Consider the following 113,170-nt stretch of genomic DNA (forward strand, 5'->3'; position numbering starts at 1 on the left):
GGAGAACTGAGAGAGGGGCACCGTTAAGAGAGGGGGAAGAGTTAGTAGCTTTACATAAGAAAGGAGGGAGATCTGCAAGGAATAAGTTGAACAGTAACGGGGCTAATATACACCCTTGACGGACACCCCTGTTAACTTGAAATCTATCAGTTAGTGTATTGGAGTTTGGGAGGCGAATCTGACATGTGTTTGAAGAGTGGAGACGCCTAAGCAGAAAGAGTAGTCGAGGATCAATGCCCCATTGAGATAGTTTGTCCCATAAGAGGGATCTGTTAACAGAGTCGAAGGCACCTTGAAGGTCAACAAAAGCAGCAAACAAACTAGATTTGTGATGAATGGAATATTTTTCAACTAAATGGGATAAAAGTAAAGCGTGATCAAGAGTAGAGGCTCCAGAGCGGAAGCCAATTTGCTCTTTCCCCGGAAGATTAATGGAAGAAGCCCAGGCAGAAAGTTTGGCTAGAAGAGATTTTGAATAAAGTTTGCCAATAAAAGATAGAAGGCTAATTGGGCGGTAGTTGCTAGGGAGAGAGGGATCACCTTTTTTGAATATTGGAATCAGAGTGGAGATTAACCAAGAGTTAGGAAGGATGCCAGAGTGGTTAACTATTGTTATAGGTGTTGCCCACATTCAGGCTGCTCTTAGCTATGTAAAGCTTGGCATCCTTTTACCTACTGTTGCTCAGGCATGATATTATGAATTGTTGGTACAGAACCATGATATCTCACATTCATAAACTGGAGGGTTTTTGGAGAATTGAATAGTATCATAAGAATTCTTTAGAAATATAATAGCCTGAATGGGTACAACATATATGTGGGCTTCTCTGTACATTTTTTAAAGCAAGGTTTATATGAATGCTCTCCTGATTAAGTATACAGTGATGCCTTGACTTAAGAACTTAATCCATCCCAGAAGATGTTCACAAATCGAAATGTTCTTAAGTCGAATCAGCATTTTTCACTGAAATGCATTGAAACCTGATTAATCCACTCCAGCTCTTTTTTGTTTGTATGTAGTGTGATGAGATGGGATTTTGAGTTAAAATCTTTTAAGGCATATGGGTTTTGTAATTAAGAAATGAGCCAGAGAGGTTCCATCTTGTTTCTTTGTATAAAGTATCTTTGCTATGCTGACAGGTTGTTTTCTAGGCGAGCAGAGAGAATGTTATTCTGACAGCCTGAGAAACGGACTCGGTGTGATTAGATGGGAATTGTTGTGACTCTTTGATAAACCACAGTAAACCCAAATAACATCTGCTGTGTATGGGAAAGAAGTCATGTGGTGTAACAGGACTGTTTGCCTAGTAACGAACTCTGATTGGATGACATCGTGGGAAGGTGCGATAAGCCCTTGCCAGTTACTCTTGAAAAAGGAACTTTTTGCCTATGGACATTGTCTTTCAAGACCGATCCTTCAGTCATTCGTGGCACATGGGACTAACCTTTACTATACTGGATTATCCTTGGACTTATGGGATTTTTCCCTAAGGACTATGCATGGACTATTTTCTATGGACTGTTCTATGGAATATTCTTTATGGACTTCTTTTCTTGGAATACTCCATATGGACTATGCTCTTGTAATTTTGTAAGGACTATGGTACATTTACTGGATTTGACTTTTCTAAGGATAATGGGACTTTTACTGAATTTTTCTTTTTAGTACAGGATTCTTGTTCTACAGGATCACTGAGGACTATAGCCTTTTTATAACCTACTTGGATTATTTTGTTTTCACTAATGATTTCCTGGACTGGAACTGTTTTTATTCTTTTTAATGGCTTTTTGTGTTTTTGTAAGGTTTTTGAACACTTTTCTATTTTTCATGTTTTCTTTGCCTCACTACATCTTTGTAACTAACCAGCACAATGCTAGTTTATTTGTTTTGGTTTAATTTGGCTTTGATACTTAGTAACATGCTTATTCTTTAATAAAATAAAGATTATAAAACTCATTTGGTTTTCTGAACAGTACACTTGTCATAGGGTCATCTGAGAGTGCTGCCTCGGCCTAGCTTACTTAGAGTCCTGTCAGTGGTGCAAGTTAAGTCTAAGGACTACAAAGCCCACTTGACCTTTTCATAATAATATCTGAGAGTACTAGGGTGTTCTTATGTGGGCAGACCTGTGAGAAGGAGTGTTGTATCTTGGCTAGCTGAGTTTGGACTCACTCAGCCCATTTTAGCATGTGCAAACTCCTGATTGCTCTCTGTCCAGGCTTACACGTGTTTTCGAACCCGTGTTTGCTGACATGGTGGCAGCTGCGCGATGGACCACGTGCTGGGTTTTGTAGTACCTCAGGATGACCAATCTTTGTTCTATCTAGCAGCTTGAGTGACTCTGATCCACAAGCTAAGTTTTGATTGCAGTGGGACACTGATGCTTTAAGGAGCTAAGTGCTTCCCTGAGTGTGAACAGTAGCTTCCTAGGAAACGCTGTTTGCCAGCAATTAGGCTGTGGTGAGAGGTGTTAAATCTTCAGGCTGTGGTAATGTGTGTTAGAATCTGGGGTGCTCTTTTAAGAAAGAGATTCCCAGTGGGACAAGCAAACTGTTAGGAAACAATTGGATTTAATCAGTAGGCATGTGCAGGTTGTTACAACGTTGTAGTGAAGTAATTCCAAGATGCATGTCCTTTATTTTTGGAGTGCTTGCATTCAGTGCTGTTAGGGATGACCCTGCCTCTGTAATAGCACCCAAGTTGAGCAGGTCATTTCACAATCTTAGGATTGCTTAAATGACTCTGGCTACCTTGTTCTGGGACTTGCATTCAGCTTGTTTTGGCCTAAACGTACTCCTATAATCTTAGGATTTGCCGGAGCACCTGGCCCTGTCTCTATCTAGCTTAGCTCTGGGTCTCCCACTACGATCTTAGGATCTGTCAGGAGTACCTAGCTGCATCTGGCTTGGCCTAGAGTCATGCCCTATGATCTTAGGATCTGTCGGGATGACCTGGCCCTAGTGGTATCTATCTGCACCCAGCTCAGTCATTGATCATCTCTGTAACTTTAGGGTTCACAGAGTGGTCACAGTTTTCTTTTCTCTTCCTTTTGGATTTTTCAGTATTTTGGTTTGGCAGCTGTCTGTCCTCTAGCCTATCTTAGGATAGCAGAGTGACAGCAGTTGGTCGAAGGTGCAGAGAAGATTTTTAATTTTATTTTGGTTTTGGCAGCTGTCTGTCCCCTTTGCATATCTTAGGATAGCAGAGTGACAGCAGTTGGTCGAAGGTGCAGAGGAGATTGTTATTTTTTTTCCCTTGGAGTTTTGTTTTATTTTTATTGCTGACCTAGCCTAGGCTAGATTGCCAGCAGAATATGGGGGAGCAAGAACAGTCGGCAACCGTGGACAGAATCTTGAAAGTGGCTTCGGGATTTTTCAAGCAAGCCAAGCAGAAAATTCAGGAAAGAAATTCGCTTATAGAACAACTGTACCAGGAAAACTTACTTTTAAAACGTTTTTTAAGCACAGAACCTGGCTTGATGCAAAGGTTTTTCCAAGCTCAGCAGGGTTCATTTGGGGATTACTGCAACGAGACGCTCCAGACAATTGGGAGCGATCCTGAGATGCAAGATGCTTGCGTGGAAAGAGTTAACGAGGCCCAGTGGAATTCTAATGAGCATTCCAGAGGAGACAGCGATTTATCATCCGTCCAAACAAAGGATTCACAGGCCCTGGAGTCGCGCGCTGAGGAAGGAATGCAGGAGAAAGAAACATCGCTTCACCGAGCTGTTTCTGTGGAGGAACTAGCATCGGACGACGCAAGGGAAAACTGCAGTGCTCCAGAAAACTGCAGTGCATTGGAGTGCAGCTCAGCACCGCCCTCAGCTCTTCTTCAGAGCCCAGGACAGGTGAGAAGCTCTGAAATAATTCGGGATGAGACTATGGGTTTGCCAGAAGAGGGAGAGCAAGGGATTTTCCAAAACATTCAAGCAATTGCTGTGACTGAGAGCCCTCACATCAGCTTAGAAGCAACAGCAGTTCAAGGGGGAGTAAGATACCAGCAGGATGATGTAATAGAGACTCAGCTCAATTCTTTGTCAGGACTTGTGTCAGCAGATCTTGATGCATGTCAGATCTCAAACAACCCCCCTTCTCTTAGCCCAGAGGGAACAGTGAAATCAGACACTGTTAGGTTGGCAGGGACCCCGTGTACTTCATGGCAGTTTGGGAGTAATGAGATTTACCATGGGGGTGGCCTACTCAGTGCACAGGAGCAGTCTGCTGAGAAGGCTGGAGGAGTGAAGGTTTTCTCAGAGTCATTGCCAAGTGCCATAGAAGTTGATAGTGGAGCGGTTTTGCAGCATGGACTTTCACATTGTTTCAATAGTACAAGTGAATGTGGGACTAATTCTGTAAGCTTGCTTAAAGATAAGAAATTGCATTTAAACCTGCCGGATTGTGGGACTGTTTCTAACACAACCAATGAAGGGGGAAGCGCTAACTTTTTGGGATTACAAAGTACTGATGTTTCTCCAGAGACTGAAATCATATCTGGAAACTTTGGCCCAGTACCACAGTTAAACTTCTCAGAAAGATCTTTAGAAAGAAAAGCAGAGGTTTGGGACCATACTTATTTTCAACAGCCTATTTTCCAAGGAAGTGGTGAGAATGCTGATACTGTTTCTGAGGCTATGCAGAGTACTCCCGAGCGGCCTCTTGTGACCAAACCTGATAGCACAGCTAACTCAGCAATACAGGTATTCAGGGGTGTGGCATTTCTGGACCAAGGCGTTCCCAATATTGTACCTGTGGTTGCAGAGGTAGACCAAGAGAATAATGAGCAAGGTGGAGGAAGTGATGTGGAGGTAGATACTGGCGTGGAAGGCATTGATCAATTTAGCCCAGGACAGATATTGGAGTCTGTGTTAGCTAATCACCAAAACGTCTTCTCGAATTCACCGGGAGAAACTAATGTGGTGAAACATTTTATTACAGTCAAGGATGGTTTGACTGCTGTTTCTGTTCCTATGGACCTAGAAGGGACTAAGGGCAATTTAGTGTCTGGAACTGTTGAAAGTCTTGTTTCACAAGGAGTGATTGAACCATGTAGAACAGCTGTATTCAATACTATTTCAGTGTGTCAAGGCAAACAGGATGGTCTCAAAGTGGAATTAGATTTTAGCCAGTTAAATAAGTTCACGGAGACAGAGACTATTCCTACAATCAATGTTGTGACGTTGGTAGAAATTGTTGCAAACGCTGAATACATTTCTGTGGTTGGAATAAAAGGAGGTCTTTATCAGATTTTAATTAAAGAGGAACATCGCCCTTATACATCATTTACTTGCCCTCAGGGAATTTACCAACTCAGAAAATTAGCACCTGGAATGGAAAATACCTATGTTACTTTTCAGAAATTGGTTGATGAATTGTTTGGTGATTTATATTACGTGATTGGCTATGTAGACAACCTTGTAATTTACAGCCCTGATCCAATTCAAGCAGACAAAAATGTTTTGACATTCTTAGAGAAGCAGAGACATCGAAGCCCAAGATTAATGCAGTGGTATTTCAGATTGCAAAAATATGATTTTGATGTTGAACATCTACTTGGAAAGGAGGCCTTGATTGCTCACTGTTTATCTCGAATGTTCAGTGCAGATGCAAGGGGAGAAAATGGCTAGAAGTGTTAAAGCTCTGATGTTTAATTTTCTTGATATTCTGTATGACAATGTTCCTGAGCATACATAGAGTGTTTTATCTATTATTACTTCATATCAGTATATTGGTTTGTCAAGTTATTATGATGTTAACCCTGGTTTCACTATTTTACTGTTGGATGACTAGAGTATTATCTGAGCATATGCAGAGTGATGTATTTGATTAATTATATTAACATGTTTATTCTTCTGTTTTTCAGACTAGTAGAAGTGTCTAACGCAATTTTCTCTCATGTATGGTAAATACTGTAATTATAATAGTTCTCATGTAACAATTGTTTTGCTATTTTAGAATCATATTTGAAATGTATTACTTTATGCTCAAGTTAATATATTTCTCTATTTTGTTAATGCTTAATTATGACATCTCATCTTATTCAGTTATCAAAATTAAAACTTAAATTGTTTGAGAATTTTGTTAATCTTCCGGGGGCTTGTGATGAGATGGGATTTTGAGTTAAAATCTTTTAAGGCATATGGGTTTTGTAATTAAGAAATGAGCCAGAGAGGTTCCATCTTGTTTCTTTGTATACAGTAACTTTGCTATGCTGACAGGTTGTTTTCTAGGCGAGCAGAGAGAATGTTATTCTGACAGCCTGAGAAACGGACTCGGTGTGATTAGATGGGAATTGTTGTGACTCTTTGATAAACCACAGTAAACCCAAATAACATCTGCTGTGTATGGGAAAGAAGTCATGTGGTGTAACAGGACTGTTTGCCTAGTAACGAACTCTGATTGGATGACATCGTGGGAAGGTGCGATAAGCCCTTGCCAGTTACTCTTGAAAAAGGAACTTTTTGCCTATGGACATTGTCTTTCAAGACCGATCCTTCAGTCATTCGTGATACATGGGACTAACCTTTACTATACTGGATTATCCTTGGACTTATGGGATTTTTCCCTAAGGACTATGCATGGACTATTTTCTATGGACTGTTCTATGGAATATTCTTTATGGACTTCTTTTCTTGGAATACTCCATATGGACTATGCTCTTGTAATTTTGTAAGGACTATGGTACATTTACTGGATTTGACTTTTCTAAGGATAATGGGACTTTTACTGAATTTTTCTTTTTAGTACAGGATTCTTGTTCTACAGGATCACTGAGGACTATAGCCTTTTTATAACCTACTTGGATTATTTTGTTTTCACTAATGATTTCCTGGACTGGAACTGTTTTTATTCTTTTTAATGGCTTTTTGTGTTTTTGTAAGGTTTTTGAACACTTTTCTATTTTTCATGTTTTCTTTGCCTCACTACATCTTTGTAACTAACCAGCACAATGCTAGTTTATTTGTTTTGGTTTAATTTGGCTTTGATACTTAGTAACATGCTTATTCTTTAATAAAATAAAGATTATAAAACTCATTTGGTTTTCTGAACAGTACACTTGTCATAGGGTCATCTGAGAGTGCTGCCTCGGCCTAGCTTACTTAGAGTCCTGTCAGTGGTGCAAGTTAAGTCTAAGGACTACAAAGCCCACTTGACCTTTTCATAATAATATCTGAGAGTACTAGGGTGTTCTTATGTGGGCAGACCTGTGAGAAGGAGTGTTGTATCTTGGCTAGCTGAGTTTGGACTCACTCAGCCCATTTTAGCATGTGCAAACTCCTGACTGCTCTCTGTCCCGGCTTACACGTGTTTTCAAACCCGTGTTTGCTGACATGTAGAGGCACCAGTTGTACGTCGAAGCACTAAGTCATCTTAACCTAAGATGACTTAGGTTAAAAAAAAGAATAGGAAAGGAGGGAGGGAGGGAACAGTGGGGAAAAGAGGAAAGAAAGAAGGTCATCACTGAGGCACACAGACTCCTCAGACAAAGGTTTGTGCTGTTAAGCACAAAAAGAGAGAAGACAGAGAGAGAGAAGACAATTGGAGGGGGAAGTTTTGAGTCTAAAACACATTTAAACCCACACATGCTAAGCCCACACATTTTACACCAGCACATTTTAAACCAAACCAAGCAACCAAACTCCATTTTAGAGCACGCCAACCAGCATAGACCCTTGCAAAAAAAATTCTGATTTTAAAACCAAAAGACTAAAATCCATTTTAGAGCATGCCAGCCAGCACAGTCCCTTGCAAAAAGTTTTCTGATTTAAAAACCAAGACTAAAATCCATTTTAGAGCACGCCAGCCAACACAGACCCTTGCAGAAGTCTGCAAGATGCATCAGAGCACAGAAACATAACCCCCTACCTAGCCCAAATCCCAAAATCAAAAATTTAAAAAAGCCAAAAAATACAGTACATACAGTACCAGTACCAGGCAATCTGAAGTCTCTCTCCGTATCCACATTCTCTAATCACGGGGCAAGCGAGGTAGCAGACAAGCAGCCTCTTCGCTGGCCAACGGTTAACTGAAAGTTCAAATTTCCCATTTTCCCTGCCTTCCCTGAGTTTTTTTCTGTTTGTAAGTCAAAGCTCCGGTTTCAAGTCAAAGCAAAATTTTGAAACCAGAGCTGTTCATAAGTCGAAATGTTCATAGGTAGGGGCGTTCATAAGTCGAGGCACCACTGTAATATGGGATGTAATCTAGGAAAGAAACAAATTAAAACTTTTCTAAAAAGATCATAAAAAAGGGTCATAAAATAGTGTGGGAAAGGGGATGACTCTCATGGATGACATCATAGGCAATAGCCCATAGGTTCTGATTACACAATAATATTTCACACATCATATAGAACTGAAACAGATGAAATAGCTAGGCAAGAGTCATAGGTTTGGCTGTCTGAGGGTACTTGCCAGTTTATAGGTGCTTCCAGAGGGATGAATCCTGCCAGTTTATGCATTTTATCAGATTTCTAATACAAGAGATACAGAAAGGGGAAAGGAGTTTGAATGGGAACAAACTGGTTTGTCAAAGTACTGACATTTTGGAACTTCCTGTTGTTTGTTACGTAATCTAACAGTCACTCCTTCACTTATCTAAAGTAGATACCTCAGAGTCAATATTTACTAGATGAAAGTTAGTACTGTACATACTTGAGATTTTAGAAATCTCTATTATGTCTTAACCATATTTTTCAAAGTTCAAAACCATATATTATCAGCTCATTTTCCTCCTTTATGTAACAGAACATCTAGTGTAGGTGCTTCCAAGTTGTTCTGAAGTTCATTAGTGATTTTTCCTTAATTAGTGCTGACAACTTTGCCATTTCCACTACAGTATTTCCAGTAGCTTAAATAATTATTCTTCCACTGTAGGTGTTTTATCCAATTTCCAGTATTGCGCAGTTGTTGTCATGTATCTTGTAACAGGCAGCCCTGACCTCACCTGTCCGTCACAGTTGGACAGTGGATCATCAGCCAATGGGGTGACGGAGGGTGGTGCTGAAGGGGGAGGAGCTGGAAGAAAAAGGGGTGTGAAGGGAGAGAAAGATTTAGATCTGGTGTGTAAGAGAGAAAGAGCTTTTTTAGAGGCCTGTGTGCCTAAGTAGTCAGTGAGGGAAAGTCTGTGATTGATCAAATAAGGAACAGTGATTTACACCTTGACTCTGTGATTTACATGTTTTATTTCGTGTACCAATAAACCTGTTTTGTTTTGAAGGAAACCTTTTTTCCTTCTTAAATAGTCATTATAATTGGTGGCAGTGAGTGTGAAGTGGTGTGGTGGGCACTCTGAGAGGCCTGAGTTGGCAGTGACGTCAGAGTGGCCTGCTACCTTTACATATCTGATAATTACTGCATTGTTCTTTTCAATCTGATTATCCACTAGGCTCAGAAGAAGCATTTCTGGATTTAACTGCAGGTTGATTTTCAGTATTACCTGCATTGTTAGGTGAACTTGCTTCCAAAACCTCTTGGGTGCTTTGCACATCCACCACATAAGGCAAAAGGGCCCTTCTTTCTCTTGACACTTCCAACACTTATTAGTAATCCTTTAATACATTTTAGACAAAATTTTCTGGTGTCAAATACCATCTGTACATCATTTTCTAAAAGTTTTGTATAAGCCTATAACTCACCGTGAACTTCAAACCATACTTCCTATTATTCCATTTGAATAATATATCCAAACTTGTTTGCCTATTTAACCATGCAGTCTTTGATCTGCTCTTCCTCTGTATCAAAAGAGTATTTTATCCATCTTGGAAATCAGATGATCCTCAATTCATTTTCAAACATAGTTTTTTCTTTCTCAAAACCAAATACTTTTTTATCTACTTTAATTCTTTATGATAATTGTGCATATGCAAACCGTTGACAAACGAAGCTGTATTTCAGTAAGTCTTCTTTTGATCTCATTTTATACTACCCTTGCTCTAGTTTCAAAATATCTTTATACGTTAACCATTTACCCTTGAAAATGCCAGAATAAATAAAAAGCAGTGCTGGTGGGCATCCTTGCCTTGTATCTTTTTTCATATCACATGGCTCAGTTAGTTGGTCAGTCACTATAATTCATGCTTTTTGTGTATCATATGTTGAGTGCACCCATTTTATAAAGTAATCTCCAAATCTTATTTCTTCACACATCATATAGAACTTCATCTTATGTCTCTTTGATTCAAAAAGCTTTTTTCAGTGTACTTTGGAACCTAACTTTTGAGCTTTTTGGTTTGTTTCGTTTTTTTGTTTTTCCTTAGGAAAAACAAATTTAGCAGTATCAGGCTGTTGATGTGCAAGCAACACAATACTGTACTGAACTGAGAGAACCAAAATACAGTTCATTTACTTAAACAAACAGAGAGGTAATGTTCCAGGAATGACTTTTCTTCACACAGACTTTGCTCCAGAGCAAATGAAAACACAAATGAGTGTTGTACTCACATTGTTTCAGACCAACATTGTAGAGGACAATGGGTCAACACTCTTATTCTGGGTCCCAGAAGTAGTGTGTCTAGATGGGCCTTGACTCAGCCTACTGCAAAAAGCTAGTTGGTTGCCAGAATCAATCCAGTAAGCTTAGAGGTTCATCAAGGGACTGGGCTACTTCCAGTAGCTGAGTTGCTTTGCCCCTTATCTTTAACAACAGAATAAAATCTGCCAATAGGGACAATAGGTCTGTCCCTGCATCTGCCTTACCATGGATTGTGCTGCTGCCGTAAGTATTACATGAAAGAGAAACAGAAGCAAATGTCTAAAGTTTATTTTCTTCCTGATGTTGTTGGACTAAAACTCCCATCATCCCTGATTGTTAACATGTTGGCTAATCAGCATGGCCAATGGTAAGAGATGATAGAGGCTGTACAGCAACAGTAGAGAGGACGCATCTCTCCAACCCTGCTTACATGAATATATCCAGGTTTTCCTAAAGATCCTGTTCTTTGGTTTTCTGATAACATTAAGTCATTTCTTGAACACCAGAGGCCTTTTCTACAGCAGGAGGAATAGATACTGGCAGTTCCTTGCTTAGGAAACCACTTTGAAAACATTTTAATTTTAATCCATTTTCATCTATATGAGAAGGTGTGATGTTTTTATGTCATTTTTTGTCTCTATTTTGTTATGTTGTGTTGCTACTGTATCTGTGCTGTTTTCTTACTCTGTTTATTGCTTTCATCAATTAAAGCCATGGCTTCAAACATACCATCAAAATCTGGAAACCAAACCCTATGAGAAAAGACTGAAACAATTGGACATGTTTAACCTTGAGAAAAGAAGACAGAGGTGTGATATGACAAAGTTTTCAAAATACTTGAAAGACTGCCATACAGAAGAAGAGGGGCAGGATCTATTCTCTATAAACATGCTGAGCAAGGATAGGCAAACTTGGCATCTGGACAACCAGTTCCGTCCACATCTGTCGGCAATCGCTGATTGGAACTGTCTCACCCTGATCTGGCAACCTGCCGAGGAGGGCAAACCAGGCCAGGCAAGTTGCCCTTGTCAAGACGCCAGATGGGAGCGTCCTTTCAGTCGAAACCAGCCGCTCGGGCTCGCTCTCCTGCGAAGGACGCGCAGCAGCAGCAGCAGCAGCAACTCATCGGCTACAACTCACGCGGGCGCAGGAGAACGTCACGTGAAGGTGAACTTGAGAGCCCGCCCGAGAACGGAGCGCGCCGGAGGGAACGTGGGGACGCCGGCCAGGTCTGGGGCGGGCGGCTCGCGCTGTTCTTGCCGGCCGGGCGGGCGTCCGGGTCGTTTTATGTTCAGCAAGTAGGAGGCAAGGACGCAGCTGATAGAACAGGAAGGGGGGGGGGTTCAAGGGTAGCGATGGCGGCCGTCCCAAGGCGTTTTGCAGTCTGAGGCGAAACAGCAGATAGCACCATACCGACGGCCTAAAACTAGCTCGGTTATTTCTTTAAAAATTAATCGAAAGCTAAGTCGCAACGATTTGCTGCTGCTTTTTAGACGATCTTCCACATCTGCTGTGTCAGGCGATCCCCTTACCCTGTCAGGGTTTGGGCTGCAACTCTGTGTACTAAATCCATTGTGTTTAAATCTGTGTTTAAATCCATTGTGGGACGTTAGAGTTTGGGCGTCAGTGTGGCTGTTTTGACTTTCCGTATGGAAGCTACAGAGCACGGGGCCAGGACCGGGGAAAATCCAGGTTCGAATTCCTCCTCAGTCAAGAATGAGTCCGAATGAGGTCGGACAACCTCACACTTGCGTCTCACCGTTGTTTGGGGGGTTGGAGTGAAGAGCCATGTATACTACCTAAGGGTCTGTGGAGAAAGTAACTGGCAAATGAAATAAATAAATAAATAAATGTGTATTTTCAAAGCTACTTTTCATCTTTCTGATTCGACAGCAGCATGTTTTCACTGTGCTTTTGATAAAAGGTTCATTTCTTGCCATTTGCAGACTCTTATTTTTGCGGTTATTCCCTGGAGAAGGAAAAGAGGAAGACCAAATACAAGGTGGATTGACTCCCTAAAGGAGCCTTTGGGCTTGAGTTTGCAAGAGCTGAGCAGGGTTGTTGAGGACAGGATATTTTGTAGATTGTAATTTTTTATTTTTTTTTTTTTTGGACTTATAGCGCTACAAGGACTCTCCAGGCGGTTTACAGTTTTAATTATACAGGCTACACATTGCCCCCCCCAGCAAGCTGGGTACTCATTTTACCGACCTCGGAAGGATGGAAGGCTGAGTCAACCTTGAGCCGGCTACCTGGGATTTGAACCCCAGGTCATGAGCACAGTTTTAGCTGCAATACAGCGTTTTAACCACTGCGCCACGAGGCTTTTTTTTTTTTTTAAATTAATTTTAATTCATGGGGTCGCCGTAAGTTGGAGGCAATTTGATGGCATATATAGCAACAACTGGGGTTGTGCAGTGGGATGAGGGAGGGAAGGCGACTCTATAAGGCATGCTAACCCTACAGTCCTCAAATTCCCTGAATCTGAGAATGATTTTACAGCAAACCTCTCTGCTCCTCATTGTAGCGGACTTGATATTGCAAGCACTGAAGACTCCTGTCATAAAATTTCACTAATAACATAATAATATGCCAGATACCTAATTCCAGCCAGCAAGTTTCTCATGTTAAATGAACTTGCTAGGGAGTAACTCCCATTAAGTACTGGAGACTGTGTGTCACAGTGGGCGTGGTTGGGAGTGTGCTGCAGTATCTCAAACTGGGCGGGCATTCCTCCAAGCATTTTCTACCTATCTGGCTGAAGTGTGATGATCACAGGTAATCATTTGAAAGCATGTTGGCTCTCCAAAGATGAAAAAAGGTAGAATACTGTAGCACACACCATCAATAGGAAATTTGTAAGTTTTAATTTTGTTATCTTGGCTGGGACAGACATTAAAGCTGATTACCCATTTTAAAAAAATCAGTGCAGAAATATGGAGTGTTGTGGTTGCAGCGGGACCAAGTCCCCTAAAAGAACACAGGAATCCCAGACCAAAAGGTAGAGACTATTTGTAATGGATTCAATAAATCCTCTTTCTAACCTGGGTCTTTGTTTTGCATGGAAACACTTTTTTAAAAAATTTTCTTTTTCTTATTAGCTTTTCAAAAACATTTTAAAAACAGTCCTCTCAGTATAAATTGCAAAGTAAATACAATATCATTCATTGTCCTCATCAAGCAGAAGTAGTGAACTTTTGACTTTTGAGATGTTTCAGACTACAGTTTCTACAGTCACTGTTTATTGGTCAGTTGGGAAAAACTTTTGGGAGTTGAAGGTCAAAGCATCTGGAAGGCTACATGTGCCCCATTCCTGCCGTGTTTGCAAGGCTAATTGCAATCTTTGTTGTTTAGTCATTAATTTGTGTCTGACTCTTTGTGACCCTATCAGGAATTTGGCAACAGTAGAAATACGCAGAGTTATTGAAGACACAAGTTCTTCTTTGTTGCAAGACGGTTGTATTTACAAGTATTTACAGTTATTTACAGGCAGGCATCTCAACAGCATGGCAGGAACTCTTTATACAATCGGACAGCATGCATGGCAGCAAGTGGTGGTGGAGGAAGAGAAAGACACAAAGACACAGTCCACTTATATACATGTACATGGCATATTTTGTCCAATCAGAAGACAGATGACTTCATCCTTTGCACCTGGTCTTCTGGTTTCAAGACATTGCATCATCTCCAGAGTGATCCAGCATTCTCACATCTGTGCACAATGGCAGCTTGTTAATGATACACTTATACATGTTCAGGCCTACAAAATTTATATACAGTGGTGCCTCGCTTAACGAGTGCACCGTATAGCGATGTTTCCGTATAGCGATCCCTTTTTCGGGATCGCTATATGGAAACATACCCGATCTTCGCAATGGGGAAAACCCGCATTGCGAAGATCGGGTATTGCGGCGGCCATTTTGGAGCCGCCGAACAGCTGATCGGCGGTTCCAAAATGGCCGCCGGAAGCCCGAAAATGGCTGCCGGCAGCCGTTTTCGCGCCCTGCCCTCGCTTAGCGAAGGCGCGAAAATGGCTGCCAGCACCTGGAATCCTCGCTGAACGGGTAAGTAACGAAGGTATTGGAACGCATTAAACGAAGTTTAATGCGTTCCAATACCTTTCCCCTACCCGTTTAGCGATGATTCCGTATAGCGAGGGTTAATCCAGAACGGATTAACCTCGCTATACGGGGCACCACTGTATTCTGACAGACCCCATGGACGAGAGCATGCCAGGCCCTCCTGTCTTCCACTGCCTCCCAGAGTTTGGTCAGATTCATGTTGGTTGCTTCAATGACACTGTCCAACCATCTCATCCTCTGTCATCCCCTTCTCCTCTTGCCTCCACACTTCCCCAACATCAGGGTCTTTTCCAGGGAGTCTTCTCTTCTCATGAGATGGCCAAAGTATTGGAGCCTCAGCTTCAGATTCTGTCCTTCCAGTGAGCACTCGGGGTTGACTTCCATCAACTCTTCGGCGGCCAGCCTTCTTTATGGTCCATCTCTCACTTCCATACATCGCCAATCATTTGTTCCATATCCAGTTCTGTTACTTCCTGTCCCACAATTGCAATCTACTTCTGAATAAATATGCATAACAGTATTGGGGAACAGTGTCCACTGTTGCATGTTTCAACTGGAGGGGGAAGTCAAAGGCTAAAATTACTGTAGGTTGAATTACCAACATAATATCTCCCACATAAGGCTTTTTAAAAAGTAATAGTTGTTCTCTCAAGCAGATACCCAGTCTTAGCAATTAAACACCCAGCAGACCCAAATTGCCTGGCCATATAGCATTTAATCTTTGGTCCAAGGGAAGAGAGGCTGCAATCCTATGCATACTTATCTGGCAATGAAAATTCTTTGAACTTTATTCTGTGTAGACAGATATAGGATTGCCCTTTAAAAAAAACTTGAAAAAAAACATGAGAAGTCCAGTTTTGGTCAGTACAATATGCTACTTGTTTCTTAGTCCTTAAATTTTATTGATAAAACTCATTTCCATCCCAAATGTATGTATTTATTTAAAATATTTCTATCGAGCCTTTCTCCTTGAAAAGGACCCATGGCAGTTTACAACACTGAAAGACAATATTTAAAGTTGAAAACAATGAGTGTACAATGGTAGTTAACAACATTAAAATACTATACTTAAGGACAATGACTGAGTATACAAATATTTTTAAAACACCACTCTGAGAAATTGCAACACAAATATGCAAAACATACGTAGTACTGAAGAAATCCAGTCAAAGCAATAACACATAACAATTCATCTAAAAATCACACAACAGGTAGCTAGTTGCTGAGGGAAGGCTTGCCTGAAGAGAAAGGCCTTTGCCCACTTGCGAAGGACAGCAAAGATGGGGCTAATCTGGCCTCCTGCAGGAGGGAGTTCCAAAGTCTGGGAGCAGCAACAGAGAAGGCTTGCTCCTGTGTCCCCCTCAGATGCACCTGTGAAGGTGGCGGGATCAAGATCTCCTGATGATCATAACACCTAAGGCAGCTCATAATGGGAGATATGGTCTTTGTGACTACTTGCACCCAGGCCATTCAGAACTTTATAGGTTCAAATCAGCACTTTCAATTGTGGCCAGAATCTGATTGGCAGCCAGTGGAGATTCTGTAATGGGGGCAGTGAGGGTTATGTGATCCCTGTAGCCCGCCCCAGCCAGAAATCTGGCTGCTGCCTTTTGGCCCACTGAAGTTTCCTGGCACTTTCAATCAGTAGACCCATATAAAGTGCATTACAGTAATCCAGCCGGGAAGTAACTAGGGCATGTGTCAGAGTGGCCAGATCAGATATCTCAAGAAACTGATGTACCTGGCGTACTAGTATTAATTGTGCAAATTTCAAGACCTAAGCATCCAGACTCAGGGATGAATCTGGACTAAAAGAGCACCTGTTTTTTAAGTGGGAGTGTAATCCCATTCAGTACAGGCTGCATCCCTGTTTCTTGATCTGCCTTTTGACTGACCAGGAGCACCTCTGTCTTGCCTGGATTAAGTTTCAATTTATTCACCCGCATTTGGTCCATTGCTGATACCAGAGACTGACTTACAGCCAAAACAGCTTCCTTGGATTTTAAGTAGCAAGGAGAGGTAGAGTTGGGTGTCATCTTTTGGAGTCAAATTCAGGATAATCTCTCCAAGTGGTTTCATGTAGATGTTAACATGGGAGAAAAAACAGACCTGTGAGGGACCCCACAGGTCAATGGCCAGGATGTCGGACATGAATCCCCCAGCACCACCTTCTGAGTTCTCTCCCCCAGGTAGGACTTGAGCCACGGTAAAACAGTGCACTCAAGTTCCATTCCAGAGAAACAGGTCAGGGATACTATGGTTGATAGTATCGAAAACTGCCAAGCGGTCCAGCAAAACCAACAGGGATAGAGATCCCCTATTCAGTTTCCTGCATATGTAAGTCATTTACCAAGGCGACCAAAGCTGTCTCTGTCCCATAACCAGTTCTGAAGCCATCTCATTGAGAAGCCTCTGGAGTTGAGAGGCCACAACCCACTCTAGCACCTTCCCTAAGAATGGGATATTAGATTCTGGTTGGTGGTAATTTAGTATTGTGGGGTCCAAAGAGAAGGAGTCTTCCAAAACCAGAACCTCCATTAAAAGATGAAGGTAGCTATGTAGACATGTACAAGTTGCTGTTGGACGATATCATTGTTAGGGCCAATGTAAAAGATGCAGCCTTTTGAATCCTCTCTAAAGTGGTACGGTTTAGGGATTGGAATTGGAAGGTTTAAAAACTGGGCAAATATTTTGGCCAGGATATCCTCAATTTGACTTTTCCCTGTTTCTTCCATGAGTTTGCCTTTTGGGAGGGGGAGCATCCAGCTAAGAGGTAGTAAAGTTTTCCAGCTCCAGACTTGTGGATCATTACAGGCCGGGAATTTGGGAGTTGAAATCCCACACATCTGGAGTGTCAAAGGTTCGACACCTCTTCCTATGGAATCCTGTAATTCCGAAGGACCTGAAAGCTCGTAAACTTTCTGGAATGTTTGATTCGCCCTGATAAAGAAGTCCCCTCGCAGAAACAACGCGGGCCGCTCTACAATTCTTAGAAACTCTATGGCCCGTTGGTATGCGTGGTGACGTTGCAGGGCGACGCCAGGGAGCGAAAGGGGCGGGCCAGCCAGCGGTTGGCGCTGTCAAGCTCCGCGCTGATTCGTGAGAGGAGGAGGGAAAGGGACGTCGGCAGGTAAGGGCCTGAAGGACGGCGGTTTGGGGTCCCGCCGAGGGCCCCCCTCCGCGGTTGCCTCAGAGTCAGGTCGCGGCGGAGGGGTGGGCGAGGGCCGGGTGGGCGAGGGCCGGGCCGGCGTGGTGGCCTTCATCAGCCGCTTCCGCTGGGGCCGGAGGAGTGTCCTTGGGGCGACGTTGTTTCGGGAGAGCGTGACGGGCTGCGAAAGCGCGCCAGGCAGAGGCGGACACTCCCGGCAGCCACTTCCGCCCGGTTGTCCCTCTCGTCTCCTTAAAGAGAGAGAGAGAGGTTTTTTTTGGGGGGGGGATGATTGCGAATCCGGGCTGGTGGCGTCTGGCGAGGATGCGGCGTTTTGGGGCTCCGCCGTGCTGTCGGCCCCGTACAAGAACCCGTGCCCGGCGGTGGGGGACGCTGCGGTCAGGGTCACCGGCGGGGAGGTGCAAGAGCTGAGGGTGGGGCCAAGGGAGATCATCGTACAGTTTTGCTCCTGCTCTGAGGAGCACTGCCTGTGAAGGCTTGGGGGTGCAAAGACTTGAGGCGTGCAGCATACAAACGAGTCAGGGGGTAGTCATTATAATAAATAACCAAAATAAAAAGCTGTATGAAATCAAGTGCAGTCCAGCTGGGGACAGGCAGAAATATGACAGAGGGATAAATGTGTACAACACTATGTATTCCAGATAGTTTTCTAGGGTGATGAAATATAGAAACTGGCATTGTACTTCGTCATAATTTTTTTTTAAAAAACCATGCCGTTCTAACATTTATATTCTGACTTCAGTCAGTGCTCTTAGTGAAAATATCAGAAATTAAAAGAAATAAAGCTGCAGTGATTACATCCACCCTAAGTGGCAGAGCAAAATGAAAATAAAAGCCAGAGTTTGAAGTACTGTATTTAAAGGCTGTGTTGTAAAAAAAATCTAAGTTGATTTAAACAGTTTTTTGGAGTAACATCTAAAATGTAGAACTTGGTGCCAGGCACACGTACTTTGGGTACTGCTGCCAAATATTCCTTCTTCCTTGTTTTAACTTACTTTACCTTTAATAGTGATATCATGGACCTTACATGAAGGCATATTGTTGTGGGAAGTATTGGTCTTTCAGTTACATAGGATCCTAGCTGTTTAGGGCTTTAAAGATTGGCATTAATACTCTGAATTGGATCTAGAAGCAAATAGATAAATAGTGACTTTTTAGTGCGGGTGCCTAAGTGCCTACCACATATATGCTCCATGCCTAAGAAGGTCTCAGTCTCACCAGTTTTCCCTGGCCGTTCTTAGTGATCAGGTCCACCCAGTAAGTTTTATCAGTGAGTAGATATTTGAACTGGGTTGTCCTGGTTCAGATCTGACACTGGGAATTCCCCTCCTTTCATCTAAAAGTGCCCTATTCCAAAATATTAATTGGCACGCAGGTCACGTGAGGAGATAAAATGGCAAATAATTGTAAGGTTACAGAAGAAAATATTAATGTTATCCTGACAGTATTAAGAGAGGTAGCTATAGTATAATCATAGGATAATTGAGTTGGAAAGAGTCTGTAAGACCATTGAGTCCAACTTTCTGCTTAATACAGGAATCCGAATCAAAGCAGATCTGACAGATGATGGTCTGATTACTTCATGAATGCCTCCAACATTGGAGCACTCACCACCTCCTAAAGTAATTAGCTCCATTGTTGTACTGCTCTAACAGTTACACAGTTTTTTCTGATATTCAGCCTAAATCTGGCTTCCTGCAACTTGAACCAATTATTATATATGCTGCACCAGGAACAGACCCTCCTTCTCTGACTACCTTTCAAGTATTTGAAGACTGCTGCCCTATCTCCTCCAAGTCTTCTTTTCTTAAGACTTTCTAAACATGCCCAGTTCTTTCAGTCTTTCCTCATCGAGCTTGGTTTCTAGTCCCCTGATCATCCCGGTAGCCCCCTCTGAACAGGCTCGTTTGTTAGCATCTTTCTTAAAGTGCAGTGCCCAGAACTGGACAAAGTACTCTAGATGAGGCCTAACCAGTGCTGAATAGACTGGAACTAGCACCTCACAGGTTTGGAAACTCTACTGTTTCCAAATCCTGTTATTGCAGCCTAAAATAGCATTTGCCTTTTTTTTGTAGCCACATTGCACTGTTGGCTCAAATTCAGCTTGTGATCTACAAGAATTCCAAGATCCTTCTCACTCGTAGTATTACTGAGCCAAGTATCCCCCATCTTGTAACTGTGCATTAGGGGCTTCACCACAGGTGTAGAACTTACCTCTATTAAATTTCATTCTGTTGTTTTCAGCCCATGCTCAAACCTATCAAGATCTCTTTGAATTTTGTTTCTGTCTTCCATGGTATTAGCTATTCCACCCAATTTTTTGTCATCCTCAATATTGATAAGTATTCCCTGCACGCTGTCAGTCATGACATGAATGACAAAGTCATTAGTAAAAATGTGGAAGAGCACCAGACCGAGGACTGAGCCCTATGGTCCCTCACTTATCTCTTTCCGATTTCAGAAGGAGCCATTGATAAGCACTATCTGAGTACAATTCTGTAAGTAGCGGCATATCCATCTACCAGTTGTTCTATCCAGTTGTTCCATATCATGGAGCACTTTATTAAAGGATTTCCTGAAGTCAAGATATATTACATTTACAGCAAGATACATTATGTCTTTAGTAGTCTGCTTAAGCAGTAATAAAATATAGACAGAGCTGTACGTAAACCTGTCTCCTAGATATTGTTTTCCATGTGTGTAAAGAAGGCACTGCAACAAAAATATGTGTTTAGTGCTAAAGCAGCTATAATGCTTTTATTTTTGTTTTTGTTAAAATAATTGTACTTACAGAGGAACCAATATACATAGTACTATGTACAGTAATTAAAAGGAGGTCAGTATTCCAAGAAATTTATATTCTGAAACAGGAGGGGGCAACCGGGAAGGATTGAAGGGAATTATGTGGAGTCATACATTTGGTTCATCCGTACATACTGTGTTTCCCCGAAAATAAGACAGGGTCTTATATTCATTTTTGCTCTAAAATGCACTAGGGCTTATTTTCAGGCAAAGTTTTTTTTTCATGTACAACAATTACATTTATTCAAATACAGTCATGTCATCGTCTGGTTGCTGCACAATGGTGGAGGGCAGGGTTTCACTTAACTGGGGCTTATTTTGGGGGGTAGGGCTTATATTACGAGTGCCCTGAAACATCATACTAGGGCTTATTTTGATGTTAGGTCTTATTTTTTGGAAAGCAAGGTACTTGTGTAGTAGTAATAAAGAGGACAGGGACAGCAGATTTATTGTGCCAAAAGCTTAACAGAAAAAGGAAACAAATTCGTACATTTTATCTGGCCTAGTCATGAGATTTCCTGTTTCGTGAAGTTATGATTTGCTGTTGTCCAGTTCGGCCCTTCCTTTAAAAATAAGAAACAGCTGCATTTAAAGTAACTGGCGTTTCCTTGGCCTATCCTGTTGTCATAGTCATTAATTTAATGTACATTTTCTGTTATGTGTGAGAAAATACAGATGATATTAATCATGTTGTCATCCATGCTTGTTAGATGGAAGAGGAGATGGTTGCCATGCATTATGGATTGTAAATAATGCATATGACCTTGAATACAAGGCTTCTTTTAAGACACTAATGTTCATCCTATCTGAACATTTCAGTTAATTCTGTGATGCTACTGGAGAGCCTACAAATCCCTTTCTAACAGTTGTCCTGTGGAACTTCCAGTCATAGGACCTATCAGTAAGGTTTCCATGTGCCTCTTTAGATAATCAGAGACCAAAACATTTTTTTTATTTTTTTTCTCTTGGAAAGAAACCTTTATTTATTTATTTATTTCTAAAGAATGAAAAGACAATCGAACATTTTACAAATATTAAATACAAAACTATTCCCCACTTTTCTCCAAATCACATATATATACCTTTACCCATCACCTTTTTAAAAAAATTGACCAACAATCTAAGTCTCTTTTCAAACCACATGTCTCCATTTTATCAGCATATTTTAATAATGGCTTCCAGTTTTCCGTGAATTTACTATCAGAGACCAAAGCATGTTTCTTATACATTCTGTATTTTTTTTTTTTTTTTTTAAAAAAACAATCTTGGGTTGAGATATTTTTTTCTTCTCTGGAGTATACTTGGTGAGTATAGCAAACCATGCAATTGAGCCTCATCTTCCTGTTATGTGATATGCTGTTGCATTGTGAACAAATTTAGCCTACCCAGGAGCACATGCTGCTTAGTGTACCCAGCAACATCCCATAATAAATATTGCAAATTTGTGGTAGATCTTATGGCTTCCATTTTGCATAGTGATTAGTTTGAATGATCTATAAACTATCATACAAATATGATTTGATTGCTGAAACAGATATATTTGGCAGAAGGAGTATTTCACATCTCTGTATAAGTTTGAGAATTGGTTGAACTGCAAAGCATGCATTTCATAGACAAAGCACTATTATATTGTTTTATACTAGTATCTAAGAGAATTAGTATGGCCAGAAACTTAATAGTTGCACCTTGCAGTGTAACTCAATCAGCATAAATCTCCTTGGTGAATTGTCAGAAATTAAGAAGTCAGAATAGTCATGCTGTTGCATGTCACATCATGCAGTTCAGTTCACAATAGCAAATGCTTATGCTGCCTTCAAAAATTGTAGTAATTTGCCACTGAGATTTATACTGATTGAATTATAGCTGCATCCATGTACAATAAACCTTGTAAGGCACCACTGAGATCATGTCTTCACGAGAACTCAAAGAATGTAAACACACTGAGATTCTGGCTCATCCTAAACTGTGCAACTTAAATTACTTTAACTTCAGAGTTGGGATCTTGTAGTCCTCTGCAAATTTAGCCTGCCCTAGCATGATCTTACTGTTTGGTTGAAGAAAATCTTGCTGATCAAAACCTGGTGCTCATGAAACAGTGTGAGTTAACATTAACTAGATGAACCGAGAAGATAGATGGTTTGAGAGAGGGGTCAGGGAGGCCATACATGTGCATATGGAAAATCCCTCACTCAACAGGGGTGGAGGCCTTAGATACAATCTGTCTCCTATTCATCACGCTGCCCTTTCATCTGTCCCCAGGAAGATCAGGACCACACCCATGACTGTTGACTGGAGAAGGACTGCAGATGTGGGATTTTCACTCCCCCCCCCAGCCTTTGTCCATCTAATGAGCCTATTCAGAAGGGGGGCAGTGAAACCAATGTGGAGGATATATCAGGGGTCTCCTACCAACTCTCCTTACACTGAAGAAGCTATTTAGATGAATAGCTAAACATTTCAACCTAATACGAAAGAAGTCCAGTTGCCATGACTCAACTTCCAGATAACCTCACCTGGATGACTGAGAATTATAGATATAGTACCAGAATCAATTCACTGATGTAGTACGAGGCAACTCCTTAATTTCCAGGTGGCACATGACAATGCAGTGTTGGAAGTAGCACGCTAAATGGGATCTAATCCAGCATGGCTGCTTTTCTGTTGTGTCTGGTTATTTGCTGGTTGGGATATAATGGATATAGTTTCTGTTAAGGCTTATGCCAAAAATGGGTTTACTGTAGAAATAGACTTTCTTATAGAATTCACCACTGTAATTTTTAACTTTCGGTAATGGTATCTGTAAACTGGCCTTTTTTATCAGTAAGTTCAGTTAAATGTTTTCTCTGCATAGCAATTGACTGAAGTAATTCACTACAATCCAGTGAATACTTTAGTTCACATTTACATGGATTTCATGTGCTTAATTGTGTGTTGCATATACAGTGGTGCCCCACATGATGACGATAATCCGTCCCATTGAAGTCGCTGTTTAGCTAAATCATCGTCATGCAAAAACCCTTTCCCCATTGGAATGCATTGAAACCCGGTTTAATGCGTTCCAATGGGGAAAATACCTCGTCGTCCAGCGAAGATCGCCCATAGGGATGCCATTTTGCAAGCGCCGATCAGCTGTAAAAATGGCTGCCCTGCGAAGCATGGGTCCGTAAAACACAGGGCAGCCATTTTGTGAAGCCAACTATCAGTGGAAAAAATTGTCGTCTTGCAAACAAACAGTTCGCCAAGCACGGACCTATTCAACATCCAGCAAAAATCCCCCATTGGAATGACTGTTTTGCGAATCGCTATAGCGATCGCAAAAAGTCATCGTTATGCGGATTCGTCATTTAGCAGGGTCGTCGTCTTATGAGGTACCACTGTATGTAGGTATTATGAATATATGCCAGAATATTTACAAATTACATATATTTCATTGCTGCTTGCTTTTTCCCCAGCATCAATTCCTGTATCTTTGTTTAATGGCTAAAACATGCTTTATTTCTCTCCTAACAGGAACCTGTCGCTGCAGTAGGAAAATGTTTCACTTAAGGACTTGTGCTACTAAATTGAGGCCATTGACAGCCTCACAGACTGTTAAGACAATTTCTCAAAACAAACCAGCAGCACCAAGGACGTTTCAGCAAATTAGGTGTTATAGTGCACCTGTTGCTGCTGAGCCATTTTTGAGTGGGACTAGTTCGAACTATGTGGAGGAAATGTATTATGCTTGGTTGGAAAATCCCAAAAGTGTACATAAGGTAAGGAGCAGCTTCTGAAGAACAAACATTTTCTTCTGCGTGTTGGTGTTCATGGCTTAATGTTGTGCTTCATAAGGTAAGTGTAGTCTGTAAGAGGAAGAACGCCTGTAAAAGATTCTGAAATCCTTAAAATCCCTGCAGCTTGTGGAGAAACTAAAAGCACATCACTGACAAAGAATGGCACTGATGAAAGAGTCGACACTGAAGTAAAATCGACTTTGTCCTGAAGACTTATCTTTTTTAATCCAACATGGATGCGTGGAAGGATGAGCCACCTTCTTTTGCTGTTGACTTGGAAATGGCTGAGCTACTGGTGATGTTCTGTTCTGACATCAGAATAATAGAATTCTCCTGGATAGGAAGCAGACATTAAAATTTGATTTGTTTATACGATTGTGTAAATACAAAGCTCATTCAGGGACCCACTCATGCAAGGAACACTTGTGAAGTGATTCCTAGTCTGCCACCTGTAGTCACCTCATTTCTCTGTTTTGAGAAAACATTAGAGAGGCTCAATTCTAAGTCTCTATGGGATATTGCTAATTCCCCTTTTCTGGTAGTCTGCATAAAAAGTAATTACTCTATGTCCAGTAGAGTTAGATCCATCCTTATACACATAAGGAAGGATCTAACTCTACTGGAGATAGAGTAATTACTTTTTATGCAGACTACCAGAAAAGGGGAGAAATACAGTGGTGCCTCACTTAACGAGGATAATTCGTTCCGTTTAAATCACTGTTAAGCGAAATCCTCGTCAAGCAAAATGAAAAAGCCCATTGAAGTGAAAAAGCCCATTGAAAACCGGTTCAATGTGTTCCAATGGGCGAAATACCTCAGCGTCCCGCGAAGATGCTCCATAGGGAGGCAATTTTCCGGTGCCTGTAATGCGAGGAATGCGTCCTAAAGCACAGCGGGGAGCCATTTTGCACAGTGGGTGGCCATTTTGAAACCCAACAATCAGCTGCTTTTGATCGTCAAGCAAAAAATCAGTTCCCGAAGCAGGGAACCGATCAACGTTAAGCGGAAAAAGCTCATTCAGTCATCGTTTAGCGATCGCAAGAGCTGTGGCAGAAAAACTAATAGTCAAGCAATTTCCTCATCTAATGAGGTAATAGTCAAGCGAGGCACCACTGAACTCAGTTTTTGGCTTCTGAGGTGCATTTATTAAACAAAGCCATGAAAAAAGAACATGTTTGATACAGGGCTTGGCATGTTAAAATAAATCCGATTGTATTGGTGATTGGATGTGCATGCTGGACTTTGAACTGCTATGAGTACACAGATCAGGGTTGTTGCAACATAGGACCTGTGAAATGTTCTCATGGAAAGTAATTCCTCTGTCTAAAGATAAGATAAAAAGAAAGCCAAGTGACTTGTTTGCAGGTCAAAGAATGTTGGTTTACAAACCAGATCTGCTGGCTTACTGTAGAACTAGCTAGGACAGGACAGTGTTGCTCAAGCAACAGCATGGCATTATCTGGCAAAAGAAACATGTGGCACAAGCCCATGTTGAAGTATAGTTCAAGGACAAGTTTTAGAACTGAGTATATGAGAGCAAGCAGTCATATAGTCTAAGCATTTTGAAATCAGCTTTGAACCACTAGAATTTAACATTCAGTAAAATTCTGTAACTTCTTTACTGAATTCTGGCGACAATAATCCACTGGATCTGAATCCTAGGAAACAAGGGAACTTAACATTAACACTACACATTAAGTTTATACATTACCATTAGCACTACACATTAACTTTGCTGACTGATGCTGTGATATTATACTTGTGCAGAAGCTTGTACTGTAAATTGAAAATCATGCATGGGTCTTAATCACAAATCTGCTTATGTTTGTGAAACATGTAGACATTTCTGGCATAACTGCCAGAATCATTTGAACCAATGCATAATGTTTCATGCTGTTAGCTATTAACATAATTTAAATCTTAAGTCATCAACCTGCCAGAGAACCATTAAGAAGTAAAAGAATATTGAATAGTCAGGGCAGTTGTTAGACAAAGAATAGGCTTATGCTGTTATCAACCATGACTGATCAAATGGTACATGTTGGTAAGTGTTTGTAAGCATGGACATTGTCTGTTGGCCACCAATAAAAACTAAAGACACAAGTGTATCCCTTGTGACAAAGCAAGGACAACTTGCTTTTTGCCTCCATTTCTTAGAAAATATCTCTGTCCTACCCAAAACAATGGCTACTTGCTTCTTCCTAAGAAGATAAGAGTGGTCAGGGTGGTGGGCTTGGAGTGTTCCAAAAATAAAAATCAGAAGGAGGAGATAATGTGCAACTTAGAAAATAAGAATTTCCTATTATGCAGATGTGCCTCCCCCACCCCCCAGCATTTCTATTACGCAGGATGTTGTTCTGGTATCTGTATCATGTATTATTACTGCAGAGTAGGATGGCTCTGCTAGGACTGAGCATGAAATTTTTGTTTCTGGTACATGCCACAAGCTACACTAGGTCCTAGCGTACAGGGTGGAGAGATAACAACTTAGTAGCTTCTGGTTTTTAATTTTCATCGGGAGGCTGGGATGAGCTCTCAACCACATTGAAGCAAAAATGCTTTTTCAACTTTTAGTTTTGTACGGGAGGATCTGCATGCAGTCTTCAGCCCACGCTTAGTCCACCTTGCTCTACTGTTCTTTCCTGGCTGACTTTTTCCAGACCCAGATTATCTCAAAATTGGCATTTACTGTTCATGTTGCTGAAACCTTTGGGGAAATCAAAACATTTTATTTTATTTCTATACTACACCATCTAGTGGCATGCCACTACTCTTGGCAGTTTCCAACAAAAGAATAAGCGTACACCTAAAGAAAACAACCATCTCTCCCAACCGACACCACAATAATATTTAAAATGATTCAGAGAAAACACAAGATGGCAACCACAAACATCAGTAAATGTAAAATAAATAAAAAGAACAAAATCGTAAAAAACTGAATAGTTCAGTAGCTTAGATATCTGGCTGTGGAGCCAGAGGTTGGGAGTTCAGTTCCCCAGTGTGCCTCCTTGACAAGGGCTGAACTCGATGATCCATGGAGTCCCTTCCAGCTCTGGAGTTCTAAGATGATGATGATTAAGATAAGTACAAGGGGAAGATGTCCTGAAATACCTCTCTGAAAAGCAGGGTTTGAACGTGCTGTTTAAATGTCAGAAAGGCAGGGGCCTGGTGCACCTCCACAGGTGGAACATTCCATAGAGAGGCAGCCACCAGTGAGAAGGCCCAGTCTCTGGTCAAGGACATTGTAGCCTCTTTCAAGTGGTACGGGTTATAGATCTTAGGGAGAGGTGCTCTGACAGGCACCTAGGTCCCAAACCATTCAGGGCTTTATATGTCAACATTTTATCTTTAATTTGGCAGGGAAACATACAGGCAGCCAGTGCAGGTGAGCCAGGACCAGGGATATATGTTCATATATTGAATTCCTCAAGACCAACTTAGCCGCCACATTTTGCAGTTTCCATACTTCCTGCAAGGGCAATCCCCCATAAAGAGCAATTGCAATATTCAGTCTTAAAGGCTACGAGTGTTAGTAGGGACTTTATGTGTAAATAGGGCCGCAAGTGTGCAATTTGCCTAAGTTAGCAATAGGCATACCTGGCCATGGCCAAAAGCCATCTCTCCATAGAGAGGGCTGGGTCCAGAAGCACACCTAGATTACGAACCTGGTACTTCAATGGCAGTGTAATCCCATCCAGAGCAGGCAAAAAATTCCCCTAACCAATCAGGATCCCCAACTAGCAAGATCTCCATCTTTTCTGGATTCCATTTCAGCCTGTTATCCCTTGTCCAGTCCATAACCAATGCCAGGCAGCTCTCTAGGGTCTGCATAGCTTCTGCTGTTGAGAGAGAGAGCTATGTGTCATCATATTGATGATATCACACTCCAGATCTCCAGATAACCTCTCCCAGCACCCTCATAGAATGATAGAAAAGTGAAGTTGGAAGGGGCCTACAAAGCCATCAAGTCCAAACCCCTGCTCAATGCAGGAATACAATCAAAACATATCTGCCAGGTGATATCTAAGATTTGCTTCAATGCCTCACCAACTCCTGACGTAAATGGTTTCACTGTCGTACTGCTCTAAGAGTTAAGAAGTTTTTCCTGATATTCAACTGAAATCTGGCTTCCTTTAACTTGAACCCATTGTGCGTCCTGCACTCTGGATGATCGAGAGCAGGTCTTGCTCCTCTTCTGTATGACAGCCTTTCAAATATTTGAAAAGTGCTATAATATCACCTCTATGTCTTCTTTTCTCAAGGCTAAACGTGCCCAATTCTTTCAGCCTTTCCTCATAAGGCTTGGCTTCCAGCCCCCTGACCATCCTTGTTGCCCTCTGAACTTGTCCCAGTTTCTTAGCATCCTTCTTGAAGCGTGATATCCAGAACTGGACACACTACTCAAGGTGAGGCCTAACCAATGCTGAGTAGAGGGGGACTAGCACCTCGTGGGATCTCGAAACTATACTTCTGTTAATGATGTGGTGCCGCTGCAGGTTGAACGGCAGAAGCCTCTGTGCTGCAAGGTCAGAAGACCTGCAGTCGTAAGATCGAATCCACACGACGGAGTGAGCCCCCGTCACTTGTCCCAGCTCCCGCCAACCTAGTGTTGCAAAAGCATGCAAAATGCAAAAATACGAGTAGATAAATAGGTACCAACCCAGTGGAAAGTTAACAGCATTCCGTGTCTAGTCGCGCTGGCCACATGACCACAGAAGATTGTCTTCGGACAAAGCACTTGCTCTATGGGTTGGAAGCAGATGAGCACCACTCCCTAGAGTTGGACACGACTGGACAAATTGTCATCGGGAACCTTTACCTTTAAAATAGCATTTGCCATTTTTGTAGCCACAAATGAGCCACAGGCTCATATTCAGCTTGTGATTTACAACAATTCCAAGATCCTTCTTGCTTGTAGTATTGCTGAGCCAGGTATCCCCCATCTTGTAACTATGCAGGTTTCTTTTTCTGAGGTGCACTACTTTGCACTTATTCTTTTTGAATTTCATTCAGTCCAGTCCTCCAACCTATCCAGATTATTTTGAATTTTGTTTCTGTCTTGCAGGGTATTAGCTATTCCACCCAATTTTGTATCATTCGCAAATCTGACAAGCATTCCCTACAATCCCTCATCCAAGTCATTGATAAAAATGTTGAAGAGCACTGGGCCCAAGACTGAGTTTGAGGTACCCTACTTGCTACCTCTGCTCAGTTGGAGAAGGAGCCCTTTGAGTATAATTTTGTAGCGATGTGGCTACAAAAAAAGGCGAATGCTGTTTTAGGCTGCATTAACAGAAGTATAGTTTCCAAATCCCGCAAGGTGCTAGTTGCTCTCTATTCAGCACTTGTTTGGCCTCATCTTGAGTATTGTGTCCAGTTCTGGACATCACACTTCAAGAAGGATGTTAACAAATTGGAACAAGTTCGGAAGAGGGCGACAAGGTTGAACAAGGGGCTGGAAACCAAGTCTTATGAGGAAAGTCTGAAAGAATTGGGCATGTTTAGCCTTGAGAAAAGAAGACTGAGGGGTGATATTATAGCACTTTTCAAATATTTGAAAGGCTGCCATACAGAGGAGGAGCAGGATCTGTTCTCGATCATCCAGAGTGCAGGACATATAACAATGGGCTCAAGTTAAAGGAAGCCAGATTTCGATTGAATATTGGGGAAAATTTCCTTACTCTTAGAGCAGTAAGACAGTGGAACCAATTACCTTGAGAGGTGGTGAGTGCTCCAACACTGTAGGCATTCGAGAAAAACTTAGACAATCACCTGACAGTTTTTGATTTATATTCCTGCATCAAGCAGGGGTTTGGACTTGATGGCCTTGTAGGCCCCTTCCACCTTCACTATTTTATGATTCTAAATGAAATATTAGCAGGAGTTGTATAAATTGTGTTCTGTCATTTTGAGATAGACTGTTAAAGTTATGAATATTGTTGCAAGGGTGCCATCACTCAGTCAAACCTACATGATGAGATAGTTGCACACATAAAATCCAAACTTACAAAACAGTTGTGATAATCACACTGTGGCTACAAATAATACAGCCTTTGAAACTGCATAAATAGGGTTTGACATAGTGTACATGATAACCTATCGTAGACTGAATCAGACCATAATCCATCTGGTCCAGAATTATTAATACTTACTAGCTGCAGCTCTTCAGGGTCTGAAACAGTCTTTAAAGCAGTGGTCCCCAACCTTTTTGAGGGCGCTGACCGGCTGAGCCTCTGAGGAACGCAGGACACACACACCCTGCGATTGTGTGGGCGCTCTTGGACGCATGTGCGAATTGGTGGGGGAGCATGCCCATGCGCGTGCCAGCGCTGCTGTGATCACTCCGCCACCCCTTCGTACATGCGCAGGAGCGCCTGCATGCCCGCCCACCTGCCCAGCCCTTCATGTGGGTGCTCAGGTGCATGCGTGAAGGAGTGGGGGTGTGCTCATGCTGGCACGCGCTCGCGTGCGCAAAGCAGCTGTGGGGAGGGGAGGAGGTCTGTCTTCATGGCCCAGTCCGGCTCATGTTTGTTTGTTTGTTTGATATTTGATCTTTAGTGATAACTAATTTTGTTTTTATAGTTCAAAGTATAATATACACATTTCTTTAGTTCATAAGCTCCTTCTACAAATATTTGAAGAGTTTGAATTTGTTTTCTCAGAAATCTGTTTGACAATTAAATGAGCCATAAATACTTTTTTCTGCAATCCAAAATAATATCACAAAAATTGGGTTAATTTTTACATATAAATTGATCTGATTGATACTACATGACCATTGTTAAGCTTTCCAAAGTCATAAACTGATCTAAAACTGATTTAGTTCCCTGTGGAAATTAATACTGCTTAGTCAGTGGTGGTATAAAAATGTTTGACTCCTTTGACTACAGTGATGAAAGATTTCTTATTGATTATAATAAAAGGACTTGGAGTCTTTAAAAAAGGTTCTGTGGAACACATGATTTGATGTGTATTCTGTGTAGTGTCATTGAGGTTATAGAGGCAACTCCAGTATGACCATAAGTAACTAGAAGAAGGGATGAGCTAATTTATGGTTCATCAGGTGTGGTCAGTTTGTTGTGTCTTCCAGTCATACGTAGCATCGAAATCCATTGATTCAAAAAGAATTACAAGAAAAGGAAAGAAAACATGAGCACCATGGATTATTCCATCTACTGACTAAAGATGTTCTCCATAAACAATTCTCACTAAAGAATAATCTTTATCTGTTTTGCCTTTAGCTTTTACAGGTATTCAAAAAGTTAATGCTTGCACAACAGTGGCTGTGCTGGCAGAGAGATTCTGAGAGTGGTAGTTCCCTTTGCCATGTTTTATATGTTTGTTTATTGCAGGGCAGTTCAACAGCCAACTCAATTAATAAGCTTATCTTGTCTTTTTTGTTTCTAAAAGCCAGGAAAGAGTTTTTTGTTCTAATAATTCCCTCTGGAAGCCCTGCAGTACCAATTGTTTTATAGTTTAATATTACAGTGGTGCTTTCTTTACCTTACAAGCCTCTTTTGGGATTTGTTTATTCCTGACCATATCCTCCCGATAGCAACCCACATTTCAGGCACAGACAACCACAAGACAAACCGGCTCAGCAGAACAATGACACAGATACATGAAAAGGAGTTATCCCACACAGTCTACACCCAGCTAGTCCACAGGTGAGGCAAACCCACCCTAGATGCTTTCACCACCTCAACCAACTTGAAATGTGCTCATCGCTGCTCCCGAGTGGGCACAGGCAAACACTCTCTAGGGTGTGCCTTCGCCATATCTTGGACAAGGGACTTTCTCTATATGTTCCCTCCCTTCCCACTAATTCAGCACACACTTGTCAAGATAACCTTCAACAAATCCAGGGTCCTGCTGATCGCCACATCAATAGTGGTTCATGACCCCTGGCAGCAGAATGAGTCAGACTTCCCCTTCTTCATGACCCCGTCCCCTGTCACCAAGGGTCAATTCTCCACCTCAGTCTCCACCAAATGAAGCTGATCAATGGTTGTTCTGGGTTTTTCGGGCTCTTTGGACATGTTCTGAAGGTTGTTCTTCCTGACGTTTCGCCAGTCTCTGTGGCCGGCATCTTCAGAGGACAGCAACCTATAGCCTGACCAGAGTACAAGTTGCTGTCCTCTGAAGATGCCGACCACAGAGACTGGCGAAACGTCAGGAAGAACAACCTTCAGAACACGGCCAAAGAGCCCCAAAAACCCAGAACAACCATTAGATCCCAGCCGTGAAAGCCTTTGTGAATATATTGAAGCTGATCACTTGGAGAATATTCCACTGATTATGGACATCCTCAAAAAAGCCATGCAACCATCCACCTTTATTATTATAAATGGAAACATTCACACAACCTATGGGAATCCCCAACCTCTCTGTTCACAGGCTTAATGTTTTTGGTACACCTCAAGCAGCAAGGTCCCTCAGTTCCTCCTCTAAAGGTCTACTTAGCAGCTATAGTCACACATCAACCTCAGGGACACCCATCCTCGCATTTCTTTACACATCAGACTGTCAATTTTTTTTTTTTGAAAGGTCTTCACCTACCCAGATATTGCCTTCCGCGCAAACTCTGCTCTCTGCCATTTGTATTAACTGAACTTCTGTCAACGACACACATCTGCTTGCTGACATTTAAGACTGCATTTCTGGTCACTGTTACATCTGCTTGACAAACTGGAGAACTTACTCCATTCCGCTCTGACTCTCTTTATCTTGTTTTCTCCAAAGACAATGTTACTGTTCACGTGGACATAACTTTTCTCCCCAGAGTTGTTTCATGCTTCCACATGTGTCAGCCTCTCATACTGCCAAATTTCTACCCTTCACCACAGAATGCTCCTTGCACTCTTTGGATGTCAGAAAAGCCCTGGCCTTCTACATTGATAGGACAAAAGACTAGTCAAATGAATGAACTATTTGTCAGCTACCTGGATCCCAAAAAGGGAGACACAGTCACTTCACAGTGTTTTTCCAAATGGGTAATCCAGGCTATCTCCCTAGTTTATGCCATAGCAAATAAAGCCTTGCCTAGAGCTCTACGTAGCCATTCCACCAGAAAGGTCTCCTTTTCTGTTGCCTTTATGAGGGGCAAAGGGATCGAAGAAATTTGCTGCGCAGCTATATGGTCTAGAACACTAACATTTGTTATCCACTATAGGCTTGATCACAGTGCGATGCTTTCTTTGGAAAGGCCTTTTTATCTTCTGTTTTGGCTTAACCTCACCTCCAAATTCTCAGCTTGCTAGTCACCCACTTGTATGCATATACTGTATAGACACAATGACAAAGAAGGGTAGGTTACTCACTATTACTATGGTTCTTGAAGTGGTGATCCATGTATTCACACATCCCACCCCCTCCCCTCTTGTTCTCACTGTGTTTGTGTGGTAGAAGCAGAGGGACTTTGTTTCTAAGAAGCTCTGGCTCTTTCAAAATGGTGTTCATGCAGGCGCACAACCCACTTGCGTGAATATATGGATCACCACTCAAAGAACCACAGTTATGTTGAGTAACCTATTAAGTCATCTACTAGCTTGTATTATCTATTGTGTTATATATTGTTTATATGAACTAGATAATCAACATTTAATAACAGAATATGATTTCATATCTTCACATTTGTCATATCTGATCCATGTGCAGCAGTGAAGAACTGCACATCAGTATTTAACAGCAGCAGAGTAGGCTCATGTAGAAAGAGGCTATATCTCAATCTGTTCTTTACTTTTCTAACAAGTGAGCTTCACCTCAAACTTGAAAAATCTGGGTAGGTGAAGACAAAACTATATTTGTCTGTCTTACTCTTCAGTGATTGAAGTAGATGCCTTTCCTTGATGTCTACCTTATCTTGTTTACTTTCTCTGTTTCAGTAGTATTGTCTGCCCATGGCCTTATTTTAATTTTTCAGCTCAGCTTATACCAATAATGCTGTCAGATAAACACAACTAACTTGTATTCCATTTGACATTGTAATACCTGGACATTGTTTCCTATGACATAATATTTGATTTAGACATTATGCTTGTTTCAGAAATTCTCTCCATAGGACTATTTTAAATATTAGCCTGTCATACAGGAGTGCAAGCATAAGTATGGTTTTCATGTTACAGTATTGTATGGATGTTACCTTTTATACTGAAAAAGAAAAATGTATTACGGAGATAATGATATAGAGCCTTGGAGTAAATTGTGGGGTGTCATGTAATGCTTGTCCTTAATCTTTCCCATAAGTTCTTTCCACATTCATGGCCATTAGCAAAGAAATATGCATCAAAACAAGGATAAGGGTTTTATTTTGAGGCCGACAAATCATTTTTGTTCCTTATTCTCCCAATACATGATAAAGAACTAAGATGACCCTCTTGAAATCAAACCATGTGCTTGCTTTTTTTAAAATATTGCCTTTGGACAGGGTCCAAATAATTGGTTCAGATGAATGTTACCTCTTTGACTACCAGGTGAGTACACCATATCAAAAACTGTATGTGGAATTCACCACCATTTCAGAAAGAGATTTGCTGTCTAGGACAGCAATACTGTATATGCAAAGCTCCTCTTCAGGAAACCCAGCTGAACCTCTTTCCGGTTCCCAGAACAAATTATGCAAAGCCCTAATGATGTTATTTGGCTGTTCCCTGCCACATGTTAGCTGCTGAATGTTTTATTTGCACCTTAGTGGGTTTGAATTTTGTACAGTATGCCAATAAAGGTTTCTGTCTGTCTGTCAAATTATGTGGTCATTTGTTGCAATCAAGACATATGTTGATGCGTGTCTTGATCTTATCCTAAAAGTCTCACGTAGTCATATGGCTTACACTTGACAGAAATAGAAGATGCTGAAAATAGCTTTAGTGGCATGTGACTTGGATTGATACTGCTAACAGTATTAAAAACGTGCATTTACAAGAAACACTTGCTGGGGAAGAATGTGCTTTTTTCTAGAGCTGCTCATATGCTGCTGTTCAAATACCTCATGTCTTCAAAATGGGCTGGGTGAAAATTACTGTTCTCCTATGTTTACTATTAAGAGTACTTGAGGCACTCTCTCTCTCTCCATCTGACCTACGTCATGGGTTGTTGTAAGGATAAAGTAGGGAATAGGAAAGGAGTTTACCCTATCTTAAGGACCTTAGGAAAAAAGCACGATGCAGGTGTACTAAATAAATCACAGGGTTTAGGCTGAGAGAGAAAAGAAAAATTAAAGGTAGTTGCATCATTCATGTGCAGTTCCAAGCCATATGCATTCATGTCACAGAAAGCACTTTCTGCATTGCTGCAATGGCTTCTGAAAAAGAGCTTGCATGGAGAAAATAGGATGCGGTTGGTTAAAGACTATATTTTCTTAAGCTGGTTTAGGCAAACTGAAAAGAAACAGTATCAAATTGATTTAAATTTTTGAAAAATGTTTAGGCTCAGGATGCATAGCAATTTCTTACAGTTGCTCACTTGTGTTATCAACAGGTGTTGCAAATCTTATTTATTGTCCTTGAAATAACTTGAAAGGTAGGTACTGTATAGCTGACTATTTTCAAAGTATTTCTTTATTTGCTTAGCATTTGCTATTTTTAAGAGGTGGATATGAAATTTACTAATTTTGCTGAGGCACTTGAGTGGAGAAGTGAATAAGTTCTTTTGGATTTTCAGATCACTGAAATGAGAAGCACTGGGTAATGTCTTAAAGAGCACCTAACCGTGGCCTCTATTTTCCACATTTAAAGGTACTGGTTACCTGTGATAGATAATTCAGCAAGCTGGATTCCCAGTACAATTTGCAGCCCAAACAACATGGATAGGCTGGCCTGACAACTTCTGTGTAATTTAAAAGTGCCCTGTGAATCAATGTTGTACAGCTTTCAAAATGTTGTATAGCTTTTGGTTATATAGCTTTCCTGTGTAGCCATACAACTGCGTCTTGTGACTCATGTTTGACAATTTAACTATAACATTAGCCGCTACTACAGTTAATAGCTAAATTGGCCTCTTAGAAAAGAGAGAAGATTTTCTTAGTAGTCACATAAACTCTATGTGAGGCTCACTCACCATTTCCTTACCTTCAGCAGTCAAGACAAGGTGAAGTACTGAGTTACTGAACGGAAAACATCTCCTTGTTTTCTCCTCCTGCCTTCTGTGTACATCAGGGGTCCCCAACCCCCAGTCCATGTTCTGATGTCGGTCCGTGGGCTTCGCAGGACCAGGCCACAGAGACAGATCTTCTGCACCCACCCCCCGCAGGGAGTGGGGCATGCCATGCATGGTGGGCGTGGCATGCTCACACGCATTTGCGGATGGGTGTGGTGTGGGCATGCCCCACTCAACCGCAAGTCGCCATGCCCATCCACGGAAGCGCACCACGCCCATCCATGAGCATGCACCACTCACTCCCCTGTGCACAGACCCCGCCCCCCAACAGTTCTGAAAAGGTTGGGGACCACTGGTGTACATAATATGATTAGTATTTTGTTTGTGGTTACTTATCTTTTTCAAGGTTAGAATGAGCAAACATTACTTTTACCTTTTTGGTTTTGGTTTTGTGTGTTAGAAGCAAAAAATGGAGTGATCATGCAGGCACCAAAAACCTTGGTGCCAAGGTTTATAAATGAAGTTTCCTTGATCCTTATTTCATCCATTTTCATTGTATGGGAATTTGAAGGTCTGTATGGGAGATCTATAACCATATCTGATATATTTATTTTTACTAAGCTGTTAGGTATTTGAATTTGTATTGAGAGGAGATGTGAGGCTGGGTTTATCACAAAGGGTATATTAAGACATTGGAAGAAGTGGTTGCTTGTAAACTGAATTATTTTTGTTTTCTTTAGTCATGGGACATATTCTTTCGTAATGCCAACGCTGGAGCTGCTCCAGGTACTGCTTACCAAAGTCCCCCTCCTTTAAGTACCAGCCTGTCAACATTGACACAGTCTCTGGTTCAAGCACAGCCAAATGTAGATAAACTGGTGGAAGATCATCTTGCAGTCCAATCTCTTATTAGGGCATACCAGGTGAGGATCCTTTCTATTTTTTTTACTCTTGAACTTTTTTTTACCACAAATAGAGAAATTCTAGTTCCTCCCCCATATTAAACTAATTGTTACAGAACACAAAGTTAGTGTTAGTATCATGATATTTATCAGCCTAATTCTTTGTTTTTACAAGCAAATAAACACTAAATAAGCCTTCCCTTGCTATCTTCAATATGGAATATAATTATTCTGACCTACTCAACAAGGCCATTCAAAGATGATATCTAGATTATCCCTGATAAACTACTTGAACAGCTGAAGCTATAATGTGAAAGTTACATTGCTGGCAAGATATTTGGGTATTGACCGCAGAGTCAGAGAGTTTGATTCCGAACTGTGTCTCCTGGGAGAAAAGCTAGCCTGTGTAGCCATGGGCATGTTACATGGTCCCAGAAGGAAATGGTAAACTGCTTGGAGTATTGTATAACCCTAGAAAAGCCACCGTAAGTAAGAACCAATTTGACAACCCTTTATTACCCTTTATTAGACTGCTGCCATCATTGGCATTTTAACTGCATAATTTGAATGACTGAAAAATGAGTGTAAATGTCAGTTGGGTTTATCAGACTATTCCTAAAATTGTGCAAACTCATCACATACATAAAGTCTTCTGTGTCAAAGTCCTTGGTCAAATTTTTTGAAGATGTTTTAGAGATTGTTGTATGAGTAAATAAACATAGTGAATGTTTTGGAAAAAAGTAATAATGATTATTTATATTCATTATATTCAAAGCTTTGCAGAACATTTTCTTTAACACAATACTCTCTTCATGGAAACAGACTTTAATGTTACATATTTTTGCATGATTATATAATATATTCTTTTTAATAATTCTGGGATGGATCAGAATGTGCTAGTGGGTCAGAATGCACAGAAATAAATACACACCTCTGAACTCTTTGGGGACAACTTCTTCATCATTGCAGTTCCTTCATTTTAACTTCCATATATGTCACTATTTAGGTCCCACAAATAAGGAAGTTGGTAAATCTTCTCAACTGCTCTGAAGAGCCACTGCAGATTAATTATTTACAATATGCACTTAATAAAATATTCAAAATGATTCATGTAGAAGAAAATCTTACTGGAGGAATGAGTGATTGGATCAAAATCTGAGAAAGACTGTGGTTAATACTATTGAGAAACCTGAGTAAACCTTTTCAAGGTACAGCGTCAGACATATAGATGCAGTTCATCAGTCAGAATTTTACAGGAACATGGATCAAGATTTTATATTAAAATACCCATCTATAATGTTTAGTGTGTCTCATTTACCTTAAAGACTTAACGCAGCATAATGGGAAGGAGCAGTAACTGGATGCAGTAAAGTTATAACTAACATATCAGGCAAAAACAAAAGAAAAATACAGAAGACAAAAACATTGTGGCACCTTAAAGATAAAGTGCTGTGTTTTAATGTGAGCTTTCGTGGACAAGTCCACTTCCTCAGACACACGTGCCATAATGTTGTCTTTATCTTTTTTTTTATTTTGTGTTTGCCTGATATGCTAGCACAGACTAAAATGGCTACCTCTTCTAAAACTACATTGTAACAAACAGTTATCCCTAAGTAAAATAATAGTGGTCACCACCTCAACATAGTCTCTCATTTGAAGATTTTTCAAGCCCAGTCTGGAATCTGGATTCCATTTCTTTAAGCTCCTTTGAGTAACAGTGCCTATTTCACAGAAACAATGTAAAACATTTCTTGAATTAGTCAAAGACATTTACAAAGTCAAAGGCACTTACAAAGAATGTTTGTAAAAATCAAGAATATCATTCTTGAACGTAAAATGTAAATAAAAGTCAAAATGTTAATAACTAACTCCTGCATGTTTATATTAAACAAATGTGTACATTGTAGGATGAATAAAGGGAGGCAATGTGGTGTTGGACCAGGACTCTGGAGACCAGGGTTCAAATGGCCATTCAGTCACAGAAGCTCACTGGGGTGTGGCAATGGTAAACTACTCTTAAACAATCTCATAAACTTGAAAATGCTGTTGAATTCATTACAGTAAGTTGAAAGTGACTTGACAGCACTAATAATAGGATGGATAACAATTTAATTTCCAGAAGTTATGGGTTGTGCTAGTCATGCTTCTGCACATAAATTATAATGATTCATCTCCAGGCTGTGTCTCAGTTTGACATGCCACTTTACATGGTCAATGTGGAAGACACTGGGGCACAAGGAAGTCTGCCTTTATGGAAGAACTTACCAAACAGCAAGCAAGATGCTTCAAAAATGAAATCAATCGATTATTTTGTGCTCTAAAATTCAACAGGAACATTTTTGAAGCTGTAATTTTTCAGCAGGACAGATTTCCATGTCTTGCTGCTGGCAGGAATGAGGGGAGGATGTAAACGTTTATTGCAAGTAATATAGTTTGTACAAAGAAATTAACAATTGGCTGAGAACAAAAAAGAGACAACAAGATGGCATTTACCCAGAATTCTGTCTAATAAGCACATTCCCCAGAATCCCATTTTATATGCAGAAGAAGACCTGACTATTTCCAGGTATATCTGTTATTAATGTAATGCACACAGGCTTAAAAAACTAAATATCAAAATTCTAATGGACCTAATTAAATTTTCGTCCCAACTAGACATTGAAATGAACTGGCAAACCTCATGGATTTCAATGGGCCTACTCTAGATTCAGCCCAGTAGAGTCAAGTGGTCTAATATAAGCCAATGAAAGTATATTCATTGTATACTCAAGATTAGACCACTGCAATGCGCTCTACGTGGGGCTACCTTTGAGGCTGCTGCGGAAACTTCAGGTGGTGCAGAATGCGGCGGCCAGATTACTCAGTGGAGTGAAAAAATACCAGCATATTTCACCCACTCTGGCCGCTTTGCACTGGCTGCCCATCCGATTCCGCATCGACTTCATAGTGTTGATGCTCACGTACAAAGCCCTAAACGGTTTAGGGCCTCGATACCTGGCGGAACGCCTTCTCCCACCAAGATCTACCCGTATCACTCGTGCAAGCCAGGAGGTGAGGCTGAGGAGCCTAACGCCGAAGGAGGCCTGGAATGAAAAGACAAGAAATCGGGCCTTCTCGGCGGTGGCTCCTCGCCTCTGGAATAATCTACCTCCTGAGATTCGCGGGGCTCCCTCACTGGGTGTCTTTAAGAAACAATTAAAGACATGGATGTTTCGGCAGGCCTTCCCATCAAATAATTGCTGACGCCTTTCCTCTTCTTTTTTACTCATTTTATTGTTTTTCACTCTGTGTATTGCTTTTATTATTTAAACTTTATATATTTTCATTGTATTTTTATGATTGTTAGCCGCCTAGAGTGGCCCTGACCCGACCAGATAGGCGGATATAAATTAAATAAATAAATAAATAAATAACATTCCTTATTCTGCTTTTTAAATAATAAATTTGTAAAAATTAGCTACATGCTAACAGATGTGTTATACACTACCCTGTTTCCCCGAAAATAAGACCTAACCTGAAAATAAGCGCTAGTATGATTTTTTCAGGATGCTCATAAAATAAGTCCTACCCCCAAAATAAGTCCTAGTTAAGTGAAACCGCGCCCTCCACCATTGTGCAGCAACCAGAAGATGACATGACTGTAAAATAAAACATCCCCTGAAAATAAGGCCTAATACGTTTTTGGAGCAAAAATTTATATAAGACCCTGTCTTATTTTTGGGGAAACATGAAAATTTGCAGATAATTTGTTTCCTTGTTCCCCTTCTAAACAAATATATTTGTAATGAGTCTGCCTTTTTCTTACACTGACACTATTGGCCAGAATCCTGTTACTTAGATACTGTACACCAACATAAGTCAAATGACATAAACTGTAGCAGCAAATTATCACCAGTTAAAGAAGTTAGCCTTTGTATTCTTAATCACACACCAGTTGCATGACTTAGCACACAGTTAGACAAACAAGCTTTGACCAGAACTAGTAGCAAGTCACCATTCTTTTTTAGACCATTTAGCATAACATCAACATTTGTTAGTAGTAAGATTCTGGCTGTAAGTATTTTCAGTCTGTTGACAGAAAGAAAAATTAAGTTTGCATCTGTGATGGGCTCACTGTACAGATTGATTAATGCTGCTGCATTTCAACAGCCAAGTAACCTTGACACCAGGGCCATGCCACAACACTGAAATGTGAAAGATGCTTTTTTAACCAAAGTTGACTAATTTTGTTGTTGTTTCTAGGTCAGGGGTCACCATATTGCCAAGCTTGATCCTCTCGGCATTAGTTGTGTAAATTTTGATGATTCGGCAGTATCTGATTCTCCAAACGTCGGTGAGAATTACTCTGCAAATTAATTCTAATGTAATTTTAACTTTTATACCCCTTTCCTTTCTACCCCCTCCCTTTTCTGGTGTCTACTTTCCTTTCATCCCTGGCCCATTTCATAGATTCGAGGGCACCATGTAGCACAACTCGACCCACTGGGCATCTTGGATGCTGATTTGGACTCTTCCGTTCCAGCCGATATTATCACTTCCACTGACAAACTGGGTGAGGGCTCCAAAAGCAGTTAGTGCCGCGTTGCTTGAGCTCCTCTCTCACTTTCACAGCTTCTAGATAGATTGCTTCACTAAGTCTGAAGGGAAAGGTCTTAAGTTTCCTTCATAATGATCACTCTTTAAAAATTAAATGTCGTTAAAGATGCTTTGTTCCTTGTCACAACTGTAGCCTCTAGTTGATGTATATACCCAGCTTGCTCTTTCCTATCAATTCTTCTTAATTTGAGTTCAGTTATAAACAGCTCTGACTCAGCTAGTAGTGCAAATAAGTTGCCTCTTTGAGGTAAAAAATAATATTTGGGTTGTCATATGAAGTTTGGGCCTTCCTCACTGCCTTTACATTTCCTGACCTCAGTGTTCTAAAGATCAGTAGGGGCTAGGTTTGAGCTGTTTTGCTTTCAGCAGCAAAAAGTCTCTGGGCACATTTCATGTTGGCATTTCTTTTACTTAGTCCAGTTGTCATCCTTAGAACTTTAGGGCAAGCTGCATAGCAGAGAAGAGCTGAACATGTGGTTTCCAGCTCTAATCAGTGATCATGACAAGGAAGCTTTGGAATGCATTCCCACATCTAATCAAATGATTGAAATTAGAGGGAGACCCTTGGCTGGAAGGTGCATGTGTGTTGTTCAGGTGAGGGTCTGTATGCTGAGTGTTATTTGAAATTAGGTTTTCCAGTAGAGCCCAAATTGCTCTTTAATACTCACTGCAATGTTTATTCCCTCTTCCCAAGCATAGTACAGGTTATAATGGCTGAGCTCTATCGATTGCTGGTGCTTTCTACAGGTTAATCAACCTGGTTCCGCAAGCGCTTCTAAGTAGCATGCTTCTAACTTAGAGTATAGTAAAAATAATGATAACTAACCTCTTTCAAAATTGAACTTAATTAGCATATTATGCATGTCATATAAAGAAATGATCTACTGTTGATACATGCAGGATTGATGTACTCATAGAGCACGTACTGATGAAACAGAAGATATCCAAGGAGAAAACAACAAGGCCCTGATTGATTTGCTCTGTTCATGTCTTTGAAGTGTTTCTCTGATTGTCACAGAAAATGGGCATTATAAGTTATTTGGCTGCAACTACACTGGCAAATAGTACAGGATTTGCTGCATAAGTAGAACATATGAATTCAAACTGTTTTTTTAACTGGTCACACATAGCCAATGCTAATCAACCCAACATTTGTTCTTCAATTGCAGAGTTGTTTTCCTTGCTATTGGGAGCTTCTACTTTTTTTAAGGTGGAGCAATTCAAAAGTTGTTTTCCCCATGTGATCAGTTATTCCATTCTCCAAAAGGTTGGAGTGTGTGTATAACTGTGGGTGGTATTCTGGTGACATATTAAGTTGGGCATGTTTTGGACAGCAGGAACACCTGCATCCACAATCTTTTTTTCTAATCATCCCAAAATACATTTTTTAAACTACCAAGTTTAGTGCTAGATCACTTGCCACTGCATTGATACATTAGTTTAGAGTTAGATTACCTATGAATGGACATAAAAAAGAGATAAAAATTACTGTGAAGTGGAGACAACTGTAACAAACTACAGTAGACCTTTTTGTTTCTGCTGTGTACATGTATGTTGCGTTTTTTATTATTACGGAGAACATTGGAAAACTATCCCTTTCCCCTGATGCCATGCAACACTTTAAGCAGCCCATCAGCTTTACAGTGAAGCAAAAACGGAAGGCTGGGGATCAGCAGAGGGAAAGATCAAAGGAAGGGGCCTGTGTCCTTTGCTATAGATTGGACTGCATTGCATTGAGAGGCCAGGGTGGATACTGACACCAAAACAATCCCCAGTCTCTGTCATAGAATCATAGAAAGTGATGTTGGAAGGGGCCTACAAGTCCATCAAGTTCAGCCCCCTGCTCAATACAGGAATACAATCAAAGTATGTCTGCCAGGTGATTATCTAAATTTTGCTTCAATGCCTCCAGTGTTGGAGCACTCACCAACTCCTTATATAATTGGCTCCACTGTTGTACCGCTCTAACAGTTAGGAAGTTTTTTCCAATAATCACCCGAAATCTGGCTTCCTTTAACTTGAACCCATTGTTGTGTGTCCTGCACTCTGGGATGATCAAGAACAGATCTTGCCCCTCCTCTGTATGACAGCCTTTCAAATATTTGCAAAGTGCTATAATATCACCCCTGTGTCTTCTTCTCTCAAGGCTAAACATGCCCAATTCTTTCAGCCTTTCCTCATAAGGCTTGGTTTCCAGCCCCATGATCATCTTTGTCACCCTCCTCTGAACTACTTCCAATTTGTTAGCATCCTTCCTGAAGTATGGTGTCCAGAACTGGACACAGTACTCAAGGTGAGGCTTCACCAGTGCTGAATGGTGGGGTACTAGCACCTTGTGCAATTTGGAAACTATACTTCTCTTAATGCAGCCTAAAATAGCATTAGCCTTTTTTGTAGCCACATCACACTGTTGGCTCATATTCAGCTTGTGATCTACAACAATTCCAATATCCTTCTCACTTGTAGTATTGCTGAGCCAGGTAGCTCCCATCTTGTAACTGTGCAATTGGTTTCTTTTTCCAAGGTGCAGTACTACTGTCTGATCATCTAATCCAAATAGAAATGAACAGAAGAATCAAGGCAAATCAAAACAGAATCACTCCAAATCTGCTTGCCAGTGTAGTCACAGCTGATCTTTTCATATTTGGCACCTGTTTGTGCTGGAATGTTAGTCATGAGGCCAAAGCTCACATAATATCCCCAATGTGACCCACCCTATTCCTTCCACATCATCCACATTTCACACCATATTCAGCTATCATCTGCAGATATCTCTAACAGAGGAGAGCAGCACAGTACAGTAGACTAATACATCAGAGTAGTGCTGAAGGTGAATTGCTATGGAATCAATGTTTTGTCAGAAAAAAGTACTGGTGTTGCTTCTTTGTGGTAGAAAATCTAGTTGTGCAGCTCAGCTTCACAAGAAGAACTGACAATCACTGCCAGATATGTAACATCAATTTCTGGACTTTTTTTCATGAGCCATGAAAGGGATGTGCTTAGAGCCTGAGAAAGTAGATTTCATCCATGAAAGTTTGCTTTTTATTTTATTTTTAGTAGTCCAAAAGTTATCAACTACTCTTGCTTTTGTACAATCTTCAGGACCACACCAGCCCTTTTCTTTTCCATTTTATTTTGTTCCTGTTTGAGAGAAGCTATAATTTCCACTGATAATCTAGTTAATCACCATTGGTTTTCTGTTAGTGTGCATGTTTATGAATCCTGATACAGTGGTGCCTTGCATTACGACGTTAATTCATTCCAGCGAAATCGCTGTAGAACTAAAACGTCGTAATGTGAAAATAAAAAGCCCATTGAAATGCATTGAAACCCCTTCAGCGTGTTCCAGTGGGCTGAAAACTCACCGTCCAGCGAAGATCCTCCATAGGGTGGCCATTTTCTGTGGCTGTCTTGCGAGGAGTGCCATTTTGAAACCACCGATCAGCTGGAGGAAAAATCATCATTTTGCGAAGAATCGGTTCCCGAAGCAGGGAACCGATCATCGCAAAGCGAAATTCCCCAATTCAGACCATCGTTTTGCGATTGCAATTGTGATCACAAAAAGATCGTCGTAATGCAGTTTAGTCGTAATGCGGGGCAATCATAAAGCGAGGCACCACTGTATTTTAATATTTTCATCTATACATCCACTACTTTCCAGAGAAAAAGTGCAATAATGTGTGAGAGGTGGAGAGACTATACTTTGGATAACCTTATTTTTCACTAGTTATCATATTTGGAGCTTCTATGTTTAGTCTGTTATCCAATCTTGGTGAGTTCTCAGGACCGTCATAATTTGAGTGTGTTCAGAAAAGTATGTGCTACTTCACATACTATATCTCCAGCAGCAATAGTCAAAGCAAAGTGCCTTTGAGAAGTGAGGTGCCAGACAACAGTAGAGTGGCTATATTGCCGTAGAACAACTGTTCTTCGAAGGTCAGAGTTCCCTCTTGCACTTTAAACTGGTGGCAGGATTTTACTGAGAGCATATTAGAAAAGACCTTTGTTAGAGAAAACATTTTACTAGTTTTAATGCAACTAAAACCTTAAATCTGTGTTAGGCACAACTGGACGTAATGAGGGTCCAGCCCCCTGGGACCAGACCGTCCACTCACACATCCACCGCCGGTTCTGTTCTCCCTTCCAGTCGCTCCGGAGCTGCCAGTCAGCTATCCAGCTGTGAGCCTGGCAGAGAGACTCGTCTTCCCTCCTTCTGCCAGAAGTGGATAGCCAACTGCGAGCTCTGGAGCAATTGGAAGGGAGAGCGGAGCCGGTGGCAGCAGCAGACACGTGAGTTGACAGAATACCCCCATTACACACATCTCTAATCTATGTACTGTACATGTAAGTGATATACAGTGATGATAGTATAATTAGTCCTTAATGCTGTGACAGTGTATATAGTTGGTACTCCAGCAGTTTGCATGCACTGTTGTCTCATCCACCACATCTGCAAGATTACTGAAATATTTACATAAGCAGTTTAGAAGGATAAAAAATCTATGTATGAGAATTTTCCAAAAATTAATGTCTTCATTATATTCATCTAAGATGCTTTTAGCAGATATAAAGGATTAGGTGTTACGTACAAAAGTCTAAAATATACACATACTTGCAAGAATCCTATTGGTGCAGCTCCATGCATGTAATGCTGATGATGTCCCTGCCGGAGGACATTAAAGTTTTTATTCCCCTTGTCAAGTTCTGGGATTCCTCAGAGATCCTTTCTGACCTGAGGAAGATTTGGGGGCTGTGGGACTGAGATGAGCCTTTGATGCCCAAAAATCATCACTGCTTCCTGCCCTATTGGTACACACTCTGGCTTTTATATATTCTTCCCCAGCTAGGTGTTAGAAGTAAGGGAGAGGGAAGGGAGATGGAAGAAAAGCCACTGCTTTACAGTCCAGAAGCAGGGAGGGCTTGGTCCTGCAAAGAAGCAGAGATCAAAGTTCAGCAAGGAAAGCAGGGAGATACAATAGCAGACCTTCCACTGGCTCACACAATCACCTAACCTGGCAGATGAGAAACATTTCCTCCACTCAGCAACTTTGGCTGGCACAAGGACAAAATGAGAATGTGATTTCTGCTGCTTGAGATAAGGTATAGCAGGGAAATAAGCTTAAATGAACATGGTTTCTTGGGATTTCCTTGAAAAATAATTAGTGCCTTAGTTGCACATTTAACATGAGCCCAGCTGGATTTGAATTGCACAGGAATAAAGATCAAATTTATATGCTTAACTGAGGAGTGATGACTGGAGCCTATATCTGCTGCTGTGTAATACTGAATGAATTAGTCGCTATTGTCCTTTAGCACTGGGGAAATGCTATGCTAATGATTTTTTATGCTGAACGCAGTACTTGCTGCTGAAAGCTCAATATTATTCATTTTCAGTTTGTTTGCTAGTGGTTTCCTTATAGGTTTTCATCCTGTGTAGCATTGCTTTTACTTTTAGTAATGATCTGCATCAAAGTTGCCACAAGTTTCTAAAATGCAGTTTACAGAGAAGATTGCCGACCTGTCATCTGCTGTCTGAAAGGTGAATTCAGACAAGTATAAAGTCATTGCATTCTTAAATATGAAAATATTAACTAGGATGAGTCACCAGCAGGGTGTTGCCCCCCATTGCACTAAAATCTAAAATGGAAATTTTGTGTAGAGTGGTGAAAGGATTATAAAATGTATCCAACCAAAGTAAAGATTTGCGCAATTCCTGGGCTTTGTTTGTTTTTGGTCTTGGGGGGGGGGCGAGATGATCCTGAAATTTCTTAAATCAGCATTGCTTTAGAAGCAGATTATTTCAGTGACTTCCAGATCTTCTTGGAAAGGTGTACAGTATATCACAGAAGTGAGTACACCCCTCACATTTCATAACTATTTTAGTAGACCTTTTCATGTGACAACACTGAAGAAATGACACTTGGCTACAATGTAAAGCAGTGAGTATACAGCTTGTATAACAGTGTAAATGTGCTGTCCCCTCAAAATAACGCAACACACAGCCGTTAATGTCTAAACCGCTGGCAACAAAAGTGAGTACACCCCTAAGTGACAATGTCCAAATTGGTCCCAAGTAGCTGTTTTCCAGCTCCTGGTGTCATGAGACCTGTTAGTGTCACAAGTCTCAGGTGTGAAAGGGGAGCAGGTGTTATCGCTCTCACTCTCTCAGACTGGTCACTGGAAGTTCCACATTGCACCTCATGGTAATGAGCTGAGGATCTGAAAAAATGAATTGTTGCTCTACATAAAGATGCTCTAGGCTATAAGATTTCCAAAACCCTGAAAGTGAGCTGCAGCACGGTGGCCAAGACCATACAGCAGTTTAACAGGATAGGCTCCACTCAGAAGAGGCCTCACCATGGTCGAGCAAAGATGTTGAGTGCCCATGCTCAGCATCATATCCAGAGGCTGGCTTTGGGAAATAGATGTATGAGTGCTGCCAGCATTGCTGCAGAGTTTGAAGGGGGGGGGGGTTCAGCCTGTCAGTGCTCAGACCATACGCTGCATACTGCATCAAATTGTTCTACAGGGCTGTTGTCCCAGAAGGATGCCTCTTCTAAAGATGATGCACAAGAAAGCCTTCACACGGTTTGCTGCGGACAAGCAGACTAAGGACATGGATTTCTGGAACTATGTCCTGTGGTCAGATGAGACCAAGATAAACTTATTTGAATCAGATTGTGTCAAGCGTCTGTGGCGGCAATGAGGTGAGGAGTACAAAGAAAAGTGTGTCATGGCTACAGTCAAGCACGGTGGTGAGAGTCTCATGGTCTGGGGCTGCATGAGTGCTGCTGGCACTGGGGAGCTCCAGTTAATTGAAGGAACCATGAATGCCAACACGTACTTGACATACTGAAGCAGAGCATGATCCTTTGGAGACTGGGCCACAGGGCACACCTCCAAAACAACCACTGCCTTGCTAAAGAAGCTGAGGGTGAAGGTGATGGACTAGCCGAGCATGTCTCCAGACCTAAACCCTATTGAGCGTCTGTGGGGCATCCTGAAAGGGAAGGTGGAGGTGCACAAGGTCTCTAACATCAACCAGTTCCGTGACGTCATCATGGAGGAGTGGAAGAGGACTCCAGTGGCAACCTGTGAAGCTCTGGTGAACTCTGTGCCCAAGAGGGTTAAGACAGTGCCGGAAAATAATGGTGGCCACACAAAATATTGACACTTTGTGCCCAATTTGGACATTGTCACTTAGGGGTATACTCACTTTTGTTGCCAGCAGTTTAGACATTAATGGCTATGTGTTGCATTATTTTGAGGAGACAGCACATTTACATTGTCATACAAGCTATATACTCACTGCTTTACATTGTAGCCAAGTGTCATTTCTTCAGTGTTGTCACATAAAAAAATATACTATACTAAAATTCTTATGAAATGTGAGAGGTGTACTCACTTCTGTGATATACTGTATATGTAGTTATTTGGAAATAGACTGTTGTGGATTTAAAAGGTTTGTTTTTATTTGTAAGGCCACCCTGGATTTAATCATCCCATTAAAACGTCTTGTTCCACCCACATAGAAGTGCACGGCTTTAACATGACCTGACTTGCAGAGTTGCTGTTGAGACCATTGGGATACTTGTCCTGCAAACTATTTTCTCTGATGTTGACCTGTGCCATTCTAGCTACCCATCTGTACCTTTGGCAAGGAGCAAGTTCAGACTATTTGGACAATGGTTTGAGAAATTTTGACTAGTACAAACATCAATAAGCATAATGTTTTTCACAGCGCTATGTTTTTCACAGTTTTGCCTCCAAAGTATTGCTTTTTCTTATCATTTCTTGATTTCTCTGATGAATTTATTGTGGAATGAGAAGCTGTTTACAGTAATGGTCATTGCTGCTGTGGAAAAGCTTAACAGGGAAGCTTCAGGGCAAACCTGGACAATAACTTTTTGAGGCTGTTTCCCGTTAAAGAGTTAGAATCATAGAATCCTAGAAAAGTGAAATTGGGAGGGGTCTACAAGGCCATCAAGTCTAACCCCCTGCTCAATGCAGGAATACAATAGTTATCCACCTTCTCATCTTTCACTTAGTGGATTGGCACTTTGGTCAGCTGAGGCAAATAAGTATCCATCTGACATCTGTCCTGAGGAATATGGATTAGGGTGGCAGGGCTTCAATTCTTATCTGACTATGCATCTTTGTCTGAATCACTTGGGTTCCATTCTGAGCCTCAGACTACACCTTGGGCTACACAAGCAGTAGCCTTTTGAAGGCAACTGTTCTGTTTCTCCAGTGACCCTTGACAGTCTGAAGTGCTGTCTGCACTCCCTTTCATGGAAGAAATATCAAAGCTCTTATAAAACGTCACTAGCACTTTACCATGCTTGATTTTCTTCTCTTGACATTGAGACCCTTCACATAATGCTCTAGAGCAGCAGTGCCCAACCTTTTTGGGACTGCAGAGCAGTTGGGGGGGTGGGCTCTGTGTGCGGGGGGGCAGGGGCATCCCTGTGCTTGCAGGGGGGCATGTCATGCTTGCGGAGGGGTGTCGTGCTCACAGGGGATGTGTCACACTCGCAGGGGGCGTGTCACACTCGCAGGGGGTGTGTCACACTCGCAGGGGGCGTGTCATGTGGAGGGGCATGCCATGCTTGTGGGAGGGTGTCGTGCTCGCAGAGGGGGCGGAGATCTGTCTCCGTGGTCCAGTTCCAGGAAGCCCACGGATCGGCACCGCACTGGGGGTTGGGGACCCCGTGCTCTAGAGCATCCATGCTCAGCTGACACAATTGCTGCAAGGTATCATTTAGTTCCCAAGTCAAGACAACACTGCCCTTTGAACAAAGAAAATACAATTTTGCACAAGGAATGTAGATAGATGCATACAGATAACAGTGTTTACAGAAGTATCCTGAAAGCTTTCTGTCTCAGATCCATGAGATGAGAGAGTTCCTATGTTTTCCTCCTTTCACAGCCCATATTCAAAGCAGATTAAAGTGCTAAACATTGAGACCAAATGAAAAACATTAGCCATATCAGAAGTAATAAAACTAATTTCTGTTTGTCAAATTTATGTTAGTAAATTGTTCCTTCTTAGAAAGTAGCATTAAAAAGGGTGCTACAGCAAAGCAAAGAGGACTAAAGCAACATAATTGTCGGTTATCCCCATGTTGATAAACTAACCTGAACATAACAGCGGGAGCGTCAGGAGCAGCAAGCAGTTACGTTGTAAACTTGAAGGTCGGGTATACAAATTCAAATGTGAATCTCTCTGATCTTCAGTTTCATATGTAATTTACTTTACAGGTTAGTAGTGAGGTTAAAGTATGTGTAGAAACACTATCGCAACCTTTGTGGACGAAGAGTGTGAGGTAAATGTAGTAGTTTTAAGAAAGAAAGAAAGCTAAGGTCTTTGTTTAGACCAAGATGTACGTTTCTGGAACCTAAGACTATGTTTGCGTAGTAATCTCTGCTGTAGATCCTTATTCAGTGGATTTAAATGAATTCATATATTCCTGGGTAAATAATGAGGAGATCTCAAACCATATAGCATAACTGTATCTATATGGTGTAACTTATGCACCCTTCATTCTTTGTATGGCATATATACTTATTTTTAAAAAGTTTGTAAACTATCTTGAGTGCTGTCTTTTAGTGGAAAGGCAGAGTATAAATGTAATAAATAATAAATGGCTGGCTCTGAAAGGTTCACTCAAGGATTTATTCCCCTTGTAGTAATGTAATCATTCTTCATTTTAATCCTTTATTGTCTTTTGTGCTTTTAACTGTTTATGTTTGAGTATTGCTTGAAAAGCTAACTTCCTCTTTACGTGACACTTTCTTAGATCTCTGGGGTTTTAAAAAACTAACTTTGACTGGGTCTCTCTGTCTTCTCCTTTCTGCATCCCACTTTCCCTCCTTCCTCAGATCTTGCTGTATTCAAGGAGCGGCTGAGAGTGCTAACAGTAGGAGGTATGCAAATAATGAGTGTTTAACTCTTCTGGAAGTTAGGACTCCCTGAATAGTTGACTCCGGGCAGGTACAGTTTAGGTAAAGTTGTAGTCTGATGTTACAACAACAGCATTACTTCCCAAAATGGTTTTCCATGTTAAAGGTGAAACAGGTATGTGTGATTGAAGTGCTCCATCAATCTTGCTTCCATATTATGTATTCTTTTTGTTTGGTTCATGGTGGTAGCCGTTTTCCTGTTGTTTGCTTGCCATTTTGTTTTGTGTCGAGTGTTTCAGGAACTTTTGCCGTGCTTTAGCATCCTGGTTTTTACTGTTGTTGGATGTCCATTGGGACAAGTTGCTGTGAGACTGTTGTGCCTAGGCTGAGTTGTATGAATTTACTTGACTTTGTTGTATAGAATGTTCCACACTAATGTTTAGCTTCCAAATAATAACATCCAAACATCCTTAAAGAGTTCTTGATTATCTTTCTGCATTGTAAAGAGATTGAACTCTCTTTGTAGAAAAGGACTGTAAACTTGCAGAAGTGCTAAGCAGTAGATGCCCATATTCTTAACTGTAATTAAGATGCTAGCTGTAAAGATGCTTTTACATCTGATGTTTGAAATGAGCAATATTAGTTTAAATACAGTACTAATATGTACTTCTTAGAACTGAACAGCTTCTCTCTTTCTGTTTATGACAAAACAAAACCTTTGCTTAATGTGGATCTGAGTGTATTTTTCAACTTTCCTGATGTTGTGATTGTGAATATGTCTGCTAAATTGTACCTAGTTTTGACTTTGATTTGGATTTGACTGCATAAGACCTCTGTAGTTGATCAGTCACCGCATTCAAAAAATGGTAGATTTCTAAAAGCTGTGAATGAGGTTTGTTTGTTTTTAATCTCATTAGAAAGAGTAACTCTACAGTTATGGGAATTGCCATCCAGAAATATCTGGAGGGCCATAGTTATCTAGTCCTGATGTAGCCCCTTCAATCAACAGCCTTACACCAGAATCTAAGCATATTTTTAGTTCATCATTTTGGCTTGATTTTTATCTCCCCCTAGATAGAATTAATTTAACTTCACACGGCTATTGTTCGATAGATGTCAGCGTGTTAGATTTATTTATTTATTTATTTATGCATTGATGCAGCATTAATTCACTGATTCGAAATGGAAAGCAATTTTTGTTTATAGTAGAAGAGATTTTTGTGCATAGCTGACTGATGGTTAAGTAGATAAGCGTTAGAAGTTTGTCTTTAACATCATAAAGTTCACGCCAGGTTGTTGTATAGAATCTTTCTGTTCTTCAGAACTGGTAACTGTTCAGCTGAAATACCCATAATTATTCAAGTAGTTGATGCTGAAGTATCTGTGATAGCATGATAATCTTGCAGACTGAAGCCTTTGGATCATAGATATTTAAATGGAGTGCTGAGAAATAATTGCACAACTTGAAGGAAGCAAAGCATTTGAGAGCTATATAGTGAGATGTGTTTTACTTTCAGAGAGACCAACTCGCTTTGAAGTGTTTGGCCCCCTTCATAGTGAGCTATTCAGGAGAGTCCTCTGCAGAACTTTAAACTCTTGCTACTTTTCAACCTTTTGGTTCTGGAAGTTGGTTCTTTAACACTTTATTTCATGCTTCACTTTACTTTTAATTCTGAATATGTGGTGAAATGTGGTAACAATATATGCTTGCAATACCTGTATCCTCTCATATTCTAAAATATATGTATTTGGGTCTTAAATTTTTGTTTTGATTCCTTCCTTGAGTATAATTACCAATTTTTGTATCAAGTACTGTATATGGCTTATATTTATCTGCTCCATACCTTATAATAACCTTTTTTTCTTGAATACATATCCATCATTTTAACTCCTGCTTGTAATTTAATTCATACAAATCGTCTTCATGCTTATTTTGTGCTGCTTTCTTGTCTCTTCCTTTCTCCACCAAAACCTGATTGCTCTACCATGGCTATCTGCATCGAACACCTTCCCCCACTCCTCCTTTGCCTTCTCCTGTCCATGAACATCTGCAGGGTTTTATGGCCTGGATGAATCAGACCTCGACAAAGTCTTCCGCTTGCCTACTACCACTTTTATTGGTGGAAATGAATCTGCTCTCCCACTTCGGGAAATCATCTGCCGTTTAGAGGTAAGAGGTGCAGAAGCAGTGGATAATTAAAGAATGTTATGATATTTCTCTTCCTAGGAGATGAGGAGCATTTGGCTGTACAGATGTTGGTCTGTAGCTTCTAGGCCAGTGATGGCGAACCTATGGCACACGTGCCACAGCTGGCACACGAAGCCCTTTCTGCTGGCACACAAGCCATAAGTCACCGGATTGCTGTCCCCCCCACACACACACACACGCAGCCAAACCTGAGAAGGCAGCTGCAGCCGCAGTGCTGTGCTTCAGTAGGCGAATCTGGAGCACCTGGCACTGGCAACAGATCTGGAGTCTCGAGGCACCTCCATGCTGGGACTCCCCCTTCCACTGCCACTTCTGGTTCGGCAGCCACCACTTCTGGTTCGGCAGCCGCCACGGCATGCCACCCGTTGGGTCCCCCCCCCCCCCGTTTGGGTACGCGAGCCCAAAAAGGTTTGCCACCACTGTTCTAGACCATTGACTGCATTGGCTGGGGTTGGTGGGATTTGTAGTTCAGCAACATCTCTCTAGCCAGTGGTTCCCCACACCCGCTGTTCTTCTTATTCACCAGTCTATGCATAGGAAGTCAGACTGCAGGCATTGGGCCTTCTTTCTTGCATCAACGTAAAAATGTTCACTCAAATTATTTTCAATTAAACACATACTCTTATTCAGACAGCCACTCCTTCATGCCAGGAGTTGGGAAGAAGATTGCCAAGAGCCGATCCCAAGATTATTATGTGCAGAGTTTTCTTGTTCAAGTGTGAGGGTATAAAAATCAAACTGTTATCAAATCAGAAATAAATTTGTTACCCTAAATCACTTTTCCTGCAACAATTTTTAGATGGTATTAGTCCAGAAGCCTTGTTTAAGATAATGGTAATCTTCAGTACTAGAGTAGAAGCTATAATTATTACTGTTTCCTCAAAACTATGAAGTCGCTTAGGCTGAGAGATGGCAGCTGCCCCAAGGTTATCCAATGAGCTTCATTGTTGAATGGAACTGGAACCTAGATCTCAACACTAGTACACAAATATAAGCAAGCACAAATATGAAATTATAAGAGATCAAGACTAGATAGAAGTTTAATATTTGCTACCTTTAAATGATCTCCATATATGAAGAACTGTCTTTCACAAATATAGCAAAATAAATGCTGATGTCTCACTTCCGAAGCAACTGTACAGTATACACACATTTTCCAAAAAGGCATTTCCTTGGTTTAGGTAAAGTTGTCTGGGAAGCAGCCTTCTGAGGGACACACATTGTTTCCAGCCTGTGTCCCACTGTTGGTACTAGTGATGATGCAGTGATCCTGGTTGCCATTTGTAGAAGAGCACACCTGGAAAACTCAGTTCTGAAAACAATGCTCTTGCAGTATTCAGAAGCCATACCGTATTCATTAAAAGTAGCAACTGCCATCAGTTATGAGTTCTTCCTTTTTAAGTGAAGAACCTGAATAAGCTTATTACCATACCATGTGTTTCTGAAAATGCTGAGCATTTCATAGGAATCACAATAACTGATCATATTGTTTCTGAGGACTGATGTTGTTCTTTGAAACCTTAAGACAAAAAAGTCAGAGATAATTCTTCTGGGAATATTGTGGAAGTTCATGTATAGATTTACCTTCTAGAGCCAGGCTGCATGGAAATGCAGAGTATACTTAATTTCAAATGTACAGTATATTTCCAAACCTGGTATGAACCCTCATTAATCCACACTAGACGGGAATGTGATCCTTGGTTCAGTGGTTATAAAGGTAGTAAAAGGTAGTAAAATAGAAGCCAAAGTATGACTGTCAAGGCATGCAGCAACAAATGAGAAACTGTGAGACTTGATCCTCATGAATGCTCAACTCCAAAAACTGCGGAAGTGTGGAAATTATAATAGCTGTCCCTCATGGAAACAACTTTGTTCCCTTTTTTTTATAGTAGTTTTGTTTGCAAGTATGAGTTCCTTCTATTTACCACACAAAACAGTTACTACTACTAACTGTTAAACAAAGAAAAGGGGATGGGTATGATAGAAAAAAAACTCAATGCTATTCCTGCTATAATTTTGTCCATGCAGAATAATCAAATGCTCCGCTGCTTCTGCAGCAGTTCCTTTTACCAGTTTATCTTATCATCTCAAAATGTGTCTCCCTTTATTATAGTTCTAAAGGCCACATCCTCTGTTAATGGCCAGGTTCTCATTTACATATTTCATAACACATTGCCATTTTCAGATGAAGGAAATAGAACCTTGTAACCTCTGCTTGGGTTACGTGTCAGTATCATGACAATGCCTAAAAATAATTTCAAGCCAGACTGTTAAAAGGCTAGTCTTGCTACCACTTCCCAAGTATTCCTTTTTCGGGTATATTTGTATCTCCTACAGTCCCCTTGCTGTGTTAAAATTCTGAATGTGACAGTTTTAAAGCTCAGTTAGTAGTGCCACTTCTGTAGAGGCTTTATTCATTAGATTTCAAACTTGTATCTTGAGAGAACACTTGAAACTTCAACTTGTCTGGCCCAGAACCTCTTTGCAATGTCAGGATTCTGAAGCATGATGTAAGCATACTCATTTTACACAGCACTGGCTGGGCATTTGGAGCTTTAATCATTGCCCCATGTGAATGAATCATACACACCAGCATTGCTCTGCAACTATATTTTATGGAGTTAGATTTGTAATAATTGTCAAACTGTTGGGTCCCTCATCTCCCTCTCCCCCAAAACCCGGAACTTTGTCCACCATGATAAATTTCCATGGCTTGAAAATCAGTGACTTAACTGGACAGCAGAAATATCCAGCTTTTGTTTTTGTTTTTTATTTGTTTCTTTTAATTACTATATTTGAAGATAACTGTATACAGTACAGTCTTCACCTATAATGATGTTTGCTGAGAAGTGAATTTCAGTTCAGAACCACTGTAGTGGTATAATGTGTAGTGTTTGGATTGTCAAGACCTGGACTTAAGTGTTTAATTCATCTTTGAAGCTTTGCTGAATAGTTCTGATTCTGTCTAACAGACAAATTTACCACATAGAGGTGGTTGTGATAGTCAAATTGGAAAGCTCATTGTACCCCAATAAGTACATTAGCGTTAAACTGTGAAATAAAAGGTATTTTAATTTGTGCTTGGAGATGTACTAGGTCTGCTTTAACTGGTATTCTGTCTTTCCATGTTGAACAGATGGCTTACTGTCAGCACATTGGTGTAGAATTCATGTTTATTAATGATCTGGAACAGTGCCAATGGATAAGGCAGAAATTTGAAACTCCTGGTGTCATGCAGTTCTCTAATGAAGAAAAGCGCACCCTGCTGGCTAGATTGGTCAGGTCAACCAGGTACATAAATGTTTTCAACTTGCAGAAGTGCAGTGTGCTATAATAGTAGGTAGAGGGAAGATCAGGTTTCATGAAAACTGTTTCAGAAATCAGATTTCAGAGAAAATAGTTTCACTCATCCAGATGGCTGAAAAGAAGCATATTGTTTTGCACTTCTTGAATCCACTTTTTTAGGTAATTTGCAGAAATTATTGCTTCTTAATTTCACCTCAGAAGTTTATTTTGTAGCAGGGTGTTCCATCTCCCCTTTCTTGTGCAGGAAGCCAGTTGCTATGTTGTCTCATGACCTCACTGCACCCCCAACCCTGTCTATTTCTTCTCCACCCTTAGTGTATCTCTTGTGTGTTGCTCCTCCTCCTCCTCCCCCCTCCCCCAGAAAATCATGGAACACTTGCATTGGACCTTCAGGCAGTGCACTAATTCTTGTAGCACTTAAAAAATTTCCACCTTGACTCTTGCTAATTCACCTCGAACGGTCGAGATCAGGTGGCAAGAGTTTCTTGGCTGGGAAGATTTTCAGTGTTAGTGCTGATTCATAAGCAGTAACAACAAAATCCAGTACAGAGGTTCACAGAGGATGTGATTTTTTCACAGGGTGGCTTGGGAGTGCTTCAAAATGTTAGTGTCAAAGACAGCATATTTTCAGTGCAGCCATCCTCCCATCAAATGCTGAGATCAGTCTATCAATGACAATATTAATTTCCCTCCCCACCCTCCAAAATCAAGCCAAAATAAAATTCAGTAGACAGAATCTTTTTTTAAAAAGTGTTTCATAAGTTCATGGTGACATGGGATGTGGTGGTGCTGCAGGTTAAACCGCAGAAGCCTCTGTGCTGTAAGGTCTGTAGATCTTCAGCTGTAAGAGCGAATCCACGTAATGGAGTGAGCACCCATTGCTTGTCCCAGCTCCCGCCAACCTAGCAGTTTGAAAGCATGCAAATACAAGTAGATAAATAGGGACCACCTCGTTGGGAAGGTAACAGTGTTCCGTGTCTAAGTCTCACTGGCCATGGCTCTATGGCTTGGAAACGGGGATGAGCACCGCCCCCTAGAGTCGAACATGACTGGACAAAAATTCTCAAGGGGAACCTTTACCTTTACCTTGATAAGTTCAGGGGAACGGTATCAGAGAAAGTTGATTTCCAAATGCAATTGTAACTAGAGTGTTCCTTCTTGTTAAGGGCTGGTCAATGATAGCATTAATCCCGCCTCCAAAGAAAAAGCAAGAAACAAGGCAAGTTAGATATTTCCATGTCATGCCTCAACTGGTGACATAATGAACCGTGATGAAATACACAAATATCAAAAGTACAGAAGGATATATTCAACCACACCGAACAGTACCAACACAAATAATGCCAATAAAATTGAAGGCACCATCTGTGCAGGACCCTTTCCTTACAGCAGAACAAGAATTCTTAGTCTGTTTATGCAAAAACAGAAAAAATGTCATGGCAATCCAGAAAAGCTCATAATGAAATAAATGTGATAGTCTCAGAAATGTCATAATTCATTTGTCTTTTGTTTATGTTTTTCCTATGCCTTTCTTCCCTTTTCATATTAACTGAGATGGAAAGGATTGACATAAATATACTCCTTGACACTATATTTCCTCTTTAGAGGCTACAGTGGGAGAGGGCTGCAGAGGGGAGAGGAAGGTTAAGTACCATATCATGTGTTCAACATACAGGAAATGGTACTGAATTCTCACTTGTCCCTGGCATTTGCCCCAAGTGGTGGTGGGGTGGATTTCTGGGCTTTCTGTTAATTGCAGCAGATATTCTAAATAGGCAAGTAGAGTTAATCTCTTTATCATCTTTTATTTTCCTTCCTCCTTTCTTCTATAAGCAGTGTTCTTCCTAGAATCAGTTCAGTTAAAAAAGAGTCCAACATACATTTTTCAGTCCTTTTCAGAATAACTTCCCCCAAAGTACTTTTGTCAAGGCGGTTGGCATAAATAAAGTAAAGAAAGTAATTGTTTTTATTCAGTTCAGTACACTTACACATATGCCTTTTTGCCTTTTTCCATATTTTTTCTTGTTGAATTGGAGTGCTATAGTCTGATGAGACACAAAAGTTAAAAATGCCCAGTGGTCAAGCTTTATTTAGAAAAGAAAGACATTATATATCACATTGCAAATACATGTTGGCTACAGGAGAATACCAAAGAACATCAATGGAAAGTCTATGATTTATAGATTACATCAAAGCTTTTGGCTGTATAAATTACAACATGCTATGGGGCTTTCTAAAAGAAATGCTTGTGTCACAATATTTGTTTGTCCTGATATGTAGCCTATACTGTGGGCAAGAAACTGCCATTGAGACAGAATTGATTTCCGTAGGCAAAGAAGTCAGACAAAGGTCTGTTTTATCTCCCCATTTACTCAATCTGCCCACAAAAGATATGCAGAAAGCTGAATTAGATTCAGATAAAGGAGGCATGAACATTCCTGGAAGAAACCTCAGTACTTTAAGTTATGCATTTGATACAATTTTATTGGCGGAAAGCAGCAATGACTTAAAACAGCTACTAAGGTGAGAGAAGAAAGTACCAAAGCAGGATTGCAAGTAAACAATCATGACTTCAGAGGAAATTGCATAATTTTAAGATTAACGATGAAGAAATTAAAATTGCTAAAGATTTTCTGTGCCTTAGTTCAATCAGAAATCCAAATGGAGCCTACAGTTGAAAGAGCAGAGGAAAATTGAGACTCGGAAGGACAACTGTGAAGAAAGTAGGGGGCAGGAAGATGGAGCTTGATCGCAGTGACGCCAGCAGCTCCCGGCAACAGCTCCCAAGGAAAGTTGGAACTGCGCGGTCTGGGGTCCCTCTAGAAAGGGGGGACCGAAGGGGAGGCCAGGAGAGGTCACCCTGAAGCAGATGGTGAGCCCAGAAGGTAGAAGATTTGGCAGCAGTCGGGTCTTTCTTCCCTCTGAAAATTCACCCAAGCACGGACCGGAGACGGAGGCCATTTTATGGGAGAAAGCTGTGAGAAACTCCACCCCCAAATTCCCGAGGAAGGAGAACAAAAATACGGCCGAAAATATACAATAACAAAGTCTTTGATTTATGAATAACCTCATTAAGATGTAAAAGAAACTAAAGTGAAAATATTCGACCGAAAGAAGAGAGAGGAAGCGGCGAGCCATGCCCGCCAGCCTGCTTCTTCAAAGCGAACTGACTTTTAAACAGCAAGTTTATAATTAGCAGGCTGGCTCAAGGTCAGTGAAATAGGCAGTGAGACGGAAAATTTTGTGTTTCTGGAAAAAAAATCCCAGAGGAAATACTACTCAACAGGCTTCAAGGGACTGAAATCTTGTCAATACTGTGTAGTCTGGATTTTTCTCCCTAGTTTGAGTGGGACTTTGAAAATAAAATCTTGTCTTTGGAAGAGGAGGAATAAGCTTTTGGGAATAAAAAACAGGCTATGAATCATCAATATGGTGACATAGATTGAAGAGCTGGAGAAGCCAGGACTAGAGTCGAATGGGACTTTGATAATAGAAGCGTGTTTGGTTTTAGAAGGAAGAATAAATCTTTGGGAGCAACGGACAGTGAATCATCAGCTCATCAGCGAGAGGAACATAACAGAATAAATAGACTGAGGACCTAAGAAAATCAGGGCTGGAGTTACTGAAGGACTACAATGATATCTTTTGAGAGACTGGCTCCCTGTGTTTGCTGTTTAGTTTGAACGTTCTCTTGGTTGGGCTGTGTGGATTTTGACAATATTGCTATAATATCTGGGCAAGGAGGGGAGGACATACCTAGGGGAGGTTTATGATGATGGGTTTGGTTTGTTGATAAAATAGTGGAATAAAAAAAATTATTTATACAAACCATATGTATTGGAAAGATGGAAATGACCTCCGAAAATTTTAAATATCAACGGTTGGGAATTTTGCCAGATAAAGAATGGCTGGTTACCATGCAAATGACAATAATAACAGGATTTCAGCAGGTAAATGAGCGCTTCAACCAGATGGAAGACCTGATGAAAGGGAAACCATCAGAGGTTAAACAACAGTTAAACTGTATTAACGCCAGAACAATTTTTATTGAGAGCGATGCCAGGTATCATAGATGAGATTAAGAGTTACCGTATTTTTTGCACCATAAGACGCACTTTTTTTCTCTCCAAAGGGGGGGTAGAAAGTCCATGCGTCTTATGGTGCGAAGGTGGTGACTTCGCCCTCACTGGCCCCGTGGGGGGGGAGCATCGCAAGGGTCCGAGGGAGCCTTCCAGCACCCTTGAGATGCTCCCCCACCCCCCCACGGGGCCAGCGCGGGCGAAATAGTGACCTTCCAGGACCTTTTGAGAGGCTTGAAAGCTTCTCAAAAGGTCCTGGAAGGTCGCTATTTTGCCCGCGCTGGCCCCGTGGGGGGGTGAGGGGAGTGTGGCAAGGGTCTGGAAGGCTCCCTTGGACCCTTGCCATGCTTCCTCCACCCCCCCATGGGTCCAGGGGGGGCAAAATCGCCAGCTCCCAGGACCTTTTGAGAGGCTTGAAAGCTTCTCAATAGGTCCTGGAAGGTCACTATTTTGCCCGCGCTGGCCCCGTGGGGGGTGGGTGGGGGAGTGTGGCAAGGGTCTGGAAGGCTCCCTTGGACCCTTGCCATGCTTCCTCCACCCACCCCCCCCCACGGGTCCAGGGGGAGCAAAATCGCCAGCTCCCAGGACCTTTTGAGAGGCTTGAAAGCTTCTCAAAAGGTCCTGGAAGGTCACTATTTTGCCCGCGCTGGCCCCGTGGGGGGTGGGTGGGGGAGTGTGGCAAGGGTCTGGAAGGCTCCCTTGGACCCTTGCCATGCTTCCCCCACCCCCCCACGGGTCCAGGGGGGGCAAAATCGCCAGCTCCCAGGACCTTTTGAGAGGCTTGAAAGCTTCTCAATAGGTCCTGGAAGGTCGCTATTTCGCCCGTGCTGGCCCTGTGGGGGGAGTGTGGCAAGGGTCTGGAAGGCTCCCTTGGACCCTTGCCATGCTTCCCCTCCCCACGGGTCCAGGGGTGCCAAAATCGCCACCTTCTGGGGCTCTTTTGAAGCTTCCTAAGCCTTAAAAGAGCCCCAGAAGGTGGCGATTTTGCCCCCTCTGACCCCCGGGCGGGGGCAGGTTGAGTCTCTAAAGGGTCCTGGAACACACTCTAGGACCCTTTGGAGGCTCACCCTGCCCCCCCCCATGCTAGAGGGGGCGAAATTGCCATTTTCTGGGGCTCTTCTGAAACTTCCCAAGCCTCAAAAGAGCCCCAGAAGGTGGCAATTTTGGCCCCTCTGACCCCGGTGGGGCAGGTTGAGTCTCTAAAGGGTCCTGGAACACACTCTAGGACCCTTTGGAGGCTCACCCTGCCCCCCACCAGGCTAGAGGGGGCGAAATTGCCACCTTCTGGGGCTCTTCTGAAGCTTTCCAAGCCTCAAAAGAGCCCCAGAAGGTGGTGATTTTGCCCCCTATGGCCTTTGGGGGGGCTGGGTGAGCCTCCAAATGGTCCTAGGTTGTGTTCCATAAGACGGACCTCTCCATAAGGCTCACCAATTTTTAGGAGAAGAAAACAGATTTTTTTTCCTGTTTTCTTCTCCTAAAAATTTGGTGTGTCTTATGGAGAGGTGTGTCTTATGGAGCGAAAAATACGGTACCCTGTGAGCTACTCAGCTATAATAGTCAGAAAACATGATGTTAAAAATCAGACTACTGTCCTGGATTCAATTTTATCTCCCCAAAACTGGAAGAAAATAGAGTCACAGAAACAAGAAAAGGGTACTGAGAAAATATGGGAAGTGCTAGAAATTGATATTTTTCAGGCAGGCAGAATGTATGTCCAAGACAGAAGGAAATTGAAAGAGGGGATGTATTTTATAATTGGTCTCGATTTCCTGATAGAGTTGGAATAACTTAGATTTAAATTAAAACATGAATATAAGCTGATATTTAGAGGATAACCACACAGTATATTTATATATAAAAAAGAATATAAAGTTTGTTTTTTTGCATTGAAAAATGAATAGATTAGATGCATGTATACCTAATATGAATAGATTGGATGATTGTATACTCTGTGTTCTCCTATCCTTAAAACCTTTTCCCATTTGTAGCGGGCCACTCTCAAGCCTCTACCAATACAGGCCTCCAAGAGTGCTCACTACTATTCTTCACTTGCTGCCACCAACCTATCCTTAGTACTCACAAAGGACAAGTTTTTCTGTCAAACAAATAAAGTGTTTATTGATTTGTACAAAATAAAAAGGGTGAATCACAGGTAATAAATCAAGTTGTTAATCACGTTTCTCAATTAATAGATCACACAGACTTTTCCCTCACTATCTCTCTCAAATCTATCTCACTCTCTCAATCAACTTCTCTCATCTTTTCAAACTCTCCAAAATTCTCTCTTTCACACATCACACACACCTTATATAATCCAGCTCCTCCCCCTTCTGCACCACCCTCCGTCCTCTCTTTGGTTGATGTTCCCCTGCCCAGCTGTGACGGACAGGTGAGAGCAGAGCTGTATGCCACACCATCCCTTACACTTCCTTTTACCTTTTGTATCCCTTACCCTATCCCTAGTAGTTTAAAAATAAAATATTTAAATAGAAGAAAGTAGGGGGGGCAAATCCTCTCGTGTAAGGATCTGTCAGTAGAAACCCAAGTTCATCAACATGATTGTATTTCTAATTATTATGTATGAATGTGAAAGTTGGACCATGTGGAAAATGGACAGGAAAATAAGTAGCTTTTTAAATTGTTTTTCTTTCTTTCTTTCCTTTTATTAAAAACAAAACCATATTGACTTAGGTATTCAGTTGATTGTCTTACAATAATGTATTTGTTTACACAACTCCTTTAAAGGTTTCTCACTAAAGAGACTCCTATGTCTTCTGTGACATTTGGTTTAAAAGTGACTAATTGCCTTCCAGATTTGAAGAATTCCTGCACAGAAAGTGGTCTTCTGAAAAACGTTTTGGTTTGGAAGGATGTGAAGTTCTGATCCCTGCTTTGAAGACAATAATTGACAAGTCAAGTGAGAAAGGAGTGGACTATGTGATTATGGGGATGCCACACAGGTACTGTTTCCTGGGATACTCTGTTTATCAGAAGAAAAGCTTGTAGTGCAAAAAAATTCTTAGTTTGCAAACTCTTCCTGAATAGAGATGGCCTGAGTTGATGTCTTGGTCCTGCTTTGGCCCAACTTTGGTGATACTTGGCAAGTTATTATTTTCTTATCCTCAGTGCACCACTTCAAATTAAAATGGTAGATTGCTATCTCAACGGGTTGCCATGAAAGCAAATACAGTGTCGCATGAATGATAAATAATAGTGATGGGAGTTCATTTGAACCCAAAGTACAATAATCCACTTTATTTCCAAGGGGACGTGTGGCAGAATGAATAAAATGTTGTCTCCAGATAAGCTTGTGGAGTGTCTTCCTATATGTTGCTTTGGTTTTCTAGAGGACGTCTGAATGTACTTGCCAATGTTATCAGGAAGGAGTTGGAGCAAATTTTCTGCCAATTTGATTCCAAGCTTGAAGCTGCTGATGAGGTGAGTTATCTATTTAATCCACATGTGAAGTGTGATTTTCCTACTTCACAGGATTCCTCCTCATACTGAAATATTATTCCCCTTTGCAAACATTTATGTTTCTTTCCTTTTTAAAGAGTCAGCTTTGACTCAAGAGCTTGCCTCCACTATTTTTGCAAATTGTGCTGTGGGGCCATTTGTGCTACTAATGTTTGGATTTTTAAAAATATGTTAAAGCACTTTCAAACAGTTTTTTAATCTGTGAAGTTGTGATGTGCTGTTGTGCAGGTAGAAGTCAATAAGAATTTTCCGGTGTGCTCACATTTATATGTGGCTGAATTTTAGGAGTGTGTAATACAGTCGGAGATCCAATAATACAGATGTTTCCAGTGAGATGCTCAGTGACCATGCCTGCCCTTGGTACCATGCTGATTTTTTCAAAAACCTTTTTTTCCCTTTTTTTTAATGGAGGAGGTGTGTGCTACAAAACCAAGTATTGTCACTGAGTGTGATCATTCTTAGAAATTAAAAAGTGCATATGCCTGCATTTCATTTTGAAGCTTACCCAGCAACACAGGGGGAAAGGATAATACAGCTGATGCCATAGAGCTAGAAAGGATGCCATGAATATCAGGGGGGCTAGAGGATGTCAGCCTTTTTCTGAATTACTTGCTTCTCGGCTACAATATATCAGGCCAAAAACTAAAGAAAAATAAATAAAGACCAAAAAATTGTGGCACCTTAAAAACTTATAGCAGTTAGTCTTCAAGGTACTACAATGTTGTCTTCTTTCTTTTTCTTTCTTTCTTTCTTTCTTTCTTTCTTTCTTTCTTTCTTTCTTTCTTTCTTTCTTTCTTTCTTTCTTTCTTTCTTTCTCTTTCTTTTTCTTTCTTTCTTTCTTTCTTTCTTTTGTTTTTTGTTTGTTTGTCTTGTTTGTTTTTCACATGATATGCTAGCACAGACTAACATGGCTGCTACCTCTTCAAAAACTGGGCTGTGTTAATTCCTATTTTAAAAAATGGATGCTGGAGCAGAAAACAGGGTTTTAACATTTTGGTTCTTAGGAGCTTATATCCCACCCTTCCCTTGTACCTAGATTCTTGGGTAGATTTTCTTTCTTGGTTTCATCCATTTGCTTTCCGAGGAATGGGTGTTTTGAGGGTGGCAATGCCTTCCAAGGTAGCGATTTGTGAGACCTTCCATACTTCCTCAGAATTCTAATGGCATACAAAAGGTGGAAGGGCTCCTGTCACAAAACCCTCTTCTCCTCATTTACATCATTCCATGTAACAGTTGACTTTTTAAGACCCCTTGCATTTGTTAAAGTAACACAGGTTGTAACAGCAACAAGCTTAGTTAGAGCTAAAATTTTATGCACAGACAGCTTCCTGCAGATACCAAATTTTTCCGTGTGTAAGATTATACTTTTTCCTAAAATAATTACTGCAAAAATTGAGCATTGTCTTATACACGGAAGTATGCTGAAGCAGCAGGCGGAGGCAAAGGAGCAACCATGCTCAGCCGCCCCTCACAGCTGCCCATTGACTGTGGCTGCAGCCACCTTCTCGCCTCCTCCAGCGCCACTCGCGGGGCTCACCTCAAACTCACGCCACCGCCTTGTCCCCTGCCCAAAGGGAGCCCACGAATGGTGCTATTGGGCAGCGGTGGCAGCCAGAGGCAGAGGCGAAGGACCAGCCCCACTTGGCCACCCCTCGTGTTTGCTTATTGACTGCAGCTGTGGCTGTGCAATCGCCTCCTCCAGCGCCACTCATGGGCTCCCTTTGGGCAGGGGACAAGGCAGTGGCATGAGCTTGAGGCGAGTCCCAGCAGTGGCGCTGGAGGAGGTGATCGGGCGGCCGCAGCCACAGTCAATGGGCAGCCGCGAGGGGCGGCTGACCGCAGCTACTCCTTTGCCTCTGCCTCCCCCTCCGGTTGCTGCCAGGGTCAAAATTGGGGGTCATCTTACACATTGGGGGGGGGGGTCTTATACATGGAAAAATACGGTAAGTCCATTTTGCAAAATCCTGTTAGTATTGGCACATATTGAAATCCAGGGTAAGCAGATCTTTAAGGAACAGCACCACCCTTTTTCCACCCTATTTTGTTTTCTGGACATATTTGTGCTCATTCTAAAGGTGCACTCTGCGTATCTTCACATTCTAATTCTAAACAACTTCCTTCTTTAAAAAATGAAATTGTAACTAGAGATGGGCATGAACCACTGATTAGGTGGTTCAGTCCAGCAACAGGTGCTTGGTGGTTTGCGCCCCACCCCCTCCAGCAGAAGCAGCATTCCAGCTTCCCTGCCCCACCTCCTCCGGGTGCTGGGTGGGTGCCCACTGAGATGGGTGGGGTGCTGTACCCTGAACACTTGTGGCAGTGGTAAATGGTCCGGGCTGAACTGCCGAACCAATGGTTCATGCTCATCTCTAATTATAACCTTTCTGAGGGTATCTGAAGAGTCACAGCATCCAAAACCTGTAAATGTTTGTTTGTTTGTTTGTTTGATTTGATTTGATTTGATTTGATTTGATTTATATCCCACCCATCTGGTCTGGTCGACCGCACTGTTAAAGTTGCTCTTTTTCTTTCTTTCTTTCCCCCAGGGTTCAGGGGATGTAAAGTATCATTTGGGAATGTACCACCGGAGGATTAATCGTGTCACTGATCGGACCATCACTCTTTCTTTGGTTGCAAATCCTTCTCACTTGGAGGCTTGTGATCCAGTTGTTCAGGGCAAGACAAAAGCGGAGCAATTTTATTGTGGGGACACTGAAGGGAAGAAAGTAAGTTGATAAATATATAAAGTGTGGTACTTTCCAAGAGGGAAAAGATACCAAAATACTGTGTTCAACACAGACCTTCTCCAGCCAAGAACCTCTCTTAAAGTGACAAGAGAGCCTGCAATTAGCTCTCTTAAAATATCATTGCTGCAGCCTCTGAATCTCTTTCTCTCAGATTAGTGCTTTGGAATTACTGACAAGCAGTTTATTTATTTATATATTTTGGTTCTCAAAGGTGATGTCCATCCTTTTGCATGGAGATGCTGCTTTTGCTGGGCAGGGCATTGTTTATGAGACTTTCCACTTGAGTGACCTGCCTTCCTATACAACCCATGGAACAGTTCATGTGGTGATGAACAACCAGGTAAAATGTGGATCCCTTTGTGGTGATTTTTAATTTCTGCCTCCAGTTTTAAGTTTGCCAAAAGAATGGTGGTCTTCTGAGTTGATTTTTTAAAAAAACAAAAGCATTTTCTGCATTCTTAATAAAATTTTGGTGTTGTTTTTAGTTGTGGAGATTTTAACTACTGTCTACTGATACTGGCCTTTCCTAGTTCTTCCAAAAATATGTGGATGCTCAAATGTAAAGGACTTGCTAACTGCTGAGTGATATAGCTGAGCTTGAGTTAAACTGAGTTCATATAGAAAGCTTTCAGAGCTAATTCATTGTCCAGCTTAGCCTCTTAATCATCCTGGTTTGGATAGCTCTGACTCTCCCACACTTTCTGAGCATTTGGCACTCTTAGTGAAAGGAATCTAGTTTGGCTTGCCTTTCCCAAATGCACACTCTCTGAAAATAAAATGCCTTCAAAAAGGGACTGGTCTCCACTACTGTTGCTCTTTTATATTTTTCTCTGCTCTCCATTTTCTCAAATGAACCATTGAAAATCTGTTTTAGAATGTATGGTGTTGTTTTTCTTCACCACCACACACATTTTTTGTGTTATCCTCTTTCTTATGTTACTGTTAACATTAAACCAGATAAATTATTGAACACTTAAAGAAGAATAGAATAAAAGATAGAAGCAAGACTGATCTTGCATAACCGTGCATGTTGTTGTTGTTGTTTAGTTGTGTCCGACTCTTTGTGACCCCATGGACCAGAGCACGCCAGGCCCTCTTGTCTTCCACTGCCTCCCAGAGTTGGGTCAAATTCATGTTGGTCGCTTCGATGACGCTGTCCAACCATCTCATCCTCTGTCGTACCCTTCTACTCTTGCCCTCATATTTTCCCAGCATCAGGGTCTTTTCCAGGGAGTCTTCTTTGCTCATGAGATGGCCAAAGTATTGGAGCCTCAGCTTCAGGATCTGTCCTTCCAGTGAGCACTCAGGGATGATTTCCCTCAGAATGGATAGGTTTGTTCTCCTTGCAGTCCAGGGGACTCTCAAGAGTCTCCTCCAGAACCACAATTCAAAAGCATCAATCCTTCGGCGGTCAGATTTCTTTATGGTCCAGCTCTCACTTCCATACATCACTACAGGAAAAATCATAGCTTTGACTATTTGGACTTTTGTTGGCAAGGTGATGTCTCTGCTTTTTACGATGCTATCTAGCTTTTTCATCGCTTTCCTCCCAAGAAGCAGGCGTCTTTTAATTTCAGGGCTGCTGTCACCATCTGCAGTGATCATGGAGCCCAAGAAAGTAAAATCTGTCACTGCCTCCATATCTTCCCCTTCTATTTGCCATGAGGTGATGGGACCAGTGGCCATGATCTTAATTTTTTTGATGTTGAGCTTCAGACCATTTTTGGTGCTCTCCTCTTTCACCCTCATGAAGAGGTTCTTTATCATCTGCATATCGGAGTTTGTTGGTATTTTTCCCGGCAATCTTAATTCTGGTTTGGGATTCCTCTTGTCCGGCCTTTCGCATGATGTATTCTGCATATTAGTTAAATAAGCTGGGGGATAATATACAGCCTTGTCCTACTCCTTTCCCAATTTTGAACCAATCAGTTGTTCCATATTCACTTCTAACTGTTGCTTCCTGTCCCACCTATAGATTTCTCAGGAGGTAGACAAGGTGGTCAGGCACTCCCATTTATTTATTTATTTATTTATTTATTTATTTATTTATTTATTTATTTATTTATTTATTTATTTATTTATTTATTTATTTATTTATTTATTTATTTATTTATTTATTTATTTATTTATTTATTTATTTATTTAATATGCCGCCCACACTACCCAGAGGTCTCTGGGCGGCTTACAACAATTAAAATTCAATTCAGTAAAAGATAAAATAATTAAAATACAATTAAAATTCAATTAAAATTGCCATCAGACCCACAAACTATGGCAAGTTCTTTAGGAATTTGCCATAGTTTGCTGTGGTCTACACAGTCAAAGGCTTTTGCGTAGTCAATGAAGCAGAAATAGATGTTTTTCTGGAATTTAGCTTGTACTTCTGGGAGTTCTCAGTCCACATACTGATGAAGCCTGCCTTGGAGGATTTTGAGCATAACCTTGCTAGCATGCGAAATGAGTGCAATTGTACAGTAGTTGGAGCGTTCTTGGCACTGCCCTTCTTTTCCAATCTTCTGGCCACTGCTGAGTCTTCCAAACTTGCTGGCATATTGAGTGTAAGCACCTTAACAGCATAATCTTTTAAAATTTTAAATAGTTCCACTGGAATGCCATCATCTCCACTGGCCTTGTTGTTAGCTGTGCTTTCTAAGGCCCACGTGACTTCACTCTCCAGGATGTCTAGCTCCAGGTCAGCAACCACACTATCTGGATTGTCCGGGATATCCAAATCTTTCTGGTATAGTTCCTCTGTGTATTGAGAACACATAGAGAAAACCATTTTTCTAGTGGTTAAACTCACTTCTCTGATTGTGAGAGTATTTTAATACCTGAAGTTTTAAAACATACTAGTAAACGGCTTAGTTATTTTGTTTATCTGAATTGTGTTGGGTGAGGACCATCCACTTATATGGTTATGATAATCTAATCATAACTGAATAGTTCATGAAGAAGGTTGTCTATGCTGGCCAATATGTTTATATTGGAACATACTTCTTGGAGATAAAGTCCTTATTGAATAGGGACATTATAGGTTTTCTGTCATGGAGAAAGAAGTTGGTCTGGAATGAGCCCTGCCTCATTCAGAGCCAAGGCAGATACTGATACTTCTTCCTGCAGGTGAGGCCTCCCCAAAGATCTTAAGTTCCTGCCTTATCAAGAGAGACAGCTCTGTGCTTGCCCTTGAGCCATAGCAGGCATTAAGAAGGAAGGAGTTAGCAGCCATCAGCAACAAAAAAGATGGGCAGGATAGCTGAGGGCTAACACTTAAAAAGCAATTCCCAGCATCCTCAGCCATTGACAGCCCCAATTCCTCAGTGTTAAATCAAACTCTTAACAGATAGGGAACTATTTGGTGAAGCAATTTCCATGATGTAATTTTAAAAAAATGCAGGCTATCTTTCCTCAGTAAACAGTACCAATCAGTACTTGGAACAGATAAACTGACCAAGTTAATAATGGCAAGAGAAACTTAGAACAGGAAAGGAAAAAAACCATAGGCCTGTACTACCTAGAGTACAAAGCACTCATATTGTAATATTTAGGGTTTTGGTTTTGATCTTTGGTTTTTTGCTTTTCTGGTAATATGGGAATGGTGTGTTCTTGAGGGCCTGCTGTCTTAAAATGTTGCTTAAGCAATCAACTTTTTTCTAAAGTGCATGAAACATTTTAGTCAGTATTGATGATATAATCCCCAAATAGCTCTTACATGGATCTTTAATTATCTCCCCTTTTCTTACCTGGGCCTCTATTGCCTTCTCCAGATTGGATTCACTACTGATCCCCGTATGGCTCGTTCTTCTCCATACCCAACAGATGTAGCTCGGGTGGTTAATGCACCCATTTTCCATGTGAACGCTGATGACCCAGAGGCTGTGGTGTACGTATGCAATGTGGCAGCTGAATGGCGAAGTACTTTTCATAAAGATGTAGTAGTGGATTTGGTAAGTGGTGTTGATTCTTTGAGCATATTTCTAAATCTCTGTTGTGAGTACGCATAAGAAAATATTGAAAGGAAGGATGCATATCTTATAGTAAAAATCATGCTGCAAACCCTGTGTTTGTGTATTAGCCTAAGTATTTTTAACCCAGTTCTTTGGGCTGTGCTTTCACAAAACACTGTACAGAAGTGGGAAAACAGTGCAAAAAATAAGTGATCACATCAGAATAGATTTCCAGAAATCTATTGCAAAGTTGTTTGGGGATATAGGGGACTGATCAAAAGCAGGTCTTCAAGACCTGCCCGTGTACCAGATTCAGAGGGACAATGTCTGTATTGATTAGAAAGGAGTTTCAAATATGTCATGTTCCTTCTGAGACGTTCCAGTCTATAGTGCAGGGGAGGGCAACACACGCTTCTCAGCTTTTTTTTTTTTAAAGCCTTGTATAGAAGTGAACAAAAACATTGCACTTTGCTACTGAAAGAGTGGCAAACCAATCTGAAGAGGCATCTCAATTAAGGTAACTACAGGTTTTCTTGACAATGTTAAATTGAAAAATTTTCTTTTTTTAGTCTCTGGACCACACAAATGGGTCTTGTGCCCACAGGAGTTAGCAGCCTGTCAGTTCGTAGAAAAGGGAATAAAAGCTGAAATTTCTTTTGGGGAAAAAAGCTTCAGAGAACAGACTTGGCAACTAAAATTAAAATTAGATTCAATTTTAAAGAAATACGTGTTTTTACTTCCAATGTGCTAGGTGTGTTACAGGCGCAATGGGCACAATGAAATGGATGAGCCAATGTTCACCCAGCCATTGATGTATAAGCAGATCCGAAAGCAGAAGCCTGTGCTCCAGAAATATGCAGAGACATTGATTTCACAAGGAGTGGTAAATCAACCTGAATATGAGGTACTTTCATGCATGATATGATTGCCAGTTCATAGAGTGACCTCTCATGACCGTCTAATGATACCTTATTGCAACTTCTTTCTTTTTTCATTTTTCTTTGAATTCTTAAAAGAGATGGAGTAGAGAAGTTTAAATGAGGTCAGAAATGCAGACTAAATATTGCAAATGCTGTTATACAAAGCGTCTGCTATTTTAGCATATGTCAAGATGATAGTCATTTATTATTGCTGCAAGCAAAGTAAGGAAGTAATAGCAGAATCTGAAACCTGAACTGGCAAAGAAAGAATATAGTGTAAATCAAATCAATGGAGCAAGTTGAAGCAGCATGGAGGATGAATCTATGAGCAAGCTTATAAAAGCTTAAGTAGGATATGTAGGCTATGATAAGAACATACATACAAAACATATTCTACCCCACTGGTTATCTGTCGCTTCATGGGGCATGAGTATTATTTTGTAGTTCTGGAAGGGAGCTATCATATTAGGATGGTTGATAGCCATTTTGGATACAAGCATTCTGTTGAAATTGTTTTCTGGGGGCCTCATTTGGATTAGAGGAAGCATTTTCCCTCTCATCATTATTGACTGTCTCCAAATGATACCTTACAAGCCTGAAAAGTCCCAAAATGAAGGTGAAGGTCATTGGAGATTTTTTCCCCCCTTTTCTCCCCCCAGTTAATCGCTAGAGTGACACAGATGACTTCCTTCAACCTAACTGCTATCTAGCACACAGAGGTCTTGTGCCTATGATTCTTCCTTATATCAGGGTTCCACAGCAGCATATGAGCAGCAAGCATCTACAGCTTTCAGTTTGTCAATGTAGGGATCATTTTCCACAACTCCCCTCTTCTTCTTCTAATCTTAGGTTATACTTGGATATATTGATTTCTTATCCCTATTTCCTTTAGTCTGCCCTATTTTGTTGTTTCTGGCTGGATAGCTCAGTGGTTTAGGTATCTTGACTGTGGAGCCAGAGTTCCCCATTGTGTCTCCTGAGAGAAGAGCTAGTCTGTGTAGCCATGGGCAAGCTGCACAGAAGAAAGGAATGGTAAACAACTTTTGTGTGTTCTCTACTTAGAAAACCTTGGTCGCCATAAGTGGGAATTGACTTGATGGCACACAGTTATTATTACTGAATGACATGGATTACATGCTTTCCTTACAAGAATAAACAGTAAAAAATTACCCTTATTTAGCAGGTTCACAACTTGATATTGTTTCCAGCTGCTGTTCTTAGCATTTCTGGACTTCAGAATTCTATGACACTTGCCAAAACTGATTTTGATATCTATTACATTGGGTCATGTAATGCAGAAATATTTAGTTCTGTTAATATTAGTCAACAGCTTCTCACTTTCCTGTCACAGTTGGAATCTTTGTAAGGTCTACCAAATATGTAGATATATGTTCTTATATAATCAAGTATGTCCCTCAATATAAGCAAACTAGTTTAGCCTATAGTGGTTATCCATTTCAGAAGACTGCTTGTGGTGGATTAAGAAATACAGTGGTGCCCCGCATAGCGACGTTAATCCATTCCGGATTAATCGTCGCTATGTGGAAACATCGCTAAACGGAATGGAAAATCCCATAGGAACGCATTAAACGAAGTTCCTATGGGGGATAAACTCACAGTTCAGTGATGTTCCTCCATAGGGGCGGCCATTTTCGCACCCTCGGTAAGCGAGGGCAGCGAAAATGGTTGCGGCAGCCATTTTGGAACTGTCGATCAGCTGTGTGAAAATGGGGCCTTTGGGAGGACCAAAGCCCCCATTTTCACACAGCCGAAGCACTTGCGGCGAAAATGCCATGAAAAAAAACACACACACAAACCACAAACATAACCCCCCCAGTCCAAACCCATCCTCCAAAACCCACCGGTCCGAAGCCTCCGGGCACTCTGCTGGCTCCGCGCGGCGGGGGGCAAGCGGCCAGGGGCCCGGCCTGCTCTAACCTCCCGGCCCTCCACTGGTTCCGCGCGGCCGGGGGCGAGCGGCCAGGGCCCCGGCCTGCTCTAGCCACCCGGCGCTCCACTGCCTTTGGAGCTTTCAAAGGGCTTCCTCCAATGTCAGGGACAGCCCTTTGAAACCTCTGAAGGCACCGATCGCGGCAGCGAGAACCCCCAGGGAGGTCTCCCATGGTGGCGTGCAAGCTCTGGGAGACCTCCCTGGGGGTCCCCACCGCTGCGATGGGCGGTTTCGGAGCTCTCTGAAGCCAAAAAGGCAGTGAGAAAACGCGGGAAGTTCGAACTTCCCGCACTTTCTCCCTGCCTTTTTGGCTTCGGAAGCAAGCCGGTGGCCAGAGAGGAATTGTCTCCCTCCTTGCAAGCAACACTGGCTCCTCTTTGCGCTGGGCTCAGCTCAGCCCAGCGCGAGGAGGACCCAGCCTTGCTTGCAAGGAGGGAAACGATTCCTCCCTGCCTGGCTGGCTTGCTTCTCCTTTGGAAAAGCAAGCCAGCCAGGCAGGGAGGAATCATCTCCCTCCTTGCAAGCAACGCTTGCAACCAAAGGCGCTTCAGCCGGCGCTTCAGAGCAGCTGTGGGAGAGATCTCGCCCGCGGTCGCTCCAACACGCCCGCCCCGAGAATGGCAGTGGGCCGGCGGTTCAGAGCGGCCGCAGGTGAGACCTCACCCGCGGACACGCCCGCCCCGAAAATGCTGGCCGGTGCTTCAGAGGGGCCCCGGGAGGCCTATGGGGAAAAATCGCAATGCGATCACTTTTGCGATCGTAAAAAACGAATCGCTCTGCGGATTCGTTGTTAAACGGGGCGCTCGTTATGCGAGGCACCACTGTAACATTGACAAATCAGGCCATTGCTGTGTAGCAGTAGCCTTTTGTTTCTTCCAGAGGGAACTTGCTGCAGGCTGAGTTGATAAATGGTAATTGCATATTAATTCCTAAACAGGATGTAGATATAAGATGGATGTTGCTTACCTCAAAAGAACTTCTGCTCATACCTGTGCTTACTTCTTTTTTTCTTTTTTTTTTTTTAAATTTATTAAAAGAATACAAAATACACCTACTACTACAGAAAAAAAACTATAGAATACAAAACAAAAAGAGTACAATTACCCATGTGCACCCATCACCTTCAGGACTAGCATTACACTTCATTCCATCCATTTTCACTCCAAAATTTCATTGTTTCTTCCCTCGGTGTAAACCCCCTCCCTCTCCGAAATACATGTTCTAAAAATACATTCCATATTTTCTTAAAGTCGTTATTTTTCATTTGGCCTCTACTTATTTTCATATCACATGTCAGTTTATCATTAATTGCCATGTCCCATAATTCTCTATACCATTCCTCCAAGTTAAATTGATTATCATTTCTCCAATTCCTTGCCATAATTATCCTTGCTGCCGTAATCATTATTACTATTAAATCCTTATTTTCTTTCGCCCGTTGATCTTTAATTGTATTCAATAAAGCTATTATTGGAGACATTGAAATATTTGATCCAGTTATTTCAGATATTTCTTTAAATATTAATTTCCATTCTTTCTTTCTTTTTTCACATAACCACCACATATGTAAATACGTCCCCTTCTCTTTTTTGCAATTCCAACATAATGTTGAGACAGTTTTGTCTATCATAGTCATTTTAACCGGCGTTAGATACCACCTCCATATTTCTTTATAACAGTTTTCTTTTATCCTTACTGACATGTTCTTCATAATTCTCTGCCCTATGCTTACTTCTAACACCTCTTACTTCTTTCAGTGTGTTTTAGGTGTTGTTTTTGTTTTCTGTGTTTTAGTGTGGTATTGGATCCATCTTAGTATTTGTATACTTACTGATTTTAGCTTTAAATATTGTACTTTAATGATGTAAACCACCTTGGGTCCTTGTTAAGAAGGAAGGCAGGGGATGGATGGATGGATGGATAAATTCTGCTGCTTGTTCATTTCAGGAGGAAATTTCCAAGTATGATAAAATCTGTGAGGAGGCCTATGCCAGGTCCAAAGATGAGAAAATCCTTCACATCAAGCATTGGCTGGATTCTCCATGGCCTGGTAGGTTGCTCTCTGCTTCCTAGCAGCGTCAGTTAAGAAGTCATTCCTCTTCATAAAAATTATACTTGCAGCTCCTGGGACCAAAAAGAGATAGATTTGCCCAGTACTGTCAATACCAAACATTTAGCGTAAGGACCATAGGATGTGGGAAATGTTACGTATTTCAGTATATTTGCACTGAAAAGAGATTAATTTGAATTTGGTGAGAAAGCTTTGTTCTTTCTGTAGATGCTACAGCAAGGAATTGACCTGTTCAGTGGTTTAATCTGACATGGTTTCTTTGCCAACTTTGTTTTCACAAAACCAAATTGCCAGTGTCCTTAAGTACTTGTTCTAGCCGCTAGAGTTTGCTTTTCCATGAACTTCAACCTCCTCTCTTTTAATGGAAGGTTTCTTCACTTTGGATGGCCAACCAAGGAGTATGACCTGCCCTTCCACTGGCTTGAATGAAGAGGATTTGGTCCATATAGGAAAGGTGGCCAGCTCAGTTCCTGTTGAAAACTTCACAATTCATGGGGGTATGACTGTCTAAATCACTGGTTTCCTTCAGATTTACTTTCAGTATAAGACTACATTGAATAGTTTCTTTTGAGAGAACCATCGATGTAGCAGCATGATGAACCTTTATGCCACAAGGTAAACTTGTAAACAGACAGTGAAGAGAACTGTAAAGGAGGCAATATTTTAAGGAAGATGTTAGTAGATGTACTATTGTGATAATATGCTCACATTGGAATTTACACATAGTCCAAGGGCTAAGAGAAGAGCAGGATGAAGAAAACCCTCATGTTATGGTACAACAGTAGGGCTGTTTCATGGCCCTTCATGAGTTTATATTACAATGAGCTAAATACTGCTGATGTTTCATTTCATCTGTTGGAGGGGCCAGCAAGAGCCCTGCATCCATAATATTCTTTGCAAATTTCCCTGAAGTCTGTTCTAGGCAAAGGTTCAGCAACTGATGGAATTTTGTTCATTGCTGACTTTTAGCTTTCTTGTGGGTAAATAATGTGGTCTGCTTCACTTTTCTTTGCTAATCTGATTTATTAGCAAATAAAGTGGAATAAGACCTTGCTTCAGCGCTGATCTTTCTCTGCATTTTTAATACTTTGATCCGTAATGTAGTATTCATCACATCTCCTTTTAAGGCATGAGTGTACACAATGTTGTCTCAGAATCTGTAAGGTGAAACTGTATACTGTAAGTAACCCTTTTAGTTCCTTAGAGGCAGCCTGGAAACTCTTACTTATTTCTGCAGGTTTAAGTAGGATTCTAAAAACACGTGGAGAGCTGGTTACTAATAGGACTGTAGACTGGGCTTTAGCAGAATACATGGCATTCGGCTCTCTCCTTAAAGAGGGAATCCACATCCGACTGAGCGGACAAGATGTTGAGAGAGGAACATTCAGGTAAACTGTTCACATGGATATGTGTGTCCCATCATTCTTTAAGCGTCTCTGATATTTAATGTAAATCCTTACCTTTTTTCAGTGCATGCAGATTTACATTATGTAGAGTATTAGCAGCAGGCCACAATAATAAAGAATTGGATCAAAAAATAATCCTTGCCAGAACCATGTACAGTGGAGTCTCGACTTACGTTCGGCTCCACTTATGAACTTTTCGACCTACAGACTTCTCCGGCCACAAAGTTTCACTTTGACTTGCAGCCGGAGAATCGACCTACGGACCAGAAGAGTGAGGCAGGGAAAGCGCCAAATTCAAATTCAGTCCATAGGCTGCAGGTCTATGCCCCGAAAGCCCAAAGCTGACAGCAGCCGCAGGGCGGCTTTCAGCTTCCAAAGCTGACAGCGGGGGAAGGTGGGGAAAGCCGAAAGCCGCTCTGCGCCCACTGTCAGCTTTGGGCTTTCAGGGCACCGGGGACAGGAGACAGGAGACGCCAATGGGGACAGGAGACGCCAATGGGTACACCTTTCTAAAGCTGATCTGCCCGAAAGCTGATCTGCCCGAAAGCCACTCCGCACCCGCTGCCGGCTTTCGGGGCTTAGAAAGGTGCACCCACTGGCCTCTTGTCTCCTGTCCCCGGTTGCCTCCTGTCCCCATGGGGATGAGAGGCAGAGGACAATGGGGACAGAAGGCAGAGGGCAGCAGGTGCAGCTTTGGAAGCCCCGGATTTTTTTTTTCCTCTGGCTGGAACGAATTAAATGATTTTCAATGCATTCCTATGGGAAATGGACCCTCGACCTACGGAATTTTCGACCTGCGGCCACAGTTCCAATACGGATTAATTCCGTAAATTGAGGATCCACTGTAAATCTATGAAGGCCACAGTTAATATGCTCATGTGCACTTATTTTGTTTGGTGTTTACTTCCACATATATGTGTATGGAATTGGGCTGTATGTGTGCCTATTCAGACCTCTCACTTATTCACCTGTTGCCAGTGATGCATCTAGGTGGTGAAGCCATTGGAAACTAAAAGAAAATTATGAACTTCTGTATTGTCTTTATGTTAAAAGTGACTGACATAGGTATGGGCAAAAGAGTTGTGGGATTTTTTAATGATTAAATTTCTTGAAAGCCTGCTCTAGCCAGTGAAGCTTCACATAACTTTGGCAACATTCACAACATCTGTCAATCTCTTCAGCCATCGGCATCATGTATTACATGATCAGAATGTTGACAAGAGGACCTGTATTCCCATGAATCATCTGTGGCCGAACCAGGCTCCATACACAGTCTGCAACAGCTCACTTTCCGAGTATGGTGTCTTAGGTATGTATATCTGACTGGTTCCTACAGGAATTAAGGAATGGGAGAGGTTAGCTATCTGGTCCTGTCTCCAGTTGTTAATTGAGACCATTACAGAAAAGCACATGTTTTGAATTTGTGTCATTGCAGGATTTGAGCTAGGCTTTGCTATGGCCAGCCCCAATGCTTTAGTGCTGTGGGAAGCTCAGTTTGGTGACTTCCATAATACAGCTCAGTGTATCATTGACCAGTTCATCTGCTCTGGACAGTCCAAATGGGTGAGACAAAATGGCATGGTGCTTCTCCTTCCACATGGCATGGAGGGAATGGTAAGGAAACATTCTTGTTTTGATGAGCAGCTTTTCCCCTTAGACTTAGGATTAAGTATTCCACCCTGACAAAAAATTCTCTTCCCTGCGTTGAGGTAGTAAAACTTCATAAGATGCTGGGCATATTTGGTATGCCCAGTTTCATCACACATTCATGCATGGCTAAAGAACAAGGAAGAAGTAATAAAATCTAATGTTACGGCTTCTACATTACATTCTGAGTTAGATGGCAAACTGCAAACAGTGGCTACTACTATATGTTTATAAGGCACTGAAGTTAGAAATATTCACTTGGGATAGTTTCCATAGAATTGTGGAATAAATGCTTTGTTTTCCACCAAAATACTAATTACTGCTAGTGCCTGTGCAGTTTTAACTCAGCGTAGTATTTAGCCAAAGAAAGGCACCAATCTATCTTTGTCTGATTGCAGGGCCCTGAACACTCCTCTGCTAGACCAGAGCGATTCCTGCAAATGTGCAATGATGATCCAGATGTCTTCCCGGTGAGTTATTTAGTGAAAGATTGCTTTGCATTCCTCCTCCTCCTCCTCCTCCTGTCCTCTCCTCTTCTTGTCCACATTGTACTCCAGCCATTTCTTGGGGTTTTAAAAAAAAAGGTTTCTAGAAACATCTGCAGAATATTGAAGAGGACCATGTGGAATGGCTGATGGCTGTGTTCCAGTCATGGTCAATGTGGCTATGTACCTGAACTCTCAGTGAGAATCTTAGTGCTATAATGTTCTGTCTGGGTGATAAAAGTCAGTCTTTTGCTAACGATGTGTTACTTACAAGAGTGTGTTTTATTAATTTATTTTATTGTCCATCTTCATGAACAAAGGTACTCAGGGTAACTAAATGGGTTACACTGATATACAGCCAAAATGTTTCCAAAATAAATGTAGTCAGATTTTACTAATTCTGGGTCACTGAGAATGAAAATGCTGCTTAAAATTGTTGATTTGCTCTAGTTATCAAGATATACTGTTGGGTCAGTATATACAACCCTTGACTTCTGAATAGCAGAGGATAAGCAAATTATAAAGGGAAGAAATCTCAATTTAAACCAGAAATTATTAAAACACATCTTTGATTGGATCTATGAATAAATTTATAACTGGGTTTGGACAGTACTTTCTTTTCAGGCAAAACTATGAATGATGCAATCTGAAGCTGGTATTGCATCATACATGATGTGATATGAATTGCATCATGTTATTCCTAGAAGTCATGGATGATGCAATCATAACAAAGCTTACATCACTCTGCTGAACAAATTGCCCTAGAAATCATACAAAAGCACAGTATGACCTCTATGGTTAAGAAAGCCTATCGCCTTTATTTTGCCTGCAAAATTGGAGCTCACGATAAGAGGTTGGCTCCACACGTATGCTGCAAGATTTGTGCCACAAATCTTCACCGATGGATGAACAGGAAAAGGAAATCTATGCCTTTTGCAGTGCCAGTGATTTGGAGAGAGCCAACAGATCATACTAGCAATTGTTATTTCTGCATGGTGCCTCCAGTTGGGAAAGGTGTGTTAAAGAAGAAAAAGTGGACCGTGCATTATCCAGATATTCCATCTGCTATACACTCAGTACATCTATTCACCAGAATAATTCTCACTTGAGTCAGGCGAGAAAGATGAAGAGGATGAAACTTCTGGTCCTGAACCATCATATCACAGGACCCACATTTTCTCCCATCCTCCCCCTCTGAACCACATAGAAGGTCAACGAACTCTACCCAGTCACAAGTACCAGGGATCATTGCACAAAAAAAGACCAGCTAATGACACCCATCAACCACAGTGACAGATAATCTCCTGAAAAGGAGAAAAAGCTGTTCCCACAGCTATAAATACAGTGGTGCCTCGCTTGACGAGGATAATCCGTTCCAGCAAAATCGCTGTTGAATGAAATCGTCATCAAGCGAAAGTAAAAATCCCATTTAACTGCATTGAAAACCGGTTCAATCTGTTCCAATGGGCGAAATACCTCAGCGTCCAGCGAAGATCCTCCATAGGGCGGCCATTTTTCAGTGCCTGAAAAGCGAGGAATCCGTCCTAAAACACAGCAGGGAGCCATTTTACACAGCGGGTGGCCATTTTGAAAGCCCAACGATCAGCTGTTTTGATTGTCGTTAAGCGAAAAATCGGTTCCCGAAGCAGGAAACCAATCATCGTGAAGTGATTTTTCCCTATTAAAACATTGTTTTGCGATTGCAAAAGCGATCGCAAAAACTTCATCATTAAGCGATTTCCTCGTCTAACGAGGTAATCGTCAAGCGGGGCACCACTGTACTCAACTATCCAACAAACAGCAACAGAGCATGGACAGAGTTCCTACTCCAGTCCTCTGAAGATGCCGGCCACAGAGACTGGCGAAATGTCAGGAAGAACAACCTTCAGAACACGTCCAAAGAGCCCAAAAAACTCACAACAACCATCACATAGAATTACTTTGTCAGGGATTTGGAATTACCCAAGAATAAGGCAAAGCTGTTGGGCTTTGTACTATAGCTGTGGAATCTCCTGGCAAGTGATGTTTAGGTTTCCATGTTCATGACCATCAAGACTTCCATTCTTCTTCATGGAAGGTTGTCTTGTAGCTTGCAACTACATTGATGATACGATGATAACCCTCAACATTGTTTATGATCCAGGCGAGTGGAGACTGTTCATTAATTCATCGAAGAAGAGTCTTAAAGCTGTTTTGCTGCATAACGGCAATATTTTACCATCAATTTCAGTTGGTCATGTATTACAACATGAAACAACTTTGGAGGTGCATAAACTATGAACAGCATTAGCGGCAGTTTTGTGGTGATTTGACGGTTGTTGCTTTCTTGCTTGGTGTGGCATTCGCCCAGGTCATGAATATTAATGGGCTATCTGCATGTACCAGTGAGAATGCTGGAGAGGCAGAGTCACCAGATATAAGAGTCTCTGTAGGAGGGGGAGATAGGGAGATTTGTGTATTTAGAGTTTGGAGTGGAGAGAGAGCATTAGTGGTTGAGAGTGAAGGAAGTAGGATGTTTTGTTAACGACACTGACTGTACCTTCATCACCTGCAATAATAAACAACTTCTATTTGGTTATTTTTAAAATGACACATTGCCTGGACCTCTATCATTAATAATAAACAATGTTGATGTAACCAACTGGTGGCAGCTGAACGTACCTTGTGCCCTTTCCTTGGTGAAACAACCAAGGGACAGGCGGGAACGTGACACTTGATCTGCAGACTGCTGTCTTCTCTGCGAATGGGATGATTGTGCAAGACATTCCCACTGCATCAAGATAGATTGGCCGCTCTGACAGTCATTGGAACCTGGGAGGAAGAGTGTTCAGCATCCACCATTTGTTGAATCAAGGAAGATTTTGTTACCACCTTTATACATCAAGCTGGGTCTGATGAAGAACTTTGTCAGGGCCATGGACAAAAAACAAGCACCTTTCAAATACCTCCATGGAAAATTTTCAAGTTTAAGTGAAGCTAAGATAAAGGAAGGTCTCTTTGTTGGTCCTCAGATTTGTGAATTTCTTCAGGTTGATGTATTTGACCATGCACTGTGTGGCAAAGAAAAGATGACAGGGAAAGTATTCCAGTTAGTGGCAATAAATGTTCTCAGAAACAACAAGGCATACAGTACAACTACAGGTTGCCTCAAGACGTACAACAAGGCATGTTGCAACATGTCACTAAAGATACTTTTTTGCACTTTCCTATAGATATATGCCACTGAACTGCAAAGCAGTGAGCAACAAGCATGATGAGCAATTTCACCAGGACATTGTAGCAATGGAGAAATACTGTCAGGGCAAATAGAAGCCATCAGTTTTTGCATGCTATGGCTGGACAAGAGATGCTCCATTTAATGAATGCAAGAGATAAGCCATGCCAAGTTGCCACTGAATAGAACTATATTATGTACATAGTAGGTTTTTGCCTTTTTCTTCAGAATAAATTTTATTTATATAACCCTTTTGCTGATTTTTTAAAGAGTTACATAAACAGGGCAGGTGAAATATTATGTAAAGCAACCATAAACACATGAAAAGACCTAGGGTTACAATTTATTGTTAAAACTCTACTATCTGTACAATATACATAGATGTAAAATGTAAAAACTTAAATATTTTGGAAACAGTAGCCAATCAGTTGTTTTAATTGTCATATTTTAATTCAGCACATTAAAATACATAATAAATAGCACATTTTATCTTTGAAGTACACAGCTTCTCAAAAATTATAGACCGGTGTTATCATAGAATTGCTCATCTTTTTTTAACCACTTGGTCATGTGTTTATACATGCAGCTCTTTCCATTTATTTCTGAAATCACACTATTATCCTTCTATAGAAACTGGATGACTTTGATGTGCGCCAGCTTTATGACTGCAATTGGATTGTAGTGAACTGCTCCACACCAGCAAACTTTTTCCATGTTATACGGAGACAGCTCCTTCTGCCCTTCCGAAAGCCGGTCAGTACAAAGAATGACTCTCCTAATATAAAAGGGCATGTGCTTTCCCTTCCCTCAATGTATCTTCCATATCTAATTAGGGACTAAAGTCATGTGGAGAGAGATAAAATGATGATAAGATGATTCTGCTCTCTTCTGTAGAGTCTTTTTGTTCTCTTATTTTTTTCATTGCATTATGCAAATACAAAGCCCTACTTTATGAAAAAAGGGAACTTGATACTCTAATCTAGAACCTGAAGCAAACTAAATGGATTTTACAACCCATGGGGGGATCCTGTTTATTCTGCAGCTGCAGGATACTTGGTATTTTTGGGAGCTCTGACTGATGTGTTACATGAATATCTACATGCAGACTTATTTCTGCTCCTCTTCAAACCAAATAGGTTGTGCTGCTTTCTTTAATAAACTCTAGTGTGGCCCCTCCACATTAATATCTTGGAGATTTTCAGTCAGTAATTGTATTGAGGTTTGTATTGATTATTTCATCAGAAAACACTATGTTTGTTTATTTAAATTAATGTCCTGGCTCTTTAATCACATCATCTAAATGAATTTTTATAGCAGATTGTGGTAAGACACATATGCCAAACTGCAACCCTTTTGATTGGACCAGAAGCAGAGTCCCTTCAGCTTCACAGTCTGTAGGCAGCCAGCAGTTGGAACACTGTCAGATCTGACAAATATAGAGATATAAGAACATTGCAATCAGATCAAAGAATTGTCTCCCCCAGCATTATGTCCCCAATCAGTAGTCACCATAGTCCTGACTTGCAGCTTTAAATAACCACCAATAAGTATTCTTTGAACTGTAGAGCTGGAAGGGACCCTATGGATCATTAAGTTCATCCCCTGTCAGGGAGGCACAATGAGGAATCAAAATCCCAACAACCTAAACCACTGAGCTAGAGGTTCCACTATGGTGGCTGCTAAACCTATCTTCCATAAACTTCCCTATCTTCCTAACATACTTTTAAAGATAAATAAGCTAATTATTCACACCACGCCCTCTGGTGATGCAATTTAGATAAGTAACATGTCTGTACCCTGATAGATGTGTATTCTCTATTTCTGCATAAACAGTACTTTTCTAGTAATCATGACTCAAATTCTGACTGCTCAAAAATGTAACAGCTGTGTTTGACTGACTGCAGATTATTGAACTTTCATTCATTAACAGCTGAACAGAACTGTAATAATTCAGTGTTTATTTAGGAAGTGTTTCTAGTCTAATTGCCATTAACCCCAAAAAATATCTTTTTCTTTTAGTTGATAGTTTTCACTCCAAAATCACTGTTGCGCCATCCTGAAGCTCGGTCGAACTTCGATGACATGTTGCCAGGTACAGAACGCTAGGTACTAGGTGCAGGGAAAGTCCTTATATTCTGCTGCCAGGAGGAAGAGCCATGATTTGGTTATCAAACTGTTTTACCTGAGTGACAGTAAGGTGGTGGTGGTTATTTTGGATTTAAAGGACAAAATAAGCACACCAATGAGGAAAGGTTATAAAACTTTATTTAAGAGACAATGAAATAGGAAAAAACACAGTAGAAAAAACTCACCGAATAAATGATGATACAGTAGCAAGAGCAGTATAGTGCAAGGTAACAGTATAAAATAGCTCAGCAAAGAATACCACAGAGCCCCAAAGTACAAATTAATAGAATAAAAGCAAAATAAATGAGATATGACCTACATCCTTTCTGCTTACCAGGAATCTTTGGAAAACAGTCATGGCTGGTTCCAAGCCCATGTACATCACCAGCCCAGCATGGCCTGTACTTCAGGCTCCCCAAACAGAGCCTTGGAGGACCTTACATTCTTTTACTGCTGTCAGTACTTGTAAAGAGAGCCACTCACCAAGTGGTACTGTGAGAAGAAGAACTCTTACTATTTGGCAGAGTGATAGCAACATGATCAAATTAATGAGCAAAGGAGTATCATCAAATACACCCAGCACCAGGTGTCTGAAGTTAGACCCTGGCCTAATATAACCACATGTTTTCTATTGCCCTTGGCCTGATACAGCTGGGATAAACCTGCTTTTCCCAGTCAGTTATTTTTCAGGTCATGCAGGGGCATGAGAAGAGAAGCAAAGCTGTGAAACCAAGCCACCTTCTAGAAAAGAATCCAGCAAAGGCTAGAGCAAGGCCTATCGACACAAACAAGCTTAGGCATAGAGGAAACACTGGTGAATACATACCACTATACCGTCTCATTATGACAAAGGCCCTCTGCATTGATACTACATAGATGAAATGATAGCTTTGCTTATTGGGCAGCTGTATCCCAAAACCACACTTAACTTTTGTACCCTGCTTCTCAAATTTAGCTTAATCTAATAATTTGATCATCATATTGTTGGGGGGGGGGAATGGTGACTCATTGCAGATTAGATTAGCAAAAATAATTATAACACATTGCCTTTCTTTCCTGCCTGCTTTTCCTACAAAGGCCTTTTACTATAAAGAGAACTTGAGTAGCATTGCAATTCTGAGCTTTCATTGCATACATTGACAATTGATGTCACCATGGCTCAGGGATAACCTGGTACAAGTAGCATCATATACAGAAACCAATGCTAGTTATCACTTACATGAGATCTGGAACCCCTTGAACCCAGGTCTAAGGCAATCCCTTTGAAGACTTCACATCTCTGAAAGGCAAGATGCTTGAGGAATGGTGTCTTGATACCTATTGGTGCCTCTTAAGAGAGCCATACAGAGGATCCTGTGCTACTTGTATCTGACCAAGGAACCTCACGTTCAGACTTGGCAGCTGGGAATGAATGTTACCAAACTAAAGTTGTACACTTTCTTTTGGTTCTGTATTAATTATAGAGTAGAGTAGCATCATAAAAGTTCAGTTTTATTCATGTAAATGTTACAGCATCACTGAATAGACTGGGCAGTATCCATTAAATGGGAGTCATCTTTTTTAAAAAGTGTATTACTATTAGGTGCATAAATCAAGACATGCTCAACTGAATCAGCTGCATATCTGTTTCCTATTGCCTCCACTTCACTGCCTTTGTTCTCTTTTCCTTGTGTTGAATTTTAGTTTGTAAGCTCCTCAGGCCAGGGCTCTTTATTCTTATACTCTGTAAAGTGCCATTCACACTGACAGTTTGGTGTAACTTCTATAAACAGCAATCTGTTCTCCATTACAGGCACACATTTCCAGCGCATCATCCCAGAAAGTGGTCTTGCTGCACAAAACCCTGATGAGGTCAAGCGAGTTCTTTTCTGTGCTGGCAAAGTCTATTATGATCTAACTCGAGAACGCAAAGCCCGCAGCATGGAAGCAGATGTAGCCATTACAAGGGTGGAGCAGGTAGGCCATGTCTGAGACGTATTTTTCTAAGTTACCAGTGTGGATCTACAGTATTATTTTCTAAGGTCCAAAGCCTATGTATGTCAAGAGTCTTGTTTTAAGTACTGTGCAGGAAGGAATTTTGGAAAGATGACTCTGCTGAAACTTCAGATTGATACAGTGGTGCCTTGCATAGCGATCGCTCCGTTGAGCGACGAAATCGCTTAGTGGCGGAGTTTTGCAATGGTCCCTATGGTGTTTTTTCGCTTTGCCATGATCGCGGGGAAGCGATCATGGCAAAGCGACCCTTTTTTAACAGCTGATCGGCGGTTTCAAAATGGCTGCCGGGAAAACAAAATGGCTGCCCGCTGTGTTTCCTCGCTTAAGAGGCAGCGAAAATGGCCGCCCCTATGGAGGATCTTTGCTTAAAGGTGAGTTTTTAGCCCATAGGAACGCATTAATCGCATTTTAATGCGTTTCTATGGGCTTTTTAATATCGCTTAGCGATGAAATCGCTTAGCAACTTTTTTTCAGAACGGATTAACGTCACTAAGCAAGGCACCACTGTATATCCAAATACACTACCCTACTGTTCCTTCTGAATATTTGTCTGGACAGAATAAAACAAACCCATGTTTCACATGATATCTGTGAATTTCAGGCAGCTGAGATTTTTACAGTGAGCATTTACAAGCTTCTTTCATAAGTGAAACTGTAGTCCTCCTTTTACTGCTTAGAACCTCTGAAGCAGTCCTGTTTTTCCTCCACTACATTTTGTCCGTGATGAACATCGGCTGCTCATAAGCCTTATGAACTCATTATCTTTTCCTCCCCCATTTTCTGTAGCTATCCCCTTTTCCCTTTGACCTCCTGTTGAAGGAATTTCATAAATATCCAAATGCAGACCTTGTTTGGTGTCAAGAAGAACACAAAAACCAAGGATATTATGATTATGTGAAGCCCAGACTTCGCACAACCATTGACCGTGCAAAACCAGTATGGTAAGTGACTCCTTCTCATGATCTGTAGATGAGGGTCAAGCTATGTATATTCACACTGAAAAGAGCAGAGGCATGTGCTCAAGCCTTTGTGTATGAGAGAAAGAAAGAATTAAAGACAGCATTACTAACCATAACTTCTAATTATTACTTGCAATGATAACATGCTGCAAAGGGATTGTCTTGAATTCCTGAATGGGAGTCTCCCTGTTGCATTGGTGGTCCAGGAACAGTCCTATTTTGTGGGGGGGAAAAACAGAGGAGACATAGGTCTAACATGGGCAGACTCCAGGGAGAGCTGCAACCCAGACATTCCTTTCTGGCAGCTAGGGAAGGAAGGGAGGAACATGAGGCTTTGGGCACCAGCAGTACTTTGTAGAATCTCCCAGTTAGTTTGTGTGAGTGCAGATAAGCCTTTCAGTTAATCGCCCTGTCTTTTCCTCTCTCCTTGTTGTAGGTATGCTGGGCGTGAACCTGCTGCTGCACCAGCCACAGGCAACAAAAAGACTCACCTGACTGAACTGCAGCGCTTCTTGGACACTGCCTTCAACCTAGACTCATTCAAGGGCTTATTTTAGATATATTTTGGAACTGGCTCCACAGAGCACTGTGCGTGTGCGTGTGTTTCTTTTTCCTGCTCAGTTCTTTTCTATGTCTTTGACTGTAGATCCTGTAAACTAACTTAAGGCATCTATTATTAACTGCTTGTTGGCTGTTGAGGAACTGTGCTGCAGCTCAAACTTCTGGAATAGTGTGATGTCACTCCGGAAGTCCCCATATCCTTCCTGAAAGATCTGGAACTAGTCAGCTCCACTGCTCCAGAATCAAGGCTTTGGAGGGGCTGGCTTTTGCCTCCCAAATGAGTCTCTGTGTTGGAGACTATAGGATAGTGCCTGAGTCATAGTGTCTAACCCTGGTTTTGAACCCAAAACACAAATGTATCCACCTAACAGGAGAAGAGATGCCGTCTTCTTTTTCCTTCTCCTGACTCACTATAACTGTTTGCTTTAGCTCTTCAGTTGCTCGAGATTTTCCTTTTCCTTCAGCTCCAAATTCCCAGCCCAGATGATCTTGGGCTGGCACCCCAGTCTTCACTGCATTTTCCTATGTTTAGGAACATAGCCAGTATGTTTAGCCTCATATTGATTGTGCAGATACTTTCAAATTCAGGCCATTTTTCTGCAGAAGGTTGATTTCCTTAAACAAAGGAGACAGAGTAATCCAGAAGGCACAGATCTGATTTCCTTGTTTAACAAAGCTGCCATCCTTGGAAATCCTCTGTCACTTCCTGGGTAGAAGTCTGTGTTAAAGGAATCTTATATATATATTCATATCATATGAGCCCTCAGGTTTGCTTAGTTTTGAGGCTCCAACTCTGTAATTAGAGAAAGCTGTATTTGGAAAGAATGAAAAATCATTGGTTCTCCACAAGGCAATTTCACTTTTGGGAAAATACATTATGAATGCCTCACCATGTTGTGTCCTTGCTCTTACCATGTCTACATATGGAACAGCAGCTCCATTTGAGACTGTAATCTGTCACTTGAGCACCAGGGTCAATTTTTCACCATTCACAGTTATATAGTCACCTTGCACACTTTTTTCTGAGATTCAGGTTGGCCAGAGGCCACTGTTTGCTGCATGTTTGCTTCGAACATTTACTTCACAGTATTAACTCTGCGTTTAATCTGAGCTGTCAAGTACTATTTGTGCATATGGCATTTGCAGATGTGGCATTGACTGAAATATGTTTGCAGGTTTTTTGAAAGCTAAAATCCTGTTTTTGTCTACATAAAACTTTAGACGAGACCTGCATCATGCCTGCCTAGTATTATTGATATACTCTGAAAACAACCATTTTTATGTCAGTGCACACAACTTTCTCTCTGGGTAGCATTTCTACCTGAGGTGCTACTTGGTCTGGATTCTTGTAGGTCTTTGAGCTAAGATTGTAAGCAGAGTTTATCTGTGCATGCACTTTTAACTTGAGAAGTAACAACGTGCTTCTTATTGAGGAACTGTGAGATTTAGGAACAAGACAAACACAGCCTATGTAGGGAGACCCTGCTTAATGAAAGCAAATCTCTTCAATGACTTTAAATGGACAATTTTAGAAGTCATTCCTCTCTCTGAGCTTTGCAACTTCTTTTGATTGTAGCCTTCTGTTTTTCTGGTGCTTCTCATATGTTGGAGTTCCTTCTGATTTTTTATTATATAACCCATTCCCAGACTACCACCCCTTTGAGGAACTAGAAAGTTCTCATAGTGTTCTGAGAATAGCTCGTTTGATTCTCTGCGAGCCTGAAATTGTCTATGTACACATCCATGCGCACAATGGAACATCTCAACTGCCCTTGGCAGTGATGGTGTAACTCATCTCTCACTTGAAATGCACAGACTAAAGAATAACCACATTTCAACCCTCATGCACTTGTGGCACTTGGCCATCCTTTTTCACTGATAACTGGCAAATGCTTTCAGTCACAGGAATTATGCAGGGCTCTGCCAGCAATAGAATGTACTTCAATATTTTTCTGTCCCTCCCTTTTTATGTAACATCCTATGGTGAATGCAGCAGTGATTTTATTTGCCCAAGGCAGTTCAGGAGATAAAATCCTCAACCCAGTAGAGCCTGTCTTGAACACACAACACGTGGAATTGCACTTCCTTCTAAGCCTGTGTCTATTTTTTGTCAGTCTCATTAGCTTCTGAACAGCTGCTGTCATGCCATATTGGAACCTATTTTCCTTTCCCAGCCAGCTGATGTTCTCAGCTGTCTTCTGTGAGAAATGTCCAACTCTCCATCAATCTACTTAATCTCCCAGTCACTACTGAAAGAAATTACAGCTTTTTCTATTCCCTGGCTTGCTTCTGTGTCTGCTGCCACCCATACCAAAAGTATGTGCCATCTTGTGAATAAAGATTTTTCTATTACATAAGTATCCATGCTGCTTCACTAGTGGAACCAGCATGCTTCAAAAGTGATGTCCTCTGTTCCAAGGGAGGCTGTCAGGATTCTTGTGTTTATGGTTACTCCAAGCCCACCTGCAAAACAGTTCCCTTAGCTCAGCTAAATAAATAAGTAAACTTGAGTCTAACTTATGCCAAAACATGAACTAGTGAAAGTGGGAAGTTGTCTATACTAGGTTTGCACGACTCTGGAGCTCCCCTCAGACTTGCAGCTTGTTGTGATTATTTTGGTTTTAAAATGAGAATCAGAGACTGTCTGGCTTAAACAATAAAGCCTGAACTTCTGTCCAAAGCATGTGCAGCTTACTCAGTTGTCAGATTTGCAGTCTTCTACGAATGCAACAGCCCCCTTTGGAGGACAGGTGGAATGGAAATCAGTAAAGGTCTGTTCGGTCTACAATCCTGTAAACTAGTTGACAAATGTTTTATAAAATGAGTTGACAACAATGGCAGGGAAAATGATATTATCTGAGTTATTTGTTACGGTTGGTATACAATGTTGCCTCCTTGACTCTGTATGAGAGACCACCTGTCTCCCAAGCAGTCTCACTAAAAACTCCAGTCTCTATGAAGTGTTTGTACCTGCAGGAGGATTGCGTGGTCTTGTTAAGCACTTTACAACCTTGTGTTTTGTGAAGAAACGCAGTGGTAAATGTTTGATCCTACATCAGAGGGAATGCAGACCTGTTGTTGTAGTATCTCAGTGTCTGGAGGTTCTGCTACTGCTACTGAAGCCTTAATTCTCACAGGATTGTGAGGGCGATTGCCTATGAAAAATAACATGGGTTTTAGAAAAGGAAAAATACAATTTGGAGACTTGCAGATGGTGCTTCTGGTAAGACAAAATATGTAAAGCAAAAGCAAAGCAAAGTGTGCTGCTTATATAGTGCCCCATAATGCTTAAACCTCTCTCATGGCTTACAATTTAATTATGCTGGCTATACCTTTGCCTACTCTGCCCCCACACCAATGAACTGAGTACCAATCTCGGAAGGATGACCACCTGAGTCAATTTTTATCTCGCTACCTGATCCTGAGATTGAACTCAGGTTATGAGTAGAGCATCTACTGCTTCAGCTGTAGCTGGCACTCCTGGGTTTCATTACAGCATAGTTGGCTTTATTTGTTCAAAGGAGTCAGTGTCCATATTGGTATATTTTGCAAGTAATTTCAAGGTTTCTGTCACTTTGCCTTTGGGTAGCAAGCATTAAGGGTAACATACCCTGACTTTGCAAGATTCAAACATAGAACTAGAACGTTAAGAGAAACGAGAGGTTCTTCTGAACTGTTCACCCAGAAGTTGACTTGTTTAGTGGCAAAAAATATAATAGCATCAAGAATTGGCACCATTAAATTAAGACCAAATTTGGTTATAATTAGAGCAACCATTTCATTGATAAGTCTTAGCCAATAGGTTTGAGTCAAAACCTATATATGGTAAACATGATTCCTTCTCACTTCTCAAGGAATTCTCCTACTATAATGAGCTTGTTACAATCCATACGTCATTTAAAACCCAATAATCTTCTCTCACATTTAGGTAAGCATATTTTTAATTATTTCAATAAACTAAAGGCTTCCCTGTAAGTGCCCTAACTATTGTAATATGATGGATGTAGCCAGAATTTTTTTGGTTCAAATCTTGCCCCGTACGGCACTTTTTATATAGGTGAATTAATTTTTGAAAGGCATCACTGAATGCATGTACAATGGGGCCCACATGAGGAGCCCATACCACCCTTAAGGCTGTTTCTGTGGCCCCTGGCCTTTTACGGTCCCTTTCTAAAAACCGGCTTTTCCCCAGAAGAAGAAGGTTAGAAGACCAAGGAGCAGCAATCTAACTTAAAGAAAGATCATCATAGTCTCCCACCCAGGTTTTACTACCCCAAACCACCTGCATTTCAAAACTGGAGGAAGATTTATGGCTACTTCTGATTCTTCTTTGTGGTCTCTGTGAATGCACAAAAAGGGTTAATCTGCACCTGCACAGGACTCTTCGGAACTTTCTAGAGCTTAAAAACACGTGATTATTGGCACGTTCCCCCACAGAGCGCATGCTCCGTCCGTCAAAAGGTCCCTCTGTTCCTTTTAGCTGCCGCTGAGGCTAGATTCCTTCACAACAACTAGAGCAACTTTTTCATATTGCAATTTTCAAACTAGAGCAACTTGTTCATATTGCAATCTTCAATCTCTATTCTCTGACGGCCATGATCATTGTCTCTTTTGTTTGGGGGAACAGCACCAAACTCACTCCTGTCCAGAGTGTAAGAGACTTAAATTCCGCCTGCAGCATCTTTGGTCTTTCCTGAGGGAAAAGTCCCTCAAACCTTCCAACCCTACAATTATGGAATCTACCTTGATGCCCATTCCAAGATCAGATTTGGCAGACCCGGTGTCGGCCCTGACCATGCCGTCGCCAAAACAGAAATCAACTTCCAAATCTTCCTCGAAGTCGAAATCAGCGTTGAGCTCAAAGCCATCCTTGACACGGGCTCAAGAATCCTCTCCTAAATGAAAGAGATGAGGCTAAGTAGAAGAAGGCTAAATGTCCTTCTAAGCATATTCAACCACTGGAGCCTCCTTCTCATCAACCAACTCTTCCATCTCCGATTCTAGAAGAGTCTTCCACAGAAGTACCTGATTCTTTGTCAGAGGTGGACAATCCTCTCCCACTACCTCTGGGCCAGGCTCTGACCTCTCTACTGAGCATCTCGCCCAGTCATGGCCCTTCGATGGCTGATGTTCTTTCCAGCCCCGCCTCAGCCCATATGAGCCCTGCATCCACAGGGTGGGCAACAGTAATTCAGCTCTCCAATTCTGACTCCTCCTTATGACAGCCACCTCCTCGCAAGTGTCTGGCAAAGCGGCACCATCTCTCACCTTCATATCGAGAGCCTCCACATCGGGAAATCTACTATCTACATAAGCCCTCTCGATGCCGATACCCCCCCCCAAGACTATTGGGAGACTTACTATGGAGATAGACGACACTGAGAGGACGACGTCGACCTATATTGTGAGGCTTATTATGAAGAACCAAAGAGGGTACGCTACGACTATGCCTATCCTTTTGAGTGTTTGCTCCCTGGCGTCGACATCATAGTCACTCTTCAAAGCCTCAGCCCAACCCGGTTGTGTCAATGCCATCCAAGTCATGTCTCAGATGTTGCCTGGAATCTGCCCACTCCAGATTCTGATGTGGCTGACAATCATCCGCCTTCACCATCTGAAGACGTCACCTCATATTCACAACTGGTTCTATGTATGGCAAAATCCCTCAAGCTCAAGGTTGAGCAGCCACCCCACTAAAGCAAGACCTCATCTTTGACAATATTAACCAAGACAAATCTCCACCACTCAGCCTAGCCTTCATTCCAGCCATGCTAGAACTCATAAGGGTCTTGGGACAAGCCATCCTGTTCCCTCCAAATTTCTATATAAGTAGAGAATATTTACAAAACCCACGGGGGTGACACTGCATTTCTCACTAAGCATCTGCCACCTAATTCAATCATTATCAAGTCCAATCAGGCTCAGGCTCAAAACTGCTTATTGGTAGCCCCTACTGATAGAGAAGCCAGGAAGCTAGACATCCTTGGCTGCCGTCTAGCATCCTTCATTATGCAGGTTGCCAATTACCAAGCGGCCATGGGGGCCTACCACAGGCAGTTCTGGAACAAAGTTCTTCCCATTCTACAGGCCTCCACAGAAGATTCCAGGGCACTCAACGTACATTTTGAGGCTTCCACCCTTGCAAAACAATAGTGCATAGCGGCACGCCACATTGCTGATGCAGCCTCTAAGTCTATGGCAACAGCTGTTGCATTTCACCGGCATGCCTGGCTTTGTTCGGCTGGCATCACTGATGATGCCAGATCCCGTATAGAAGACCTCCCCTTTGACTGAGTGGGTCTCTTCAACGACAAAACGGATGAGGTTATGGACAACCTCCATAAAATTTAAAAAAATAAATAAATCTTACTCCACACAACAACCATACAGATACCAGTGCACTCAGTGGTGGTGCCCTTCCAGCTTTCAACAGCCATATCAACAACGGTCATATCGCCAATACAAACCTCCTGCTACCAATAGGTCATATCCTGTGCCGTTCCCCTCCGCACCTCTGGCTTTCTTGTCTCAGGCCCCGGGTCAGTGTCGATAGCCATTCCATCGCCCTGCAAAGAAGGGCAAACAATATCTTTGACTTCAACCAACCCAAGATCCACAATACACTTTTTCATACCCATCCGTCCCCTTTCTTTCACAAATGGTCCCTCATCACCAATGACCACTGGGTGCTATCCATCATTTGCTGTGAATACTTTCTGGAATTCATAGAACTTCCACCTACAGGCCGCCTAAGGCATACCCCATACTCACCTGCTCTCCAAGAAGAAGTATCACTCCTTCTTCAGAAACAAATCATCCAAAAAGTTCCTGTACGTGGCCTCCACACCAGTTTCTATTCTCTGTACTTCACTGTTCCTAAACAAGATAGGGGCATCCGTCCTATTCTGGATCTAAGACATCTCAACACCTATTTTCAACCAAGGCGTTTTTGGATGGTCGCTCTCAACACTCATTCCGCTCTTCTCTGACGACTGTTTTGTCGTCATAGATTTTCAGGACGCATATTTCCACATCTTCATTCACCCACGCCATCACAGATACGTCCACTTCACTTTCATGGATTCCACTTACCAATTCTGCTCCCTTCCCTTCGGACTTTCCACCGCTCCGAGGACTTTCACAAAATGCCTCGCTCCAGTAGCCACATACCTTTGTCTACACAATATAACAGTTTTCCCTTACATAGATGACTGGTTAATTGTTGCAGAATCTTACCACAAGGCTTGAAGAGATACTTCCTTCACTCTTCAGACTTTGGTGGACCTCGGGTTCAAGGTCAATTTCAACAAATCCCATCTTGAACCCTCCAAACTATGGAGTACATCAAAGCTCATCACGACTCTACAGCCAGAGCTTTCCTCCCTCTCAAGAGGATACTCAAACTAAGGGATGCCATATGCCCCTTTCAACCTTTCACTTCAGTCTCAGCTCATCAGACTCAGCGCCTCCCCGGCCTCATGGCCTCAACCACATCAGTGCTTCAACACGCCAGGCTCAAAATGCAGTCCCTTCAAGCATGGTACCTGTCTCTATTCAAGCTGACTACAGACCACCCTTCAAAACCCCCTTTTAGTGACTCTGGAACTGGCAAATCAACTCACTAGGTGAACTTTTGCTCCACATCTCACTGTCGGTCGCCCCTTCTGCCCACTTCAACTCACCATCCAAGTCACGACAGATGCCAGCCCCACAGTTTGGAGTGCACACTGCGACAGTCACAGGATCCATGCCTTCTGATCAAAGAAAGAACAAATGTCGCACATCAACCATCTAGAACTGCTCACTGTCATCAAGGCTTTCTGTGCCTTCCAGTGTCTCATAGTGGGTCAAGCAGTTCAGGTTGCCACAGACAATGTGACTACCTTCTGCTATGTCAACAAACAAGGAGGCACTCATTCCCTTTCTCTCCTCTACCTTGCAGTTCAGCTCTGTGAATGGTGCTATATTCATCAGGCGTTTCCCGTTGCAGTCCATGTTGTAACCGAAGATGACATAGCAGACCACCTGAGTCATCTTACCACTCACACCCACAAGAGGGTCTTGGAGGCTGCTGTTTTCCTCCAACTTTGCCACCGTTGGGAGATTTCCACTCTCAATACTTTGCCACGGAACACAACCCAAAGTGCGACTACTGTTCCTGAGCCGGAAAGGGCACAAATTTTCTGGGAGATGCATTCATGGCAGGCTGAGGAACAGGCCTCCTCTACCTCTTCCCTCCCATTCCTCTCATCCAAAGAACAGTGATCCAACTCTGTCAATTCCAATTGAACACCATCCTCATAGCCCCATGGTGGCCCTGCCAGCCTTGGTTCACTCCACTGAGAGCCATGTCATCTGACTTCCTTCAACTTCCTCTCCACCTTCACTTGCTGACACAGCACAGTGGCAGAGTCTATCATCCTGACTTGGACTCGCTCCACATCACGGCATGGAGGATTCCCCCTCCATAGCTGCTGCTTTAGATAAAGCCAGGAAACCCTCCACTAAGTTGTTGTATTCCTACAAGTGGAGGACCTTTGCTGCCTCCAAGGGTCTGCCTACAATACCATTCTCGTTGGAAACTCTTCTCACTTTCCTCCTACATCTGTTTAACCAGGGTCTCACCCACTCCACTTTGAAGGTCTCTATTTCTGCCATTGTGGCTCACCAACCAACTGGGTCAGAGGCTTTGCACCTCTTTTCACACCCGACCTTAAAGAGATTTCTCAGGGGCCTTCCGAACATTCACCCTCTTCAGAGACCACCACTTCCCAATGGTCTCTCGAACTTTGTGCTCCACGTTCTCACTCGCCCTCCTTTCAAGCCTCTTCCCATGGCTCACCTCAAGCTCCTGTCCCTCAAGGTGCTGTTTTTGGTTGCTATCACATCTACTCTCCAAGCCAGCAAGCTGGCAGCTCTCAGAGCCAATGCCCCTTATCTTCAACTTCATTCTGATAAGGTCACTCTCTATCCTGATATTTCATTCCTGCCTAAAGTTGTTTCAGACTTTCACCTCAGTCGGCCTGTTATCCTTCCATCTCTCTTCCCTTCTCCGTTATCAGATCTCAAGCGCATACTACATATTCTTGGCGTCAGATAATCCATAGCTTTTTATGTCTCCAGGACAAAAGACTTTCGAAAATCTCCTCGTCTTTTCCTTTGTTACCATGGACCACACAAAGGTTCTCCAGCCTCATCGCAGATGATCTCTAGGTGGATAATCCAGGTCATTGCCCTGGCATACAAGCTGGCTGGTAAGCCCCCACCAGATATTCTCAAAGCACATTCCACCAGAGCCATGGCTACGTCTACCATCCTACTTGGTGGTATTAACATCACCAACATCTCTCGAGCTGCCACTTGGTTTACACTCTCAACATTTATCATTCATTACTGACTGGACGTCAGAGCCAAGAACTAAGCTGGCTTTGGCAGGGCCGTTCTTACTTCACTTCTAATGTGATGTCCCACCAACTGGTAAGTTAGCTTGCTAGCCACCCATTTGTGTGCATTCACAGAGACCACGAAGAAGAGAGGTTACTTACCTGTAACCATGGTTCTTCAAGTGGTCCTCTGTGAATCCACACATCCCGCTTGTCCTCTTCTCTGTCATGTTGTTGTCTTCATTTTCTTTGACAGCGGTGGACTTCTTTAGGAACTGAGGGACCTTTCAATGGGGGCGGAGCGTGCACTCCACAGGGGAACGTCCCACTAATCACGTGTTTTTAGTTCTAGAAAGTTCAGAGGAGTCATGCACACTTGCAGATTAACCCATTCATGTGGATTCACAGAGGACCACTCGAAGAACCATGGTTACAGGTAAGTAACCTCTCTTTTTGTTGTCTTTCATTTTTCTTCATTTTTGGCAGTACACTAGTGGTAAGACACTCATGAAACAGTGTATAAATGCATTTTATAAAGCAAATTATCCATCCAGTACAGCTGCCACAATTTCCAACCCTGTGAAAACTGATAACTATTGCCTTGTTCTCTACATTGGTACAAGGCAGAACAGCATGCATTTAACTGCTTCTGCAACGGTGGTATTGCTAATAAGAAAAGGAAGTAATGAAAAGAGCCACAATTGTTTAGTCCTCCTCTATAGATTTAGGGGTGTCATCTCTAGTCATGGGGGTAAATAAAAAAAGAATTCTGATATTTGTTAAAAATCGCTGATTCATTAAATATTCATCCCTTTGTATTCGTGATTTCCAGATACCCCGACAAATATGGATGAATATTTGTCCATTTTTATTCGTCCCCCATATTTATACCACAATATGAGTAATTTAAAATGCTAGTGAAAAGGCAATTGTCTTGCGCATAATTACTATCTACCTATTTAATGAGGTGAAAAGAGCAGGAGCAGAGACCAGGTGCAATAAGATCCAGGAAAAAGTAAAAAGCAAAGTGTGCTGTATCTGCCCCACAGAGCTTCAAGCACTCTCTGGGCGATTTACAAATTAATTATGTAGACTACAATTCCCCTTCCTCCAGCAAGCCAGGTACTCATTTTACCGACCTCAGAAGGCTAGAAGCCTGAGTCAACTTTGAGCTGGTTACCTGGGATTGAATCTTGGGTCGTGAGCACAGTTTTGGCTGCAGTATAGCAGTTTAACGTCACCAGGCTCAGTAGGAAGTACGTAATCTTAGTGTCAAGCTCAAGGAGTGTTCCTCCAGCAGAAGTCAGGAGATGGAAAATGTTGTTTGAACTACAACTCCCAGAATGACCCCACTGACTATGCTCACTAGAGTACTGTTGCACCATCAGTGGCAGCCATGGGGAAGCCTGCTTGCATGGGTTTAGGAGAGTGTCAAACTCAAAACTGTGTACTACACATAGTATTGATGATGTACAAAAATATCTCTTTTGAAACCTCTAGATGTTAAACATTTTCCCATACTCCCACATTAGGCCAGGAGCTATTTGGAATGTTCAAAATAATTCCATGTTGGCAGACGAAAACTGGCTCAATAAAGCCATTAGGTGGCAGCAGAATATTAGTTAGCATTGACATGAGATACGGTACTCTCTTTTGTTGAACCAATTTATATTGACCCTAATAGGGCTTTCAAGGTAAGTGAGATATTTAAGGAATGGTTTTGCTAGTTCTGTCCCCCAGTGAATTTCCTTGACTTAACAGGGATTTGAACCCTGGCTTCCAGATTCCTGGTCCATCACCCTGTTAGCTATCTTTATACAGTATACCTTTTCATCCTCTGAACCTGTGCCTTTCCTTTTCTTCAGTTTAGCTCCACTTCAACCTAGAGAGAACGAGTAAGGCTGTGAGAATGGTTTCAGAGCACCCACTTAATTACACTTTGGATGAACTTGGATCTCCAAAATCTCAGCCCATCTCCCAAACATTTATCTTTAAAATGTTGCAAGCTTTTTAGTTTCACAAAGCTCTTCAGGCAAAACTAATTCTCACACCATTAAAAGGTAGAATGAGGTCTTAGGCAAAGAGAAACCACCAAAACTTCAGCCTTCCCCCCAAACCAGAGTTTAGTAATCTCCATGTTGTAACTAAAGGAGTCTTCGTGTCAGTTCCATGTTTCATTCCTGCTAGAAATGGGATCTCCATATACAAATATGAATATCCCAGACCCAGGTGGCCAGGAAGCCCAGTCCTGCCTCTCCAAACTGACCCATCCACTTACGAGTCACCACGTAGTGCACACAGCCAGCATCATGTTCAGTGCGTCAATCTCAAACATGGACTGGCTGGTGCTTAGAATTATAGAACAGAATAACAGAATAGTGAAGTTGGAATGGGTCTATAAGGCTATCAAATCCAACCCTGTGCTCTCGATGCAGGAATACAAAACAAAGGATATTAGCTAGGTGGTTGTCTAAGTTTCTCTTGAATGCCTTCACAGTTGGAGCACTTGCCACCTCTTGAGGCAATTTGTTTCACTGTCATACTGCTCTAACAGGACGTTTTTCCTGATATTCAATCAAAATCTGCCTTCCTGTAACCTGAGCCCATTGTGGCATGTCCTGCACTCTGAGATGATCTAGAACAGGTCCTACCCCTCCTTTAGGACATTCTTTCAAGTATTTGAAAAGTGTTATCATTCGTCTTCTTTTCTCATGCCCAGTTCTCTCAGCCTTTCCTCGTAGGGCTTGGTTTCCAGCCCCCTGCTCATCCTTGTTGCCCTCCTCTGCTCTTGTTCCAATGTCTCAACATCCTTCTTGAAGTGTGGTGTCCAGAACTGGACACAATACTCAAGGTGATGCCTAACCATTGCTGAATAGAGGGAAACTAGCCTTTCTCCCTTTCTGCGCTGAGCAGGGAGAATCGTCATCCCACCCCCTGGCTGGAGTGGCCAGAAGTGCAGGGAGGTGGAGAAGCACCAGCCAGGCTATCTCCGAGATTGGCACGACAAGCATGATTCTGGCCCTGCACACTGTGTGGGGTGACCCATAAGTGGACAGGTTGGTTCAGGAAGGCAGGACTGGGCATCCTGGCCACATTGGTCTGGAATATCCCATCTCTAATTCCTGCAGATTAGAATGTAGTGCTTCTGTTACCTTGAGCAACATATTTGAGGATACTTCTTTTTATCAAGCCTCTGTGCTGTACAGTCAGAAGACCAGCAGTCATAAGATTGAATCCACGCGACAGAGTGAGCTCCCGTCGCTTGTCCCAGCTCCTGCCAACCTAGCAGTTCAAAAGCATGTAAAAATGCAAGTAGAGAAATAGGTACCACCACGGTGGGAAGGTAACGGCGTTCCGTGTCTAGTCGCACCAGCTACGTGACCACAGAAACTGTCTTCAGACAAACGCTGGCTCTATGGCTTGGAGACAGGGATAAGCACCACACCCTAGAGTCAGATACAGCTGAACTAAATCTCGAGGGGAACCTTTACCTTTACCTTTTTATCAAGGTTAGGAAAAGTAAATGTTGTTTTTCCCTGTCACTGTGGACTATTGAATGTTCCCCAGACAGATATCCTTCCCCAGTCCATTCAAAAGGGGGAAGTCAATCATCTACAGTGAGTCCCAAGACAGCAACTTAAGTGAGCATGCAGGTCACAAAGTCACCTTTTTCTCTACTATGGCGTGATTGCTGTTACAGTAATTATTTATAAATTTACATCCATAAATATAAATTAGCACATGTAAATGTCCTTTTTTTAGCAATAGAGTGGTGCCTCGCACAACGAGTGCCCCGTAGAGCGATGAATTCGCTCTACGAGGACGCTTTTGCGATCGCTAATGCGATCGCACAGTGATGGCCCCAATGGGCGAAAATCGCAGAGCGAAGGTCGGTAAGCGGTTCGCTTACCGCCCTTCACTTTGCGACCCGCCAATCAGCTGTTCCGCGACTTCAAAATGGCCGCCGGAACAGCCGAAAGGGCCGGGCGCAGCGTTTTCGCGCCCTTGGTAAGCGAGGGGAGGGCGCGAAAACGCTGCCGGAACAGCGGAAATGGCTGTGCGCAGCGTCTTCGCGCTCTCCCCTCGCTTACCAAGGGCGCGAAAACACTGCACCCGGCCCTTTCGGCTGTTCCGGCGGCCATTTTGGACCCGCCGATCAGCTGATCGCAGCCATTTTCGTGCCCTCGTTCAGCGAGGGGAGGGCGCGAAAATGGCTGCCGGACCCCAGAAGCATCGCTGAACGGTGAGTTTTCAGCCGATTTGGAACGCATTAAACGATGTTTAATGCGTTCCAATGGGCTTTTCTGCCCCGCTCAGCGATGTTTCACACAGCGAGGGTTAATCCGGGACGGATTAACCTCGCTGTGCAAGGCACCACTGTACATAAATTTCCGCCTTCTTTTAAAGCAAGACATTGTAAAAGAACTCTGGAAGAAATGACATTAGTGGACATCTCAACTGAGGGCCACCTCTTGGTGTTCCTTGAACTGCACAAGATTAAGAATGCTGTTACCATAGCAACTGGCTGCTACTTTTTAGAGGAAAGAAGGTTGCCACCTGGCTAGTTTTAAGGCATCATGCATCCATGTCTGCCTTTTTAACAAACACAATTTCTGATTTTTTTAATTAATTGTATCATGCGTGCATGTATTTAAATAAGTTAACATTTTGTAAATGAAGAAACTACAGTAACAGTCACTAACACCTGTGGTCTACAGCTAAAATGCTTCTGAAATAAATGTAGTTGAACTTTAATAATTTGGGGTTGCTGATAACGAAAATTATGCTTAAAATGGTTGATCGGCCCTAGTTGTCAAGATATGCTATTGAGTGTGGCCCTTGACTTGTGAACGGCACCGTATAAACAAATTATAAAGTGAAGAGATCTCAGTTTAAACCAGAAATGACTAAAATGCATCTTTGACTGGATATATGAATAAATCTATAACTGGGTTTGGATGATACATTCTTTTCAGGCAACAAATAACCAAGATCAAAACTCGTTTTGGACCAAGAAGATAGGTGGCTTGAGAGAGGGGTCAGGGAGGCCATACATATGCATAAAGAAAATCTCTCACTCAGCAGGGCTCCACCCTAAACCATAAACACATGAGAAGACATAGATTTACAATGTATTATTGAAACGCTAGTATTTACACAATATAGATAGACACAACATGTAAACACTTAAATACCTTGGAGACAGTAGCCACTCAGTTGTTTTAATTGTCATATTTAAATTCAGCACATCAAAATACATAATAAATAACACATTTTATCTCTGAAGCAGATTACTTCTAAAAAATTGTAGATGAGTAAAACGAATGGTCACTGTTGGCAACGTAGCAGTGTCAACTGAACCATATGATTACTTGGTGTGTTTCTGTTCCCTCTGACCTTATAGCTTAAATCCCATAGACCCACACACCCCTGTGCTCCAAGCTACTGGTACATATATCTGTAATTAACACTTCTTGTATCTGATGACCTAGGCAGTTGGATCACTGACATTCATGGGATACGGAATGTTCAAATCTCTTCAGGTGCCCCAGGAGAGTTTGTTAAAATGGCCAGTCCTCTGGAAGTAGCAGTTGCAGAACCCAAGGTCTCTACAGTTGGAAGGCAACCAAAAGACCATCTAATCCAAGTCGTCCTAGTTCTGTAATAGACTTCTGTTGGTAAATAATTATAAGTATCTACTTACCTTGGTGTTTCACTGAACTCAATGAGCCTTACCACTGAGGTGGTATTGGCCAGATTATGCTACTACATATAAGAGGCAACCTCTGCTTTTCTTACTGTATTTTCACACCAGAAATGAAATACAGTAGATCAGTGGTTCTTAACCTTGGGTTACTCAAGTGTTTTTGAACTGCAACTCCCAGAAACCCCAGCCAGCACAGCTGGTGGTGAAGGCTTCTGGGAGTTGCAGTCCAAAAACACCTGAGTAACCCAAGGTTAAGAACCACTGCAGTAGATGACCTTGGGTCGGTCAGACTATCCCAGCCTGATCAACCTCACAGGGCTCTTGTGAGGATAAAGTGTGGAGGAGGCAAGCCATGCAGGCCATCTTAGGAAAAGTGTGATATTAATGCAACAAATAAAATAAATTATTGCTGTATTATCTTATTCAATGTGACCCTTGACCCATTCAATACAATCTGCAGCCACTTAGGAATTGCATCTTCACTGTTCATCTTCACTGTAATCAATCCCTTCCAAAATGTAGACACTATTTTGGATGATGTGGTTTTTTAATGTATTTCAGAAAATAGGAATCTGCTTATACCCTGTCAGACAGTGAATTTAGAGCAAGCACAGAAAACCTGTGGTGCTTCAGATGTCCCCATCAGCTCTTGACAGGATAACCAGTGGTGAAGGTTCATGGGAGATGTAGTTCAACAACACTTGGAGGGTTACCAGTAGCCCATCCTGTGACTGATAATGAGGATCCAGGTTTCCAGGTGAGATCTTTCCCAGGCTACTGGAGATGCCGATAACTGGAACTGGGATTTTCTACAGGCTGAGGAGGTTTTGCACCACCGAGCAGAGCATCTTCTGGTCTTTCTAAGGATAAGGGCTATTTGAGCCCCAAGAATAGATATTTCTTGACCTCATTATCTTTCAGCACTGGACGTAGCTATGCTACCCATGATTGTGTGAATTATAGCCCAATATCTAAAGAAACGCAGGCTGTTCACCCCTTCTCTACAACTAAACCGCATCAAATATATTTCCCCTTATCCAGACCTTACCCAGTTCCTGGCAACATCTAAGAGCATTAAAGCTACCTAGAAGGCAGTTATTGGATGCACAACGTAATGTGGTGAAGGGGTTTGAGTATGTCAGTGAAGGTAAGAACAATATTGTCAGAAGATCAAAGAAATCAAAGGGAAATTTAAGTGTAGATTAGGAATGCTGAAAAACCAAGAGGGAAGTACACTATCTGACCAGGAGAAAATAAAGAGAAGATGGAAACAGTATACTAAAGAGCTATACAGAAGAGAGGAAAAAATGACAGATTCATTTGAAGAAGAATCCTATGCCAAAAAACCTGCATTTCTAGAAAGTGAAAAACACTCTGGAAGTATAAGGAAAAATAAATCACCAGGTGTAGATGAGACAACGATGGAATTGTTTCAAGCCACGGAGACTGAATCTGTCAAAATCCTAACAAGAACATGCCAACAAATATGGAAAATAAAACAACAGCCCACAGACTGAAAATGTTAAATATACATTCCAGTCCCTAAAAAAGGAGATGCCAAAGAGTGCAGTAACTATAGGACAATTGCTTTGATTTCCCATGCAAGCAAAATGATGCTCAAAGTGTATCAACAAAGGCTTTTACCTTATATGGAGCAAGAAATGGCTGATGTTCAAGCTGAATTTCAAAAAGGAAGAGGCACTCAGTATCACATTGCAAACATCCACTGGCTACTGGAGCACAGCAGATGGTTTCAGAAGAAGATAAGTCTATGTTTTAGAGACTACAGCAAAGCCTTTGTGTAGATCGCAAGAAACTATGGGTTGTTCTGAAAAAAATGGGTGTGCCTGAGCAGTTGATGGTTCTGATGCGTAACTTGTATTGTGGAAAAGCAGCTATGGTTAGAAAAACATATGGAGAGAGAAAATGGTTTCCTATAATCAAAAGTGTCTGACAAAGGTTAATTTATCCACTTAGCTATTCAATCTGTACACAAAACATGCTATATGGAAGGCCAGACTAGATTTAGATGAAGGAGAAGTAAAAATTGGCAGAAGACATGTCAAGAATTTAAGATATGCAGATGACAAAGTGAAAGAAGAAAGTTCCAAAACAGGACAGAAGAAGAAGACAAAAATAACTACTATAGAAGAACTGCAAAGCTTTGCGCTGACAATGGAGAAATTGATATAATTAGTGATTTTGTATACCTTGGATTGTCGTCAGTACTAAGGGAGACTGCAGCCAAGAAATCAGAAGAAGACTGAGACTTGGAAAGGCCAGCAATGAAAGAACTGGAAAAGATCACCAAGTATAAGAATGTGCCACTGAAGACCAACACCAAGATCATTTATACTCTTGTATTTCTGATCGCCATGTATAGGTGTGAAAGCTGGACAGTAAAGAAAGCTGACAGGAAAAAAATGATTTGTTTGAAATATGCTGCCGGAGGAAAGCTTTGAGGATATCCTGGAGTGCCAGAAAGATGAACAAGTGGGTCGTAGAACAAATCAAGCCTGAACTATCTCTCTGGAGGCAAAAATGTTGACGCTGAGGCTCTTCCACTTTGGGCATATCATGAAAAAAGACAGGATTCTCTGACAATAATGCTGGGAAAGGTGGAAGGAAGCAGGAAAAGAGGAAGACCAAATACAAAACAGATGTACTGTCTACAGTTGTGTTCAAAATTATTCAACCCCCAATGCTGTAAAGGGGTTTAGGGACTATAGTGTACATTTGGAATTGTATTCAGAATGAAATCCTACAAGGACGTTTTAAAGAACCAAATGCAACTAAAATAACATCAATTGTTTATGTAATACAGTAGTAAATGTTTCTTTTGTGGTTTCTTCATTGCCACAATTATTCAACCCCTTAAAGACTACCACTCTGAAGAAGAGAGGTTCATTCAGGTGTTTTCGATCAGGTATTGAAAACACCTGTGGATGTCACCGAGCACCAATCAAGCATAATAAGCACCAATTAGGCAGCTTTAAAAGGACTGTGATACTCAGCTCCTTCTAGACATTTACTGGTGTGGTTACAAACATGGTGAAGTCAAGAGAATGGTCCAGGAAGACAAGAGAAGAGGTGATTTGTCTTCACAGGAAGGGCAATGGCTATAAGAAGATTGGAAAGAAGTTAAACATACCAAGAGACACCATAGGAAGCATCATTCACAAATTCAAGGCAAAGGGCACTGTTGAAATGCTACCTGGTCGCGGAAGAAAGAAGATGCTGACTTTGACTGCTGTGCGCTACCTAAAGCGTAGAGTGGTGAAAAGTCCCCGTGTGACTGCTGAGGAACTGAAAAAAGATTTGTCAGATGTGGGTATAGAAGTTTCAGCTCAGACAATAAGGCGCACACTGCGTAATGAAGGTCTCCATGCCAGAACCCCCAGGCGCACCCCCTTGCTGTCTCCCAAGAATAAGAAGAGTCGACTGCAGTATGCCAAAAGTCATGTGGGCAAACCACAAAAGTTGTGGGATAGTGTTCTGTGGACTGATGAAACAAAATTAGAACTGTTTGGGCCCATGGATCAACGCTATGTTTGGAGGAGGAAGAACAAGGCATATGACGAAAAGAACACCTTGCCTACTGTGAAGCATGGCAGAGGGTCAATAATGCCTTGGGGCTGTTTTGCTTCTGCAGGTACAGGGAAGCTTCAGCGTGTACAAGGTACCATGAATTCTCTTCAGTACCAGGAGATATTGGATGAAAATGTGATGCAGTCCGTCACACACCTGAGGCTTGGGAGACGTTGGACCTTTCAACAGGACAATGATCCCAAGCATACCTCCAAGTCCACTAGAGCATGGTTGCAGAGGAAAGGCTGGAACATTTTGGAGTGGCCATCGCAGTCACCAGACTTAAATCCGACTGAGAACCTCTGGTGGGACTTAAAGAAAGCAGTTGCAGTGCGCAAGCCTAAGAATTTGACTGAACTGGAAGCTTTTGCCCATGAAGAATGGGCGAAGATACCCGTAGATCACTGCAAGACACTTGTGTCAAGCTATGCTTCACGTTTAAAAGCTGTTATAACTGTAAAAGGATGTTGTACTAAGTACTAAGATTGAATGTCACTTGGGGGTTGAATAAAAACTAATAATGATGTGAGCACAGAAAAGACATTTGTGGTTATTTCATAATAAACTTAAGGTTATATTTCTCTGACCTACAAGTGCCTCTTTCATGTAAATGTAAGCAAGATGACTGAATGATCAAAATCAATGTCAAAATGGCCAAAACTTTCAATTTCAGTGGGGGTTGAATAATTTTGAACACAACTGTAAGTGAAGCCACCGCCTTGAATTTGCAAGAGCTAAGCAGGGTTGTTGAGGACAGGACATTTTGGAGATGGCTCATTCGAAGGGGTCGCCACTCACTGTGAGGCAGAGGCAATTTGATGGCATATATCAACAAAGGAAGGCAGTTTTGTTTCTTTCCTCCCTGGATAGCACAGGCGGGGAGAGATTCTCTCACCACAACAGTTTACAGGGTTATCCTGATGCTCTTCCCTTGAAGGTCTGCCTTGTGATGCCATGGAATTATTGGAGGGTGTGTGCACTCCTGGCACATGAATGTGGATTATCGCTGCCCTTGTGTGGGCTCCAGTCCAATGTGCAAGTGTTGTGCAGCAGACTATGAGCAGACATTACTGTTTAGGACAAACTCAAAATGCCTCTGGTGAACACAAAACAAACTGCAGCTGCCATCAGCCAGCAAGAAGGCATCTGTCTTCATTATATTCTTGGAGATTGTTAAGGTAGCTCCAAGGCATTTTGCTCTTTTCCTATATTGGTGGAACATATTTTGTTTTTGTTATATGTGTTCTTCAGTGTGAATTCTGAGAGCTGCTTCCTATTCCTCTATTTATCTATTTAGCAGCAATAACAAATTAGTATCATTTAACAATGTAATAAAGCAAAACAGGAAGTTAAACATCTGTCTAAAAGGCCTGGGGAAAATTAAAAACTAAAAAGACAGCTAAATCAGGACAGGCTGAACTCTCTGAAGTCCAAAAGGCAGAAATCAAGCAAGAAGGTCTGCTTTCTGGGCACCACTTCCATACTCTCTCTGTAGCACAGAGATCTGAAGGAGGGACAGGCCTCTGGGAGTTGTATTCCATAAAAATCACTCTTCCAACCTCTGTTATTTAGTGCATTCATTCAGGCAGCCTTTTTTAATAGGAGCAGAATTCTTTCTTCTTTACGTATAATATTCTTATATCATCCTCTCACCTTATGCTACCAGGCCTTGTATTGAAAATACAGTTTTTAAAACACTTATATAATGTACAACAAAAAGAACAGCAGCAGATATAGGTAGATACATATAGATATAGACGTATAGATATGTAGATGTAGAATCACTAAATAAAGCAGTTTAAAGTGCCTGGGCACAAAAAAAAAAAAAGATTTTGGTCTGGCATACATGACACTTCCATAGGGAGGGTGTTCCTCAATCAGGGAGACAGTGCTGAAACTGCCTTCTGCTGCCTTCTTAAATACCAACCATTATTGGAAAAGGGTCCCTTTGGTGATCTTAAAACACAGGCACTTGAGCAGATGGTAGGCTGATTCTCCACAGCCAAGTGCCAAAGGCCAAAGCAAAGTGTCTGATTGTATACTACCCCATAATGCTTAAAGCACTCTCTAAGCAGTTTACAACATAATTGTGCAGGCTACACATTGTTCTCCAACCCAGCCAGCAGGGTACTTAATTTACCAACCTCAGAAGGATGGAATGCTGAGTCAACCTTGAGCCAGCTACCTGAATCTGTTTAGATCGAACTCAGATCGTGAGCAGTCTTGGCTGCAGTAGTCCAGTTTAACCACTGTGCCATGAGGCTCCAGCTATTTTGGGGCAGAAACAAACAGTCTGTCATTAGAGAGAAAGCACACTAGTGATGGCAAGACCTGATTCAGGCAGACTTCCATGCTCGAGAAGTCAAACTTCAAAGGGATCCTGTGCTTAAGCCCTGAAGACCAATCACAACACAAAGCAAATTATTTGGCAATGCTGTGAGGTGAGAGAAGTTTTTGCTGTGGCACTCATATGCGATCTGTCATCAAGGGTTTCCTTGTTACAAAAGGTAATATCTCTTTCTGTCTGTGGTCCTAAGCTGCTTGAAGCTTTAAATTTAAATGCCTTCAGTACTTAGCTCTGGGCTTGAAAGCAAAGGATAGCCTATGTTACTCCTATAAAGTGGTGCCATATAACTGGACAAGCAAAAAGCCTGCTAGTTTTAAAGTTTCCAAATTGTTGCCAAGGATAGCGCCAAATGCAGTGCATGACAGTAATATAATGGGAATATTAGCAAAGCACAAATCATTGTAGAGAGATAATCCCTAACCAAGAAAGACAATCTTGGCAAATCAGAAGAAGCTGGTAAAACTGGGGACAGCACTACGTCTGAGAGGTCCTATCCAAAAACTGGTGTGCAGTGCACTCCCCCCCCCACCTCCCTCCCAGACAAAAGTTGCCTACTAGTAAAAAAGAATTCTAGCCACTCAACTACCTGGATCTGATAAGCTGAACAAACATGGGAACAAACAAAACGCTCCATGGGCCAGTCCCACCATTAGAGGGTGTGTGTGTGTCAGGATTTGGCCCACACCATCCTGGCAACTGCAGGATTGGGGCCAGCCTGACCCAGCAAGGGCCTAGTGTTTGCAGGCTCAGGCCCTGGCCTGTAGAGCAGCTGCTGGGCCACTCAGGAGGCTCACCTGCCAGAACTTGCCTGGCCACAAAGGTCTTTGGCCCTGCTTGTTGTTCTTCGTACCTTGCTGCTCCTGAGTCCCTGCGTTCCAGTGTTTCTGTTCCTGCCTTCGCCCCTGCTTGCCTCCTGCATCTCTGCTTTGGGACTCCTGTGTTCCTGCACCTGTTTCTGTTCTTGCTCCCTCCTGGCTCCCTGCATCTCGGCACCTTGTTTTGGCGCTGTGCCCCCAGCCCGGTGCTTCTGCTTGGTCACAGCCAACTGCGCAGTGAGTGCCTTTGGACTGGATGGTGGGCGGGGTCCTGGCGCCCTTGCCCCTGGGGAGGAGGGGCCGCCTGGGATATCTTGGACTGTGACACAGGGATTTGGGGGTGTCTTGAAAGGATGCCAATAGTTAGCTACTTCCTTTATTTGTTGCGCTTTTATTCTTGGGAGCAAAGAGGCATCTTCTGACAAGGTGTCAGGAAAAAAACCTGGTTAGCCTGCTCTGACTTCCTTTCCCTTTGGCAACGTGAATGAGACGAGAGCTGCAGGTTGCTCGTAATGTCTCCTGAAAACATCTCAGCACCAAGGGTGTCTTCACATGAGGTGTCTGTGAAGGGGAAATTATAATACGACACAGAAAGAAATAATGACTTTAACAGGAGATATGTGTTTTGTGGGGGGGCCCTGGGGGTCAGCAAGGCCCAAGCAATCTCATACCTTCTGGGGGTTTTAAACTGCCGTTCTCATAGTCCCTTGCCATTGACCCTGCAGGACAAAACTAATGGGAGCTGTTGGCCCAAACATCCCCAGCAGCTGAGATAAAAGGGATGGCCAAGCAGGCTTGGGCAAGATGCACTGTCACTACTGCTCCAACATGACCAAAGTTGGCAGAGGAATTCCAAGAGTTGTAGACAAAATACAGGGTTTACAGTGTATATATACTGTATATAACATTTTCATGAGCAGGTGAAGACCTCTTAATAAGGAATGCATTATAAATAAATGTATTAAGTAAATTAAATAAAGTATTACCATGCCAACATTAGCACTGCAATTTTATCTGAGCATTCCTTTTTCAGGATACCATCCTGCCATACCACTTGCCCAGATATGCAGTTCTATCTCATCCTCCCCCCCCCCACCGCCGCCATCACTAAAGCTAAGGAAAGCTGCCTTTTTGGTGTCAAAATCCCAGAATCCCCCAGCCAATCTGAATAGTTAAAAAAAAGTTGTCACAGCTCTGACTAGAGAAGTCTTATTAACTGTGAAGGACGCGGGGCATAATCACAGGGACTAGTTTCTTTTTCTTCCTTTTTTGATATATTTGTATGTACAGTATAGTCACATGTGATACGTAGTGTGGATCCTGTTCACATGGCTGATGGTTCATTTGCTATATTTCTTGCTATTTGTATTGGTTCTGAAGGCTGCACATGCCATCTCGTATAAATCAACCCATTTTCCATCCTGTTTTTGGGTCCCCACTGTCCTAAAATTTTATTTAAAAAAAACCATAAATACATATTGCTAAAGTGGCATATATGTGCCATTTTCCTCTCAGTTCCAACTGTAGTCAATGCACCAGCTGGTGGAATATGTCACTAGATAACTATAGGGCAGCATTATAAGGACTTGAATTGTTGCTGAAAAGCTGGGGGGGGATTAACTATAAGCCACACAAAAATGGGGACAATGGGTACAATAAGGAAGACATCAGCTAAGTGATACATTGGTAAATTGTTGCAAAGAAAAAATATACAAGGAAAAGTGTTTTATCACTAAACATTTTCAAAAAATGAAAAGGGGTACAAGCACACCGGCAACATTTCAGGGGTCTTTAGCCAGCCAGTTCTGGTGATGCAGGAGAAGTGGCTGGCCACTAGCTGCAGCCAAAAGCAGTAATCCAACTCTTTCTTAATGGTAAGACCAGCCCTCACCTAAACAGTTCAGTGACAACAAAATCAGTAAAACTGATCACATTAACAAAACAGCTTACACGTCTGAGTCCTAATAGTATTTCAGAATAGACTTCTCATCTTGCAAAGTGTCTTAGGTGTGGCAATGGGGTGCTTTGTGTGGCAGCTGGGATATGATGTGCACAACAGGGAATCATAGGGGAAAGTGCTACAAAGAGCAGAGGGGGATTCACGATAGCTCCCTTCCTCTCCTCAATTTTTGGGTTAACTTGTCTGTTCCCTGCCTGTCATTGTCCTGTCAGCAGTGCCAGGACCACACCTGAGCTGCCCACTTTGCTCTAATGAGCAGAAATTACGACCAACACTTTTAAGGCAGCTTTATAAATGAATGTGACAAGACCAAGAACAAGGAAAGGCAGGATGGTTGCCCTCCTGTTGCCATAGCAACAGTCCTTCCTGCAGGGAGGGAAACAGAAGGCAATGTCCTTACAAGACCAAAAAAAACAAAGCAAAGAAAAACCCATGACACAAAAACTTTGCAACACATTAAATACTAAGTACTATATTTTAATGTG

General features: G+C 41.8%; 1 protein-coding gene and 2 long non-coding RNA genes across 6 annotated transcripts; 1 reads left to right on the forward strand and 2 right to left on the reverse strand.

Annotated features, from left to right (window-relative positions):
* Nucleotides 1-17,568: 17,568 nt before the first annotated feature.
* On the forward strand, nucleotides 17,569-91,732 carry OGDH (oxoglutarate dehydrogenase). 4 transcript variants are annotated; one of them, XM_020803564.3, is made up of 24 exons: nucleotides 17,571-17,679; nucleotides 24,031-24,275; nucleotides 37,127-37,309; nucleotides 41,531-41,621; nucleotides 51,767-51,811; nucleotides 53,842-53,957; nucleotides 57,133-57,287; nucleotides 64,195-64,341; nucleotides 64,729-64,819; nucleotides 67,405-67,584; nucleotides 67,817-67,945; nucleotides 71,370-71,549; nucleotides 72,301-72,453; nucleotides 76,368-76,470; nucleotides 76,860-76,988; nucleotides 77,729-77,879; nucleotides 79,079-79,206; nucleotides 79,333-79,511; nucleotides 79,943-80,014; nucleotides 83,874-83,996; nucleotides 85,263-85,335; nucleotides 87,163-87,326; nucleotides 88,152-88,306; nucleotides 88,761-91,732. In XM_020803564.3, the coding sequence occupies exons 2-24, from the start codon at nucleotides 24,054-24,056 to the stop codon at nucleotides 88,879-88,881; spliced, it is 3,090 nt and encodes a 1,029-aa protein (XP_020659223.3). In that variant the 5' UTR covers nucleotides 17,571-17,679; nucleotides 24,031-24,053; the 3' UTR covers nucleotides 88,882-91,732. The 4 variants fall into 4 exon arrangements, with proteins under 4 accessions (XP_020659224.3, XP_020659223.3, XP_020659222.3 ...); XM_020803563.3 differs by lacking the exon at nucleotides 41,531-41,621 and adding an exon at nucleotides 41,738-41,840; XM_020803565.3 differs by lacking the exons at nucleotides 41,531-41,621; nucleotides 51,767-51,811 and adding an exon at nucleotides 41,738-41,840 and having other exon boundaries at nucleotides 17,569-17,679.
* A 186-nt stretch (nucleotides 91,733-91,918) lies between these two features.
* On the reverse strand, nucleotides 91,919-110,868 carry LOC144584190 (uncharacterized). The gene is made up of 3 exons (XR_013538287.1): nucleotides 110,761-110,868; nucleotides 100,095-100,150; nucleotides 91,919-92,040 (listed from the first exon to the last, which is right to left on the reverse strand). It is a non-coding gene; the product is annotated as an uncharacterized LOC144584190 (long non-coding RNA).
* LOC144584191 (uncharacterized) lies at nucleotides 93,661-96,663 on the reverse strand. The gene is made up of 3 exons (XR_013538288.1): nucleotides 96,568-96,663; nucleotides 95,353-95,451; nucleotides 93,661-93,780 (listed from the first exon to the last, which is right to left on the reverse strand). It is a non-coding gene; the product is annotated as an uncharacterized LOC144584191 (long non-coding RNA).
* Nucleotides 110,869-113,170: the final 2,302 nt, after the last annotated feature.

This window comes from Pogona vitticeps, chromosome 8 (assembly GCF_051106095.1).
Source record: "Pogona vitticeps strain Pit_001003342236 chromosome 8, PviZW2.1, whole genome shotgun sequence".
In the NCBI taxonomy this organism is placed as follows: Eukaryota; Metazoa; Chordata; class Lepidosauria; order Squamata; family Agamidae; genus Pogona; species Pogona vitticeps.

Coding starts and splice junctions, on each gene's coding strand:
- OGDH (XM_020803563.3), top strand. CDS start 24,054: ATGTTTCACTTAAGGACTTGTGCTACTAAATTGAGGCCATTGACAGCC. Junction 77,880..79,078: donor GTTGAGAGAGGAACATTCAG/GTAAACTGTTCA, acceptor CAATCTCTTCAG/CCATCGGCATCATGTATTAC. Junction 85,336..87,162: donor CTTCGATGACATGTTGCCAG/GTACAGAACGCT, acceptor TCTCCATTACAG/GCACACATTTCCAGCGCATC.